Genomic DNA, 130,242 nt, shown 5'->3' with positions numbered 1-130,242 from the left:
GTTGCCATCAATCAGCCAGCAGAGGCTGGAATTGCATCAGTTATGAGGAATATTCCCCCAGCTGGCATCCAATTCTACAGTACAAAGGAGTCAATTACTTTTTGTGTAGCTGCAATCATATATATGATTTATTTGAACCCAGATGTTAGCTGTGGTGGGATAGCATAATAGACCACTGTGTCACAGAAGCACCCATGGATGTCAGTCAGTTATGATGTGTTATTGTGGAAAATATGCTTATATATAAAGCAAATAAAACCTTTAACAACAGAATCTTGATGCATTTTAGAATTATATTAAAGTATGGTTGTTCTTGTATTAATAGAACTTCAACCCAGTTTTTTTTTTTTTTTTGCACACAGACCTGTTACAAGTAATTCTAATTAAGACTTGATATAAACAACATTGGCTGTTGTACGTAAATTAAAATGCTATTAGTGTTTAGGCTTCTGCATCAAAGCTTTGAGTCACAATCACCTCAGCTACCACTCAATGTTATTTAGTAAAAAAAAGACTTGTAACAACAGCTTTTCCAGATGTTTGAAGTGATTTCCTCTGAACATAGCCTTAAGAATAATGACACCACAGGGTTTAGACAAGGACATTCAACCTCTGGGGTCACACACATAAAACACTGGTAGGGGAAATATGTGTCCTGTGAGGATGACATTTATGGTTGAAGTGGATTGCACTCATGGGTAACATGTCTGAAGAGACAACCTATTGTCTCTAAAGCTACATTGCCACATTGGTACAGTTTTAATAAATGCTTCTCATCTACTGTTTTCTGTAACTCAGTTTGAGGGGCATTGTTCATTTACATTTTCATAACAACCCACTTACAGGCGTTTGTAATGAAAAAGGTAGCAAAAGTTAAGATATTTTATAAAATGCAATAACATTTAAATATGGGATTTGTTTATTCTCTTGAATCTTTATTTCACTGAAGTAGTTCAAGTAGTACAGGGATCTTCAAAAAGTTTTTATATTTTGGTTGGAAACTAAAGCGGGAGGAGTAGTAATTGGTTGTGTCTGAGAGACTGAGTAAGAGCTTATAGTCCTGATTTAGTGGCATCTGATTTCCATTTTTTGGACCGCTCAAAGAAGCTTTAAGGGGAAGAAGATTTTCATGTGATGATGTGAAAGCAGCAGTGCATCGGTGGCTACACGCTCAACCAAAAACATTTTTTGCTGATGGCATTAAAAAGTTTTGATTGATCTGAGATGAGCTTAGGGCAAAATAAATCACTGGTATGTCTGCAGAGAATTGATGTGTGGCTTTCTCTTTGTGTTACAGAGGTTCAGGTTGCATTTCTTGATACACAGGAAGACTGTATTAAGTGTCAACAATTTTCTGAAGCAGTCCTAAACCAATGTTTCTTAATGCATATTATGACAGAAGCATGATGGCTTCTCATGCAGCGCCAACGTGTTCAGAACCAGGCACATTTATTTAATAATGTAATTATTTGCAATTGTACATAAAGAATTTTTTTAACTTATTGATTTTTTTTAGAAGGTCTGGCACAAATGTGGTGAGACCACATATTTGCTTGCAAAGACTTGAGCCTTTGGTGGATCCTTTTAAACCCAATTATAATTCCCTCACCTTCTACCAATTCACCTGCTTACACTGGTCACAAGAATGGGGGCGGAGACCCTCACAGAGAAGTTCTGAACATGTTTATTTACAAAATACCAACACAAGAAAAAAAACCCACAATGTTAAAGACAAGGGTGAACAAAGGCTACACTAACATTATGCTAACAGCTAATGTAAAAGGCTAAATGATAATCTAACTCTAAACATAACAGATCCCTAGACTAAACTAACCTAACTACTAACTGACAAACTGGAAATGCTAACAACTAAGACAGAACTAAGACAGAACAGACACTAGGACATAAGCATGGACAGCACTTCTAGAACAAACAGACATGAACCAGATATTGCCAGAACAGGAAATAAGACAGGAAGCCAAACTAGGAGACAGGACAGAGAGCATAAACTAATAATCATAGATTCTCATGTACATATACTGGTACTAATTCACTTGCCATGGCCAACAAGGAAATTTACAAACACAGGGGTTTATATACACATGCATATCAGGATAGACATGGGAAACAGCTGTGAGTGATTAACACATAGACAAATGAGGAAGAGGAGGTGGAGACTGTGATGATGTAAGTACTCCTTACACATCACCATGTCTGTATTGATTACCAGGACACTAGACTAATTTATCCAATGTAATTAGTGTAAATAAATAAATAGGTACTTACCTGTTGTCGGTACAACCTTTTTTGTATAAAAATGTACGTTTTTATTTTATTCTTTATTACTATACCCACACTGTAGAGCTTTTTTCTGTAATTTAGGGGTAGTAGGTGGTACATGTCACTACATTGCTTATTACATTAAAATGTTTGTTTAGATTTCTTTAGGACTTAATACAGTTGTGGTGAATGGTACATGTCACTAGGTAATACAGAACTATAACCTGGCTTTATGCACTTTTGAGAGGCTCCCTTGGCTTTTCAAGGCAGATAAAGCTCACAATCACGAAATAGCGTTAAATAAAAATGAACAGAAAGACTTTTAAAAACATATTAGATTGTAGTTTGTGCTTTGTTTACTGCAGAGTCAGTTCGTGCAGGTTTATTCGCTTTTGAATGTTTATTAGCCGAGAACGAGATGAAAGAAACTCGAATGTCAGACGAATGTCCAATATGTCCACTATAAAACTAGCAGGGTTAAACGCATTAACACATTAACTAGCAGACAACACGCAGCAACATCCAACATAAAACCCACAGCAACACTAATAAGGACGTTATAACGTGAGTTATGATGTTCTGATCCAACTACAATGAAACTTTGTGATTGACAGGCTTCTTGCTGCGCTACAAACAAGCTCTTTTAATTGGTCGGTAATTACGTCTATCTCCCCAGTAGTCCCGCCCCCTGCGCCTCTAAGCCCCGCCCCTGCATCTACAGGTACAGATCAGTTTTGCAACACGCTGACTGAGATATTTGTTGCAAAACTCGTGGCGGGCAGATTTGAAACTGTGCTGCAATGTTTTTATTCTCACATCGAAAATAAAAGTACAAATTTATTTTTTACAGGTACAAATCGTTTTTACAGTTACAGATTGTATTTTTACAGATACAAATTTTACAGATTTATTTTACAGTTACACATTTATTTTTTACAGGTACAAATCTTTTTCACAGTTACAGATTTTTTTTACAGTTACACATTTATTTTTTACAGGTACAAATCTTTTTCACAGTTACAGATTTTTTTTTTTACAGGTGCAAAACTTTTGCTACATACAGTGCCTTGCAAAAGTATTCGGCCCCCTTGAACTTTTCAACCTTTTGCCACATTTCAGGCTTCAAACATAATGATATGAAATTGTAATTTTTTGTGAACAATCAACAACAAGTGGGACACAATCATGAAGTGGAACGAAATTTATTGGATATTTTAAACTTTTTTTAGAAATAAAAAACTGAAAAGTGGGGCGTGCAATATTATTCGGCCCCCTTGCGTTAATACTTTGTAGCGCCACCTTTTGCTGCGATTACAGCTGCAAGTCGCTTGGGGTATGTCTCTATCAGTTTTGCACATTGAGAGACAGAAATTTTTGCCCATTCTTCCTTGCAAAACAGCTCGAGCTCAGTGAGGTTGGATGGAGAGCGTTTGTGAACAGCAGTTTTCAGCTCTTTCCACAGATTCTCGATGGGATTCAGGTCTGGACTTTGACTTGGCCATTCTAACACCTGGATACGTTTATTTGTGAACCATTCCATTGTAGATTTTGCTTTATGTTTTGGTTCATTGTCTTGTTGGAAGATAAATCTCCGTCCCAGTCTCAGGTTTTTTGCAGACTGCAACAGGTTTTCTTCCAAAATGGTCCTGTATTTGGCTCCATCCATCTTCCCATCAATTTTAACCATCTTCCCTGTCCCTGCTGAAGAAAAGCAGGCCCAAACCATGATGCTGCCACCACCATGTTTGACAGTGGGGATGGTGTGTTCAGGGTGATGAGCTGTGTTGCTTTTACGCCAAACATAACGTTTTGCATTGTGGCCAAAAAGTTCGATTTTGGTTTCATCTGACCAGAGCACCTTCTTCCACATGTTTGGTGTGTCTCCCAGGTGACTTTTTATGGATATCTTTGAGAAATGGCTTTCTTCTTGCCACTCTTCCATAAAGGCCAGATTTGTGCAGTGTACGACTGATTGTGTCCTATGGACAGAGTCTCCCACCTCAGCTGTAGATCTCTGCAGTTCATTCAGAGTGATCATGGGCCTCTTGGCTGCATCTCTGATCAGTCTTCTCCTTGTTTGAGCTGAAAGTTTAGAGGGACGGCCGGGTCTTGGTAGATTTGCAGTGGTCTGATACTCCTTCCATTTCAATATGATCGCTTGCACAGTGCTCCTTAAGATGTTTAAAGCTTGGGAAATCTTTTTGTATCCAAATCCGGCTTTAAACTTCTCCACAACAGTATCTCGGACCTGCCTGGTGTGTTCCTTGGTCTTCATGGTGCTCTCTGCGCTTTAAACAGAACTCTGAGACTATCACAGAGCAGGTGCATTTATACGGAGACTTGATTACACACAGGTGGATTCTATTTATCACCATCAGTCATTTAGGTCAACATTGGATCATTCAGAGATCCTCACTGAACGTCTGGAGTGAGTTTGCTGCACTGAAAGTAAAGGGGCTGAATAATATTGCACGCCCCACTTTTTAGTTTTTTATTTCTAAAAAAAGTTTAAAATATCCAATAAATTTCGTTCCACTTCACGATTGTGTCCCACTTGTTGTTGATTCTTCACAAAAAATTACAATTTCATATCGTTATGTTTGAAGCCTGAAATGTGGCAAAAGGTTGAAAAGTTCAAGAAGGCCGAATACTTTTGCAAGGCACTGTATTTACCTCCATACTACTATGGGAGCTACTGATAACGTTTGGATATTCCGAGATGGAAACTGCGAACGTGAAGTATAGACGTAATGAAGTACGGTGTCTGCGTAGCCCCGATTATTCGTTTTAATACAATTAAACTGATTTTATTAAAACAGAAGTATAAGAACTTTGAAACTTTGAAATTTTATTAGTAATTTACACATTTTGTTTTATATATTTTTTTATTTATAATTATTAAATTATTTATTTTTTCGGTGCATGTAATTACTTTTCCGAGATTATCTGGCGTACCACCTCGTGCTGCTTCACGTACCACCAGTGGTACGTGTGGTACGTGGTACCACAGTTTGAGAACCACTGGTCTAAGCAATTGAGGGTTAAGGGCCTTGCTCAAGGGCCCAACAGTGGCAACCTGGCAGTGGTGGGGCTTGAACCAGCAACCTTTGGATTACTAGTCCAGTACCTTAACCGCTAGGCCACAACTATTTATTTTATAACTTATATTTTATGTAAATATTTTATGAATGCACTGCTCAAAATTTAAGGAAACACCAACTCATCACTGTATGAGACCAAGTCAATGAAACTTATCATATCAATCTGTCCGGTTAGGAAGCATAAGCCATTGCAAATCAGTTTTCCATTGTTTGGTGCAAAAAAAAATGACAAGGTGCACTGGAGAGGCAACAGCAAAACTACCCTTAAACAGGGGATGGTTTTGCAGGTGGTGACTACAGACAATTTACTCATTTACATTTACATTTTCAGCATTTAGCAGATGCTCTTATCCAGAGTGACTTACAGAAGTGCTTCCACAATGAACATGTTCCCCTCTCTAAGTAAACAGACCAAGAATACAAATGTTAGAACAAAGTTTTTTTTTTTTTTTTTTTTTTTTTATAAATAAGATTCTATAGAAGGTTAGAACGAGCATGTTAGCTTAGCTCAGCTAAAGTGCTTGGTAATGAGGTGGGTCCTTAATAGTCTTTTAAAATTGTGAGAGACAAAGGTGAAGTTTGTTCCACCACTTGTGTGCCAGTACAGAAAAGAGCCTTGATGTGAGTCTTCCTCAAGTTTTGGGTTGAGGATCAGGATGAGTAAGACTAGAGGCTCAGAGGTTGCGTGGTACAGAGCGGGGTGTGATGAGTTCTCTAAGGTAGCTTGGGACTGGTCTGTTTAAACTGAATGTGGGCAGCTACAGAAGCCAGTAAAGAGAACGCAGCAGTGGGGTGATGTGGCAGTGTTAAGGTTGGTTTAAAAACAGACAGACAACTGCATTTTCAATGAGTTGCAGGAGTTTAATAAGGGACGTGGGAGCACCTGCAAGGAGGAGGTTGGAATAGTCCAGCTGTTAGATTACAAGTGATTAGACAAGTATCTCAGTGGCTTCCATAGAAGCCACTCTCTCCTCATCCTTCCTGACTGATTCTTCTCAAGTTTTGCATCTTGCTAGTGTCACTACTGGTAGCATAAGGCGGTACCTTTTTTGCACAGGTAGTCCAGCTCCTCCAGGATGGCACATCCAAATGTGCTGTCACAAGAAGGTTTGCTGCGTCTCCCAGTACAGTCTCAAGAGTACAAAGGAGATATCAGGACACATGCCATTACGCAAGGAGAGCAAGACAGGACAGAATAAGCCTAGAGGCATGATGGTTATCTGCTTCTTTGTGCAAGGAAGAACAAGAGGAGCACTGCCAGATTCCTACAAAATGACCTTGAGTGGACTACTAGTGTGCATTTTTCTCACCAAACTGTCAGTATCAATTTCCATGATGATGGCATGAGGGCCAGGCGTCCCCAAGTGTGTCTAGTGTGATCTGTGCTCACAGCCCAGCACTGTGCAGCTTGATTGGCATTCATAAGAAAACACAACATTTGGCACGTCTGCCATTGGCATTCTGTTCTCTTCACAGATGAGAGCAGGTTCACACTGGGCACAAGTGACAGACGTGAAAGAGTCTGGAGACGTGGTGAATGCTGAGTAATGGTCTGAGAAGGCATATCCTTGAAGGGTCACACAAAACTCCATGTGATAGCCAACACTACACTGATTGCTGTTAGGTACTGGGAATAAATTCTTAGGGCCGTTGTCAGAGCTTATACTGGTACAGTAGGCCCTAGTACAGTGGGTCATACTCACTGCTGAATCACATTATGAGTTGTCATGATGAGTTTAAAATTTTAAAAAATAATAACAGCTAAATGTTTAAATATTCTATACCCACAATTTTACATACAGCAACCAACAGATGATTTTTAACCATCTTCATATTTACTGGGAATCTCGTCATCATTAAATAACTTAAATGTTGACTGTTGTTGACTTAAAGTCACAGAGCTTAGATAAAGACGCCATTATCTAGAATATGTTATGCCCTCCCACTCACCCCAATGTGTTTAGTGATGGAGGTACTTATTATGTCCAGGTTTTATTCGGAAAATGTCACATCTACACTCTTATAACTGGCATGTGCAGGTTATCATGACAATGTGGGGCAGATTTGGAGATGGGAAGCACCAGTACAGATTGAAGAAATTGACGTGGAGACTTGATGGCTCTATCATTAATCATTGAACCCATTAGTCCTGATGGATTAACCTTAAACTTGTTCCCATGTCCTTTCATATATCAAACCCATTAGGAACATCTTTTGTATATGTCTGTATGTCAACGACTACAGACAATCCAGATCTGCAGACTTTAATCTTACTTCCTTTGTACACTTTATAAACAGAATGTCTCTCATGTGCCTTAAGATGACCAGACATTGTAAGTGCTCTACAACTTAGAGGTGTAATATTTTTTTTTTTAAATCAAAGCACCTTATGGACATAGCTTTTAGCAAACACTCACTGACATTTGTATAAGTGAGAAATGAAACTGAGCTGTCCTGATTCATGTAAACAACACAGTAACTTAAATGGACTAAACTGGTTCGTATTAAGTACATTTTTATTAAGATCATTGCATTTTATTTTTTTTGCACATTTTGTCTTAACCAAGTAATGTCCAAAATACTCGAATGCTCATTTAAATGCTAATTCTTATATTCTGTAGAAGCAAACTAGCTAGCTAATAGGTATTTTTTTCCTTTTAATACAACCCCAAATAAGTATGGAAAATGCAAATAAAATTAAAATGCAGTGTTCCATTTACATTTACATTAATGTTTAAAAACAATGTACCTCAAAGAAAGATTGGAAGGGATTTGCATATTTCACCCTCTACAGTGCATAATATCATTAAACCATTCAAGGAATCGGGAGGAATTTCAGTGGGTAAAGGTCAGGGGCTCAAGCTTAAGCTTAACGCCTGTGATCTTCGATCCATCAGACGGCACTGTATCAAGAACTGCCACTCAACAATAGCTGATATAACCACATGGGTGAGGGATTACTTTGGCAAACCTTTGTCAAGCACTACAATACAGAGTTACATGCACAAATGCCACTTAAAACTTTACTGTGCAAAAAAGAAGCCTTATGTTAACCATGTCCAAAAGTGGCGTCAACTTCTCTTAGCTCGGAGGCATCTAGGATGGACCATCACACAGTGGAAACGTGTATTGTGGTCAGATGAATCAGCATTTCAGGTCTTTTTTTGGAAAAATAGTACGCCTTGTGTTCTGGACCGAAGACGAAAAGGACCGTCCAGACTGTTATCAGCAACAAGTCCAAAAGCCAGGGTCTGTCATGGTATGGGGCTGTGTCAGTGCACTTGGCAAAGCTAATTAACACTTCTGTGATGGCAGCATTAATGCAGAAAAGTACATTGAGATCTTAGAGCAACATATGCTGCCTTCAAGACGTCATCTTTTCCAGGGACGTCCATGCATTTTTCAACAAGACAATGCAAAACCACATGCTGCACACATTACAAAGGCATGGCTGCAGAAGAAGAGGGTACAGCCTGCAGTCCTGACCTGTCCCCAATAGAGAACGTATGGAGAATTTTGAAACAAAAACTGTGACAACGACGACCCCGTACTGTTGCACATCTTAAGACGTGTTTGCAGGAAGAATGGGACAAAATAAAAGCTGAAACACTAAATCACTTGGTATCCTCGGTGCCAAAATTTCTTTTAAGTGTGGTGAAAAGGAATGACAACATTACAAAGAGGTAAATGCTTTACTGTCCCAACTTTTTTGGAATGTGTTACAGGCCTGAAATGCAGGAATGAATGTGTATTAATAAATGAAATGAAGTTGACCAGACAAAACATGAAATATCTCAGGTTCATCCTGTCTGCAATCAAATAAAAGTCAAAGTAAATGTAAGAAACTCTGTGTTTTTTTTTATTATTTGCATTTTCCATGCTGTCCCAACCTTTTCTGATTTGGGGTTGTAGTTAAACATATAAAAATACCCTGTAATAACCATTATTTTTTTGTGGTTAGCACATAGCCAACAGCAGGATAGTTCCTTTTTTTAAGCTTCTGTCTCGGTAAACAAGGTAAGAGACGTTGAATGTTACACATTTCAGCTCAGACCTTCTCCTGCCTGCTTTTGCTCATATCATGCAGAGTAAGTTTTCCACTGAGACTGTTTGAGTCATTGATTTTGAAGTGGGTATGAGTCTTTACCACAGCAGAGTAGGTAGGATATTAGAAAAAGTCTGTGCTTTATTAATCACCAGAGCCTCTGTGTTTTTAATCATTGCTTATAAATCTGAGCTGTCTTGCGCCCCCTCTTGTGGTGAACATCTGCTTCTGATTGCACTGTTCTGAAAGACTGAAACTAACTAACTTATCTGAGCAATAAGATTTGTTATCATGGTTTTGTATTCACACTGGTCAATGGTTAAATTAGCATGTCAGTTGTAGGACCAGATGTGTAAGGAAATTTTCCTCAGGGGTGCTATAAAGCTGGAAACATGAGTATTATTTCAAGATGTCCTTAGTAGGTAGGGATCACAAAGAAGACCCTGGGGAACCAAAAAGACAGGGAAGTAGTGCATTAACCTGTCAGGGGATCTGAAATTTGTAGTGGTGTCCAATTTTTACATTGTTAGACAAGGGATAATGAAAATCCTAACAGTTTTATTTGATAACTTGACATTTATTTTAATCATTACTGGTAAGTGGAGATAAAAAGAGACATTACTTTAAATAAAAAAGGTTTATTAGTTGGACAATGGTAATGATAACTGGCAATATTAATTGTACTAAATTGTATTGTGAAGTTGGGTGGATCGGTGGCTGGGTGGGTAGCACTGTCGCCTCACAGCAAGAAGGTCCTGGGTTCAATCCCCAGGCGGGGCGGTCTGGGTCTTTTCTGTGCGGAGTTTGCATGTTCTACCCATGTCTGCGTGGTATTCCTCCGGGAGTCCAGAAACATGCAGTCAGGTTAATTGGAGATACTGAATTGCTCTATAGGTGAATGGGTGTGTGTATGTGTGTCTGCCCTGTGATGGACTGGCGCCCCGTTCACCCCCCATGACCCTAATTGGATAAGAAAGTGAGTGAGTGAGTATTGTGAAATTGTAGTCATTTAATTTACAGTGAACTAAATATACAGTTGCATTCAGAAATATTTTTTTATTTGTATTATTTTTTTTATCCCCCCCCTTTTTCTCCCCCTTTAGCGTTCAATTTGCATCGTGCGTCCTCTCTGTCTATGCCAAACCCTGCCCTGACCGAGGAGATCGAAGCTAACCCATATCCCCTCCGAAACATGGGCAGCAGCCGGGTGCATTTTTGCCACCCACACATTGATGAGTTTGGCGCTACCTAGCGTTGCATGCGGAGAGACACACCCTAAGGGCACTCTTCCTCATCTCTTGTGCAGGCACCTCTAATCAGACGGTAGAGGTCGTAATCGCATTCTGACAGAGAGAGACCCACATCCGGTTCTTTGTCCCACCCCCCCAACTGAGCAACCGGCCAATCGTTGCCCATACAGCCACTCAGCTTCGAACTGGTGAAGCAGAGCTGGATTCAATACCACTCGGAATCCAGCCCTGGTTGCAGCGTGTCTTTTTACCGCTGCGCCACCTGAGCAGCGTCATTCAGAAATATTTAACACCTTAAATAAACTAAGGATTTACCAAGAAACAGAAACAAAGAAAATGAACAAAGAAAATAAATGATGTAGTGTTTTAGAGTAGCAGAATATTTTGTGTATTTGGAAGCTCAAAAATGTCACTAATTTGCTTCAGCTGTGATGTGATATATAAACACCATACAGACATTTAAGTGATCATGTTGTGTTGAACCATGGTGAAAGCTAGAGAGCTGTTACAAATGCTGACAGAGGAGTTCATTTCATTGCAGAAGGGCAACAGGTATGAGATGATTTTCAAGATCTTGAACATTCCTAGAGACAAGTTTGAAAGTATTGCCCAGAAGTTCCAAACTTATGGCAGCAAATCTGCCTAGCCATGTGAGAAAGCCCAAAATATCATCCAGAGGCCTTAACAATCTCACCAGGACCAAACCCCTGTGTTACTGCAAAAGACTTACAGGATGACCTGATGATAGCTGGGATAAATGTGTCAGTGGCAACCATAAGATCCCCTAAAAACCAAGAACTTTATGGCCATTTGACTCCATGATGTATGCCACTCAAGACGCATAGGAAAGCTGGACTGAAATATGGCAGAAGGAATTTAGAATGGGATGCAGTTCTATGAAGTGACAAATCAAAACTGGATTTCTTTGGCCTTATGGAACATTGTTTAGTCTGGTGCATGAAAGACAAGGCCCCCACGGTCAAACATGGAGATGGGTCACTGATGATGTGGGGATGTTTTTCTGCTGCAGGAACTGGCGATCTTGACTGTATGACAGGCATCATGGATTTACAGAAATACCAAGACATTTTATGGTGAAAAGTTATGCCCTTTTATTTTTTTATTTTTTTTATTTATTTATTTTTTTTACCCCTTTTTCTCCCCTTTTTAGCGCATCCAATTGTTCAATTAGCATCGTGCTTCCTCTCTGTCTATGCCGAACCCTGCCCTGACGGAGGTGATTGAAGCTAACCCGTATCCCCTCCGAAACACGAGCAGCAGCCAGATGCATCTTTGCCACCCACACATTGACGAGTTTGGCGCCACCTAGCGTTGCATGTGGAGAGACACACCCTAAGGGCACCCTCTCCCATCTCTGTGTAAGCGCCTCCAATCAGCCGGCAGAGAACGCAATCGCATTCTGACAGAGAGAGACCCACATCCGGTTCTTTGCCCACCCTGCAGATACGGTGGCCAATTAACATCTGCTGCACACACTGCCAATTATGCCCGCCAGATGGTGCCCAGCCGACCGGTGGCAACACCGAGTTTCGAACCGAGGAGTTCAGAAACTCGGTGCTGGTGTGCTAGCGGAATATCCCTCTGCGCCACCTGGGTGCTATTCTTTTATTTTTAAATGATACAACAATCCAGAATCACTGTCAAACAACCAGTTTGACAATTTGACACATGAAGTTTTTTGGTTAAAACACTAGTTCAATGTCTTTTTTATTGTATACACATCAACAGACATTTTTTTCCTATTTTATTTATGCATTTTTCCCATTTTCTCCTAATTTAGCAATTTGTCTTCCGCCACTGGGGATCCCTGATTGCAGTCGAGGTGGGTATATTGCTGCTCACGCCTCCTCTGACCCACGTACAGCCCTTAGATGAACCTTTTTTCACCTATGCACTCCGCACAGGCACCTCTATCTGCCAATCAGAGTCCTTACACAGTGTTTGAAGACCCCAATATTTCCTAAGAGAGGTGTTTCTAACACAGTCCGGTCATCCCGCCCTAGCAGAACCGTGTCCGCTGCAGACACTGCCAATTACGCCCGCTAGATGGGACCCAGACGACCGGTGGAAACGGCAAGTTTTGAACCGAGGAGTTTAGAATCTCGGTGTTGTGTGCTAGTGAAATATCCTGCTGCACTACCTAGAGACTTAAGACCAGACACAGATGTAATTTCCAGTATACTGGTGGTATAGTCTATTTAGTAGGGCACAGACTGTAAGACCAGTTTGTAAGACCCAAGATTTTTCTCTTCCATGCTAATATTTGTCAGCATCATGACTGTATGTTCAATATGTACCATTGCACTATGATTTTAAAAAAATAGAGCCCTTTGATGAGCACCAATGTGGACATGACATTTCATTGAAAATAACTAACATGGTGGTGGTGTGTTAGTGTGTGTTGTGCTGGTAAGAGTGAATAAGACACAGCAGTGCTGAGTTTTTAAACACCTCACTGTCACTGCTGGACTGAGAATAGTCCACCAACCAAAAATATCCAGCCAACAGCGCCCTGTAGGCAGCGTCCTGTGACCACTGATGAAGGTCTAGAAGATGACCAACTCAAACAGCAGCAATAGATGAGCGATCGTCTCTGACTTTACATCTACAAGGTGGACCAACTAGGTAGGAGTGTCTAATAGAGTGGACAGCGAGTGGACACGGTATTTAAAAACTCCAGCAGCGTTGCTGTGTCTGATCCACTCATACCAGCACAACACACACGAACACACCACCACCATGTCAGTGTCACTGCAGTGCTGAGAATGACCCACCACCTAAATAATACCTGCTCTATGGTAGTCCTGTGTGGGTCTTGACCATTGAAGAACAGCATGAAAGGGGGCTAACAAAGCATGCAGAGAAACAGATGGACTACAGTCAGTAATTGTAGAACTACAAAGTGCTTCTATATGATAAGTGGAGCTGATAAAATGGACAGTGAGTGTAGAAACAAGGAGGTGGTTTTAATGTTATGGCTGATCAGTGTATGTGTGACTTCATGTGACCTTTCTGTAATGACTGTAAGACTAACATTGACATTTATTCTGCACAATAGAGAACAACATGCAACTGATATAAAAGTCTACCATACTGTGTCAGGGCACATGACATTGTCGTATGGGATATGCATAAAATCTCTATCTATCTATCTATCTATCTATCTATCTATCTATCTATCTATCTATCTATCTATCTATCTATCTATCTATCTATCTATCTATCTATCTATCTATCTATCTATCTATCTATCTATCATCTATCTATCTATCTATCTATCTATCTATCTATCTATCTATCTATCTATCTATCTATCTATCTATCTACTATCTATCTATCTATCTATCTATCTATCTATCTATCTATCTATCTATCTATCTATCTATCTATCTATCTATCTATCTACTATCTATCTATCTATCTAAATAGTAATAGAAGAATTTGTGGGCTAAACCCTTAAGATATTCTATAATGCTGATCATACTATTTGCAGTATACTGTTTATATATTTCACAACATGATATTTAGCTATTTGTAAAAACACAAATAGTTCAATGTTAGTTGACACAAGAGACTCCTTTTGAGGCTCAAGATCCACTATTTGCCCTACAGACCTGACTGACGCTGCCCTCTCGATCAGGGTTAATAGAAAGCAGATCTATCATCGTAAGCTCTACTTTTAGGACCTCCATGAAGCCTGGGGTACCATTTAAGCTTGTGTGTCAGGTAATAAAATACCACACTAAAATGAAAAACGTGAGCCACCTTTGTCCAGACACATACCCAGTGGGATAAAGAGGAAGTCAAAGGAAAAAAGTAGATAAAAATAATCACATCAGCTCAATTTAATAAAATACCCAAACAAACAGTTATGTAGAAATTGAGGAATTACACAGGGGATAAATCTTGGTCATGACCTTTGGAAATTAAATTCTGGTTAAGACGTCCTTTGTGATGTTTGGCCTGACAGCAGCATATTTTGCATAACAAGAAATAAAAATATTAAATCTAATGTATAATGACATTTAGAAGCACATTGCTTTGTTTATGCTCAACAATCACTGATAAGAAATCTCTGAAGGTGCAGACTTTTATTACTAGTGTAATAAAACACCCATTCAGCCACATTCAGTTTTGGCTCTTCAGGCGTAATTACTGTTACTGGGTGGTGGAAGACCACGAGCAAAACATGGTAGGTCATTGAAATGTTCAAAAACAATGTACCTCAAAGAAAGATTTGAAGGGATTTGCATTTTCCTCCCTCTACAGTGCATAATATTATTACACAATTCAAGGAATCAGGAGAAATTTTAGTGCTAAAGGCCAATTGTGCAAGCTTAAGCTGAACGCCTGTGATCTTCAAAAACCGCCACTCAACAATAGCTGATATAACCACATGGGTGAGGGATTACTTTGGCAATCCTTTGTCAAGCACTACAATACAGAGTTACATGCACAAATGCCACTTAAAACGTTACTGTGCGAAAAAAGAAGCCCTATGTTAACCATGTCCAGAAGTGGGGTCGACTTCTCTGGGATCGGTGGCATCTAGGATGGACCATCACCAGTGATGGCATAGTTACCTTGAAAAAGTAATCTGATTACTGATTACTGATTACTCCTTTAAAAAGTAACTTAGTTACTTTATGGATTACTTGATTTTAAAAGTAACTAAGTTAGATTACAAGTTACTTTATTAGTTATATAATGCGGTCCGCTAATGTATCCCATAATGCAACTGGAGCTGCGATTGAAGCGGAATAAGAAACAAGAAAGACGCGGAGTCCTCTGTTCACAAGTGTAAGTAAGATAAATAAAATAACATTTTTAAAGACAAATAAATAACAAAAAGACGATAAATACGTATCCTACATTTTGGCGAGTGGGATTTGTAATGAGTCTGTAACCATGGTGATATTACGTCATCACGTCCCACGTCATCACTCGGCGTTGGCCGAGTAGTGCACACTTCCTCCAATCTAGTGCACACTCTGTAAGTAACCGATTCCGGACGCAGCCCGTGATTTAACTGTCGCCAGACGTCACTCCCCGAGACGCAAGAAGAAAGCAAATATACTGTATATCTTTTTACTAAGGAAAATGACAAAAATAGTAACGCACAGTAACTTGGATAAGTAACTTTAATCTGATTACTGGATTGGAAATAGTAACGCGTTAGATTACTCATTACTGAAAAATGCGGTCAGATTAGAGTAACGCTGACCATCACACAGTGGAAACGTGTATTGTGGCGAAAAGACGTAAAGGACCATCCAGACTGTAATCAGTCTGTCATGGTATGGGGCTGTGTCAGTGCTCTTGGCAAAGGTCATTTACACTTCTGTGATGGCAGCATTAATGCAGAAAAGTACATTGAGATCTTAGAGCAACATATGCTGCCTTCAAGACATCATCTTTTCCAGGGACGTCCATGCATTTTTCAACAAGACAATGCAAAACCACATGCTGCACACATTACAAAGGCATGACTGCAGAAGAAGAGGGTACGGGTACTGGACTGGCCTGTCTGCAGTCCTGACCTGTCCCCAATAGAGAATGTGTGGAGAATTTTGAAATTAAATAACTTAGTGTCAATCTCTCTTAGAGTCAAGTTCCAAAACCTTTGACTGTAATATTCAAGTGTTAAGAGTCCAAAATATTTTGGCCATAACAATAATAACTGTGTAACAGAGGAGAATTAGAAGCCAATTTTGCTACCATTTTGTAGCCATGTTGTCGCCTCAAGCGAATGTGGTCTTCATCTGAGATTAGATGATCCATTGCTGTTTCGCTGTACATAAAAAAGGGAGTTGGGGCAGGAAGCGTCTAATCAGAAGCATGTAGCTTTAACCAGCTGTCACACAGTAAGCCTATTACAATCTGCCAAGGCGGTAGGGGAAGACCTTCTTGCTCACATCATTTAAGTGCAAATCAGTTTACAGTCCCAAGAGGGATGGTCAGGAAGAGGATAACTACATTTTCACTATCTCTTTAACTACTTAGATAAGAAGCAACCAAGGAATTTTGTGCAGGCATTGCATGTTTCAAATCTTTCTTTTAAATGATTCTCCACAGTATGTTTCAACTATTTACTCTAAATTTCCAGATTATTTCCAGTGTTATTGCTGAATAAGTCCTGGCTGGAGATAACAGGAAGCATTATTAGTGCTTTTATTAAAAATATTGAACCAGTAAATACTGTATCTGAGGACCATTGTAGCTAAAAAGGAAAAATTATGGCTGAATATATAAAACCAATGCCCCATCATAATTGCCGCCTATGCCTGTACCCACAAAAATGTCTTTCATTGGTAGCCAACAAAAAAGTGCAACTGTATCTGTTATACACTGTATTTGTACAGTTATATATACAAATAAACATATAGTATATGAATATATGAATCTCTTTCAGCTACATGTACCTAGTTTTAAAGAAATGTTAAATTAAGCATGTGCTTTGCCAACTTCTCTGAAGAGCCCAGAAAAAGAGTCCCTTATGTTCAGCACTCTGACGTCGACAGACAACTCCACCCAAGTCCTTGAAACCTTTTTTTCCATCTAGACCTTCTTCTTAGTCATTAGTCTATTTATAGTTTATGACGTTTCTGTGAATTGGCACAGTTGATGTTCTCTTTAAAGCCATTCCTTTTTAAACAGTGTGTGAACTGATTTAGGAAAACATAGAGTGCTTTGGAGAAGTCTACTAGTTCACACACAGAGAGACAGTCATTGGAGTACAAGGCCCTTTGCCCAGATGATTAAGTCTCAAGCTCCAGGGACCAAACCCATACCAGAACATGGTCTGTGTCCAATAGCTGGTGTGAAGGAACAAGTGCCCATTTATTATACATGGCTGAGCATTTTTGGGAAAAATTTTGCTTTTACTACAAGCTACCTTGCTTCTACAGACTACTTTAATTTGTGGTGTGATTCTGGTCAGCATTATACTGATGAATAAATCAGGGTGATTGTGTGAGTAAAATTGTTTACATCCACTAAGGTTTGGCAAAGCATGTTGGAACCTTGGAGTAACTGGTGCCTGGTGTTTGTCAGATCTATAAAGACACTGTTCTTTTACAGTTGTCCACAAAGTAAAGAGTAAGTGCATACTTCACTGCAGACAAAATACTGCTTTATATGGAAAACACCTCTTAAATTTGAGGACAATTTTGGACGCATTTCTTCTCAATATATAACAGTGGTTTACATGGTTTGACAATCTGTTACAATAAAGTGTTTGTGCCCTAGATCATAAATTGTAATTTTTAAACAAAAACCCCCTAACACTTTTAACAATAAACATTTTCTCAAAGAGGTTTTACAGAAATCCAGGTCTAAAACCAGTGTCACGAAAAACCTCCCTACATCCCACAAGGAGGAAACCTTGAAAAGAACCAGACTTAAAAGCTACTCATCCTCCTAGAGTATATTTGGATTGATTAAATCAAGATAAAGTAAGTACTAATTAGGCAAAAAATACTTTTTGCCCACACTGTATAAACACCATGTTCTCGGAAGGCTGACTACAAGAGTTTTGTTTTTGTTTAAATAGTTTCTATATGATTTAAAATAGCGTTTGTAAGGTCAGAAAATGATGTTGGCCTGACTTGCAAAAAATATAACAGTTCAACCAGCAGACTTCCAAAATTGTTTGTTTTAAGGCTTTCTGTAGGCCACATGATAGCTCAGTGGTTAAGGTACTGGACTAGTAAACAGAAGGTTGCCGGTTCAAGCCCCGCCACCACCAAGTTGCCACTGTTGGGTCCCTGAGCAAGGCCCTTAACCCTCAATTGCTCATCGTGTTCCACTCATTGTGTAAGTCGCTTTGAATTAAAGTGTCTGCTAAATGCTGAAAATGTAAAAATGTAAAAAAAACATGAGCTCACTGGAAGTGACTTTCCCGAACTGTTTCCACATACTATATAAAATATAACAATTAATTATATATATATACAGTGTATCACAAAAGTGAGTACACCCCTCACATTTCTGCAAATATTTCATTATATCTTTTCATGGGACAACACTATAGAAATAAAACTTGGATATAACTTAGAGTAGTCAGTGTACAACTTGTATAGCAGTGTAGATTTACTGTCTTCTGAAAATAACTCAACACACAGCCATTAATGTCTAAATAGCTGCAACATAAGTGAGTACACCCCACAGTGAACATGTCCAAATTGTGCCCAAAGTGTCAATATTTTGTGTGACCACCATTATTATCCAGCACTGCCTTAACCCTCCTGGGCATGGAATTCACCAGAGCTGCACAGGTTGCTACTGGAATCCTCTTCCACTCCTCCATGATGACATCACGGAGCTGGTGGATGTTAGACACCTTGAACTCCTCCACCTTCCACTTGAGGATGCGCCACAGGTGCTCAATTGGGTTTAGTCCATCACCTTTACCTTCAGCTTCCTCAGCAAGGCAGTTGTCATCTTGGAGGTTGTGTTTGGGGTCGTTATCCTGTTGGAAAACTGCCATGAGGCCCAGTTTTCGAAGGGAGGGGATCATGCTCTGTTTCAGAATGTCACAGTACATGTTGGAATTCATGTTTCCCTCAATGAACTGCAGCTCCCCAGTGCCAGCAACACTCATGCAGCCCAAGACCATGATGCTACCACCACCATGCTTGACTGTAGGCAAGATACAGTTGTCTTGGTACTTCTCACCAGGGCGCCGCCACACATGCTGGACACCATCTGAGCCAAACAAGTTTATCTTGGTCTCGTCAGACCACAGGGCATTCCAGTAATCCATGTTCTTGGACTGCTTGTCTTCAGCAAACTGTTTGCGGGCTTTCTTGTGCGTCAGCTTCCTTCTGGGATGACGACCATGCAGACCGAGTTGATGCAGTGTGCGGCGTATGGTCTGAGCACTGACAGGCTGACCTCCCACGTCCTCAACCTCTGCAGCAATGCTGGCAGCACTCATGTGTCTTTTTTTTAAAGCCAACCTCTGGATATGACGCCGAACACATGGACTCAACTTCTTTGGTCGACCCTGGCAAAGCCTGTTCCGAGTGGAACCTGTCCTGGAAAACCGCTGTATGACCTTGGCCACCATGCTGTAGCTCAGTTTCAGGGTGTTAGCAATCTTCTTATAGCCCAGGCCATCTTTGTGGAGAGCAACAATTCTATTCCTCACATCCTCAGAGAGTTCTTTGCCATGAGGTGCCATGTTGAATATCCAGTGGCCAGTATGAGAGAATTGTACCCAAAACACCAAATTTAACAGCCCTGCTCCCCATTTACACCTGGGACCTTGACACATGACACCAGGGAGGGACAACGACACATTTGGGCACAATTTGGACATGTTCACTGTAGGGTGTACTCACTTATGTTGCAGCTATTTAGACATTAATGGCTGTGTGTTGAGTTATTTTCAGAAGACAGTAAATCTACACTGCTATACAAGCTGTACACTGACTACTCTAAGTTATATCCAAGTTTCATGTCTATAGTGTTGTCCCATGAAAAGATATAATGAAATATTTGCAGAAATGTGAGGGGTGTACTCACTTTTGTGATACACTGTATATATCGGTCCTTTCTGTGCAGAGTTTGCATGTTCTCCCTGTGTCTGCACAGTCCAAAAACATGCAGTCAGGCTAATTAGAGACTCTGAATTGACCTATAGGTGAATGGGTGTGTATATGTGTGTATGTGTGTCTGCCCTGCGATTGACTGGCGCCCCATCCAGGGTGTTACTGTGTGCCTTGCACCCATTGAAAAGCTGGGATAAGCTCCCCCCCCCAACAACCCTAATTGGATAAGAGGTTAAGAAAGTGATTCATAAGTGAGTGATTCATTTATTGTCTTTATTTATTAATTCACTGCTTCATCCTGGTCAGGGCTGCGGTGGGTCTGATTCATTGTGCAAAAGGCAGGAAACACCTCAGATAGGTAACCAGTCCATCACAGATCAAACACACACACACACACACATTTAGAAACCCATACACTCAGAACCGGAGAAAAACTCCCCACACACAGGGAAAACATGAAGAACATGCAACCCTGCACAAACCTCGCACAAATTCTGACCGCCCAGCTGAGAAACTGAACCCAGGCCCTTCTTAGTGTGAGGTGAACATTTTTTTTCTGCTAAATGCTTAATATTAAATAAATCTAAATACTGTATATATGGCCTATGACAGAAGATGTATGGATGGGTAATAATACATCAGTTGGACATATTTTATCAGTAACATTTTTTTCATTCAGTGAAAGAAAAATAATTCTAAACAAATGGTGCTGCAAAATGTTCTGGTCAGAATTAAAGTGCAAGTCACTGTGCAAGGCACTGAAAAAGATAATTACTGTTTGTCCTTAATATTTGACAGATGGTGTAACACACCAAAGACCCATTAATTTGCCCATTTGGCAGCTTCTAAAACACTGACCATCATCATCAGTCATTAGCTGTCCAACCCTGGCAAGCTTTTTCCTAAGCTTGCCATATTAGCAATACTGCCAGTAAATCTGTCATTATTGAAGTTTTTCCTTTGAATCTGAAACTAAGACTCAATAATTGTGTAATAGAGGAGATTTAGAAGCCAAAGCTGTACTTGTTATATTACACTGGTCAACAGAGATTTTGTTTCTTGAACCCTTTTGGGTGTATCTTATGCATTTCGAGCTGCTGATAACAAAAATCACCTCGAAATTTTCCTATCATGTACCGTTTTATTGATTCATGATTGTTAAGCCTCAGGGCTGTCTTGTTATACAGTGACAATATCTGTCCTTCAGTACCTGTTGGTATGCTGCACACATGAAGGAAACATACCAGAACATGGAACTGTTGTTGCAACACATCAAGTACAGCAACTACAACTGAAACATCTGGAGATTTAGAGAGGCACTGCTTCTTGGATTGCAGCTCAGATATACCAAGTATTACTGCTTTGTTTGCGATTTGGACAGCCATAAAAAGAGTCATATTACACTAAAAAGAACTGGCCAGTTCGTCAAAATTTGACTTCAGGGCAGAAAAATAGGGCACATAAACCACTTGTGAACTCGGGCTGATGAAAAATTTCATGAAAAGGAAAATTTCCTGAAAAGGAGGAAAAGTTTTCATTATTTAAGATGTGTTCCCAACAATAACTGATGTGAAGATTAGTGAAGGCATTTCTGTTGGTCTACAAATCCAACACATCATGAATGATCAGTTCAAAGAGCTGGTGGTGGGACCTGAGAAAATCGCTTGGAAATCATTCAAGGATGTTGCTGAAAATTTTCTTTTGCAACTATCGAGTTCCAAACTACAAACTGCTCCAAACTGGTTGACAACCTTCTTCAAGCTTACAAAGTGATGAAGTGCAACATTAAAAATCAATTTCCTGCATTGACACTTGATTTATTCCCTGCTCATCTGCTATGCTTGCGTAAATCTTAATAAAAAATGATTAATATAGTAATAACTGGAAAAATTAAATTGGCTGTGTATATACATGCACTTCATGGTTTTGTAATACATGCTTTGTAAATGTATCTACTACTCTTAAAAACAGTACCATTGCATAAAATTGACACCCCAGGCATAGTTCTGTGCAGTCTGAAACATATACATTACTTAAACCACAATGCTGTTATGTGTTTGGCCAATGTTTACGTTAGCTTGGGCTTAAAGAATATAGCCTGTGTGCACTTTGTGTGTTTCCCTTGTATATTTCTCAGCAGGTTCAATGCCAAAGTATGTAATACATCATCCAGATTTAGGGCAGCATGTGTGAGAACAGGCAGCTTTACAGCTTTACAATCCTTGCACTGCACAAGCTTCTGTTGGCATTTCATATATCAGTTCATGAGCCATGTGGATGTATGCAAGAAATAATACTGCTCAACTTTTAAAAAAAGACATTAATAAATTATATTATTATTATGTATACATATGCTTTTTATCACATACTATTTAAAGCATAAGTGTGTGATATTGTGCTTTTTTACTTTCATAACATATAATACTGTTAATGGTGAAAGACCAAAATTAATTGCAATCTTGTACTGAGAAACATTGTCTCTGAACTCACTGACCATTTTCTCATGAAGTTTGGCACAAAGTGGTCGACCACGACTAAGCCTTTGGTGAATGCTACTTTTATACTCAGTCTTGATGACCTCACCTGTTACCAGTTAACTGCTAATTGTGGAACCTTCCAGAACAGTGTTTCTTGTATAACCTTAGTCTTAGTCTTTGAGTGTGTTGCAAGTATCACATTATATTATTTTATATTTACAAACCCAAGCACTGAGAAATCGTTTTCTTTGTACTTTTATGAGTAAAATAAAAGTTTAAGCAATTTAACCCATCGGTTTTTAATTTTTTATTGCACTTTAGGAAAGCAAGCCCAACATTTCTAGAAATTGTCTTTCAGTCAATCTAAGATGAGCTTGAGCCCAGAGAACTTGGCAGCGTAATGTACGGCTTTCTTTTTACACAATAGAGCTTTAAGTTGCATTTGCAATATAATTGCAAAATACTCCTGAGTTCATGTGGCTATATTTATTACAATAGCATGACTGTGTCTCATGCAATCCCATCTGAGGGCTTGAAGGTCGCACACATTTATTGTTTTTTTTCTGTCTCTACACAGACTGAGATTTTTCTAAATTTCCTTAATTTGCTCACAGTATTATTTATGGTACATGGTCAAAGACCTTAATTATTTCTAATCTTGAGTATGTGAATGTTCTTTTTAAATTGACTGACAATTCTCTTACAAAGTTTGGCACAAAGTGGTGAACCATGACCAATCCTTGCTTTCAGAGACTGAACCTTTGGTGGATCTTACTTTATACCCAAACATGACACCCTTACCTGTTACCAATTCTACTATTTATGGTTGAATGTTTTGGGATGGCCAGATAAGTAGTCACTTTGTCCACTTCTGTGTCTGGTGCAGAATATTCTAAATAAAATACACCACTTGTTTCTTATTTATGTTTCTCTTCTTAGATTTTTAGATTTTAGTCATACAGTTGCCCCTGTAAGCAGGAAGGTCACTTGTGTTCACTGTTAGTGCAGCAGACAATGATGATTTTGTGTTAATTAGGTCTAATGTTAAATTATTTATTAGGTTTGTATAAGGTGGCTCGGTGGGTATAGCACTGTCGCCTCACAGCAAGAAGGTCCTGGGTTAGATCCCCAGGCGGGGCGGTCCGGGTCCTTTATGTGTGGAGTTTGCATGTTCTCCCCATGTCTGCGTGGGTTTCCTCTGGGAGCTCCGGTTTCCTTCCACAGTCCAAAAACATGCAGTCAGGTTAATTGGAGACACTGAATTGCCCTATAGGTGAATGGGGCCCCCCCCCCCCGCCCCGCGACTCTAATTGGATAATCGGTTAAGACAGTGAGTGAATGCGAGGTTTGTATAAATTGATCTTTTGAAATTTGCATATGTATAGTGCTGTCTTGTATAGATGAGATGTCATTAGGATGAATTCTTGCTCTGGCTGTTTTCATGTGTTGGTCATTATGATGGTTTAGGGGTTTTCTGAAGTTTTTTCTATAAGACCATAACTTTCCATAAGACATTGCTTTAAGCTAATCTCAACTTATGACTAGAAGTATGCATAAAGAAGAATCAACAATCTTTATGTTGATTTTTACAATATGTACAGTACGTTAGTAAATCTTTAACATGAGTTTGTATGTGATTAACATATAGCTGTATCTGCATAGAACGTTCAAAAAGGGTTGATCAGAAAATGACATTAATAAAGGGTATAAATGATGAATCTGAGGGAGAAGTTGGACTACAGCAGGGAACACTGTTTCATTCTTCTTCTTTTTTTTGTACCAGGTACAGTGGCACCTTGTCCCCTAAACTTGAAATCTTTGAAACTCGATGCCTTTTGTTGACAAATATGTACCCTTAGACTCTTAGACTCTTAGAGCATTTCCGAGTCTAAACAAAAAAAAAGCTTGATGTGACTTAATGTATTAAAAGAACAACATAGGAACACTAAACTTCTCTTAATTATTACTGCTAATGAGTTCTCTCCACTAATGATATTCCTCGCTCATTGTTTTAGTACAATAACAATAAGTTTGCTTTGTGTACTGCCACACCCCATAGGAAATAGCGGCACAGCCAGCGCAAAAGTGGTTGTGAATGCGCCCCTACTGAAATTGCTAAGGAATACGGTATTCCAGGCATCTCTCCACGATTAAGAAGCATAAGGAAACAATAAAGAAGTGGTAAAGTGCAGGTTTTATTGTATTTTCATTGATTTTGAATTGTTTTCAATTGTAATTCAGTGTTTTTATATTATATTTGTATTATTTTCAGTGAATAGATGTGAAAAACAACCCCATTATTTTACATTAGCCTAAAATATATGCAGTTCCACAGAACCACGAAACGCAAGTTTCCCCATAATAACCTTCAAACTCCTTGAAACAATTGGATGGACAACCATTTCTGCAGGAATCTATACAAATCTATACATCATGCTTTTGTGGCCGAGTGGCGGGAGTTGCCACTTTTGAGTAAAAATCATTGATGTACACGACTGACAAATATGAGAAAAAAATATCTTGTCTAATAAGACTGAAACTCTGGGCAGAACAGCAAGCTCTGTATCTGGTGAAATACAGTCACTGTACATCAGCTGGCTAATATAATCCCTGTTGATCCCTAGTGATGAAAGCATCATGTTATTGGGTGCTTTTCAGCAACAGGGACAGGAAGAGTGTTAAGAATTGAAAGACAGATGAATGAAGCCAAAAATGTAAACATCCTTAAAGAAAATCTCTTCCTGTGTGCACAGACACTCAGACTGGGTGACAGTTTACCTTTCAACGGCAAAAACAGAGACTAATGGCTGAGTAGCTTAGTCTCGGAAAGTCCTTTTATATTTTAAATGTATTACAATTAAAATTGGTAATGGTGGGTGAAAGCTGTGTTTGCTATTGGTGCCTGCATAATCTCAGTTATTATGGTATAAAAATGCACTGGTCAAATAGTCTTTGGTAATAAAATACTGCAAATTGGAAATCTGATAGCAATGCAAGAGTGCACTATCAGTTATACAGCTAACCTGTTAACTTTGATGGGATTGAAAAATGGCAACAGTCCGCAATTGTGGCAGAATTCTAGCAACATATTGGTAGTTCAATATTTAATATAGTCTAATAGTTTAGTATTGTTGGTGTGTATTCTGGTTAATTACAAGCACTTTCATTGCTCTAAGTAAAAACATGTCTGCCATAGTAACAATATGATTAAAACTATGTGGACAACTGAGCTACAGTTTGTTAGACATAAGTTTGTTATACATACCTTTCCAAACCATAAGCATTTACTTGGTCCCTCACCCCCTGCCCATGGTTAAACAAATTCCATGCTTCAGTAAAGACTTTCTACCACATTTTGAAGTAGGAATGTGAATGTTTGTGTCTATTCAGTCAGAAGACTGCTTATGACATTAGGCACCGATGTTGTATGAGAAGACCTAGCTAGTAATTGACTAGTAATTGTAAAGTATTTTGTAAATTTGTTGTAAAGTGTATTTTGACATACACTGATCAGCCATAACATTAAAACCACCTCCTTGTTTATACACTCACTGTCCATTTTATCAGCTCCACTTACCATATGAAAGCACTTTGTAGTTCTACAATTACTGACTGTAGTCCATCTGTTTCTCTGCATGCTGTGTTAGCCCTTTTTCATGCTGTTCTTCAATGGTCAGGACCATGGCTGGATTACTGACCGGGCCAGTGGGGCCAGCGCCCAGGGGCCCTTGAGGTCAGGGGGCCCCGGGGGGGCCCTGGCCCAAAACATTTTGCGATGCCTATCAACATTTATGATACAATATATTTTTATTTCCGAGGGCCCTCCATTTTAAGGATCCTCTGACTATTAGGGACTTTGACCCCAGGGCCTCTTGGGGGCCCTAGCCATGCTTTTGGGCCCTAGCCATGCTTTTGGACATCTTATGAAAATGGATGAGGCATTGTGGCACTGCTCTGACTTCGACTTCTGGCTATTAGGGGTCCTAGGAAAGAGGGGGGCATATTTTTAGAGGGCCCTGGTTATGAGAGCCCCTACCAGGGGGCCCTAGAGAAGAGCAGGGCATACCATTAGAGGGCCCTTGATCACGAGGGCCCCTGCTATGGGGCCCTTGACTTCCATATAAGTCGTTTACCATGGCTCCTTGACTTTCTAGGGACCTACAAATTGCCAGGCAAGCTACCATATTTCATAACAGACGTTTTGTTGCAAATATGCGATTCAGGCCCTTACTTAATGTTTCTGAATTTGTATTGTTTCAAAATTATTATGTTCAATTTCTCTTAAGCGCAGAGACACAAATTAATTTAGCAATTTAGCAATTATTTAAATTTAAGACAAGCAATTTCAAGCAGTTTGAATGCATACACACACTTAACTGAGCTATTTGATGTTCTTTTCATGCCTGACAATATGTCCAACAGTGATCTCACTTTAAAGGCTAACTCACTCGCTGCAGCATATCCTTCAGATCTGAACATGAGCCTGGCAAATGAATTGATACAATACAAATCATTCATAACAGAAAAAGAAAAATGTCCTAGTAAAATGCTCAAAACCATGATAAATTTGAATTTACAGTCAACCTTTCCAAATGTCTACATAGCACTTAGACTTTTTTTGACTGTGCCTATCACAAATTGTGAAGGGGAGCGTTCATTCTCCAAACTGGCTCGTATTAAGAATGAACTCAGGATTAGGATGCGCCAAAACCGCCTGAACTCACTGTCACTTCTGGCCATTGAATCAGATTTGGTCAGACAGCTTAATTTTGATGAATTAGTGGATGACTTTGCAAGAAAGAAGAGTAGAAAGAAACTTATATAAAATAGATTCTTGTGTTAGGGTTAGTTATTGACAGGTTGTTTAATGTATTAATTTATTTATGTTTTTGGAGGGGGGGGGGGGGGGGGGGGCCCAGACTATCCTTAATCCGTCCTTGGTCAGGACTCTCCCAGGACCACTACAGAGCAGGTATTATTTGGGTGGTGGATAAGACACAGCGGCACTTTTAAACACCTCACTGTCACTGCTGGACTGAGAATAGTCCACCAACCAAAAACATCCAGCCAACAGCGCCCTGTGGGCAGCGTCCTGTGACCACTGATGAAGGTCTAGAAGATGACCAACTCAAACAGCAGCAATAGATGAGCGATCGTCTCTGACTTTACATTTAAGGCATTTAGCAGACGCCTTTATCCTAAGCAATTAAGGGTTAAGGGCCTTGCTAAAGGGCCCAACAGTGGCAACCTGGCAGTGGTGGGGCTTGAACCAGGTTGAACCTTTGGATTACTAGTCCAGTACCTTAACCACTAGGCTACAACTGCTCTTTACATCAACTGCCCTTTACAAGGTGGACCAACTAGGTAGAAGTGTCTAATAAAGTGGACAGTGAGTGGACATGGTATTTAAAAACTCCAGCAGTGCTACTGTGTCTGATCCACTCATACCAGCACAACACACACTAACACACCACCACCATTTCATTGTAACTGCAGTGCTGAGAATGATCCACCACCTAAATAATACCTGCTCTGTAGTGGTCCTGTGGGGGTCCTGACCATTGAAGAGCAGGGTGAAAGCAGGTTAAATAAAGTATTGGAGTATTGGTAAAGTATTGGTAAGTGGAGCTGATAAAATGGACAGTGAGTGTAGAAACAAGTAGGTGGTTTTAATGTTATGGCTGATCAGTGTATTTGCCTACTATTCAAAGAGTAATCCCACTCATCCCTTAAATTTGAGCAAATGCAGAAGGCAACAGTACATTGGGGAATTTCGGAACCACAAATTCTTGATCAGTGAATATGGGTGGAATATGGCTGACTCAGTGGATGCAGTAGCAGGATGCTTTAGAGCACTAAAAACTAGGGTTCAAACCTCACCAAAGGTGATTGTCTGTAAGGAGACTGTCATGTTTTTTCCCGGACTGGCTAAATTGGCAGAGGTGTAGGTGAGTGAATAAATGGCTACATTTGTATGCCCTGAGATGGATTAGCACCCTGTGCAGGATGGAAAAGGAATTCCTTTTTTGTGCAAATTTATAATAAAGCACATATGGGGGTTTAAAAGTTAGCATTGATGATTCACAGTGAAATTTACACCGTTATACCAGGCATAACATTATGACCAACTCCTTGTTTCTATACTCACAGTCCATTTTATCAGCTTCACTTACCACATAGGAGCACTCTGTAGTTCTACAATTACTGACTGTAGTCTATCTGTTTCTCTACATACTTTTTTAGCCTGCTTTCACTCTGTTCTTCAATGGTCAGGACTCTCCCAGGACCACCACAGAGCAGGTATTATTTGGGTGTTGGATCATTCTAAGCACTGTACAAATGCACAAATGCCACTTAAAACTTCACAGTGCAAAAAAGAAGCCTTATGTTAACTATGTCCAGAAGCGGTGTCGACTTCTCTGGGCATCTAGGATGGACCATCATACAGTGGAAACGTGTATTGTGATCAGATGAATCAGCATTCCAGGTCTTTTTGGGAAAAAATGGGTGCCGTGTGCTCTAGACCAAAGATGAGAGGGACCATCCAGACTGTTATCAGCAACAAGTCCAAAAGCCAGGGTCTGTCATGGTATGGGGCAGTGTCAGTGGCCTTGGCAAAGGTCAATTACACTGCTGTGTAGAAAAGTACATTGATCTCTTCTGCCTTGAAGACATCATCTTTTCCAGGGACATCCATGCATTTTTCAACAAGACAATGCAAAACCACATGCTGCACACATTACAAAAGCATGACTGCGAAAAAAGAGGGCACGGGTACTGGACTGGCCTGCCTGCAGTCCTGACCTGTCCCCAGTAGAGAATGTGTGGAGAATTTTGAAATGAAAAAATGCGACAACGACGACCTCATACTGTTTTGGGGTTGTAATTGAAGTATGTTATTGACATGACTGGCTTTAACTATTGGCATTAACTTTGGCATTAACTTTTTTCTCTTCTAAATAGATCTTAGACTGGTCTCATACAAGTTGATGAATAAGTCCTAAAAATGGCCTGTTTCTTCCTAAATGGTCTTTATTGTGACCCTAACCAGAATAAGACATGAATAAATTATATGTCCATTTTTATAGAGATTTACTATTTATGACCTATGTTAATAGTGATTTACTATTTATGTATCTATGTTAATAGTGATTTACTATTTATATGTCAATGTCAATAGTGATTTACTATTTATGTATCTATGTTAATAGTGATTTACTATTTATATGTCAATGTCAATAGTGATTTACTATTTATGTATCTATGTTAATAGTGATTTACTATTTATGTATCCCCACTATATTGCCAAAAGTATTCACTCACCCATCCAAATCATTGAATTCAGGTGTTCCAATCACTTCCATGGCCACGTGTATAAAACCAAGCACCTAGGCATGCAGACTGCTTCTACAAACATTAGTGAAAGAATGGGTCACTCTCAGGAGCTCAGTGAATTCCAGTGTGGTACCGTGATAGGATGCCACCTGTGCAACAAGTCCAGTCGTGAAATTTCCTCGCTACTAAATATTCCACAGTCAACTGTCAGTGGTATTATAACAAAGTGGAAGCGATTGGGAATGACAGCAACTCAGCCATGCAGTGGTAGGCCACATAAAATGACAGAGCGGGGTCAGCGGATTTGGCGGTTGGCAGGAGAACGGTACTTGTCTGACTGCATTGTGCCAAGTGTAAAGTTTGGTGGAGGGGGGATTATGGTGTGGGGTTGTTTTTCAGGAGTTGGGCTCGACCCCTTAGTTCCAGTGAAAGGAACTCTTAATGCTTCAGCATATCAAGAGATTTTGGACAATTTCATGCTCCCATCTTTGTGGAAACAGTTTGGGGATGATCCTTTCTTGTTCCAACATGACTGCACACCAGTGCACAAAGCAAGGTCCATAAAGATGTGGATGAGTGAGTTTGCTGTGGAAGAACTGGCCTGCACAGAGTCCTGACCTCAACCAGATAGAACACTTTTGGGATGAATTAGAGCGGAGACTGTGAGCCAGGCCTTCTCGTCCAACATCGTCTGACCTCACAAATGCGCCTCTGGGAAATTGGTCAAAAATTCCCATAATCACACTCCTAAACCTTGTGGAAAGCCTTCCAAGAAGAGTTGAAGCTGTTATAGCTGCAAAAGGGGGGGCCGACATCATATTAAACCCTGTTGATTAAGAATGGGATATCACTCAAGTTCATATACATGTGACGGCAGGCGAGCAAATACTTTTGGCAATAGTGTATGTTAATAGTGATTTACTATTTGTGTGTCTATGTTAATAATGATTTACTATTTGTGTGTCTATGTTAATAGTGATTTACTATTTGTGTGTCTATGTTAATAATGATTTACTATTTGTGTGTCTATGTTAATAGTGCTTTACTGTTGATTTAGTGGAGATTGACTATTTTTAATTCCATATGTGTTATCCAAGACAAACCATTTTTAGATGACCGACTCTATTTGTCTCCAGCTCTGTATATTTACGTATATTGATGCTAAATAGTTTTCCTTGTGTGCAGACTTCTCTGAAGATCATGTTGGGCCGGAGTATAATAGCCATTTACTTGTTGCATCTGAGGTTAACCTCATAACCTCAGGCGTTTACATTTATGTTTTAATCAATATTTCTGTTAGACTAAATGGAAATTATATCTGGGTTCAAGAAGGCTATAAGAAAAGTCTGTAAACAAAGAATGCAGGCCTTTTATCAGCAAAACAAATATACACAGCTTAATGCAAATACAATCAGTCTTCCAGTAATAGCTTCTCTTGGACAACACAATTCAAATGGAAATATAGTTATTCTCTGCTAAAACAAACCTTGTTGAATCAAGGAAAGCCAAACAGCAGGCCATCAAGCTTGACAGGACAATAGAACAGACAGGGAAAGATACTTAAGAAGCATTTTAGACCCTTATGTTAGTGTTTTATGCATTAAGCTAAACTGATTATGCCCGATTAGTTTGGGTCACTTAAGAGGAAGAAACTTAGCTTGGGGAAATAAAGCCTCAATAACAACCCATGACCTGGATGGAGGCTTTGATGGTTTGCATCTGTGAAAGAACTGCTTTCAATTCATCACACACTAATGTTTTAAGCCTGGTTCACAGCCACATTATCATAAAAGCAGAGGAAGGACAGCCTGCGATTCTCAGCATTCCAGACGTAAGCTCTTTGGCTAAATTGCCCTGCAGGGAACTAGAGAGGTGCAAGAAGGCTGTAAACCTCCCATGTCTAACATTTGCACAAGACAAGGAGAAACGCACCCCGTGACTAGTTAGGAGCTAAAAGAGAAGAAGGCGGATTGATTGAGAGGAGACAGTTTTTCAATTGGGTACGCCTTATTAAATTAACTATCTTACTTTAATGTGTGATGGCATTAATTCAGGGTGATGTAATACGGTTAATCTTGGTCTTAAAAAAGAACACAGCCACCTGTCGGGAAATCCAGAGCAAACTCAAAAACAAGTGAGCACTGAGAGATGAAAGGTGCCTACCAAAGTGACATTTTTAGAGTTGTGTGGTGCATTATCTCCACCACTAAGAATTCAAAGATAAACACAAGGGGAGTCAGGTGTCTAATGCAGAGCCCTGATTCCTCTGCTTGAGAGCTAACAATGTTATCCCTTGCTGAAAAACAACACTGCTGATAACCCGTGGGTCATATATTAACACTTCATGTTAATTATTTACACGCTAAAGAAAGCAGTTCATTAATACAGTCAGCTAGGTTTCTGCAATGAGCTCAACAAATCACAATGTTTAACAGCAATTCTAACAAGGCTAATAATGACAAAACTCAGGAAACATTAGTACCCAAAACAAATGAGAATTACACGCAAAAATTTGTGTGTCAGTTGTAAGACAATAACAGGAAGGAGGATTGAATTCAAGTCCTCCAAAAAGCAGTGAAAGCACGCACATTAGCTGCTATGCCACCAAGCTGCAAACAAAACCAAACAAATTTAGCCTATCTTTTAGTTTTCTCAAAATGCACACCAAACATACATACAATTATGCATCTGTGGATGTTTCAGAAGCCAGACAAATGCGGAGAGGTGGCTTTTTCTGGTCAGGTGTTGTTTGCTTGTTTATTAGGATTTTAACATCATGTTTTACACTTTGGTTACATTCATGACAGGAACGGTAGTTACTCATTACACAAGGTTCAACAGTTCACAAGGTTATATCGAACACAGTCGTGGACAATTTTGTATCTCCAATTTCCCTGACTTGTATGTCTTTGGACTGTGGAAGGAAACCGGAGCACCCAGAGGAAACCCACGTGGACACGGGAGAACATGCAAACTCCACACAGAAGGCACCCTTACCGCCCCACCTGGGGATCAAACCCAGGACCTTCTTGCTGTGAGGCAACAATGCTACCCACTTAGCCACCGTGCCGCTGGTCAGGTGCAGGGTCCCAAAAATACATCAACTATCTATCTGTCTGTCTGTCTGTCTGAAAGACCGTCTATCTAACATTTGTGCTAAGAGTCATTGGCTCAAATTATGTGACCAGAACAAAAGTTAAACAACAACAGCAACAGTTGTTGTGTTACACTGCAGCATTGAGCAAACTACAATAATATAAATAAATGCTAATGCCAAACACTTCCTATTATATAGTAAAGACAAGAAATAACCCCTGCCTGTGCTGATAGGTTGAATTTTGCTGGTAACTAAGCTGGAGACAGCAAGATAGAAGTTTTTCCTAAGTATAATGTATTCCCATTTCACAGAATCAGAATAAAATTTTAACGTTGATTTGAAATTTTAAGGTAACATTATAGTTGTAAAAAGCATTTATAATACAGTTTAAAAAGCAAGGGGCTTCACTTGCCTGCCCCCATTTGTTGTTGTTAATCCATCATTGTGGTGGGTGACGTGTGCAGGGGGGTTGGATATACGAGAATATATCTAACCTTTCAGTTTCAGGATCCTCTCTGTCTCACTCTGCCCGGCCAGAAGTGATGTGTTTGTGTTTGCCTTTGGCCTGCTGCTAGGTTCTGGGTAAACTTGATATACATATATATTTGGTTTGGCTCACATCTCAAATAACCATAATCTAAAGGTCATAACCTTAGCCTAAGGACCCTGCCATACTTTTCAAAACATAACCAGCAGAATTTGTCTATAACTTCATTCTTAAAAGATTATAAAATAGTAAAGTCATTGTCAGTGGCATTTAGTACAGGGAGATATAATATACAGTACTCAAGATACATGACTTCATACTTAAATCACATTTGGTCTGGTATTTTTTACATTTACAGGCAGACACTGCTTACACAGCACATGGAAAGTACAAGCCTCAGTTCCAGAAAAGCTGAGACATATCCTAAAAATGCTATAAAAAATTCACTTGAATCTTTATATAGCAGACAAGAGAACAAGATTCTCAGAGTTTTCAATGGTGAACTTATTCTATTTGTTAAATATAAACAAATTTAGAACTTGACTTGACTCTTGTATATGATAGAATTTAGTCCTGTAAGACTATTTCCTAATTTTTTTTATTATCTTTGCAACAGGATAACCACAAGCTCAAATGTCTATCATCAAAAGTGTGTAATTTAAATGTTCAACACCACTGACGAAACTGTCCATATAAAATGAAAAAAAAAGTTTTGAGGATACACCAGTATTATAAAAGAGTTTATCTGAAGAGTGTTAAAGAGTGTTTATCTCTGTACAAGAAAGCCTTTGGTCAAGCTGGACTTGGCAAGGGAGTGCTGTTGATAGGCTGGAATGCTTAGGGCTGATCCACATTCCATTCACTCCTTCAGTGTCACCACCACACCAATGATGCCCGCCAAGTTCTCAGCTTTAGTCATGGCATTAAATTCCATCACACTGTTTTTTTTACTTATGTATTTTTGATCTTTGTTTTGTTGCATAAAATGTACAGTATATGCAGCTTTGGGTCAAGTTTTAGTCCTGGTGTTCAGTGTCTTTTTTTATCCAAACAGAGCATGTTAAAGAATCCAAGCATAGCATGCCAAAGATCCAACTTTTTTGTCTTGTCTATCCGGAGAACATTGTCCCAGACGCAAATAGTTTTATTTGGCAAACTAGGTAGCATAACAATGTTATAAAACTGTTAGCCCAAAGGGTTTGTAAGATCGTACAAAAACACAGTGTTACATATTTTACCTTATGAACTTGCTTTTTGTAAATATACAATAATTGCTGTTCTTCAATGACCTAGACTCTCCCAGGACCACTACAGAGTAGGTATTATTTGGGTGGTAAATCATTCTCAGCACTGCAGTGACACTGACATGGTGGTGTGTTAGTGTGTGTTGTGCTGGTATGAGTGGATAAAACACAACAGCAATGCTGATGGAGTTTTTAAACACCTCACTGTCACTGCTGGACTAAGAATAGACCACCAACTAAAAATATCCAGCCAACAGCGACCCATGGGCAGCATCCTGTGACCACTGATGAAGGTCTAGAAGATGACCAACTCAAACAGCAGCAATATGATAAGTGGAGCTGATAAATTGTACAGTGAGTGTAGAAACAAGGAGGTGGTTTCAATGTTATGGCTGATCGATGTATAATGCAGGCAGGCCAGCCTAGCAATCACTCTCTCTGATTATGCAACAATGCTTTTGTGCAAAATGTGGCTTGGCCTTGATGGCCCTGAAAATGATAGTGCCTAGAGGGCAGCAAATCTTGCAAGTTACCTGTACCACTTGCACTAACGAGCCCTCATAACATGACTGTAACGTGCCTCAGTTGCTGAATAAGTTCGGCATTGAGCCATGTTGAAGTCGTGTCCTTCTGCATTGCCATTTTGGCCAGCAGAGGGGGCAGAGAGGCACGACGGCCCTGTTTCCAGAGCAGACTCTGCCTGTCAATCCACATTAGGGGTGGGCTGCACCAGTTGGTGTGGTTGCAGCTAGTGTTTAGGGTTCCCTGTATTTTATTTTTACTGAGAATTGGTTGTCGCAGTTGGCTGAATTGTGCCTGTCATATTGTGACAACCAGTTCACAGTTGTGTGCTATCCCTTTTCTATCCATTTTTATCATTGCAGGCTGCGGATGCTTTTGAGTCTTTTATTTGTTACTTTTTACAATTATTTTGGCCACCTCATTTACTTACGTTTGTCCCTCTTTTTTGTTAGTCGCTTTTTAGCCACAGTGTGAATCTACTTTGGTCAGGCATCTTGCACTTGATTTCTTTTTCATAGCAGGTGCTGGACTTCCCCTCGCACTTATCCCATGAGTGGCATCTTGCCACTTTATAAAGACAGACCCTGGTCAATAGCAATTATTTTCATTAATAAAAGGCTGATTTATTAGAATACAGTACACCTGTCTTCACTGTACAACAGTCGATTTTAGGTAAGCTTTTGCACTGTAGCAGGTAAAAGGTGTTTTAACAGTATTTTTGCAACTCTATTGTGTTTAAAAAATGTTTTTTTCTTGTATTAGTGACCGATGTAATCTTATAACAAAGTGGCAAACCTTGACCTGTTCCTACTTAAGTACAGGTGTATTACCTTGACATAGTTTTAACATTTTACAAGGTTTCTAGTCTTTAATTGCCCAGCATCAATTTCAGAATGTGTTTATATTGTGATTTTTGTTAAAATACTTCTGTTTTTATTTGATTTTTGCTTTTGACATTCTGTCGTAATTTTTCTGGAATTACAATTATTAACATTTCCTGTCTGACTTGTTAGTGTGTTATGTGGACTGATAGTGTTTCACATCTGGAACATGTCAGTAATGGAGATGCTTAACCACCACTGACCTGTGCATACGTGACATATTCAGGCAGCGTGATAACAGATAAACCCAAACTCACCATTCTACACATGCTCTATGATTCAGTAGTAAATAAAGTACTTACAATAGCAAGTTGATCCTATTACCAGTCATTTATTCATTTATACTTTTATACTTCATACTAATCAGGGTAGTATTGAGTTCAGCATCACCTGTAAACATTGGGCTCAGGGCAGAAATACACTCAGAACAGGGGGCCAAACAACTACTGGGCAACACTTACTTATGCCAAGTTCACACTACACGACTTTCCAAGTTGTCAGGTCGCTGTACAGTTCACAGTACACAGCTGGATCTCTTGTAATCTGGAGTCTTTCAAGTCGGTGTGGCTTTCACACTACACGACTGATCGGCAATAGGGGGTTTCACACTACAAGATCTATCACCAACTGGAATCACAGGTGAGCTTCTCTGGTCTCCCAAACTACGTCCAAAAAAATGCAACAAGTCAACAAGTAGCACGCGATCAAAGTTTGTGCACTGATGTGCAGGGTAAAAGCAAGTAGGAAAAATAAATGAATCTGAGTGGATTGGGCAACGTGGCCAGCAGGGATTGTTTGTTCTATAGTGAGTTGGAGGTTAATAAATATTTTTTTGCAATGCAACGTTGGGGTTTTGTAGAGAACGATAAGGTCAGAAATACTGTAAAACTTGAGTGTCTGCACCTGCCCCTGTCCCACCTTTTTACAACTCCTCCCCTGCGTCTCCCCTCACACCGTATCTTGCGTTCTCATTGGCTGTTCGACACCGCACTCACTGCTGGTCGGCCTACTCATATCCAGATGTCTAGCAAGCTAGATATTTATCTTCAGTCGCCGAGCACTCGGCAAGCCGCTCGAATCGAGTTGTTGAGCAGTTCACACATAGCGTTTTGAGAGCTGAGTTTCGATTGCAGAGCGAATGCCGAGTTGCTCCCAAGCTGCCAAATCTAGTGCCGACCAGTCGGCGAGCAAAAATCAGGGCAAAAATCGTGGTGTGAACTAGGCATTTCATGTTCAGCCACTCATTTACTAGGGACAATGTAGAGCAGTCACTTTCTGCATGTTCTCTGGGTGTGAGAAAAAGACTTATATAACATTCAACATAGAGCATGTAAAACTTCACATACAGATAATTTAACCCCAGTCTCCAAGAACCATATTGCTGTTCAGCATCGACTCTACAAATTGAGCCACTTTGCCACAAAGGATTTGTATCAAAATTGTATGTGCTGATTGTCACAAAAGGAACCCAAATGAACATCTAAAGAATTGCAGGTCTAATTTTTCTCAGTTAAGGTCAATGTACACAATTTCACAATAAACAAGACACAAAAGTGTAATCAATGGGAGAGTTGCAAGGCACAAACCCCTGCTGATTGAAAAGTACACAAATGCTCATCACACATTTGCCAAAAAACATTTAGATAACCTCAAGACTTTTGGGTTTGTATTTTGTGTGTTGATGCGTCAAGGTGGAATTTTTTGGAAGGACATACAGTGTATCACAAAAGTGAGTACACCCCTCACATTTCTGCAAATATTTTATTATATCTTTTCATGGGACAACACTATAGACATGAAACTTGGATATAACTTAGAGTAGTCAGTGTACAACTTGTATAGCAGTGTAGATTTACTGTCTTCTGAAAATAACTCAACACACAGCCATTAATGTCTAAATGGCTGGCAACATAAGTGAGTACACCCCACAGTGAACATGTCCAAATTGTGCCCAAAGTGTCAATATTTTGTGTGACCACCATTATTATCCAGCACTGCCTTAACCCTCCTGGGCATGGAATTCACCAGAGCTGCACAGGTTGCTACTGGAATCCTCTTCCACTCCTCCATGATGACATCACGGAGCTGGTGGATGTTAGACACCTTGAACTTCTCCACCTTCCACTTGAGGATGCGCCACAGGTGCTCAATTGGGTTTAGTCCATCACCTTTACCTTCAGCTTCCTCAGCAAGGCAGTTGTCATCTTGGAGGTTGTGTTTGGGGTCGTTATCCTGTTGGAAAACTGCCATGAGGCCCAGTTTTCGAAGGGAGGGGATCATGCTCTGTTTCAGAATGTCACAGTACATGTTGGAATTCATGCTTCCCTCAATGAACTGCAGCTCCCCAGTGCCAGCAACACTCATGCAGCCCAAGACCATAATGCTACCACCACCATGCTTGACTGTAGGCAAGATACAGTTGTCTTGGTACTTCTCACCAGGGCACATGCTGGACACCATCTGAGCCAAACAAGTTTATCTTCGTCTCGTCAGACCACAGGGCATTCCAGTAATCCATGTTCTTGGACTGCTTGTCTTCAGCAAACTGTTTGCTGGCTTTCTTGTGCGTCAGCTTCCTTCTGGGATGACGACCATGCAGACCGAGTTGATGCAGTGTGCGGCGTATGGTCTGAGCACTGACAGGCTGACCTCCCACGTCTTCAACCTCTGCAGCAATGCTGGCAGCACTCATGTGTCTATTTTTTAAAGCCAACCTCTGGATATGACGCCGAACACGTGGACTCAACTTCTTTGGTCGACCCTGGCGAAGCCTGTTCCGAGTGGAACCTGTCCTGGAAAACCGCTGTATGACCTTGGCCACCATGCTGTAGCTCAGTTTCAGGGTGTTAGCAATCTTCTTATAGCCCAGGCCATCTTTGTGGAGAGCAACAATTCTATTTCTCACATCCTCAGAGAGTTATTTGCCATGAGGTGCCATGTTGAATATCCAGTGGCCAGTATGAGAGAATTGTACCCAAAAACCAAATTTACACCTGGGACCTTGACACATGACACCAGGGAGGGACAACGACACATTTGGGCACAATTTGGACATGTTCACTGTGGGGTGTACTCACTTATGTTGCCAGCTATTTAGACATTAATGGCTGTGTGTTGAGTTTATTTTCAGAAGATAGTAAATCTACACTGCTATACAAGCTGTACACTGACTACTCTAAATTATATCCAAGTTTCATGTCTATAGTGTTGTCCCATGAAAAAATATAATGAAATATTTGCAGAAATGTGAGGGGTGTACTCACTTTTGTGATACACTGTATGTCCCATTAGATCTGACATAAAGCTAACAATGCATTCTATTATAAGAACATCTTACCAACCATCAAACATGATGGTGGTAGTGTGATAGTCTTGGCTTTGCTTCCACAATGCCTGAACGAATTGCCCTAACTAATAAAACTATGAATTCTGCTCTCTATCAAAAAAACCCTGAGGGAGAATGTACACCCATCAGTTCAAGACCTAATGCTCAAGCACAGTTGGGTTATGCAGAAGACAATGATCTAAAGCACACAAGCAAGTCCATTTCTAATTGGCTCAAAAGAAACAAGATTCAGGTTTTGAGTGGCTGAGTAAAGGTCCATACTTGAATCCCATTGAGACTCTGTGGCAAGACTTTAAATGGGCAATTAATGCTTAACAACCTTCCAGGGTAGCCACAATAAAACAATTCTGCGAAGAAGAGTGAGCTAAAATTCCTCCACAACAGCTTAAGACACATCGCAAGTTATCGCAAACGTTTGAGCAGTTGAGTGCCAAGGGTCGAGCAACCAGTTATTGGGTTTAGGGGGCAATTACTTTTATGACATAGGATTAAAAAAACTAGTCCTTATTGAATGGAATGCACATTTAAAAGCTGCATTTTGTTTTTACTTGTGTAGTCTTTATCTTAAATTAAAATTAACTGGAAGATCTGAAATATTTCAATCTAGGGTGTCCAGGTGGCGCAGCGGGATATTCCGCTACCACACCAGCACTGAGATTCACACTCGAAACTCGGCATTGCCACCGGTCGGCTGTATGCCATCTAGCAGGCATAATTGGCAGTGCCTGCAGCAGACACGTTTTTGCTAGGGTGGGATGACCGGACTATGTGGGTGGGGTCTCCAAACGCTGTGTAAGGACCCTGATTATCAGATAGAGAGGCGCCTGTGCGGAGTGCATGGGTAAAGGGGGATTTCGCTGGGGGCTGCGAGCGGGTCGGAGGACGCGTGAGCAGCAATATACCCACCTCGACTGCAATCAGGGATCCCCCAGCAGCGGAAGACAAACTGACTTTGCTAAATTGGGAGAAAATGCATAAATAAATAGAAAAAATAGAAATATTTAAATCTGTCGAATGTCGCAAAAATAGAAGAAATTGAATAAAGAACAGAACAGTTCAAGTCAAACGTTTACACAAACTAGTAGGGTTATTTATTTATTTATTTATTTGTATATTGATTAAAACTTTTACAAACTGAGTTTTCCAAAAAATGCTCTGTTTAAAATATACATACAGCAACTTATTACTAATGTAATTCATCTTAGTGGCATGGCCTGCTAATTCATTGATAGTAATTGTATTTGGTGACTTTTCATGTGCCCATAAAAACCAGGTTAGTCTGACTGCATCAATTAAAAAGTACATAAAACATTGGTCTTTAGAAAAGGTATGAACGAACGTCTAAAGAGAGAGCCAAATGTCCAACCCCGGCTCTCTTATTTAGGCTTTAGGAAATTTTAGAGTGCTTGCCACTACCAAAATAAACTTAAATGTTATTCTAGTTTAGCCGTTTTAAGGCTTCCACATGGGTGGGCCTTCATTAGTTTGAAAGGTAATATCAAATGTCTTCAAACCCAACACTTGGTCTGTAATGAAGTTAGTGTCATGACACCCTAGAGCTCTGTGTTTCAGTGAAATCCTCCCAAGGGTCTTATTACTTGGTAGGCCTTTGTCTCACAGGGGGGTGGGTTTTAGGAAGCTGCAAAATTTATTTTGGATCAACTTTTCTACGTATGAAATTGCCAGAAATTCATGGTAGTTAAAGTGAAAGCAGAAGTAAAAGTATATTTTACTGTTAGCGCCTTCGTAGTTTCCGGTGCTGGGGTGGTATGACTAAACAGAAGTCAGAAACGGGGGAAGGGATAAAAATGGAGAGGATGTGATTTACCCAATATCCACATACACAATGGAGGGCTTTCTTTTCCCCATTCTTTTGCTTTTTTAACTTCTGCTCCTGTTAAACTCCCCCTTCCCCTCTATGGGTCACAGAGGCCAGAATGACTCACCAAATGAGCTTCCGTTTTCAATGCACAGCAGGAGAACTCAGCATCCAAAGAGCCATACCAAGTCACTGCCTAGATTTGGTGCCGTCTCTGAACAACAGATATCCATGCCAAGAATCTTAGCCTTTACATAACGTTTTCCAAATGTTTATAATTTGTGAGTTTAATAGTTCATAATCTTCACTGAGTAGGATTACTTTTATCTTTTTAGCAAGGCAAACTACACCGATCAGCCACAACCACCTCCTTGTTTCTACACACGCTGTCCATGTTATCAGCTCCACTTACCATATAGAAGCACTGAAGTTCTACAATTACTGACTGTATTCCATCTGTTTCTCTGCATGCATTGTTAACCCCCTTTCATGCTGTTCTTTAATGGTCAGGACCCCCACAGGACCACCACAGAGCAGGTATTATTTAGGTGATGGATCATTCTCAGCACTGCAGTGACACTGACATGGTGGTGGTGTGTTAGTGTGTGTTGTGCTGGTATGAGTGGATCAGACACAGCAGTGTTGCTGGAGTTTTTAAATACCGTGTCCACTCACTGTCCACTCTATTAGACACTCTTACCAGGTTGGTTCACCTTGTAGATGTAAAGTCAGAGACGGTCACTCATCTGTTGCTGCTGTTTGAGTTGGTCATCTTCTAGACCTTCATCAGTGGTCACAGCACTGGATATATTTTTGGTTGGTGGACTATTCTCAGTCCAGCAGTGACAGTGAGGTGTTTAAAAACTCAATCAGCATTGTGTCTTATCCACTCATACCAGCACAACACACACTAACACACCACCACCATGTCAGTGTCACTGCAGTGCTGAGAATGATCCACCACCCAAATAATACCTGCTCTGTGGTGGTCCTGGGAGAGTCCTGACCATTAAAGAACAGCATGAAAGGGGGCTAACAAAGCATGCAGAGAAACAGATGGACTACAGATACTTTTTTTTATACAGTAAAGTTTTTAGTGGGTGTTTGTGAATATAACTCACAAAGGTTTGCAAATGTAATCCCTTGTCCATAATGTTCTATCAGCTCTTGATGAATGAAGGTTCTTGATGCAGTGTTGTCTGTTTTTAAACATTTCTGTATTGTCCATCTTCCTCAGAGACGCAGCCTTTTTAGAGATACTGCTTTTGTTCAACGTCATGAGTACAATCACCTGTTGAAAGACCAACATACCAAACCCTAAAGCTGATGGGCCACAACAGTGAAAAGGCCCCACTCCTGTCAGCTAAAAACAAGACTCTTAATTCTTTCTGAGCACAGGCTAAACCTAGACTAAGCGGTTAAAGAAGTTAGTTGCCTGTTGTGATTAATCACAGTTTTTGGTAGGGACAGAATTTGGCATAATACTTGTGACTATTTGTTAACATGGCAGTTGATATGGTGTATTTTTTAAATATCCATTTTCTGTAGTCAGGTTTGTGTTTCCTTCCTTTGGCATTTAATTACTTCTGGGCCATTAAAGACACAAGTGCAGAACACATTTCACTGTGGAAATGTAAAAATGTGTTTTGCTAAATTGGTAAAATAAATTCTGTGAAATGTGACTGCAGCAGGTTTATGTTCCTGCTTGTTTTGAAGATAAACACAGAGAGGATTTAATTTTCTCATTGGAAAACAATGCCAGCTTAGTACCCCCATTTGTGACCACTAATTGTGCAAAGTCTACAGAGAAAAAAAGCAAGGTGCAGATGGTACACATTACAGGCAGTGGAGCTGCCTCATAAATGAAAAGATTAACCAACAAATGTTGTTTATTTTTTTCCACAGTAGTCATTAGTCTGCCCCATGTGATGCAAATACTTTGCATAAAAGCTACTTAGATCTTTGTTTTATTGGGTAAGGTTTTGCACGCATAGGGTACAGGTGTTTGCTTACTTGAATATTAGCGAACGGGTAGTCAACTTCACTTTGAGATTGTTTTGGAACTAATGCTTATGTTATGCTTAATTTAAACATGATTGAGTTGGAATTCTGGGTTTAGCAGTTAGAAGGTACTAACCTCAATTCACATGCATTTATTCATTCAAATATTATGCACACGTGATTGGCTGACCGGTTTAAATTTGAAAATTTTGTAAAATTAACAAACTTTGACACAACCAACCAGTTAGATCGACAGCAATCAAACTGGTTAGTGTGTATGTCAATTTTATATTACCAAATATTTGAATTTATGAATTAATTTGGGCGGGGCGGTCCGGGTCCTTTCTGTGCAGAGTTAGCATGTTGTCCTCATGTCTGCGTGGGTTTCCTCCGGGAGCTCCGGTTTCCTCCCATAGTCCAAAAACATGCAGTCAGGTTAATTGGAAACACTGAATTGCCCTATAGGTGAATGGGTGTGTGTATGTGTGTCTGCCCTGCGATTTACTGGCGCACCGTTCAGGGTGTTACTGTATGCCTTGCGCCCATTGAAAAGCTGGGATAGGCTCCAGCAACACCCCCCCCCCCCCCCCCCCCCCCATGACCTAGCCTAATTGGCTAAGTGGTTAAGAAAGTAAGTGAGTAAGTGAACAAATTTGAATTGAGGTTGGTGTTTGAGCCTAAAACAAGAATTAATTATAAACCTTCAATATTTATTTTAACTATCTGCTTTACTCTGGTCATGGCACCAATCAATCACAAGGCATTCCCATTTAATCCACCTACTGATGCATTTACTTAAAATATTGAATGTCCTTAAACTTGTCCTTGTCCTTAAACTTTATTACCTGGACAGAAGTCTCAGTGTCAATTTTCACTGACCAAAAAGGCATACAGATAGAGAATAGAACCATTAGGTTGGCAGGAAAGACTTTGCTGACAAAAATTAGCCTGTGGTAGGGTCCAGCATTCTACCAGCTCTCCAGCTAAACGTCCATGGAGATCAGAGGACAAGATAATGACTTTAAATTGTGCTGAAATTGCTCACAACTAGAAACACCCAACTCAGTCAACAATAATTGTCTATACTGTACATAGTGTATTCCATTGAGAGATTAAGATTGCACAGTCAGGTCCTGGAGGGTGACAGTGCTGCACTGATTACACTTGATTACTGTAATTTCTCATGTCCTGCAGTATTTAGCCGAAGAGCTGAATTATGTATGATATTATTTAAGGAAGGATGCTGGAATTATCATTAAGCTAACTGATAGGAGAAATAGCTCAAATAAGACATCAAAATGCTTCCAGCTTGTAATTTGTACTGTTAAAAATGACATTAAAAATGCTGAGTAAAGAACTGAAAGATCAAGATCGAACTTAGAAATACAAACCATAGCTCCCATATAAACATGCTACGTATTAAACATCTGCATAAATGAAGACGTATGTAAGGAAGTAAACAGTGTGCTACTGTATATATTTAGTTTATAAATAATTAGGAAATGCTTCCGTTTCAGCACTTGCCCCCAAAAGTGTTTGTTCATGTCCCTGCTGTTACCTCATCAACAATTCTAAACATCTAAAGTTTGCAAAAGGCATGTTTAATCAGTCTTGTGAACTAATGGAGAAGAAACTGATTTAGCCACAAACACCAGAGATATATTTATTTAGAGAAATAAAAAATAATTTTAAACTGCATGATGAGTTGAAGCTTTTTAGGAGGACACAGTCCCATGATTTTAAGATCTACCAGAGTGGATAGATTGTAAACGTTTCAAAAAAAGGTGAAGAGCATACTGTGTCTTCCATCCATCATGTTTTTTGTCATTTTGTGGGAACAAACAACTGACTGATGTCATTAGCTTCTAACATTTTCAGTTTACTCTAACAGAAAATGTACTGTACTCACTTCTACTATACTACACTATACTATACTGTATTATACTGTACTATACTGTGTTATGCCATTCAGTACTGCACTTTACTATACTGTAGTATACTATACTGTGCTATTCTGTGCTATACTATACTGTACAGTATTGTATTCTACTACATTGTGCTATACTATACTGTACAGTATTGTACAGTATTGTACTCTACTACATTGTGCTATACTATACTGTACAGTATTGTACTCTACTACATTGTGCTATACTATACTGTACAGTATTGTACTCTACTACAGTGTGCTATACTATACTGTACAGTATTGTACTCTACTACATTGTGCTATACTATACTGTACAGTATTGTACTCTACTACAGTGTGCTATACTATACTGTACAGTATTGTACTCTACTACATTGTGCTATACTATACTGTACAGTATTGTACTCTACTACATTGTGCTATACTATACTGTACAGTATTGTACTCTACTACAGTGTGCTATACTATACTGTACAGTATTGTACTCTACTACAGTGTGCTATACTATACTGTACAGTATTGTACTCTACTACATTGTGCTATACTATACTGTACAGTATTGTACTCTACTACAGTGTGCTATACTATACTGTACAGTATTGTACTCTACTACATTGTGCTATACTATACTGTACAGTATTGTACTCTATTACATTGTGCTATACTATACTGTACAGTATTGTACTCTACTACATTGTGCTATACTATACTGTACAGTATTGTACTCTATTACAGTGTGCTATACTATACTGTACAGTATTGTACTCTACTACATTGTGCTATACTATATTGTACAGTATTGTACTCTACTACATTGTGCTATACTATACTGTACAGTATTGTACTCTACTACATTGTGCTATACTATACTGTACAGTATTGTACTCTACTACATTGTGCTATACTATACTGTACAGTATTGTACTCTATTACATTGTGCTATACTATACTGTACAGTATTGTACTCTACTACATTGTGCTATACTATACTGTACAGTATTGTACTCTACTACATTGTGCTATACTATACTGTACATTATTGTACTCTACTACATTGTGCTATACTATACTGTACAGTATTGTACTCTACTACATTGTGCTATACTATATTGTACAGTATTGTACTCTACTACATTGTGCTATACTATACTGTACATTATTGTACTCTACTACATTGTGCTATACTATACTGTACATTATTGTACTCTACTACATTGTGCTTTACTATACTGTACAGTATTGTACTCTACTACATTGTGCTATACTATATTATACAGTATTGTACTCTACTACATTGTGCTATACTATACTGTACATTATTGTACTCTACTACATTGTGCTATACTATAATGTACAGTATTGTACTCTACTACATTGTGCTATACTATATTGTACAGTATTGTACTCTACTACATTGTGCTATACTATACTGTACATTATTGTACTCTACTACATTGTGCTATACTATACTGTACAGTATTGTACTCTACTACATTGTGCTATACTATACTGTACAGTATTGTACTCTATTACAGTGTGCTATACTATACTGTACAGTATTGTACTCTACTACATCGTGCTATACTATACTGTACAGTATTGTACTCTACTACATTGTGCTATACTATACTGTACAGTATTGTACTCTACTACATTGTGCTATACTATACTGTACAGTATTGTACTCTATTACATTGTGCTATACTATACTGTACATTATTGTACTCTACTACATTGTGCTATACTATACTGTACAGTATTGTACTCTATTACAGTGTGCTATACTATACTGTACAGTATTGTACTCTACTACATTGTGCTATACTATACTGTACAGTATTGTACTCTACTACATTGTGCTATACTATACTGTACAGTATTGTACTCTACTACATTGTGCTATACTATATTATACAGTATTGTACTCTACTACATTGTGCTATACTATACTGTACATTATTGTACTCTACTACATTGTGCTATACTATACTGTACAGTATTGTACTCTACTACATTGTGCTTTACTATACTGTACAGTATTGTACTCTACTACATTGTGCTATACTATACTGTACATTATTGTACTCTACTACATTGTGCTTTACTATACTGTACAGTATTGTACTCTACTACATTGTGCTATACTATATTATACAGTATTGTACTCTACTACATTGTGCTATACTATACTGTACATTATTGTACTCTACTACATTGTGCTATACTATACTGTACAGTATTGTACTCTACTACATTGTGCTATACTATATTGTACAGTATTGTACTCTACTACATTGTGCTATACTATACTGTACATTATTGTACTCTACTACATTGTGCTATACTATACTGTACAGTATTGTACTCTACTACATTGTGCTATACTATACTGTACAGTATTGTACTCTATTACAGTGTGCTATACTATACTGTACAGTATTGTACTCTACTACATCGTGCTATACTATACTGTACAGTATTGTACTCTACTACATTGTGCTATACTATACTGTACAGTATTGTACTCTACTACATTGTGCTATACTATACTGTACAGTATTGTACTCTATTACATTGTGCTATACTATACTGTACATTATTGTACTCTACTACATTGTGCTATACTATACTGTACAGTATTGTACTCTATTACAGTGTGCTATACTATACTGTACAGTATTGTACTCTACTACATTGTGCTATACTATACTGTACAGTATTGTACTCTACTACATTGTGCTTTGCTATACTGTGCTGTACTATACTATATTATACTGCACTTTACAGTACTGTAATTTACTATACTGCACTTTACAGTACTGTAATTTACTATACTACACTATACTATATTATATTATACTATATTATACTATACTATACTATACTATACTATACGATACGATACTATACTTTTTGGTATTGGACATGCAAAGATTACACCCAAATCACAACCTTCAGTGCTGATGCTGGTACAAATGGAAAAATTTATCTACAACTTGTTCATGACTTTGATATGGTGTACACTATAAGATATGTCATTAGTCTCCACCATTTTCAGTTTACTGCAATAGGAAATATACTGTACTCTCTTCTACTATATTATACTATACTACACTATACTGTAGTATACTGTACTGTAGTATACTATACTGTGTTGTCCTATACTACACTGTACTGTATTGTACTAGTGTATACTGTGCTATACTATATGTGCACTGTACTATACTGTACTAGAGTATACTGTGCTATACTATATGTACTCGACTATACCATACTATACTGTGCTATATAGTACTATACTGCGCTATACTGTACTGTATTGTACTATACTATATTGTACTCTACTAAACTATACTATACTATAACATGCTATGCTGCGCTATACTATATTATACTGTACTTTACTGTACTGTACTCTCCTATACAAACACTACACTACACTATTTGGTATTAGGCATCATGCAAAAACACACCCAAAGCACAACCTTCAGTGCTGATGCTGGTACAAATGGAAAAATTAATCTAAAACTTGTTCACGACTTTGATATGGTGTACACTATAAAAAATCCACTGCTTCAAAAAAATCTTGTTATAGACATGTTGGAGATTTTACAACACCTCTGTGCACAGATGGGACAAAATGTTAACTTACAGGCAAAACTGCACAATAGTATATTAAAGGAGAAAAGCTACAGTACATCAACACCACAAACCCCATCTCAGACATGAAGCATGGTGAAGGAAGTATTATGGTTTGGGGCTACGTTGCTGCTTTGGTATACAATTGGTATTCAACCAACCTTGAAAGCATTTGTTATAAAAGCGGTTTAAAATATTGTATGCACTATACCCTGAACAAACCTGATGTTTGTGCTATTTGAACAAAAGTAGATGAACTATTTGTACTGTTTCGATTTGTCACAATGATTTTAAATTGTTGTTTCAGTTGCAGGTTTACAATGATTTTTTTCTATTCAAAAAGACGTCTAATTTTATATGATGAATATTTATAAAGTTTTTTGTGTATTATAAGGCCTCATTACTTTCAGAACACTCCATAGCTTTAGAATATGTTGTTAATGAATTGCTTTCTCCAACAAGTTTTAAAATAATTATTAAATCAGTATACTGTATTTTTGTGTTGTATCATTTAGTATTATTTTATATAGTGTACTAGGTAATTGCAAGCAAGCAGTGAATTAACTTTATGCTTTGTGGGTTTTGTTAGAGAAGAAAAGGTAGAACCGCATGAACAAAATGTTTGAAACTATTAAACTAGTGACACATAATGATGTATCAGGTTTTCTAAGGTGTTTTTAGAATAAATGATTACATGATTTGTTTAGAAACAAAAGAAAATAACATTTATCCAGGCTGCCAGAGGCTAGGATATAATGCTTAAATAATCTTTTAAAGAGAGCTGAGTTTTGCAGGTTTGCTGATGTACGGGAAGGCTGCTGTCGCTGAACAAGATTGAACATATTTATGTTAACTTGAGAAATGTGTGTGGTCTTTCTACAACAGAGTTTAGAAGCGACGCGTGTGGCAGCATACTGTAGTTTAATAGTGACTGTAAAACCTGACTGATCATTACCACTAATTTATTGCTTCTCATAGGCTGGGACTTTTTAAATAGTGCCACCGCTGTGAACTAGTAAAAATAAATTGGAGCAAAACAGCATTCCAAAGTGACATGCGCTTTGTGGGTTTCAAAAAGTGCAAAATAACAAGCTCAAGAATAAACTGTGAAGACACCAGGACCTGCTGGTATTGAAATGGCAGGCCAAGTCGGACAGAATTTCATCAGTATGTTTTATCAGGCCTGGGTGAACAATAATAATAATAACAAGAAGAAAGTACTACTGGGTATTTGTGTCCATTTAGTCAGAAAAGCATTTGTTTGGCTGGGTACTGATGTTGGTCAAGAAAGCTGTTGTTCCAGCTCATTCCAAAGCTGTTTAGTGGGGCTGAGGTCAGGGCTCTGTGCAGGCCACATGGACTTTCCTTTATTAGCTTTTTTACATGTCTTTATAGATTTTGCTTTGTGCACAGGGGCACAGTCATGCTGGAACAGGAAATGGCCTAAACTAAACTGTTGCTGCAAAGTTGAAAGCATATTTTTTTTATATGTGTAATTGATTTATTACACCTTCTAGCAACTGTTGTGAGTGAAACACATACACTTGATAAATAGGGATAAAAGAGATGTCCCATTACTTTTGTATAGTGTACAGTAGTTTACCAGCAGCAGTACAGGGCCAGTGTTTTAAAAATGGGGCGGGTTGGGGTTCACGGTGACTCACTGGGTAGCACTGTCGCCTCACAGCAACTGAAAATTTGATTTCATGCATTAAGAACTAAGTAGCCTAGCGTTAAGGAACTGAACTTGTAATCGCCAGGTTGCCACTGTTGGGTCTGTGTCCTTTCTGTGTGGAGTTTGCATGTTCTCCCCATGTCTGTGTGGGTTTCCTCCGGAAGCTCCGGTTTTCTCCTATAGTCCAAAAACATGCAAGTGAGGTGAATTGGAGATACTAAATTGTCCATGACCGTGTTTGAACTTGTGAACTGATGAATCTTGTGTAACGAGTAACTACTGTTGCTATCATGAATGATGTTAAAGTCCTAATAAATAAATTCATTAATTAAAAACAGGGAGGCAAGGTAGGAATTATAACTCTTTGAGAGGACAGTTGTAGGACAGTTAGCCTAGCGGCTAAAGTACAGTGCTCGTGATCAGAAGGTTGCCATTGTTGGGCCCTTGAGCAAGACCCTTAATCCTCAATTGCTTAGATTGTTTATAGTAACAACTGTGAGTCGCTTTGGATAAAAGCATCTGCTAAATGCCAAGAATGTGAATAAAATGAAAGGGGACTAGCAAAAGCATAGCAAACTAAATTGCTATTTTGAATCAAAGGAGGCTGGATCCTAATACTAAACACTGGTTTAATGAATTATGGTTAATTTGGAATTCTGAAAAGTGTGATAAACAATGGTTAAATGAACAGCGTGTAAATGGTGCTCCAATATGCACTTCAAATTTTTTTGTGTAGTTTAACTTATTTACATTTACATTTTCAGCATTTAGCAGACGCTTTTATCCAAAGCGACTTACAGCAATGTGACAGTATATGGTCTAAGCAATTGAAGGCCCAAAAGTGGCAACCTGGCAGTGGTGGGGCTTGAACCAGCAACCTCACGATTACTAGTTCAGTACCTTAACTGCTAGGCTACACTAGGCTACTCAGTTCTTAATGCATGAATTCAAATGATCAGTTCCAGATTCTTCTAACCAAACTAAATACAGCAAATCTAATAAGTTGCTTTATGTTATGTTTAACAGCTAACTGGTTTAATTCTACAGTAATTAATTAATTTCAAAAAATGTAGTGAGTGAACTACTGACAGAGATCAAAGTCAGTTTGACACTAAACACTAATATCCCAGCTGCAGAAAGGGTGGTATTTGTATTTAAAGTTTTTGAATATGACACTTTCAAGTGTAGTTAAAATTAAAATGGGAGTTGCCTCTTGGAAATAAGGTCAGGGTGTTTTGTCCATCATGGAGTAAAGGAACACACAAACACATTCCCATACTTTTCTTATCTATCATCAACTCTTCTAAGCTAAACTTAAACAAATCCAGCTTGATTTTCACCCAAAAGCCATTGACCCCTTATAAAAATCTCCCAAAACAACTGCTGACATGAAATAAATTGTGAATCCATGGAAACAGGGATTTTAAACTGCTTAAAAATACAATTGATCAATGCATTTTGCCTTAACTTATTATTATTGTCCTGGAAATTGTCATTCAGTTTCATTTGCTGTATTCTGGGAAACACTGAGTTCAAGGCAGGAATACACTGAACAGGGTACCAATCGATTGCAGGACTTCAGCAATCCCCTCCTTCAAACATAGCCGATAATGTATGTGTAGACGCCCGGCTGATAGATAACACAACTGTGATTTAAACCAGGAGCACTTAACCTCCTCAAAAATTATTTTTGAATTAGTTTCTTTTAATTATGCAATCTGACCAGATCTTGATGCAGCAAAGTACCCCCAAACCATAATACTTCCTCCACCATGCTTCATGTCTGAGATGTGTGGATGTAAAGTAACCTTTCTCCTTCAAAATACTGTTCTGCAGGTTTGCAAATAAGTGTTGTCAAACTTCCAGCATGCCTATAGCAAGATTGTGTAAAGCAGTGGATTTCTTATAGTAGACACCGTATCAAAATGGTCATGCGCTAGTTTTAGATCAGCCCCCCTTTACCAGTTTCAGCATTTAAGGTTGTGCTTTGGGTGCGATTTTTGCATGATGCCCAATACCAATTTCATTTATATATTTCATATTTATATTAAACCATAATTGAACATTGAGTTCTTCAATATATGGCCAAAAGTATTTGGGCACCCAACCATAAACTTGTTGGACATCCCATTTCAAAAACAAATGGTATTAAATTAGAGTGGCCTCTGTGTGATCTTTTCAGCCACAACATCAGGCAGTCTTCTAATTGGGCTTCTCTCAGGACTTCCAAGTATGTCTGTGGGAATGTGTGCCCATTCAGTCAAAAAGTCCTCAACTAATGTTCCAATTCATTCCAGATGAAGTACAACCCCAAATCAGAAAAAGTTGGAACAGTATGGAAAATGCTAATAAAATAAAAATACAGTGTTCCTTACTTTTGGACAGAAGACGTCATCTTCTCCAGGGACGTCCATGCATTGTTTAACAAGACAATGCAAAACCACATGCTGCACTCATTACAAAGGCATGGCTGCAGCAGAAGTGGGTACAGGTACTGGACTGGCCTGCCTGCAGTCCTGATCTGTCCCCAATTGAGAATTTTGAAAGGAAAAATGTGACAACGACGACCTCGTACTGGAAGAATGGGACAAGATAAAAGCTGAAACACTGAATTGCTTGGTATCCTCGGTGCCAAAACGTCTTTTAAGTGTGGGGCAACATGACAAAGTGGTAAACGCTTTACTGTCCCAACTTTTTTTGGAATGTGTTGCAGGCCTGAAATGAAGGACTGGATGTTTATTAATAAATAAAATAAAGTTGAGCAGACAAAACATGAAATATCTCAGGTTCATCCTGTCTGCAATCAAGTGAAAGTCAAAGTAAATGTAAGACACTCTGTGTTTTTCATTATTTGCATTTTCCATACTGTCCCAACTTTCTGATTTGGGGTTGTAGTATGCGACTTACAGTACTGTGACAGTATATTGTCTAAGCAATTGAAGTTTAAGGGCCTTGCTCAAGGGCCCAGCAGTGGCAGCCTGGAAGTGGTAAGGCTTGAACCAATGACCTTTTGATTACTTGTCGACTACCTTACCCCTCTGTGCAGGCCACTGGGGTTTCTTTAAACAAAGTCATGCTGATACAGGGAATAGCCTCCTCTAACCTGTTGCAGCAAAGTTGGAAGAATATAATTCTTTTCATACAGTGATTTATTACACTTGCTAGCAACTACTGTGGCTAAAACACACTAATTCAGTCATTAGAAGGGGTGTCCCAATATTTTTGTCCATATAGTGTAAAACAAACTGATCAGCTGACTCAGAATTATGATTATGCAAACAGTTACATTCTAAAACTAATTCCCCAGAGATGATAGCTAAACAAGTAAAGGTTTCGATGCTGTATATCTGCTACCTTTATGCTCTTTGAGACACATGCTCTGTGGGGTGTGAATATTGCACTACACCCAGTGGGCTCTTCCTTTATTTATTTATTTTTATTAGGAGCATAGTTTCAATGGCAGGTCATTCTTGAGAACAGTAGACTTACATTTTAAATACTATTATTAGACCTCAGCTTTACAAGTATATTTTTAGCCTTGACTGCATATAATCATTTAGTGAGTTTGATAAAGTCAAAACACCCTAACAGAACATTGTGATATTTGTTTAGAAAATGACTCTTCTTTGTTTTAGGGTGCACATGCACACTGACTTTCTGTTCCTGGATTCTTTGTTGCATATGCCAATGTTGCTTGCAAGACAGAGTGTGTAAACTAAACTGAGTCAAGATACTTTACTGCGCTGGGGGGCCTTGACCTGTCCTTGATCTTGATGAAAGAGGCATGTGTTTTTTCTGGCTGCCCTTGTTTCCTCAATTTAAACTTAGGAATTTCTGCAGATGTTCCCCTGATGCCTCTCCTAGACCTGTACACACTGTGATGAAAGTATTATGCCATTTTATACTTCTAATTTATGCACAGAAGCTAAAGCAGAAAACAGCAGTTTTTTATTGAGGTCTTGAGCAGGATACACAGTAGATATAAAGTTTATAAATAACAACAGTGTCAGACCACATGTGTACAGTTAAAAGTCAAAAGGTCACATGCTGCATACTTGTAAGGAGCATGCAGTGTATGTCATGGCAGTTTGAATCATGTCTGTAACCCAAGGCTGTAAACTCAATAAACTGTATACTGAGGAGAACACGTCTTCCCAATATTCAGATATGCTCAAAATGCCCTTCCCAATATCTTGATGAAAAAAATAGTAAACAATGGCAGAGAACCCCCTCCCCCCAGTAGATTTGCCCCCCCATCCCATTTATGGCTACAGCCTTGCTGTAACTGTTCTATTTGTTGAAAAAAGGAACTATATACATACACAGTCAAAGAGTTGCCCAGGGACCCAAATTCACAATTTGTGATAGGCACAGTCAAAAAAAGTCTAAGTGCTATGTAGACATTTGGAAAGGTTGACTGTAAATTCAAATTTATCATGGTTTTGAGCATTTTACTAGGACATTTTTCTTTTTCTGTTATGAATGATTTGTATTGTATCAATTCATCTGCCAGGTACGGTGGCCGAGAAGTGCAAAACAAATTTACATTTCAGAAAACAAAATTACAAAAAAACAAAAACAACATTTACAACGAAAGCAAAAACAAATTTACAAGTGCTTGGGTACCCAGTGTTTGTAAATTTGTTTTGGCATATGTAAAAGTGTTTCAGCACTTGTAAATTTGTTTTCGGCATATGTAATTTTGTTTTCTAAAATGTACATTTGTTTTGCACTTCTCGGCCGCACATTTCTGACGGAAAGGGTAGGTACAATAAACCGGAAGTGCGTGTTGCTTACCTGCTGTCAATCAAACTGTTTCTCAGCGGTAAAGTGAACGGAGTTTGTGATGGTAACGATAAACAAGGTTTTGTCTAGTTTGTGGAAATCATTTTATCCAGTTGACCCGCTATTGTTTTTCTTGTGGAAAGTTATTAGATAGTTTGTGCAGATGTTTAGACGTGGCGTGTGCATCTCTATCTACCGTCCGCTCTTCTAAACATCTAAGGAATTCCCACAAGAACAACAAAAGCGAAATAATGAAAATAATTAACACAAAATGGACAAAACATTGTTTATTAGGGACGGAACATTTGATACCGAGGCTTTGAAGCTTGTTTCACTTTTGTAACACTGGACTCAGTGTATCGGAGCTCGTATTAAAGCAGCATGTGTGGGACTGATGAAGCTTTGGTGCTGTGTTTTATCTCACTCACTATATAAGAGACAATCAAACCAGGGTTACCAACCATCCCGTAAAATACAGAATCCTTCTTTATTTGGAAACTAAACGCCGCGTTCAGTATTTGTTCCGTATTTTTATCAATGTGAGACAGTGTGATGTGTATAAAACAGAAGGAAACTGCTGTTTAATCAATTATATTAAGTAGTGTTCACTTTTATTCTTAGTAACGCGGTGTGTGCGCAATATAACCTGTGTAATACACCGCTGTATGAGCAGCGCAGTGGGCGGAGTGCGTTGTTTTGCCTAATATATGGTTCTGACTTATTATTATAAAGAATGAAAATAATAAATGTTAAACACCATAAATAAAACCTTGGTTCTCGTGACTGTGTAAGGTGCCCCCCCCTCAGGTATTTTCAGCACAATCAGGAAAAAAGCTTCAAAAGCTTAAATGAGGCTTCATCTGCACTCCGCCCACTGCGCTGCTCATACAGCGGTGTATTACACAAAACCTTGTTTATCGTTACCATCACAAACTCCGTTCACTTTACCGCTGAGAAACAGTTTGATTGACAGCAGGTAAGCAACACGCACTTCCGGTTTATTGTACCTACCCTTTCCGTCAGAAATGTGCGGCCGAGAAGTGCAAAACAAATGTACATTTTAGAAAACAAAATTACATATGCCGAAAACAAATTTACAAGTGCTGAAACACTTTTACATATGCCAAAACAAATTTACAAACACTGGGTACCCAAGCACTTGTAAATTTGTTTTGCTTTCGTTGTAAATTTGTTTTTGTTTTTTTGTAATTTTGTTTTCTGAAATGTAAATTTGTTCAGATCTGAAGGATATGCTGCAGTGAGTGAGTTAGCCTTTAAAGTGAGCTCACTGTTGGACATATTGTCAGGCATGAAAAGAACATCAAATAGCTCAGTTAAGTGTGTGTATGCATTCAAACTGCTTGAAATTGCTTGTCTTAAATTTAAATAATTGCTAAATTGCTAAATTAATTTGTGTCTCTGCGCTTAAGAGAAATTGAACATAATAATTTTGAAACAATACAAATTCAGAAACATTAAGTAAGGGCCTGAATCGCATATTTGCAACAAAACGTCTGTTATGAAATATGGTAGCTTGCCTGGCAATTTGTAGGTCCCTAGAAAGTCAAGGAGCCATGGTAAACGACTTCTATGGAAGTCAAGGGCCCCATAGCAGGGGCCCTCATGATCAAGGGCCCTCTAATGGTATGCCCTGCTCTTCTCTAGGTCCCCCTGGTAGGGGCTCTCATAACCAGGGCCCTCTAAAAATATGCCCCCCTCTTTCCTAGGACCCCTAATAGCCAGAAGTCAAAGTCAGAGCAGTGGCACAACGCCTCATCCATTTTCATAAGGGGCCCAAAAGCATGGCTAGGGCCCAAAAGCATGGCTATGGCCCCCAAAAGCATGGCTAGGGCCCAAAAGCATGGCTAGGGGCCCCAAATGCATGGCTAGGGGCCCCAAAAGCATGGCTAGGGCCCCCAAGAGGCCCTGGGGTCAAAGTCCCTAATAGTCAGAGGATCCTTAAAATGGAGGGCCCTCGGAAATAAAAATATATTGTATCATAAATGTTAATAGGCATCGCAAAATGTTTTGGGCCAGGGCCCCCCCGGGGCCCCCTGACCTCAAGGGCCCCTGGGCGCTGGCCCCACTGGCCCGGTCAGTAATCCAGCCATGAACCTACCAGGACCTGATGGAGTCACTCCCAGCACGTCTAGCTGCTGTCTCTGCTGCACATGGCGGTTACTTTGGATATTAATATATTATTAACCTTATATTCTGTTATTTGTCCCTTAGCAGTTTAAGCCATCAACAAGCTTTTGCCCCTGATAAATCTTTGATCAGCTACTTGGCACCAATGGTTTCACCACAGTGGCTGATGTTTTTGGCATGGACTTTATAGTGAGAAAGTAGGGATTAATAGAGGCAGTACAAGAGGGAGTAACACACACACACAGAGAGAGAGAGAGAGAGAGAGAGAAAGAGAGAGGTGGAGCACCACGAAACATTGGTGGATGTTTCTCAGCAGAGTTTGCTACTTTCCACAGTTTATCATGTACTGTAGATGCTGAGTGGACTATCAGCAATGGCTCTGTAGCACTATACGGATTAATTAATCTGCACTTTTTTACAGCCAGGAGTTTGGATATTTGTATTTGGAAAAAAAAAAAACACTGGAGCACTCGGTCCGCGCGCAGCGCAAAACTTTGTGGTGTATTTTGTCTTTCTTTTCCGTCAGTATTAATAAATAATGGCACTATATTTTGTGTGCTGTGTGGCGGTGTTGCTGGTGCCCGGCTCGATTTGGGCGGCAGGATCTCACACAGCGGCACACGGTCAACATGCAGCTCAGAGTTCAGCGCGCGCAGTGAGCAGGCACAGGTGAGTACATATATAGTCGCGTGCGCGTCCTAACCGCGGAATAGCTAAAACAGCCTACATTATTTACCTGGTTTAAGTCGTCTATGATATTACCTGAAGTGATTTAGAACCAACAACTAACATAAATAAAGTTAAAACGCTTCAGTTTGCACCGCAGTGACGCGTAAAGGTAAACATGGGAAATATTATCCTCTAAAACAGGGGTGTCAAACTCATTTTCACCGAGGGCCACATCAGCATTATTGTGGCCCTCAAAGGGCCGATTGTAACGTATTCTGCTGTGATTGCAGTCTGTTGTTTTTCTTGGAGGCTAAATTCTGCCTTTATATTGTCCTCCTTTACCACAGACAGCCTCATAACACAAGAGACGCACCGGTTTCTCTTCCTGAAGCACAAACTTGTTTTCATTTTCATTAAATTTCCTCCTTCTGCTTAATTTTCTTATCTTCATTTTAGGATCATGTGTAAATATTAACATTATCTACTGGCAGGATGTGTCACTTTGCAGGTCACAAAATCAGCATGCATTTTGAGAGATGCAGTTAATGTAGGATTTTACAGTGTATTTTAAGACAATTGTTCTGCCCTCACTAATAGTTTATCCCCTTGCTCAGACAGACAGACAGACAGACAGACAGCTCTCTTCAGAATACAGTCGGTTTTATTTGCTTCCCAGCTGTGTGATACACTGTGTGCACCAGAATGAAGTAAAAATACAAACAATAAAAACAATAAAGAACTTAATACAGTAAAAGCACACAGCTGTAGTCAAGTGTTACATCTGGTACAATATGAGATTTAACCAAACGTAAAATAGCGCTAAGGAGTTAGCATTTTGTGTAAAGATACTAATTGCTATAGTAACGGTAACAATTGTATTTAATTACGGTAAATTTGTAACTAAAACGCTGTGATATACTCACTAAACATTTACAAACAACTGAGAATATAAACGCCACTACTTACAGACGATGCTTTGGTAATATATTACAAGATAATTATTTATATTTATTATTATTGTTTACATTACTACCCGCGCTCTTTTGCAGTAAAAGTCACATGGCTTCTCAGCGAAAGTCAAAGTTAGTTGCCATGACTACGATGCCAACAGTTAAAGGCTTAAAGGCGCAGGTGTCCTATTAAATTATAAGCGCGTCTCTGTAACGACTCGAACCATCACAACAATCGTACAGTCGTTAAACCTCTCGCGGGCCGGATCAAATGACGTGGCGGGCCGGATGTGGCCCGCGGGCCGTGAGTTTGACACCCCTGCTCTAAAAGCTTTAACATGGGCTACATCGAACGTTTGGACTGGTAACGTAAATTAACTGTATTCCGTACAGGCTAATTAGCATATATAAAAATTAAAAGACTCTGTAAATTATATGTCTTTTTGTTTGTTTTACATTATTTGAATGGGAAAGTATACAATTTTACGCGTGTAATGTGACTTAATATAGAAGGAGCGTCAATGTAAGGTAAAAATGTCGATAAAGTAGGCGCTGTATGGATTACCGTTAACATTACCAATGCCTCACAGTTTCAGTTACTGACGGCTTGTGCTTATATTAAATGTATTACAGTAATTAATATAATACATCACCCTACCAACAAATGCTTTCTCAGTAATTTCCACAACTTGTGGAACAAAATGTGGCGCCGGCAAGTAGGAAGGAGCTGCCCTTGGCAGTTCACTCAGTGGTTTTTGACAGACACTCATTCATACAACAGACAAACATTAAGCTGCTTATCCAGCCCTTACCGCAGCCAACCCATCCCCAACACTGGGCTACACGGCTACGGTAAGCCTGGATACCATGGCCGCAAGGCTTTCTGGGTAAAGCCTGTGCCGGCCCCCCAGTGGCGACGCTACACAGCCCCCTCCCCAAAGGTCAACCGTCCCGGTGACCTACTCACCAGCGTTCACTGGGTGGCTCCTTGTCCGCACCACGCCCCCTTACACTGCCGAGCCGCCCTTCCACCCACTGCTGCACCGGGCACCCTGCCCCTGCAGCCACCTGGGCCAGCGCACTCAGACAGACCGGGCATATTGGCCCACCGAACCACCAGAGCCACCCAAACGCCACAATCCCACTTCTGACACCAATGTGGCACCAGCAAGTATTAAAGGAGGGGCGTCGGGGCCGCCAGATGGTTATTTAAAGCCAACCATTCATACACATAGATATTCACACAACAAACAGACAAACAAATAGCTGCCTATCCAGCCCTCACCGCAGCCAACCCATCCCCAACACTGGGCTACACGGCTACGGTAAGCCTGGATACCACGGCCGCAAGGCTTTCTGGGTAAAGCCCGTGCCGGCCCCCCAGTGGCGACGCTACATTATTTTAACCCAAAAGATATAATGAGTGGTCTCTTTCAATACACTTTCCCACCACATCGACATGCCAGCATAAAACACCTAATTTTCTAGCATTTTAAATAGCACATAGATTGCTTGTGTTGTGGAAAATGAAGGAAACACAGTATGCAGAGAAATAAATAATGAATACAAAGTTCCATAATAAATGTTAACTGGTGGAACATTCTGATGTGCACAGCACTGGATAAAACAATGTGACCTTGTTCTATCTGTAAACTAGTTCCACCATTAGAAAATAGGCATTTTGTCATTTAAATGGCTAGCTTGTGTAGGTTAAATACACTGCCTGGCCAAAAAAGGTCACACACTCTAATGTTTCATTGGACCGCCTTTAGCTTTGATTACAGCACACATTCACTGTGGCATCGTTTCCACAAGCTTCTGCAATGTCACAACATTTATTTCTGTCCAGAGTTGCATTAATTTTTCCCCAAGATCTTGTATTGATGATGGGAGATTTGGACTGCGCAAAGTCTTCTCCAGCACATCCCAAAGATTTTCAATGGGGTTCAGGTCTGGACTCTGTGGTGGCCAATCCATGTGTGAAAATGATGTCTCATGCTCCCTGAACCACTCTTTCACAATTTGAGCCCGATGAATCCTGGCATTGTCATCTTGGAATATGCCCATGCCATCAGGGAAGAAAAAATCCATTGATGGAATAACCTGGTCGTTCAGTATATTCAGGTAGTCAGCTGACCTCATTCTTTGGGTACATAACGTTGCTGAACCTAGACCTGACCAACTGCAGCAACCCCAGATCATAGCGCTGCCCCCACAGGCTTGTACGGTAGGCACTAGGCATGATGGGTGCATCACTTCAGACGCCTTTCTTCTTACCCTGATGCGCCCATCACTCTGGAACAGGGTAAATATGGACTCATCAGACCACATGACCTTCTTCCATTGCTCCAGAGTCCAATCTTTATGCTCCCTAGCAAATTGAAGCCGTTTTTGCTGGTTAGCCTCACTGACAAGTGGTTTCCTTAAGGCTACACAGCTGTTTAGTCCCAATCCCTTGAGTTCCCTTCGCATTGTGGTGTGGAAATGCTCTTATTTTCACTATTAAACATTTCCCTGAGTTCTACTGTAGTTTTTCTACCATTTGATTTCACCAAACGTTTAAGTGATCGCCGATCACGATCATTCAAGATTTTTTTTCCGACCACATTCCTTCCTGGAAGATGTTTCCCCACTGTCCTTCCACTTTTTAATAATGCGTTGGACAGTTCTTAACCCGATTTTAGTAGTTTCAGCAATCTCTTTAGATGTTTTCTCTGCTTGATGCATGCCAGTAATTTGACCCTTCTAAAACAGATTAACATCTTTTCCACGACCACAGGATGTGTCTTTCAACATGGTTGTTTAACAAATGAGAAGCTAACCACTGCATCAGGGTTAAATAACTTGTTGCCAGCTGAAACATAATCACCCATGCAGTAATTATCCAATGGGAGGCTCTTACCTATTTGCTTAGTTAAATCCAGGTGGTGACCTTTTTTTTGCCAGGCAGTGTATAATACACTGCACAAAAAAACAAAAACAAAACGAGCCATCAAGAGTTAGCCATGTAAAACCAGCTTTTTAGGTTTTTCATTCATATGCAATTTTTTGCCTCAATATAATTTGAAATCTACAGCCAAATGTCCAGAAAACCAACATACCCAAAGAAGTTTGAGCTTCTGGTCAAATCAGCCCTTTTTTGGCTTTTGTTATTATGAAGAAGGCAACTTATAGTAGTTTACATAAGCTCAGAGTACTTCAGAGTACTTCGAGTACTATCATGGAGAGGCTTCACAGTGTTTGAGAAATAATGGCATTGGCTCAGAGCACAATTGCTTTTAAAAAGGGATGTCAATGATATCTAGTTAATGACGAAGAAGTCATTGTTTGAGTAATACTGCTGGTTTTAATTAATTTAAATGATTTTCCAGCAACCGCCACTTGATTCCAATTGGGAGTTACAGATCTATACAGAGCAGAGATGTTTACAAGTCACAAAATACAAGTCCGAGTCAAGTTACGAGTCTTTAGGCTAGAGTCAGAGTCAAGTCACGAGTCATTATAATCTACACAAAACATATATTGAAAATGTAGCGTAGAAACAAATAATATGTAAGTTCAGATAAAAAAAAAAACAGATTAGCGACTGTATTTGGCAGTTTTACTTCGTGCCTTTACTTTCCTAGTCATTGTGCAAATGAATGTAATTTCCGTAACAAGAAGGTACCAGTTAAAAGCTTAAATTAATACGTTTGGTTTTCATTGCAAAACAAAAGCTTGCAATAAATCACGGCACAGCAGCCAAAATCCAAAACACAGCAAAAAAATCCATAACCACTGCTTACCTTAACTTCTGTATTTCCAGATGTTATTAAATTTATAACCGTGGGTCCCATTAGAAATATAATCCGTTATTTTGTAAATGTGTGCATATAATTAAAAACCTCCAAACTTTTCCCGGTTGTGAAGTAAAACACTATCTCGTTAGAAAGCCAACAGGCCTTTCATTGACACATCATCTGTGTGATACTGCAAACTAAATAAATACAAATGAACTAAAACTAAAAATTAAAATCAGAAGGTCTGATTGGTTCAGGAAGCGGTCCTTACAATTATTAGCGCCAATTCTGTAGGAGCGTTTCATTCACACCAGCTGTTCCAGTGAAGTGCACTGCGTAGGGTATTCCTCCATTTTAAGTGAGATCCCAATCCAAAGGAGGAAGTAGGGAGTGACGCTTCATCACTATGCCGGAATTATTAGAGAGCAGAAAATTACATGATCAGAATGATGTCGGATCATATACTGTATATACTGTATATAACTGTCACACGTGACTAATGTTGCTGACTTTTGTTGTATACAAGTCATTTTTTGCAAGTCACGAGTCAAGTCTGAAGTCGCTGTGTGTGCAGACTTGAGTCCCCATCTCTGATACAGAGTGCTGATCTGAAACACACTTACCCACACAGTGCAGTGCACATACACCAGCTCTGTGTACAGCCACATTTAAAGTTGATTATTTTATATAATAACCACATTAATGTTGTCAGTAAGAGTGTAAATATAGCAACTACTTCTTTATTCATTACGACCAGCATGTTTGGTTAGTGGGAACTCGAGTGGCATTGCAGTTATTTATACTACTACTACTGCAGTCGACCCCAGCTGTGCTATTGGTCAGCTGGGTGTCTACTTACAGACATGTTTAACTATGTCTGAGTGGGCGGGGAGATATTGGAGGTGATGTATTGGCATTCTGTCTGGAGTTTGTTATTGCACTATGCCCAGTGGTTCTGGGGAAACCGGACTGACCACAACTCTGATTAGAATAAAGCGGTGGTAAAATAAAAAAAAATGTTTAGTTAGCACTTGTTATGAAATGTCTGTTACTGGCTCTACTTAAAATCCACATTCTAAATGCCACATTGGTTTTGCTTATGGTGTTTATAATCATCTTACTGGTCTATAAACTGCCACATTTACTATGTTATGCTCAGTTTATTACATAAAGTATAAATACTTGATGATATGGAACATTGTAATGCGTTTTATATTTTGATTGAAGACTATAAGCTTTTTGGTTTAAAGAAATTGTAACATTTGTATCCTTACCCTAAAGTGTCTGTTGTAGTTATATGCTTTTACAGAAGTATGAAACATTAGAATTCAATGTTAGAACTTGCAGTAGCTCTCACCTTTCCAAATTGGCATTCTATGTTCTCTGCTCACCAAAACTGGCAATATTATATATCAGGCCTAAATTTGGGTTTCTGATGAAGTTAATTGGATTCATATTTTAGCAGCCATGCCCATGTGCATGGTTAAAGCACACCGCATGTACAAAACCTTATATGTTTCCTAACCACATTTGAAAACAGCACGACTCTTCTGTAGAAGTACAATCTGCCAGGATCAATTATTCACTGGGATTTGTGCCAGTCACAGAATATAGGTAATTTGTGCTGTTCTAGTTTCTTACAGTAAACATCTTTTAGCTAATATTTGTATTCTCATTTCTGGGCCCACATAAATGCTTTATAACTAGGTGATAAGTTGTACCAGGTGTGTTGGGAACAGAGAAAATTTGAAACTTAGCTGGGCCGTGAAAATCTGGTGACATTTTGCTTAAGGAGATAATCAGACATATAGTTTTGATCAAAATTCTTTAGTGAAGAATTTTGATGGAAATCATCTAGGCAAACCAGAAACTAATATAACTATAAAAAAAAACAGTGGCTTGATTTTTTATGAGTGGTCTTGAACAAAAACACATTTGTGCTGTGTGGTAGTAAATGAATGAAAGGGATCTTTGTAAGACAGTAGCTGTTTATACTTTTTTTTTTATAAGTAATGGTCCATTTAGTTGAACTCTAATATTTAGTAAAACTGTCTACACTCATGAAGGGTGAAGAAAACTGTAGTGATATGTTCTGTTTTCATTATTAGATATGTTACTGGATTTGAGCACATGCAAAGCAAATACTTGGCACAAATGTACTTAATGCACTGGACAAAGAGCCTGATATCTGCCTATGGAGTTCGATGAAGACAAAAATTTAAATTGATTACATCTTGAAAGTGTGTCAACATATTTACATTCATGTTATGACATTTGGCAGAGTCTTTTGTCCAGAGAAACCTACAAAAGTGCTTTTTTCACATCCTTATGCTATTACTAGTCAGATTCTGAGGCTACCAACAATATATAATAATAGACAAAAACAACCACTAGTTCATTATGATTCATTTACATTATGATTTATTTACATGACAGGGTGCAAGAGACACCAAGTGTAAGTTAATTCAACCATCTGGGCTTAAGTACAGAAAACGGTCTTAGTGTTTTTCGCCTTCGTGATTTGAAGTTGGCAGGTTAATAGCCAAACATATTCTGGATTAATGGGTTTAATATATTATTATTATAGGCTAGTAAAAAGTAGCCTAAAGCCAATAGATGGAACACAAATATCCCTTTTCCACCGACTTGATTTTAAACTGGTTCCGTGTGTTTCCATCGGAGAAAAGAGGTTCCAGACAGCGAACTAGAGTTCTACTTTTGCACCACAAAATACTTGGTTTTTCAGCGCGAAACCGTGACGTCATCTGTGGCCGTGTCACAGTGTAGAAGTTTGGGTGCTTTCATACCGCTTTGGCACTGAAGTTTCATCTTTTAAAGTTCACCTGATTACATTTTTAGCCAGTTTGCCGCTGATATTCACTGATATTTTTAAAGAGATGAACTGTGTGATATGACGTGGTAAAAGTGACCCGGACAGTACGAAAACCAGTAACCAGCTTAACGTAAAAAATAAAGCTTAACGTGGCATGTACTAAAACATGCAGTACAGAGCACTAATAACCAGTAATAACTGAGAGAATGTTGGCGTTTCTGCACAAATCCTCGCACGTAATTTACACAGAGTTGGTTGCTGTATTCTGGTAGAATGTTTTCACACCTTAGCTGTATGTATGTGCATATGGACCTATAGAGTGTGGTGTGCGATTTTACTCTGTATCCTTTTGAAGAGAGAACTGCCAAAGGCTTCCTCATTTTTAGTGTGTATTATTTCCTCGAAACTGAATCCCACTAATTTGTTCTCTGTTCTTTTTTAGCTTAGCTTTAAGAGAGAAGCATGTCACATGTCAGTGGGATGGTGGATCGAGTAGCTAGCTTGCTGTCCATGGTTGCGGTTCCATGCGCTGCCATCTGTAATCAGCAGAGTTTGTAGTTGCCCAGTGAAAAATAAGATCCCTGTATCAGCCATTGTCCCTCCTCTACAGATACACAGCCAGTCATGTTTATGTGTAGGTGCCTGATAGCAGCACTATCTAGAGATCTCAGCTCTCTGATGGCTAGCGTGTTTTTCTGCTGCACCACATTAGCACTAAATTAAATTTTTCACTTTGATTTTTGGTGTGATTTAGAATCCAGAAATTACTAATTTAACGAGATCCAATGTATGATTTTAAGTGTTCCCTTCATTTTTTGAGCGCTGTGCACACTGTATGGACAAACTCACAATAAAGTCATATTTTTTTAGTTCATGTGTTTCAGCCACAACAACTGCTAACAGTAATCAATCGGGGTGGCTTGGTGGCATAGTAAGAAGGTCCTGGGTTCGATCCCCAGGTGGGGCGGTCCAGGTACTTTCTGTGTGAAGTTTGCATGTTCTCCCTGTGTCTGCGTGGGTTTCCTCTGGGTGCTCCGGTTTCCTCCCACAGTCCAAAGACATGCAAGTGAGGTGAATTGGAGACACTAAATTGTCCAAGACTGTGTTCGATATAAACTTGCGAACTGATGAACCTTGTGTAATGAATGACTACCGTTCCTGTCATGAATGTAACCAAAGTGTAAAACATGACATTAAAATCGTAATAGACAATAAACAAACACAGCCAGATGACCAGGGGTTTCCTTCTAGGTGTTCTGGTTTTCTCTCGCAAGTCCAAGGGCATGCAGTCAGGCCAATTAGAGCTATTGAAAGTTGCCCTATGTGTGAGCGTGTGTAAATGTGTTTTTGTGATTCCTTTTTAATATAAAAAAAATCAATATTTGTGACTCCTGCTCCTTGTCTGTGTCCTGCATGATTTTGAGATGGTTTCCTTCTAAACCTGCCGTTTACTCACATTTTATTCGGGCCAATTTGGCATAATATGGCAAAAACCTACAGTGTATCACAAAAGTGAGTACACCCCTCACATTTCTGCAAATATTTTATTATATCTTTTCATGGGACAACACTATAGACATGAAACTTGGATATAACTTAGAGTAGTCAGTGTACAACTTGTATAGCAGTGTAGATTTACTGTCTTCTGAAAATAACTCAACACACAGCCATTAATGTCTAAATGGCTGGCAACATAAGTGAGTACACCCCACAGTGAACATGTCCAAATTGTGCCCAAAGTGTCAATATTTTGTGTGACCACCATTATTATCCAGCACTGCCTTAACCCTCCTGGGCATGGAATTCACCAGAGCTGCACAGGTTGCTACTGGAATCCTCTTCCACTCCTCCATGATGACATCACGGAGCTGGTGGATGTTAGACACCTTGAACTCCTCCACCTTCCACTTGAGGATGCGCCACAGGTGCTCAATTGGGTTTAGTCCATCACCTTTACCTTCAGCTTCCTCAGCAAGGCAGCTGTCATCTTGGAGGTTGTGTTTGGGGTCGTTATCCTGTTGGAAAACTGCCATGAGGCCCAGTTTTCGAAGGGAGGGGATCATGCTCTGTTTCAGAATGTCACAGTACATGTTGGAATTCATGTTTCCCTCAATGAACTGCAGCTCTTCAGTGCCAGCAACACTCATGCAGCCCAAGACCATGATGCTACCACCACCATGCTTGACTGTAGGCAAGATACAGTTGTCTTGGTACTTCTCACCAGGGCGCCGCCACACATGCTGGACACCATCTGAGCCAAACAAGTTTATCTTGGTCTCGTCAGACCACAGGGCATTCTAGTAATCCATGTTCTTGGACTGCTTGTCTTCAGCAAACCGTTTGCGGGCTTTCTTGTGCGTCAGCTTCCTTCTGGGATGACGACCATGCAGACCGAGTTGATGCAGTGCGCTGCGGCGTATGGTCTGAGCACTGACAGGCTGACCTCCCACGTCTTCAACCTCTGCAGCAATACTGGCAGCACTCATGTGTCTATTTTTTAAAGCCAACCTCTGGATATGACGCAGAACACGTGGACTCAACTTCTTTGGTCGACCCTGGCGAAGCCTGTTCCGAGTGGAACCTGTCCTGGAAAACCGCTGTATGACCTTGGCCACCATGCTGTAGCTCAGTTTCAGGGTGTTAGCAATCTTCTTATAGCCCAGGCCATCTTTGTGGAGAGCAACAATTCTATTTCTCACATCCTCAGAGAGTTCTTTGCCATGAGGTGCCATGTTGAATATCCAGTGGCCAGTATGAGAGAATTGTACCCAAAACACCAAATTTAACAGCCCTGCTCCCCATTCACACCTGGGACCTTGACACATGACACCAGGGAGGGACAACGACACATTTGGGCACAATTTGGACATGTTCACTGTGGGGTGTACTCACTTATGTTGCCAGCTATTTAGACATTAATGGCTGTGTGTTGAGTTATTTTCAGAAGACAGTAAATCTACACTGCTATACAAGCTGTACACTGACTACTCTAAGTTATATCCAAGTTTCATGTCTATAGTGTTGTCCCATGAAAAGATATAATGAAATATTTGCAGAAATGTGAGGGGTGTACTCACTTTTGTAATACACTGTACCCAGTGGTATGAGTGCTAATCTAGGTCAGCTTTTCCACTTCACTTAAAGTGCTTTATAACAAAAGAAAAAAGTAAAACAAACCTGATCAATCCTAAGCTGCTTTGTCACTTAGTACTGGTTTATCATTTCACTCTTGATTATTGAAGGTTTAAGTTCTGCGCATCAGTAGACCCAAATGGCAGGGGCACTGGCCCGATTTTGAATCTCAAAGAAGCTGTCAGTATCTTTCTCAGTAGGGTGGGTGTGACACAACCAGACAGCAGACCTTCAAAGAGTCCTTAAGTCTGACCTGCAAGTCTTTTGCCGACCTCTAAATCCAACCCCCAAAAAACTCTTTATGCTCAATCAAGAAGTTCTTTTGAGGCAGTTAACAGATCACACCGGCTGTATCCTTTAAGTAACTGTTTGCATGTCTGCTGTTTTATGTTAAGGATGAAACAGCCTGTACGAATGCTTTGAAACAGGAAGTTATGAATATGTTGCGCTGCTGTGAGCAACACTGGTTGATCAATCTGAGTGCAAAGTTTGGATTTTGTTGAAGATTTATGTGAGGTCATATTGCTTGCAAAACTGTCCTAGAAACAATAAGCTTGCAGCATAGATTTAATAAATTAAATATGAAAAGCTATTAAAAGTAATGTTAGCAGATGTTGCCTGCTGCAAAAAAGCATGTGGTGCTAGGAGACATTAGTAGACATGCCGGGGCCAAGCACTTGTCATTTATTTAGCACCAGTCCAGCTGAATAAACAATATGCAGGTTATCAGCCTGTCAAGGTAACAGCTGGTAGTACCACAATGTTAAAAAATGCTGCTGAATTGGCTCTGGTAACTCTCATTTGAATCTTAGCACTGCTATCTCTAGTGTCCACCAGGCACAACTGGCTTTGCTTAAGGTGGGTAAGCTGACTGAAAAATGCGATCTCTGCTGTGTGGTCAAGGCATCTGCATGAATGGTGGGTTATTCACAGAGTGCATAGTGTGACTGTCTGTGCGTGAATCAGCTCGCCAACTGTGCTTGCACTGTTAGTCTGTGGCTCTTCTCGATCAGTGTGGGGTGGTGTAAGCAGTAGATTAATTTTTGATAGCAATGATGATATTGGAAGAAGGATGGAAAATTAAGCTGAACAAAACAAATTAGACTAGAAGAAAGGGGTCATTGTAACCTGAAGGTTCATTTTTCAATTCATTTATTTTTTGTAAACACATCCTGATCTTGGTTGTGGTGGGTTTGGAGCCACTGGTCCCAAATTTACACAACTATTTACTTACTAATTTCTTCCTTCTGCATGTTTTCAGGTGTTAACGAAACTTAAAGCACCCTGATGAAGCCCAAAGTAATTTGAAATGATTATGTGTCATAAAAGGACAGGTCTTTACGGAAAAACGGTAAACAACAAAACTAATATTTCTGTACTGTTAAGTACAGAACTGGGCTGCCAAGTATCTCATGCTGTAGAGTGTTCATCCTTGATACTGTACAGCATTGCTTCAAATCATGCTTTGGACAACAACTTAGGCTCTAACACGCTGGCATACTATTTGCAAGTTCGAATCTCAACTGAGCCACCGACCTGGCTGCTGCTGTGATATGCGCGAGTGTATGTGTGTGTGTGTGTGTGTGTCACATGGAGCTTAGTGTGGCTCCCGGTACCTGATACGGCTCCGCGTGGGAACCCAACATTGGCAGGTGGTAAAAAGTGGCCACAGATAGGACACGCATCAAAAGTGGCGTGTGGTGATCTGGTTCTCCTGATCTTGGTTGTGGTAGGGGCTGTGAAAGCAGCAGCGAATTCATAATCAGGATTTGGAAATGACTAAGTTGGGACATAAAGAGGGGGAAATCCAGCAAAAAAATAAGAAAATATAAAGTAAATTAATTACTCGATAGAGTTAGACAGTCTGTAGCCAACTTGAAGGATAGAAACAATATATGGTAATTTTACTGATGTGCTTGACATTCATGTAGAAAAACAACAAGCGTGCTTGACATAACTTCATAAATAAGACAGTACAAAAACGTAAGTGTAAAATTCCTATTAATGTTCAGGCCTAACGTGATTCAGTCAGTTTAGCCAGTCAGAACATACCGACCCAGTCCGTTGGAAATAGCCTAAGCCAATTGTGCCTCCTCAAAGTGGAAACAATAGCACAGCTGGGGTTAAGACCCTGGTCTCAGAATTCTGACCACACTTCAGACCAGTGACTGGAGCCACCATGAGCCACCCCGAGGCTATATAAAATACTATTATCACACAGGCCAGACAATGAGCACTTACCCTGTCTGAGGGTGAAAGATCAGGGCTCAAGTTCCCCATGGGGTCTATCTGGGCATGGCCTGGTTTGTTTCCAGTCAGAGGGAACAGAATTCCACTGGTGACCTTTTTGTCAGCCGTATCTAATCAGAGTTTAGAAGTATAATAATGGACTGGGAGAATGATGCCACTTGGCTTGTTTGTATTTGTGTATGGTGCCGTTTGTGTGTGCAATAATAATTCTGTAATAATCACAATCTTGCCACATTTTGCTTTAAACCCCATTTAAAATGTGTGTGTGTGTGTTTGTGTTTTAACAGGAACTGGTGTGCGTATGTGGTGATGAAAACTGTTACCTGTGTTATGGAGGATGGAGTGGAGACCTACGTGAAGCCAGAATATCAGCACTGTTGGGGCCAGTGCTCCCGGGCTTTGTTGTAAGTATTCATTCATTAATTTATTGTCTGTAAAGGCAGGAAACACCACACACAGGTTGCCAGTCTATCCCAGGGCACACACACACTTAGGACAATGTTTAGTAGCTCCAGTTGGCCTGACTGCATGTCTTTGGACTTGTGGGAAGAAAACCAGAGCACCCAGAGAACATGCAAACTCCACAAAAAAGGACCCTTCCTTCTTTGATGCAACAACGCTACCTACTGCGCTACTGTGCTGCCCCCAAGAACACTTTCTCAATCATTTAAGCAGAATTTTGCAGAAGAGTAACTTGTGTTGCTGTGTTTACACAGAAGAGAGTGGATTAGCTGTTAACTCAAAAAATAACTGCCCCCCTTGCTAAAGTTGGCTAAAAAGAGTCGTGAAAATATGTCAGTAATGGTTAATGAAAAAGTAAATTTCAGACTGTAAGTATGAATTAGTTGTTTATTGTAGCAAATTCTAAACAAAAAAAGGGGAAAAGGTTAGTTTTAGGTTTCAATTCGATATTAATTTAACATTTCAGGTCCTTTTTTAAGTCGACAAACAATGTCATGTACTCTGACAAAGTTCCCAGAGTCTTTAGACTTAACTTATTGCATTACCTTCTGTTTGTTAAACCCACCCTGTGTTTATTGGGAAAAAAAACCTCTTTTGTATAATGTGACTATACAACAATGCTATCAACTTCTACAAATCTCCAACCATAATCTTTTGCCCCACTAATCATCCTCCTCACTCTCAGCAGATGCAAAATACAAGGCAAAATTATCTGTTAGGCAGATTTAAATCAGCTCCTGTTATTGTAAAACTCTTAATCAAAATCTGCACACTGTCCTCTTATTTCTTTTCTGTTGATAAATCACAAAGGAAATTAATTTTCTCATTTAATTGTTATTTCTACCACTGCTTTATCCTGGTCAGGTTTGTGGTGGGTTGACTTCCCCAGAATTACTGGGCTTGGGATTACACCTCGGACAGGACGCTAATCCATCGTGGGACCTCTGCCATACCCGATAGAGATAGCCAATCACCAGTATGTAGACATTGATCAGCAGATAGCACCACTGTGGAATCGAACCCTAGATCCCAGTGGTAGCGGGCTAGCATAATTTATTGCTGTGCCTCCTGTGTGTTTGTTAAAAAGTGTGTATTTTTCTTAGAATTAATAAATTTCAATTAAAGGTTATTTTATTCTCATACTATCAGTGTGAGTTTACACTAATCAACCACAAATCTCTACCAAGGGTACCAATAATTATAGTGCTGTCTGTATGTAGTTAACCAAACATACAGAGCATCATTCTTAGTGCTAGTCAAGCTTTTAGTTTATTACTATTTACCTTACAACACAAAAAGTTATTTAGCTACCTAGCTACCTATCTAGCCTTGAGGAAAGAATAGTTAAAACTGCCTTAAACAAAAGGACAAAATAGCTGACAGTGAAAGCAATGTCCATTACTGATGGCTCTTCTTCTGCTTATTATAAAATCACCACCTAATGACGATGCCAGATGATTTTTTTTACTGCTGCTCCAACTGTATATGTAGACTATATTTTCCATTATCTAAAACATCAGAATGGAAACAAATGTTGGGGTGAAACACATGAAGGCTGTGATAATTCAAGTAAGCACTCATACAACAGTGGCAAGCAGAAAAAAATCATTTAAAACCCTGAGTTAAATAGGCTACAACAACAGAGGACAAGGCAAGAGTTACATACAAGGCTGTAGTTACAAACACTGGAGAGCCACAGATTAAAAAAATGTTGCCTGGACTGATAAATCATCATTTGTGCTGCGACATGGCGATAGTGGGGTCAGATTTTTCTGTAAACATCATCAATTTTTAGATCCCACTGTTTTGTGTCAACAGTTTAGGCTGGTGATGATAGTGTAATGGGGTGAGAAATGTTTTCTTGTCACTTATTTGGGCCACAAATACTAATCAAGCATAGTTTGAATGCCACAGCTTATCTGAATATTGTTGCTGACCATCCACATCCTTTAATAGCTACAGTTTACTATCTTATAATGTGTCCAGCAAGATGATGAACTATGTTGCAAAATTCATCTCCAGTTGATTTTATGAACATGACAATAAGCTCTGTGCATTTTTTTAAAACCAAAATCAGTGTTGCACTTTTGTGTGGCATAAATGTGCAGCTAACAAGTCTACAACAGTTATGTAACGCTATCATGTCAACATGGACCAAAATCTTGAAGGAAATGTTATAACACCTTGAGGAATTCATATCAAATTAGGCATGAATTAGGAGTGAAGTTGATTTAAATCAGTGTTAATGTAATTTTATTACAAGTAAAAGAGAACTTACAAATGACTACCACCTTTTATTACATAAGTTAATGTTTTTGTATTTATTTATATACACTATATGGACAAAGGTATTGGGACTGTGAGTGTAAAGTGGAAGCATTTTGGAACCACAGCAACTCAAGACCATGTAAAGTTACAGAGTGGGGTTGCAGAGTGCCGAGGCCCATAGTGCATAAAAGTCGCCAATGCTCTGCTGAGTTCCAAACCTTCTCTGGCATTAACGTCAGCACAAAAACTATGCGCCGAGGTGCTTCATGGCACGGGTTTCCATGGCCAAGCATCTGCATGCAAGCTTTACATCACTAAGCACAATGCCAAACGGTCGGTGGAGTGGCTAAAGCACACCGCCACTGGACTCTGGAGCAGTGGAAACATTCTGTAGAGTGAATCACACCTCTCTATGTGGCAGTCGTATGGACTATTCTGGGTTTGGCAAATGTGAAAAGAATGTTACCTGCCTGACTGCATTGTGCCAATGTGGACAGTTTGGGGAAGGTCCTTTTGTGTTCCAATATGACTGCGCCGCAGTGCATAAAGCAAGGTCCATAAAGGCATGGTTGGGTGAGTTTGGTGTGGAGGAACTTGCTTGGCCCACACAGAGTCGTGACCTCAAACTCAAACACCTTTGGGATAAACTAGAACAAAGATTGAAAGCCAGACCCTCTCTTCCAACATCAGTGTCTGACTTTGAAAATGGTCTTCTGGATGAATGGGCAAACATTCCCACAACATCTTATAAAAAGGCTTCCCAGCAGATTGGAAGCTGTTATAGCTGAAAAAGGGGGAACAACTCCATATTAATGCCTATTAATTTAGAATGTAATGTTATGAAAGCTTTTTTAGGTGTAATTTGTAAGTGTTCCAATACTTCTTTCCATATAGTGTATATAGAGGTGATAGAACAGACAGAAGAATGCATTAGTGGAGTAGGGCATCACACGCCTGCAAAGAAAAGAAAAGGGACTTGTTAAACTCATGTGGACATGTGCTCGCCCCACAGGGACATTGGTGACGCACACACAGCTAAATGCATGACCACAGGGAAAAGTAGAAAGTAATAAGGTAAAAAGATTGGGGGTGAAAATTGAGTTATCACAACATTACCACTACTCAGTCCACCAGTGGTGCTGGGTGGCAATTAAACATGAGTGGAGAAGCCTCTCTATCACTGACGCAGCCTGTGTCCAGTGTGGACTAAATGTACTGTATGACTTATGTATTATTTCTCATAAACTGATAGATATCGGACATACAGAAGACCAAAGTACAAGATTGCTTACAAAATGGCCACAGAGATGGAGTGGAAGTGCTGTCATGGCTACTCAGGTGAAGACTGCAGTGATGGTCCTAACACCAATTCTCAGATCAGCACTGGTAGACCGTCTACATCACTGACTGGATCGAGTACTGGGAATGAACTGAAAGGTGGAGAAGGTATGGAATTACTTTACACTAAATGCAATTGTTGCCTTGGGGCAGTGGCATATTTTGTTGTGTGATCACAATGGACGATCTGGAGTACTTAGCTTGTCTCTCTTAATCCTATGCAGCTTTCTCTGAGACTCCATTGCGTTCGATGAAAAGATGCTTTTAACGACTACTTGCATCAGGTGGGGCGTATGATATGTCAGCCCTCCTCTGCCTGCACAGGAGGTCGTGCTAGTGGTATGATTCATGCAGGTGAAATAGTGACAATTAGATTAAGAGCAAATGGGGGAAAGAAATCAGACATTTTTTTCATTTAATTTTGATCAACCACTTTTTACTGGTCAGAGTGGCTGCGGGAAGCACTGGACGCAAGTCAGGGTACCCTGTACACAGGGTTACTCCATCTCAGGGTTTTGCTTCCCAGAAACAAATGTCTGTGTAGACGCCCAAACGGCCAATATATTTCCTCGGCTGCTCCCGTTAGGGGTCGCCGGCGGATTGTGATCCGCATTATTGATTTGGCACAGTTTTTATGCCGGATGCCCTTCCTGACACAACCCTCCCTATTTATCCGGGCTTGCTACCGGCACTACAATGCACTGGTTTATGCTTCCTAGCGGTTAGGTACCTAAAGGACAATTCAGTATCTCCAGTTAGCCTGGCTGCATGTTTTTGGACTGTGGGAGGAAACCGGAGCACCTGGAGGAAACCCAAGCAGACACGGGGAGAACATGCAAACTCCGCACAGAAAGGACCCGGACCGCCCCACCTGGGGATCAAAACCAGGACCTTCTCGCTGTGAGGCCACAGTGCTACCCATTTAGCCAGCGTGCCGCCCACGCCCAAACGGCCAATATTTCGGGTAAAACTGACAGTGTCAGTGTCATTTGTACATAAGGTCAGATTTCTTTTAGTCTGATTCTTTTTGTTAAAGCACCACATTGTAGACTATCAAAAGCTTGTTTAAGTTAATATATTAGCAGTCATTATTCATATACAGTATAATAAATATAACCACACTTTTTTTTTTAATTGTTATGCTGATTATATTATTTGTACGTTTTCTGGGATCCAGGATTCAAATTTAAAGCGGTGCTACCTGCGGTGTCTTTTACGTAGTACTTATTAATGAATGTCTTAACGAGAAGCGCGTTTGCGTACCAAAAGACAAAGTTGTTTTCAGTTTGCACAGACGGAGCTGCAGTCAACGTTGTGGTTTACAACGGAGTAGTTCCCAAATTGCGTCAGATGGTTGCGATCGGGGATTCCCTTGTGCATATTTTGTGTACCGCCCACACCCTGGAAAACTGCGCCGTTAGCTGATTGCAAACCCCCCCCCCTTAAAAAAGCTAAAAAACCTCTCGCACACACCAAAGTATATGGGTGATAACAGAACTTTTAGGAGCTGCTAACTGAGCTACTAAGCTAACTGTTTACATCACAAACACATTAATGTGTACTACATAGTGCACTAGTTAGTGTGAAAGATAATAGATTTATGTTCCCTACATAGTGCACTAGATTGTATATTAGAAAAGAATTTATGTTCCCTACATAGTGCACTAGACAGTATATTAGACAATTGATTTATGTTCCCTACACAGTGCACTAGATTGTATATCAGATAACGGATTTAATACACGATGAGAAATAAAGTCTGTGTCACCTGTGTGCGTGCGTGCGTGCGCGCTCTTGGCCACTTATTCTAGATTCCGGGAGATTTTATCTGACTTGCGGGCATCAGGGAGCTGCTATGTATATATGGGAGACTCCCGGAACTTCCGGGAGACTTGGGATGTCTGTTAGATGGTCTGCGTGGAGGCAAGAGACTGTTGAAAATATGGAGGCTACTACCTGCCATTCAAATTCAAGTGGCTGCAAGTGATGACAGTGACTTAAAACATATTGCCACAGAGCAGTCAGGAGGGAAATTATGAGCACTTGTAGGATATTCGTGCATTGTACAAGGTGAGCACCAAGCAACAACCTCAGGTGCTCCTTTGAGAACCAGACCAAAAATGTTATGTGCACCCCTGGTCTTAATGGACCTTGAAACAGTACAGAACATATAATTTAATTTATGATATGAGGGAATCCAAAACAAAAGAAATAATGTCACTCCAAATAAAAGTTTCATATTTATTGAATTTTAAATTTATTTATTTTTGATTCTTAGGAAAAGGGGACAGTGAAAAGATCACACAACTTGAGGAAACGATTCACAGTCTGACTAAGGAGCTCCATGACATGCAGTCCACCTTACATAGAGTAAATCAGAGAATAATCGAGGAGTCACAGTGGTCACAAAATCTTGCTGATGCTGCCAAGCCAGAAATGAGGGAAACCATTAACAGTATTCAGACTAAGCTGGATTTGCTTAACAACATGACTCAAGTACATGATAGAACCCTAACCACTATCAACAACCATCTAGGCAATACCAATGGTGCGGGCAACGAGCTAGACAGGGGAGGTCGCTATAATACATTGAAAGAAGAAATTCTACGTGAGCTAGAGCATCGCATTTCACTGTCCTGCTCTGCCTGCCAAAGTGGAGTGGAGAACATTAGACAGCAGCAGCAGGAGGACCGGGAGCGAATCCGGGCCCTAGAAAAGCACATGAGTGTTATGGAGCAGCATCACAAGCAGACGGTGGAGGTCTTGCAGAGGGAGCTGCTCCACTCTCAAAGCTGTTGTGACTCCATTGTGGATCTTGAGAGGAGAGTCAATGCCGTTGAAAAGAAGGTTAGTTCGAATGCAGAATTGGTTGATTCCATACAACGTCAAAATGATTATTTAAAGGAGACCAATGGAGGTGGAGGCTCATTAGAAGAGAGACTAAAAAAACGGCTGAGAGACTTGGAACGGCGACTGAATGGAACTGTGAGGAAAGCTGAGCAGAAATGCTCTCACACCGAGACAAGCATGAAGGAACTATTGCAGCGAGAAATCAGTCAAATACGCAACTCTGTCCATGGTCAAAATCATGGTCATGGAATTAGAATTTCTGACATTGAGGTGGATTTGAAAGGACTTAAGGAGTCCATTTATGACCACAGGGATCGTATAACTGAGATGAAAAACAAGACATCAGTCAGTGATGACTTGTTGAAGTTGGCAGTTGCTGCATGTGCAGAGACATGTGCTTCTCAGGAAAAACAAGCAACAACTGAAGATACTGTAAAAACTCTGGAGTGGAGGGTCATCACCAACAAAGAAGAAATCCAGCGGTTTGACACCAAACTGAAGGATCTCTCAGTGTCTGGTGACTCCCTGATGAATCAAATTTCAGACCTAAATCACAACGTTCAGAAAATCAACCTTTTGATGGGTGAAAATGGCAAAAACTTCAATAACATAGTCACCCAAGTAGAGATGTTAGGCAATAACTGTGGTGATTGCAGATCTGATTTCAGTTACGTAGAAGATGAAATTAACAAATTAAGAAACACAACCAATGGGGCTTTTAAAAAATGCCAGAGTGAAATCACCAACCTACAGCGGAAGGTTGAATCTAATGAAACCACATGCTCCAAGGTGTGCTCAAATTTGCAGGAAGAGGTAGGAATTCTTAAGGAGGAGGTTGAAAAATGCCAGGATAGCATGAGTGAACACCAAAAACACCTTAACTCTCAAAATGTCATAACCAACAGACTGGAAAAGGAACTCAAGTCCCTTCAGGGTGAGCACCTAGAAGTCATCCAGACCTTCAGCTCTATTAATAACACTTTGAAAGGGCTTGGACACACCATTCAAAGACATGGAAACACAATAGTTGACTTGGGATCCTCAAAAGACAGGATTTTCTCAGAGATTGACAATATCCAAGAGAAGTTCAACAAGCACATGGAGAACAGTCAGGAGCATTTTGACAAAATTGGACGTGATATACAGAAATTGAATAATACAATGTTTGTTGAAATGGGTGAGTGCAAACATGTTGGAGAGGGGATGGAGAAGAGGCTTTTGAAATTGGAAAACGTCTGTGGCAGGATGGATTCAGTCACAGAAAGTCTGCTACAGATCAAGGATGTGCTGAACAGACAGGTAACAGGACTCTGGACATGTGTTAATGGGCTCAATGCTACTGTCATTACTCAAGGACAAGCCATAGACACTTTTGAGAATGTTCATTTGGAGAATATCCACGGCAAGTTAAACAACCTCAACTCATCACTACTGCACATGATTGCTGAGTTCCAGACCTTCATCGAGCAAGACTTCACTGGTGAGTAAACTCCTGATTGTTGACTAAAATATACAGAGCCTTTAAAAAATACAACCCCAAATCAGTAAAAGTTGGGGCAGCATGGAAAATGCATATAATAAAAAACACAGTTTCTTACATTTACTTTGACTTTTATTTGATTGCAGACAGGATGAACCTGAGATATTTCATGTTTTATCGGCTCAACTTCATTTCCTTAATTTAATAAACATCCATTCCTGCATTTCAGACTTGCAACACATTTCCACTTTGTGTAATGTTGCTCTTCCTTTTCACCACACTTAAAAGACGTTTTGGCACCGAGGATACCAAGTGATTTAGTGTTTCAGCTTTTATTTTGTCCCATTCTTCCTGCAAACACGTCTTAAGATGTGCAACAGTACGGGGTCGTCATTGTCACATTTTTCATTTCAAAATTCTCCACACATTCTCTATTGGGGCCAGATCAAGACTGCAGGCCAGTCCAGTCCAGTACCCGTACCCTAATCTTCCGCAGCCATGCCTTTGCAATGTGTGCAGCATGTGGTTTTGAATTGTCTTGTTGAAAAATACATGGACGTCCCTGGAGAAAATGATGTCTTGAAGGCAGCATATGTTGCTCTAATCTCAGTGACTCTGACACAGCCCGATACCATGACAGACCCTGGCTTTAGGACTTGTTGCTGATAACAGTCCGGATGGTCCTTTTCGTCTTTGATCCGGAGCACACGGTGTCCCTTTTTTTCAAAAAAGACCTGGAATGCTGATTCATCTGACCACAATACGCATTTCCACTGTGTGATGGTCCAGAGCCCAGAGAAGTCGACGCTGCTTCTGGACATGGTTAACATGAGGCTTCTTTTTTGCCCAGTAAAGTTAAGTGGCATTTGTGCATGTAACTTTGTATTGTAGTGCTTGACAAAGGTTTGCCAAAGTAATCCCTCACCCATGTGGTTATATCAGCTATTGTTGAGTGGTGGTTCTTGATGCAGTGCCGTCTGAGGGATTGAAGATCACAGGCGTTCAGCTTAAGCTTGCACTCTTGGCCTTCACACACTGAAATTCCTCTCAATTCCTTGAATGGTTTAATGATATTATTTCAATAATTTTCTCACGCATTTGTTGACATACTGGAGATCCTCTGATCATCTTTGCTCATCAAAGACTCGGCCTTTCCTGGATGCTGCTTTTGTACCAAACCATGATTACAATCACCTGTTGACATCACCTGTTTGGAATCACATCATTATTTAGTTTTTTCACCTCATTACTAGCCATAAATTGCCCCCATCCAAACTTTTTTGGAATGTGTTGCAGACCTGAAATGCAGGAATGGAGGTATATTAACAAATAAAATGAAATTGAGCAGATAAAACATGAAATATCTCAGGTTCAAACTAGAGATGCATGAGTACCGATACTGGTATCGGGTATTAGCCCGATACTGCGCTCATTAACTCGTACTCGTACTCGCAAACGAGGCTCCGATATTAAACATCCGATACCTTGTGCCTAGTGCACGTTGCTGCGTAAACGCAGGGATTTTCAACCTGTACGCACGTTTAATGTTATTTAGTTACGTTTGAAAAAAAAAAAAAAAACCTTCTAAATAGAGCTAACAGCGAAGACAACCGGTTACAGGACGTGTTATAGGACGTGTGTGTGTCTTTAATACTCTGTTCACAGTGTCGATACAAGTGATTCAGGAGTCGACTCATTTTAAGCGCAGTTTCTTTTCTCAGTCATCTCTCCGTGTTTACTGTTATAATGAATGTTGCGGTTGTAAATAAACACCAAATACTACAGAACATTTTGTGTGACTCGCTTACATTATAAAGCTCAGGCTTAATTATACTGGTTATTACCACAGAGCGGGAGCCGACTCAGAGTCGTTTACGATTTACCGAGGTGAACCACGAATGTATGTGCTGATAGAATCGGCTCAGATGGGATCGGACTGTATTATCCTTTTAAAGTAAATATTTCAATCAGCAGAATCGCATCGCATGTATGATGTGCACAATGTTAATTACGTGCGTTTATTAATGAACGTTAACGTTAGCTTGTCAGAAGCTTTCTCAATGATGTCTGTGCGGTGGGTTTTTTTTTTTTACAATTAGTGATGGCAACCCAAGCAACTGTTCCACTGCACTATTTTACACTAAAAACTAAACTATTCCATAATGCTCCAGATTGCATCATTCTAAATAGGTATCGGTATCGGCGAGTACAAAAATACATGTACTTGTACTCGTACTCGGTTGGGAAAAAATGGTATCGATGCATCCCTAGTTCAAACTGTCTGCAATCAAGTAAATGTAAGGAACACTGCATTATTTATTTTACTTGCATTTTTAACAGATTTTTTGTCATATTTGACAAAAAATACGTACCCCATCAGAAAATATTTTTACATTTTGGTAAAAATTTTTTATTAGAACAAAAAAGTTTTAACAACTGTGTACATATACATTTAACATATTAAACATCAAATGACATTTAGATGTTCTTCCCTCACATACGAAATTTCCATATTTGCGATATTTTCACATAATCTTTTGTGCAAATTTGATTTGCTTTCTTTTTCAGGACCACCTGGACCAAAAGGAGAAATGGGCTACCGAGGCTTGCCGGGGCCGTTGGGCCCACCTGGCATAGAAGGTCCCCAAGGCATGCCTGGAAGGGAGGGACCAATGGGACCCCCAGGTTTGAACAAATTTGCTATGAATATCAGAAAAAAAGATATTTTATACAGGTTACAGTATTAGTTATAACTGTTTTTGTTTTGTTTTTCAGGTCTAAGAGGTGAAGAAGGTACGCATATTTAAAATGTATTTATCGGCCATTTATTTTACACAGCAATAATTTACAGACGTGGAAGCACACATGGGGAGAGCTTTAGCTATCATACTTTAAAAACAGAGTTGCTGGCTGTTACTAAAATCGATTTAGTAAAATATTGTGTTACAATAAATAAAAATGTTAACATATTCAGAACACTTTGAATTTACTATAAAATTTGTCCCTGATATAAAATTTTATTACTGAACTTATTTTAGCTACTAAAGATGCAAGAAATGTAGGTAATATTAGGCTGACTAAATTTTATTAGAGTGCAGATTTTTCTAATAAAAGCAATAAATGTCATTATAAATTAACCTTGAACCCACAACAGCAGTTTAAATGTAGCCAAATTCTGTAAGAAAATTGTGACAACTATTTTCTTTTTAGTCATACTGTATTCAAATAATGATTCACCTCAAATGATAAAAAACTGTATTCTGAATATCATCCTTTTGGATTTAGATTTATTTTGGAGCAATACAAATGCTTCACTTTTGGGTACTCAAGCAGACACTGCACTAAAATAGGCTAGCCAACTACCGCTGAGATCCAGGGTTTAAATCTCTAAACAGACATGATTGGCTATGTCTGAGGGGGTTTGTCGGCTGAACAGCCTAGCCATTGAGAGGTGTGCTTGTTAGTATGCTCTCAGTGCCTTGCCCAAGTACAAATAAAATAAGGAGTGTTGCAACAGGAAGGGCATCCAATGTAAAAATGGTGCCAAGTCAAGAATGTGGACCCAGAAGAGGATTATTCGTTTGTTTTGCACCCACACAGAAGGATAGATTGAAAAATTCTTCAAGGGTGATGGTTATAGATATACTGAAGATGTAAGCCTTCACTTCTACATTTAGGTGCCACATTAATGTCAACAAACTGTTTGAAAGCTATTTAGTAGACAGCATTTTATTTAACCACAAACACCCAGAACACCCACGAACACCCAGATTTTACTAGATGGCACTGAAACTTAGACTGGCACTGTATTAAACACAAGATGGGTAGGGTGAAAAAAAACAAGAATAAGAAGAAGTATGCATTTGCACCATCACAGTGCCAACCAGTTACGTATGTATACAGTACATTGAAGGAATCAGAGACAGTCCAAGTACATACTGCTGGCAGAATGAACTTCACTGACACAGTGAGTCATCCTTATGAGTGTGGTATTTTTGTTTAACAGGTCCTCCAGGAGATGATGCAGCAGTACCAAGACTGTCCTTTTCAGCAGCCCTCACACAACCACAAATTGGTGCAGGCACAATTAAATTCAACACAGTCTTTGTCAACGAAGGGGAGTCTTACAATCCACGCACAGGTAGGCCAGAACACTTACAGCTAGTCTTATTTAGAGTTTCTGAAATTTTGAGTTTGCATGCTGATATAAGCTTCTGCCACAAACAATACAAACATATGCAAAAAAATCCATTATAAAGGCGCAGGTAGTTTGAAAATGATCTGTTCCTAAATGCAACACTCATCAGGAGTTCCACACTTCCTCTGGAAGAACTTTTTATTAATTATTATTAATATTATTTTTTATATTTAGTTTCTGTAGCAGATCAACCACACACAAGCCTAAGATCACAATGCACAATGGAAGATGTGTGCTCAAGTGGTGTAAACACACTGATTTGACTCTGAAACTGTTTGATTTCATTCACTGCTGTATAAAATTACAGATCACAAAATAGGAGCCTGATAGCGGATGATGATCTGAGTTTGATGGATGTCAGGGAATGCTAATAGCACCAACTATACTAGGGTTTTTTGCTAAAAAAGGGTAGCAGAGAAAAATAATAATAATTAAATAAACATGTATGAGAAAGCCCCTTTGTGGAGGATTTATGTTACATCTTGAAAACCACGGGACTTGATTGTACAGCGCATATGTTTTTGACAAGTGACATATAACCGAAGTGGATTGTGGGCCATTTTTGAGGTATTCAGTGGTCAAGTCTGCTCTGTAGTGAACCAGGAGATGATTTGTTAGCTATTATCTTGATGAAATGGGTCACGTAAAAAACCCTTAACTATATTGACCATTCAGATTAATTGGATTGCTGACTGAGTGCAGTGAAGTAAGGTCCATTTTACCTAACGCTATGTGGCTAATTAAAAGGAAATCCCAGCAGACATGTAGGAAAGCAGGCTGAGAATGCGGGTGTGGCTTCATTTAACTTTTATTTTAAAAGCACAAAGCTTTTTACCAGGTATGGGTTTGAAGATCAAACACTACAAACTCAGAGAACAGTGAACCACATGCTAAATTACCTGAATTAGCAGAATCTGTATGTAATGTGACTACTGCACAGCTCATTCAGTGAAGAGTCTGGCATGCTTTTCCCATGTCTGAATAGGTTTCTTATGGATTTCTGGTTTCCTTTCACCTCCCAGTACATGCAAAAACTATGTAAACAGGCCCTGTATGTAAGTAAGTGTGTAAATGAATACGTCTGTGCTGCCCAGTGATGGATTGGTGCCATACCTAGGGTGCATTCCTGCTTTGATCCCAGTGTTTCCGAGTAGTTTCCAGACCCACTGCAATTTGATTAGGATGAAGCAGTATCTGTAGACACATCAATAAATGATAGACTGCAGGAACTCTTGGCTAGATGTTATGCAGGTATTCCCGACTATTCAAAAGTGGGGTGTTACTATGAAAGCTTTCATTATATAAATTGGAGTAAAGCAAGGAAGCAATTCTGAGTAAAAACCCAAAAATCATCTGCCAAGCCTTTATTTAATTAACAAAAGTACAAATACATGACTTTTAAGGTTTTCACAAACCAACTTGATTGTATTTTGTAAATTTTGATTTTGATAACTGCAACACACTCAAAAAAAGCTGGGCCAGGGGCATGCTTACTACCATGTTACGTCACCATTCACTATTAATTTTATTAACCTCTTTAATGAGGCAGCAATGCTATTGTAGCACATGTACTGTAGAATGACGCCTTGCTAAAATAACAATTGACTTCCTGGAAAAAGATGTTGTGTTTATGCCAGCATATGTCTCTTGGCATCAATTGCACCTTTCACTGATAACAGTCTGGATGTTTCAACTGTTTCACAAAGAGTTTGGTTTTAAACACAAAGAGTCCAGAAAACTAGCTGAAACATGGACTCATCTGACTTGAGCATGTTTCCACTGTGTTTTGGTCAATCTGAGATGAGCTCAAGCACAGAGTATTCAAAACCGTTTCTGCATAGAATTGATTTATGGCTTCTTCCAAATATTTCCAAGCCTATGTGGCTCTATTTATCACATAGCATGATGGTTTATCATGCATTGCCATCTAAAGGCCAAAGGTCATGCAAATTTAATAGTGGTTTCTGGCCTTGCCCTACACAACTGAGATTTTCCCTTATATTTACTGTATTTTTCCAATTATATGTACTGTAGTTGGTACATTTTTGCAGTCTTATTAATAAATGTGCTTTTTTAACTGAGTAACAATTTCCTCATAAAGTTTGGCAAAGTGTCTTTGCTTGCAAAAACTGAGCCTTCATCTGTTACCAAATTGTTATCACCTGCTTATTGTGTAATGTTTCAAATAGTATAACTTGAATATTCTACTCTTGAACTGTTCACTCTTGTTTTGCCCTCTTGTCCAATCTTATTCTACTCTTTTTTTAACTGTGTCTACATACCTTTTGTCCATTTTGTGTCCAAATGTAACCTCTTGTCATTATATTTCAACAGGGATATTTACAGCACCAGTAAGCGGCCGTTATTTCTTCAGCGCAGTCCTGACCGGCCACAAGAATGTAAAGATTGAGGCTGTGTTGTCCAAGTCTAACAATGGTATTGCTCGTGGTGACTCAGCTGGCTACCAACCAGAGGGCCTGGAGAAGCCAATGGCTGAGGCCAAACACATGCCAGGCTCTCTGGTCGTGTTTAACATCATACTTCCTCTGGAACAGGGTGACACTGTCTGCGTTGACCTGGTCACAGGGAAACTGGCTGATTCTACTGAACCTCTTACCATGTTTAGTGGGATGCTACTGTATGATATTTTGGATGCAATATCATAAAAAAAGAACTCATACAACAGGAGAAATTAAACTGGAGATGTGCAGATTTAGCTGAAGGACTAAATAAAAATGTTTTTTACATTGTATATAAGGGTTTATTAAAGAGTTAAGTGCACAAGTTTGCAACAACCACCAGACCTAACAGACAAAAAAGGATTGAGATTGTGTGTGAGAAAGGGAATTGTACAATCACATTTTGGTACAAACTAAAGGAATTCCAGGATGTTAAACATGACATATGAATGTATTTTGTAAAAGGACTGTAAAAGGTTCAAGTCAGGAATATCCTAGTTTTACCATAAATCTCTTAGTTTCTGGACCTGACTCGAAGAAAGCTTTGTACAGCATCTAGCAGAATTCTTGTCAAAACACACTATCTGGACACAAGGATTAAAACCCTCTCTAATTATTAAAGCCACAACAATGGCTAACAGGTGTAAAAAATAATCAATTATTTAAAGAAAATTATATTCTTCCAACTTTGGAGCAACAGTTTAGGAAAGGCCATTTCTTCTTTCATCATGACTATGCCCCTGTGCGCAAAGCAAGTGCTATAAAGACCAAAAAAAAAGAAAAGCTTGATTTAAAGAAACTCCAGTGGTCTGCACAGAGCCCTAACCTCAGCCTCACTGAACAGCTCTGGAATTAATTAGAGCATCAATTAAGGCTTCCTTGGCCAACATCAGTGGCCAGCCATACAAATGCTCTTTTGACTGGGCACAAGTTCCCACAGAAATACTTCAAAGCCTTTGAGAAGCCTTATCAGAGAAGTGGTTGTTGTAATAGCTGGAATGATCACATGGTCACTCAGTTAATACCATTTGTTTTTGAAATGGGATGTCCAACAAAAGCTCATGGTCAGGTGCTGAAATACTTTTGGCCATATTATGTATCTGTCGGATTTAGAGCATATATGTGCAGATAAATTGCGGAAGTGAGTATTGTAAACAAAGCAGCTGCTCAGAAGATACACATAGAGCTTGAAAGGAGATTAAAGCAAATGGTGGGAATCAAACAAAGTTATTAAACAATATTGATCACATTTAGAAAGGTGAGAAAGTCCAGTGGTTCAGCGATTAGTGCAAATATATGAATTAAGATTAAATCAGAATGGGAGACAATAATATCTGGTGTCAGTTTAGTTGTCTCAGTATTAATTACCATACACCATTAAACCATTTTATAAAAAACATACGTCGAATTCCTCACTGTTAAAAATGACATTTTTGGTCTGTTGAATTTTGTTCTAAGGGTGTGCAAACTTTTTTACTTGACTGTATTTATGTGTTTTTGTCAAGGCAGTGCCAATTTATAGATCTTTTGTAGTATTTCTCACTGGTTTAGATAGTATTAATGTGCTTTATACAAAATGATTGTGCGTTTCTATGTTACTGAATGTTTTATTTATCTTTTTATTTGGAGCGGTACAGCTCCAGTGGTCCAAACTTTGATCCCTGGTTTCAGTTGCTGTTGCATAAAGTTTTGGCAAGTTTTCTCAAAGCTCTCTACATTTATTTTAGGGAGCTTTCACCAGGAGTTTTCTTCTCTATTACAAAAACATTTCTGCTTCTCACTTCTCTGAATTTGTTTGAACCAAATGGGAAAATGAAACTGAGTCTAATTTAAGAGGAATTGACAGGAATCTGCAGCAGCTCGTAAGGGTTTATTTTAGTAAGGGTGTAAAAACACCATTAATCACACCTTTACTATTTATTTTTAATAAATTAGACTCATTTTGGTAGTATTGAACACAGTTATCACACTTGGGTGCGGACCAAAACAACTGGACCAAACCCTTAAGAGCTGCTGCAGACTGCTCCCACCTCTAGCTCATCTGAGAGAGACTGATGTATGGGAGAAACACGTGATGTGGTCTAACAAACCCAATGTTTAAATAGTTTTTTATTCTACTCAAGATTTTCTCTACATTTTTAATTAAGTAGAATATTTAGAGAACTGTAGGACAGTAGTAGCTCAGTGGTTAAGGTACTGGACTTGTAATCAGAAAGTTGCTGGTTAAAGCACCACAAGCTCAGAGTTGCCAATGTTGGGCCCCTGAGCAAGGCCCTTAACTCTCAATTGTTTGCATTATATTCAGTTACAAGTGGGCCCCTGAGCAAGGCCCTTAACTCTCAATTGTTTGCATTATATTCAGTTACAAGTGGGCCCCTGAGCAAGGCCCTTAACTCTCAATTGTTTGCATTATATTCAGTTACAAGTGGGCCCCTGAGCAAGGCCCTTAACCCTCAATTGTTTGCAATATATTTAGTTACATATGGGTTCCTGAGCAAGGCCCTTAATTGTTTGCATGAAATTCAATTACAAGTGGGCCTCTGAACAAGGCCCTTAAATCTTAATTGCTTGCATTATATTCAGTTACAAGTGGGCCCCTGAGCACGGCCCTTAAATCTTAATTGCTTGTATTATATTCAGTTCCAAGTGGGCCCCTGAGCTAGGCCCTTAACCCTCAATTGCTTACATTATATTCAGTTACAAGTGGGCCCCTGAGCAAGGCCCTTAACCCTCAACTGCTTGCATTATATTTAGTTACAAGTGGGCCCCTGAGCAAGGCCCTTAACTCTCAATTGCTTGCATTATATTCAGTTACAAGTGGGCCCCTGAGCAAGGCCCTTAACTCTCAATTGCTTGCATTATATTCAGTTACAAGTGGGCTCCTGAGCAAGGCCCTTAACCCTCAATTGTTTGCAATATATTTAGTTACATATGGGTTCCTGAGCAAGGCCCTTAATTGTTTGCATGAAATCCAGTTACAAGTGGGCCTCTGAACAAGGCCCTCAAATCTTAATTGCTTATATTATATTCAGTTCCAAGTGGGCCCCTGAGCACGGCCCTCAAATCTTAATTGCTTGTATTATATTCAGTTCCAAGTGGGCCCCTGAGCAAGGCCCTTAACCCTCAACTGCTTGCATTATATTTAGTTACAAGTGGGCCCCTGAGCAAGGCCCTTAACCCTCAATTGCTTACATTATATTCAGTTACAAGTGGGCCCCTGAGCAAGGCCCTTAACCCTCAACTGCTTACATTATATTTAGTTACAAGTGGGCCCCTGAGCAAGGCCCTTAACCCTCAATTGCTTGCATGATATTCAGTTACAAGTGGGCCCCTGAGCAAGGCCCTTAACCCTCAATTGCTTGCATTATATTCATTTACAAGTGGGCCGCTGAGCAAGGCCCTTAACCATCAATTGCTTGCGTTATGTTCAGTTACAAGTATAATTCATTTTGGATAAAAGTGTCCACTAAATGCCATTAATGTATATGTAAGTAGAGGTCGAAAAAATATAGCAAATAATTGCTCTCTGTTTTACATTTTTCCTACTGTCCAAAAATTTTTGGAATTGGGTTTGTGCTTAGGAGGTCATGGGTCTGTCAGATGTTTAACGAAGTGAAGTGTGTTATATATTATTAATAAAAAAGGTAAACAGTGGTACATGTGTATAAATTGACTCCACACAGTAAAAGTATTTGGCTCTAGTTCTCACTTGCAAACAATAGCAGAAGCTGCCTGATAAATCTGTCAACACTGTTTGCTTTTAATTCATGGTAAAAGTCCAAGAAAATACCCCTGTAATACTAGCTGAAGCAAGTGTGTTTGTGTCTTTAAACTTTCAGCTTTATTTAGTTTTCCCAGAATCGGCCAGTGTCAACATATCTTTATATTTGTACACCATTTCCAGTCTTGATCCTTTTATTTTTAATTCCCATATTTGGCAGTTTAGAGGTTTACTACTCTAACAAAAAACTTGGCTTGTTTAGAACAGGGTGTTTAGGATTATAAATGGCAAAAGGTTTGAGAAAGTATGTATTTACTTATCTTTCACCTCCTGTGTTATATTTGGTTGCATAACTGCTGTTACTCCTCAGTGTTTTCCTAACTGTTACATTGCTCTCAATCCAATTCATTATGACATACACAGATCAGCCATAACATTAAAATCACCTCCTTGTTTCTACACTCACTGTCTATTTTATCAGCTCCACTTACCTTATAGGAGCACTTTGTAGTTCTACAATTACTGACTGTACATGCGCTTTGTTAGCCCCATTTCACCCTGTTCTTCAGTGGTCAGGACCCCCACAGGACCACTACAGAGCAGGTATTATTTGGGTGGTGGGTCATTCTCAGCACTGCAGTGACACTGACATGGTGGTGGTGTGTTAGTGTGTGTTGTGCTGGTATGAATGGAGCAGACACAGCAATGCTGCTGGAGTTTTTAAACAGCTCACTGTCACTGCTGGACTGAGAATAGTCCACCAACCAAAAACATCCAGCCAACAGCGCCCCGTGGGCAGCGTCCTGTGACCACTGATGAAGGTCTAGAAGATGACCAACTCAAACAGCATTAATAGATGAGCGATCGTCTCTGACTTTACATCTACAAGGTGGACCAACTAGGTAGGAGTGTCTAATAGAGTGGACAGTGAGTGGACACAGTATTTAAAAACTCCAGTAGCGCTGCTGTGTCTGATTCACATATACCAGCACAACACACACTAACACACCACCACCATGTCATTGTCACCGCAGTGCTGAGAATGATCCACCATCCAAATAATACCTGCTCTGTGGTGGTCCTGACCATTGAAGAACAGGGTGAAATGGGGCTAACAAAGCATGTAAAGAAACAGATGGACTACAGTCAGTAATTGTAGAACTACAAAGTGCTTCTATGTGGTAATTGGAGCTGATAAAATGGACAGTGAGTGTAGAAACAGGGAGGTTGTTTTAATGTTATGGCTGATCGGTGTATGACATTACATACTGCTGCTCAGATTTAGAACATGAAACATGAGGAAGATCTTAGTGGTTGAGGCCAGCAGAGAACTTAATGCAGGGGATTTGTAAATGACCTATTCTCATAAATTTTTAGATCTTGTAAGCCCAAAAGAGAAACAAGAATGAAAAAAAGAGAAAGAAAAACAACAGGATCCTGGATAGCATGTGAACAGATTTCCTAAGTAGCAGATTCTTCATCTGAACTTTTTAGTGTTGTATGATACACTAAACAATAAAACGCATAGATGTGTTTTGCCACTCAAATAGTCCAAAGATGATTTTTGATAGTATTTTTTTTTTACTCTTTTTGTAAATGTAACAAGTTTAAAATTTTATGGAATACACATTTACATTGTTGTGTTATGTATTTTTAATAAAAAAGGAAACTTGCCCAAAAAAATTTTTTTTGGACATTTAATTGATCAGCCATAACATTAAAACCACCTCCTTGTTTCTACACTCACTGTCCATTTTATCAGCTCCACTTACCATATAGCAGAGATGTTCACAAGTCACAAAATACGATTCCGAGTCAAGTCACGATTCTTTAGGCTAGAGTTCGAGTCAAGTCACAAGTCAATATAATCCTACACAAAATATATATTGGAAATGTAGCATAGAAATAAACAAATAATATGTAAGTTCAGAAAAAAAAACCACATATTAGACTGTATTTTGCCGATTAACTTTACTTTCCTAGGTACCAGTTAAAAGCTTCAGCAAAAAAAAAGTCATAACCACTGCTTACAGTGGTGTTAAAAAAAATATCCAATACCATTAACCTGATAAATCACTGTTTTTTGTGATAAATCACAAATAATTTACTTGAAAGTGTAGTAGAGTAATGAAAGCAAAACAAACCCAACAATTAGGACATGCATGCTGCTCATTCTGAGTAATTGAAGCATTGATTGAAAGGGGCTTGTTCAAAATAATAGCAGTGAGGAGTTCAATTGGTGAAGTCACTCATTCTACAGAAGAACGGGTGTCAATTTTGGCCCTTATTTAATGTAGGAGGGGGGCAAATGTTGCACAGGTTGGTCATAGCGCATTTCCTTATGAAATACTGGGTAAAATGGGTTGTTCCAGACATTGTACTGATGAACAGCATACTTTGATTAAAAAGTTGATTGTATAGGGAAAAACATACACAGAAGTGCAGCAAATTATAGGCGGCTCAGCTAAAATGATCTCAAATGCCTTGAAGTGAAAACCAAAACCTGAAAGACGCAGAAGGAAGCGTGGAACTACTGTTCGAATGGATCGAAAAACAGCCAAAATGGCAAAGGCCTCCAGAAAGAACAAGGAACATCTGGAGTTACCAGTGAGTACAGAAAATGATTAAGTAAAGCCAATGTACCAGCAAGAACTCCTTGAACAAGAAGTCCCGTTGTTAAGATAAAGTGTCCTGAATTGGTTCAAATTTGCCAAGGAACACAATGACTGGTCCAAAGAGAAATGGCTCAACATTTTGTGGACTGGTGAAAGCAAAATTGTTCTTTTTTGGGTCTAGTGGCCGTAGACAGTATGTCAGACGACCCCCAAGCACTGAATTCAAGCTAAAGTTCAGTGTGAAGACAGTAAATCATGGTGGTACAAAATGATGATATGGGATGTTTTTCATACCATGGTGTTACACCTATTTATCACATACGAGGGATCATGGATCAGTTTAAATATATCAGAATACTTGAGGAGATCATGTTGCCCTATGTTGAAGAAGAAATGTCCTTAAAATGGGTGTTTCAACATGACAATGACCCAAAACATCTTGGTTACAGACAAACAAGATTGAGGTAATAGAGTGGCCAGCACAATCCCCTGACTTCAATCCCATAGAGAACTTGTGGGCTGATATCTGAAACGCGTTTTTTTGAGGCAAAACCCAAAATTGCAGGAGAACTGTGGAATGTAGTCTGATCATCCTGGACTGGAATACCTGTTCAGAGGTGCCAGAAGTTGGTCGACTCCATGCAACACAGATCTCGGAAACAATCGTTATGCCACTAAATATTAGTTCAGTAATTTAAAGTAAAGTGAAACCTCAAAAAATTTTTTGAACAGCCAAATATTCATTTTTCCTAATTTTCTGTAAAGGATTAACACAAACTGGCTAAATTTTGTTAACGTTTTGATTTAGAATTGAAAGTGTAGTATTTTCAGTGCATTTGCATTTATGAAAATAAAAGTTATTATAATGATTTTGTGCTTTATTTCCTTTTTTTTAAATCACTGCTATTTTTTTGAACACCACTGTACCTTAGCTTATGTTGTTCCCGGTGCTATTATATTTATAAGCGTGTGTCCCATTAGGACTATAATCCGTTATTTTGTAAATGTGCTTATAATTAAAAACCTCCAAACTTTTCCTGGTTGTGAACCCGTTAGAAAGCCAATCAAGCGTTTCATTGCAGATACATGCAGATAACAGCATTTCTTACTAACAATTAAAATCAGAAGGTCTGATTAGTTCAGAAAGCATTTTTTTCAGTCATTAGCGCCAATTCTGTAGGAGCGTTTCATTCACATATTCCACCATTCTAGGTGAGATTCAAATTCAAAGCTTCATCACTACGCCGGAAGCTGGCTGTAACATTTATCCATTGCGTGCATTGTGGTTTAAGACGACCAGAGCGTTATTAGAGAGCAGAAAATGAGACGATCAGAATGATGTCGAATCATATATATAGTGTATCACAAAAGTGAGTACACCCCTCACATTTCTGCAGATATTTAAGTATATCTTTTCATGGGACAACACTGACAAAATGACACTTTGACACAATGAAAAGTAGTCTGTGTGCAGCTTATATAACAGTGTAAATTTATTCTTCCCTCAAAATAACTCAATATACAGCCATTAATGTCTAAACCACCGGCATCAAAAGTGAGTACACCCCTAAGAGACTACATCCCTAAATGTCCAAATTGAGCACTGCTTGTCATTTTCCCTCCAAAATGTCATGTGACTCGTTAGTGTTACTAGGTCTCGGGTGTGCATAGGGAGCAGGTGTGTTCAATTTAGTAGTACAGCTCTCACACTCTCTCATACTGGTCACTGAAAGTTCCAACATGGCACCTCATGGCAAAGAACTCTCTGAGGATCTTAAAAGACGAATTGTTGCGCTACATGAAGATGGCCAACACGCTGAAACTGAGCTGCAGCACAGTGGCCAAGATCATCCAGCGTTTTAAAAGAGCAGGGTCCACTCAGAACAGACCTCGCGTTGGTCGTCCAAAGAAGCTGAGTGCACGTGCTCAGCGTTACATCCAACTGCTGTCTTTGAAAGATAGGCGCAGGAGTGCTGTCAGCATTGCTGCAGAGATTGAAAAGGTGAGGGGTCAGCCTGTCAGTGCTCAGACCATACGCCGCACACTACATCAAATTGGTCTGCATGGCTGTCACCCCAGAAGGAAGCCTCTTCTGAAGTCTCTACACAAGAAAGCCCACAAACACACCTCTAAGACGACCACTGCTTTATTGAAGAGGCTGAGGGTAAAGGTGATGGACTGGCCAAGCATGTCTCCAGACCTAAACCCAATAGAACATCTTTGGGGCATCCTCAAGCGGAAGGTGGAGGAGCGCAAAGTCTCGAATATCCGCCAGCTCCGTGATGTCGTCATGGAGGAGTGGAAAAGCATTCCAGTGGCAACCTGTGAAGCTCTGGTAAACTCCATGCCCAGGAGAGTTAAGGCAGTTCTTTGAAATAATGGTGGCCACACAAAATATTGACACTTCAGGAACTTTCACTAAGGGGTGTACTCACTTTTGTTGCCGGTGGTTTAGACATTAATGGCTGTATATTGAGTTATTTTGAGGGAAGAATAAATTTACACTGTTATATAAGCTGCACACAGACTACTTTTCATTGTGTCAAAGTGTCATTTTGTCAGTGTTGTCCCATGAAAAGATATACTTAAATATCTGCAGAAATGTGAGGGGTGTACTCACTTTTGTGATACACTGTATATATATATAACTGTCACACGTAACTAATGTTGCTAACTTTTGTTGTCCACAAGTCATTTTTTGCTATTCATAAGTCGAGTCCCCATCTCTGCTATATAGAAGCACTTTCTGTTTCTCACCTGCTTTCACCCTGTTCTTCAATGGTCAGGACCCCCACAGGACCACCACAGAGCAGGTATTATTTAGGTGGTGGATGATTCTCAGCACTGCAGTGACACTGACGTGGTGGTGGTGTGTTAGTGTGTGTTGTGCTGGTATAAGTGGATCAGACACAGCAGTGCTGCTGGAGTTTTTAAATACCGTGTCCACTCACCGTCCACTCTATTAGACACTCCTACCTAGTTGGTCCACCCTGTAGATGTAAAGTCAGAGAGGATCGTTCATCTATTGCTGCTGTTTGAGTTGGTCATCATTAACTAAATGTACAAAAGACGTACCCTTAGGAGGTCCTTCACAGTGACAATGACGCATTTAATACTTCTGTTTTTATTCAGTCAGATCTAGTCAGTCACTCAGCTCCACTTACCATATAGAAGCACTTTGTAGTTCTTCAATTACTGATTGTAGTCCATCTGTTTCTCTGCATGCTTTGTTAGCCCCATTTCATGCTGTTCTTCAATGGTCAGGACTCTCCCAGGACCACCACAGAGCAGGTATTATTTGGGTGGTGGATCATTCTCAGCACTGCAGTGACACTGACATGGTGGTCATCACTGACATCTAGATCTTCACCAGTGGTCACAGGACGCTGCCTACAGGGCACTGTTGGCTGGATGTTTTTGGTTGGTGGACTATTCTCAGTCCAGCAGTGACATTGAGGTGTTTAAAAACTCCAGCAGCACTGCTGTGTCTTATCTACTCATACCAGCACAACACACACTAACACACCACCACCATGTCAGTGTCACTGCAGTGCTGAGAATGATCCACCACCCAAATAATACCTGCTCTGTAGTGGTCCTGGGAGAGTCCTGACCATTGAAGAACAGCATGAAATGGGGCTAACAAAGCATGCAGAGAAACAGATGGACTACAGTCAGTAATTGAAGAACTACAAAGTGCTTCTATATGGTAAGTGGAGCTGAGTGACTGACTAGATCTGACTGAATAAAAACAGAAGTATTAAATGCGTCATTGTCACTGTGAAGGACCTCCTAAGGGTACGTCTTTTGTACATTTAGTTAATATAGTTATACAGGAGATAAGTGTACCAAACACTCTAATATAGGACAAATATGGACTTTTTTATGCTAAAAAAAATACATGCTATTGGTTCATTTGGACTAGATACACAGGCCTGATTTATGCCAGCCAATGTGTGCAAATATGCAAAAAAATGAAGACAATTTATATTTTTTTACATTAATGTAAAACACATCAGTCTATTACACTAGCCTGATACCAGTGAGATCCTGGTTCAAATCCACTATCAGCAGGCCAGGCATCTGATATATAATTGGCTGTCTGGGGGAGCTGCTGAGCTTAGAGTAAAATACTAGCTGGGTAAGTACAGCTCTAGGAGAATTAAAGTCTTGGCAAATAGCGCCCATCCCACACTCCAATCACCTCCCTAAGCATTTGTGTATACCTCCTGTGCCAAAAATGGTTGCAGAGTACAGGGGTGGTAGATTGTGGCTTCTGCTAGGGACAGCAGCATTAGCTGCGAATTAATGAACACTTGCCTATGTGATGGTTTGCCAAGCTCTTTTTGTCATTTATGTATTTTTACACTATAAGATGCTACACACACCAGCCATGAATGATCAGGGGTCCCAAAGATACAGTCATAGGATGTGTTCGAAAAGCTAGGGAGCTCTCTACATAGACAGCATTTTACGTCATCCTGTGCACGCTCCCGAGAAGTAGGCTGTTCGAAATCCTAGATGCCTTAATAAGCTCACTACTAAGGCATCTTAAAATTTCAATGTTATTTTGACTCTAGAACGAATGAGCATCGGAAGCGTCCTTAGTGGCCAAGGCAATCCCAGCATTCATTGCGGCACGACTTTTCTCACAGAAAAAAAAAAAAAAAACATGGCGGGCGGTGCGGAGAAACGAACTGAGTTCTTTTCAAATGTAAATAAATTATTATTGATTTTTAATTTGTATAAACTTGTACAAGTGTATTAATGTGCAAGTTTGGGTTTGTCAGCGATAGCTTAACCGTTTTCGGTACACGGAGGGAGATGTTATTTGACATGCTAGCACACTGTGCCACCTCATCCCATTGGTTTGAATGGCATGATGCTAACTGTGTCAGCTTAGTAATGCCAAGTTCACCCTACAAGTCTTTCCAAGTCGTCAGGTCACTGTACAGTTCACACTACACGACTGGATCTCTTGTAATCGGGAGTCTTTCAAGTCGGTGTGTATTTCACACTACACGACTGATCTACATAGTCACAGGTATATTTTTCAAAGGTAAAAGAGAAATCAGAGTGAACTGGATTTTAATTATTTGACATACACCAGCGAGGCATAACATTATGACCACTGACGAGCTACTGTAGCTCAAATTGCTGAAGAAGTTAATGCTGGTTCTGATAGAAAGGTGTCAGAATACACAGTGCATTGCAGTTTGTTGTGTATGGGGCTGCATAGCCACAGACCAGTCAGGGTGCCCATGCTGATACCTGTCCACTGCCGAAAGCGCCTACAATAGGCACGTGAGCATCGGGACTGGACCACAGAGCAATGGAAGTTGGTGGCCTGGTGTGATGAATCATGTTTTCTTTTACATCACTTGAATGGCTTACCTGGGGAACACATGGCACCAGGCCAGGATGCACTATGGGAAGAAGGCAAGCCGACAAAGGCAGTGTGATGCTTTGGGCAATATTCTGCTGGGTCCTGCCATCCATGTGAATGTTACTTTGACACGTACCACCTACCTATGCATTGTTGCAGACCATGTACACCCTTTCATGGAAACAGTATTCCCTGATGGCTGTGGCCTCTTTCAGCAGGATAACGTGCCCTGCCACAAAGCAGAAATGGTTCAGGAACGGTTTGAGGAGCACAACAACGAGTTTAAGGTGTTGACTTGGCATCCAAATTCCCCAGATCCCAATCCAATCGAGCATCTGTGGGATGTGCTAAGAATGTTGTATCTTTATATATCTTAATATACCCTCATTACCATTAGAAGTACCGCAGTGGGTACCAGTCCCCTTAGTTTAGAAAACAGGGGCTTGAACTTTGCAGTTATAATACAGAATATTTGTGTAGATGAATCATGTGAATCACTTGCTTCGATTTACTCCTAATTTGATTCAGTAGAAAGAGTCATATTACTACATTGATTCCTAATGCCCTGTATAAATCAAATTAAAATGCAGCAGCACAGAAGGGATATAACCGTACTTAATAATATATAAAGTGCTTTTAAAAACGTATTTCGAATTATTATTTGGTGCGGTGATATGTGATTTGGAACCCAACCAAGGACAGTAACATAAAACGAAAGGAAACGGAAGCTTCGCTCTTCAGATAGGTGCGCGTGCGCGTCCCCGTTACTATGGAGATCGGTGGCACGGAGAGATTGGAAGTAGTTCTAGCGCTGAATGTTAACTTCGTTTGTTTCAGTTGAGAAGGTAAACTGCTCTTCACTGGTCTTGTCTAGTTCCAGGAAAGGTAGGTAAAATATTACTGTACTGGTTGCAATTCTAACATTGTACTGGGAAGCTGAATTTTGGTAGCCTAATGTAAAATGTTTTGCATGGTTGTGACGTAATATCACCGTGTTCCGCACATACAATTAAATTTTATATTAATAATACCAAGCTGACAAAACCTAAATTCTACCAGTGCAAACCGTGTGTATGTTCTCTTTCCCTTCAAATTTACTCTAATTAGCACAAAATTCCAGTTCCAGTCCATTTTCAGCATCATAAAGGTCTTAAACAGGATGGACGTATTTACAAAAAACAGCAAACAAGTAACTGCAATTTACATAGTTATTTATTTGTTTAATTGTCCACTTAGAGGTGGAATCAATATAAATTTATATATAAAGTTTAGCTTGATTGTACATCGTACCAGAGATGTCTGTGTGGAAGTCAAAAATACGAGTTTGAGTCGAATCACGAGTCTTTAGGCTAGAGTGCAAGTCGAGTCACGAGTCTTTAGGCTAGAGTCCGAGTCGAGTCACGAGTCTTTAGGCTAGAGTCCGAGTCGAGTCACGAGTCTTTAGGCTAGAGTCCGAGTCGAGTCACGAGTCTTTAGGCTAGAGTCCGAGTCGAGTCACGAGTCTTTAGGCTAGAGTTCAAGTCGAGTCACAAGTCACGAGTCAATATAATCTACACAAAACATATATTGGAAATGTAGCGTAGAAATAAACAAATCTGTAAGTTCAGATAAAAAAACAACAACAGATTAGACTGTATTTTGCCGTTTTACTTCATGCCTTTACTTTCCTAGACACCAGTTAAAAGCTCAAACTGGTATGTTTTGTTTTCATTGCATAACAAAAACAAGCGATAAATCAGGCACAACAGCCAAAATCATAAACACAGCACAAAAAAATCATAACCGCTGCTTACCTTAACTTCTGTACTTCCAGATGCTGTTAAATTTATAAGCGTGTGTCCCATTAGGAATATAATCCGTTATTTTGTAAATGTGCTTATAATTAAAAACCTCCAAACTTTTTCCGGTTGTGAAGTAAAACACGAACTCGTTAGAAAGCCAATCAAGCGTTTCATTGACACATCATCTGTGTGACGCTGCAAACTAAATAAATACGAATAACAGCATTTCTTACTAACAATTAAAATCAGAAGGTCTGATTGGTTCAGAAAGCGGTTCTTACAATCATTAGCGCCAATTCTGTAGGAGCGTTTCATTTACATTGGCTGTTACTGTGAAGTGCACTACATAGGGTATTCCACCATTTTAAGTGAGATCCCAATCCAAAGGAAGGAGTAGGGAGCAACGCTTCATCACTATGCCGGAAGCTGGCTGGAACATTTACCCATTGCGTGCGTTGCGGGTTGAAATGGCTGGAGCGTTATTAGAGAACAGAAAATGACACAAACAGAATGATGTTGGATCATATATATATACATATATAACTGTCACACGTAACTTATGTTAACACATGCTGACTATTGTTGTATACAAGTCATACGGAGGACATTACACCCCAAAAGGAGGACATCATACCAGGAACAGGGGGACATGATACTGCAACACACAGAATGAAACCATAATCCATATAACAGAGTTTTTGACCAATTTAAGCAAGAATTCTATAACAAATTACTGTTTTACTCACCATGTTAGGTCTACTTTTGATATTTAAGTCTGTTCCTCACTGCCTCCAAAAGTTTACTAATTGACTCAAGTAGAGGTGTGTGCAGAACAGAGCGAGCGGGCGAAATTCAACCACCCAATCACAGACTAGCATTTAGAGGGCGGACCTTCTGCGAGTGGCCAGTGGTGGGCGAGCATTTGTTTTGACATGTACCTGAGCCAATGACAGATAATATTGATCAAAAATGTAACCAGTTCATTCCAAAAGGAGGATTTTTAAGTGTCCGTCCTAGTGTTGCACGGGCGGAGGACTGGCAGCTGAAAAACCGGACTGTCCGAACTAAAGCCGGACGGCTGGCCACCCTACTCGGACTCGGTCGCAGACTCGAGTCCCCACCTCTGCATCGTACTTGCAAGAGGATTTCGAACCATTCCAATTGCCCTAAGCTGGCCAGAGACCCATGTTTTATTTGTATTTGCTGTATATAAATCTCAGGTTTATTAACTATTATTCTGTCAGTAAAACAACAATATACAAACTGACCTTTAATATTCCTGCCAGCTGGCACAAATGTAATGATATTTTAGTGTACAACAGTACATCTTGAGAACAATAGGTCAGCTATAACCTTTATGGCAAAAACAGCTACATCTTGGTTTAGGGGTGGGTGTAGATAAACAAGAGATCTAGTTCAAATCAACTCCAAATTGTACAGACAAAGACTTTGCACTCAACTTTGCTGCATTTACTAACTTCTTTTTGATAGGTTAATTAGTTAAGGATGTTCCTCTACATCACAAAGATCCAGTGGGTTTTAGTGGGTTCAGTGAGTTCTGTGTAGGCTACTGGTGTTCCTCCACATCAAATTTGTTAAATCACGTCTTTATGGAAATGAGCACAGCCATACTGGAATAGGACAGGGACTCAAGCTTATGCTACCATTTTAATCGTCACTGAAATTACTTAAACTCTATTATCAGAAGGGGTGTCCACATACACTATATGGCCAAAAGTATTTGGACAGCTGACCATGAGCTTTTTAGACACAAACAGTATTAAGAGTGACCTCTATGTGATTTTCTAAGCTATAACAACAGCCACTTTTTTAAGACAGGTTTCATGCAAGAAGTACGTCTGTGAAAATTTGTGCCCATTTAGTTAAAAGTGCATTTGTACAGATGGGCACTGATGTTGGTCAAAAAGCCTCAAATGGTGTTCCAGTTCATTCCAAAGCTGTTTAGTTGGGTTGAGGTCAGGGCTCTGTGCAGGCCACTGGAGTTTCTTTACACTAAGCTTTTCTTTCTGCCTTTGTAGCTCTTGTTTTATGCACAGAGGCATAGTCATGCTGGAAAAAGAAAGGGTCTTCCCTATCTGTTACTGCAAAGTTGCAAGCATATAACTCTCTTTATATAATTGCTTAATTACACCTGTTAGCAACTGTTGTAGCTGAGACACATACATTTAGGAATCAGGAATGGTGTCCCAATACTTTGTTGTACTTCTGGCCATATAGTGTGCATAGTTTGAAAGCCCTGACCAACAATAATTAAAATAGGCATTACACTTAAGCAATTATGTAATAATTGTAACAGGCTTGCTACAAACTTTTTCAGATTGAATGGCAGGCTCAGTAGCAGAGGGACGCCTGCAGGTTCTACAGATTTACCGGCTGCTGCAGTGGGTGCGCACCCGCAATACTGCGCAGATTAAGAAGCTGGTGCATGGTGGCGTACATAACCTCATCAACATCACGGAGCCAGAGGAGGGCAAAGGTGTCCTTCATGTGGCTGCAGTAGCCAATGACAAAGACATGGTGGAATGTCTGATTAGTCTTGGGGCCCATCCTGATGTCCAGGACAAGCAAGGACGAACATCAGTGATGCTGGCTGCTGAACTCGGACATGATGGCGTAGTCACTCTGCTAGCTGAGAAGAAAGCAGATATGAATCTGACAGATATTGAGGGAAAAGGTCTTTTACTATTTAAAAAGCAATAGTAATAGTAAAATAGCAATCTTTTACATATAAGGTTAAACATGTATGACATTATATACATTTAGATTGCAACAATTACATTTTGCAGCATTTTGGGATCCCAAGCCCAATTTTAAAACTTTCTTTACTTTTTCACTTTTTGCTTCCGATTTGTGGGTTCTAAAGCATTGCCATGCATATAATTGGGATATGAAATGTAGGGCTCTTAGAGTGTGCATAGAGGAATCATAGTTTTAAGATATATATAAACTGATTTCAGTTTTAAACACAGGAATAAGGTGTCTTTGTCAAATATGAAAGCCAATTTTAAAGCCAATACCTGTCATTGTGTGAAGGTACCATTGACACGGAGGCATATATTGGAATTTTAGACAGCACATGCTCCCATCAAGGCGGCATGCTTTCCCAGGAGGTTCATGATTATTTCAGCAAGATGATGCCAGGCTTCATTCTGTACGCACTATAACGGCTGCCTTTGTAAAAAAGAACAGAATGTGAGTACTTGAGTAGCCTGTCTGCAGTCCAGATATGTCTCTTATTTAAAATGTATGGTGCAGAATGAAGAGGAGAAACAACCATAGACTGTTGAGCAGCAGCAATACATATACTGTACATATACAATACCATCCATCCAGCCTGCTAAGCACTGCTATGCTGTGCAGTTGCTGAAATACATAGATGACTAACTGACTTACTGATGTACCCTCTCCAGCTACTAAAACATTAACAGCATCAGACACTTCATGGGGCTGTAACTTCACATAAAAGCTGATACTTCATCACATAATTCATTGACCATTGTGTCATGTGATGATCAGACACAGTGCTGAATCCTCCTATTGTGAAGAGAGAGGTCTGTCTAATTACAGATTAGGACTGATAAAGCTAGGTTGTAACAGGATCTGACTTTGGCTGCTCTCCTAGGTGTGCTCTTCTACTGCCTCTGCCCCACCAACAGACATAAACGCTGCCTGCAGGTGGCACTGAACAACAAGGCTGATGTAAACAATGTGTCGCATGCGGGTTTGCCTGTTTTTCTTCAGGCCTGTGAGAACGCTCGGGAGTGTGAGGACATGTGCCTCAGTTTGCTGGAGAGAGGGGCCAACCCCAATGCCACCAATCAGGTAGGCAATCAGAATAGTGTTTGCCTAATATAAGAAAGCATAGATACAAAGCAAAAGTGTTGATGTATTTAAGATCATGATGGTGCATTTTTTTTTTTTTTCTTTTCCTCATGTTGATTAATAACTGAGGAATTTGGCCTCTGATTCACCCTATATTTATACCACAGTGACATGCATAGGCATTTCAAAGGTCCTAAACACTCAAGGCAGCTTAAAATAGTAAAACATGAATGGAAAGTGTTTTAGTTAATTTTCTTTTTGATTACTATTTTTGGAGGTGCCAGTAATGCAGTGGATTCCAAAAGAATACATACCCCTTGAGACATTTTACTGTGGTGTGGATTTGATTTTGGGTGGATCTGATTGCAGTTTTTACCCATTAAACTACACTTCCTAACTAAACTGCTCTAGAGCTGCAACTTCTTTTGCACCACAGACCGGTTTCATACAAGATATAATTTCACGGATTGGTGGGGATGGGAGGATTTAAAATAAAATTATACTATGAGCATAATAAAAAAACACAAAGTGCAAAACAATACTCCTATTGGTGATTGTGTTCCTTGTATCCAGTCTACTCCATTACTTTGTTTTGGTTGCCATCAGTGCAGAACAGTGGCGGCTGCTGGTCTTTCAAAGAGGGCAAGCTCATTGTCGGCTTACATCATACAATTTGTCAATTTATTTATACATAACCAGTGTCCTCTCAATGGCCAGCAGAGCTAGGCTGCTTAGACGGCCTTGGCCCATTGTGTTGCGGGTGTAAGACTTAAGCCTTTTTAAACAGGAGAAGCTCCTTTCTACACCCGCAGATGTAGCTCCAATTGTTGCCACTAACGATAACAGCTTGTACAGCTGAGGCATTGCACTGTCCAACTCCATGTCTTTTAGAAAAACCAAGAAATCACACAGCTTTCCCCTGTTACCCTGTAAGTCCTGATTTGAATACAGGACTTGAAGTTCAGACCTCAGTCTCCCTGAATCAAAGTATTGGCCATAACTTTTCAGGACACTCTGGAATGCCTCCTCTGGAAACACTTCTCTCATGTCATCAAACTTCCCTGGATTGACTAATTCTAAGAAGCGCAAACTTTCCAAATTTGAGGGCTGAAGCCATGACAGCAGCCCCATCGCATGTCTGTGCCACAAGTTTATCCCTAAAATTGTAGCCCTGCATGTTTTCATTTAATACTTCAAAAACAGACTGAGCATCTCGCCCCTCTGAAACATCAAAAAAAACAATAAAGCGCTCCTGAATTTTACCTGCACTATCAACATAGCGAACAATGACAGAAAGTTGGGCACGGCAAGCAATATCAGTTGTTTCATCCACCTGCCATCCAAAAAAGGGAGCAGCCTGAATTTCATCTCTGATCTCATCAGAAACAGTGGCTGCAAGAGTGGCCAGGACAGAGTCATATTTAGATAATGTTTCTGTGAACTCCCTGTAATTCCCCTTGTTGGATGATTCACTACTCTCATCATGCCCCCTAAATGATAGCTCCTGCCGGCCAAGAAAGGAAGTCACATCAATAAAGCGGTTTAGGAAGACCCTGTTTTGTTTGACTGTTTCATTATGTTTTGCCACTTGAATGCGAGCACCTTCATTAATTGCATGTTCAACCCTGACCCTGCCCAGGCAACTTAACATTGCACATGCACTTACATGTTCATTGCTCCTTTCATGCCTTTTATATGCCCGTTAGACAGATCCCCAAAACCCAATTTTGACCAGACAAGACATGATCCCTGAGATGTTTTCATCAAGAGGCATGGCCAACAGTACATTTTCTTTGTCACAGCACTGCCAGTCAGCCAGCTAACTTTGTCATACCAGGAGAGCTGAAAAGACCTGTTACCTTTCCCTACTTTTTGCACCAAATCAATCTTAGGTGTTGATCTGCCCTGCTGTTTAATTCTAACTTTCTCCTCGTAAGGAAGACTATCAAATGGCTTTGCCAAAATCAGGTCGACAATATTAGCATTGTCTGCCATCGTGTGCACCTTGCTAGCTGGCTAGTTCACTCCGACCTAGCCAACAGTATGAATGATTGATTGAACGAACTAACGAAACTATATTAAACTCTAACAAGGAAATGTTGAAATTATGTTAAACTGAAACAAATACTATGAGTGTTTTATTTACACAATGAACAATGGAAATGGTCAAGTAATTTCACCAAGCAAATACCAAGAAATGGGTTGCAGTTTGTCTTTCGACTTCACTCGCAAAATCCGCGATGGGACTGAAGCTCCCAGTGATTAAGTGACGGTGTAGACCTCAAAATAGCTGTCAATCAAAACGGGATTCATCCTTTCGACTGATCCTCCAATCATCTTGCAGAAGCTCAGCGTCCAGACCCGCCCACAGCTCCATTCACCCCCAGAGATGCTCAGCGTCCGGGGGCGGGACAAAATCGTAGCATTTATCCAATGACCGGCGAGTTTCGAAGCAATGAAAAAAAACGTTCCATGCAGTCCCATTGAAGTGAAGAGACGCTCAGCTTCTACAGGCAAATGCATTGATGCTACGGGAATGTACGAGAAGTTAACAAAATCGAGTCAGTTGATTTGTGATAAGTAGCTGATTCTGAACGAACTCGTCTTCGAGATGAACGTGTTCTAACGCATTTGTAGTCAATGAAATGTTAACACAATTGTACATATTTGACCATTTAATTTTTAACACTTTAGGGGAAGCTGAGTCTTAGAGAAATTGCCACTGGTGCAGAATATCCCATTTTACAAAGATAGGATGTTAAAAATGGAAGCAGTGTTTTCATTGCTTTTGTAGCAATCTCAAATTTTTTATTCTTTCTGTGCGGCCCGGTAATAAATGACCAGTACCGGTCATTGGCCCGGTGGTTGGGGACCACTGCTCTAGAGCATACACAAACTCCGACTGGGGCAACAGTTCACCTTTCAAAATGACAATCACAAGAAGCATACAGCCAAGCTCTTGTTATAAAGAATGGGATAAACTGAAACTAAATGAAGTGAATGAATACATTGTAAATATGAGTTTTTACTTTTTGATTCATTTTTTAATCCAAAAACATTACTTTAAATGTACTTTAGCATTGTGGGTGATTCTCTTAATTGGTACAGAACAAGCCTCTGTACCAGCTTTATTGTGTTTAAGGCATCAAATTCTAAATGTGCTGATATTTATACAATATAATTAAGCTGATTAGTGAAAACATTGGATTTTTTTCTTTCTACTTCTGTAAGTTAAATAAAAATTAAAGAGAATAAACAAATAGCAGATTCTTCTTTGTATTGCATTTTACAAAAAGTCCCAACTTTTCTAAAAATGGGGTTTGTAGCTTCAAAATGGGGGTTGTAGCTTCTATTCAAAATCAAATCCACAACACAATAAATTGTGCAAGAAGATGGCTTTAAATCATTTTCAAACCACTGTAAATTAGCTGTAAATTATAATTTTTTTAAATAGAAATCAATTTATTTCAGTTAAAGGTTTCTCTTATACTCTTATAGTGGCAGAGTGGCATAGCTGTTAAGTTGCCACAGAGCAACATGGCTTAAGTGTTTTTTTACATATTACTTTTGTCTGTTTGCTCCCTGACACCCCCATTGTTTGATGGACAACTAAAAACTTCTAGTGTTTTGATCACATATAAGCATCCCAGATTTCCAAAGTTCATTTCTCATGGCTTTTCAAAGCCTCTTTGACCCAGTGTTATCTCAGAATTAGGTTTAACTAATCCTGTCTGAACCCAGGAGATTCTGTCTTGTTACTCCAAGGAATGAGAGATAGAGAATAGACTCTTCATTCTTGTATTTCAGGTGACAGGTCGCACTGCTCTAATGGAGGCAGTGAGAACAGGAGCAGTGGGGCTGGTAAGGGCTCTGCTTAAAAGAGGGGCTAGTGTCAATGCTGCAGACGGCAAGATGTTCTACCCAATTCACTTTGCTGCTGAAGGAGGCTACCTTGAGGTAACTTTGAATATATTTGATTTTGTAACAACAGACAACACCAAAGCCAGGCTAGCTGATTAAAAGGAGATTTTAAGTATCCCTAAACTAAATACTTTATTAGTATCGTCTCTTAGATGGTTGATGTTCTCTAACAATGAGACACTGTATTAATTTATATAGGCTGCATGGTATATGTGGACATCCCTCGTAATAATTGAGTCCTGGTGTTTTATTTATTTCATTTTATGCTTTATCACCACTTTATCCTGGTCAGGTTTGTGGTAGGTCCTGTAATCACTGGGCACAATGCACTAACACAACTGCAGCATCTTTTCAAACGTAGCCAGTCATGTCTGTTTGTAGATGCCTGTTCGGTCTATAGCACAGCTTGGGATTAGAACCCTGGATCCCAGGGTTAGGGGCTAGCGTAATTTACTGCTCTGTCATCTGGGCACCTGTTCAGGTGTTTCAGCCACACCCTTTAATAGCAGCCATAAAAAATCAGTTATAATAATAAATGATACGCTTTCAATGTCAATGGTTTGGTGAAGGCTTTTTCCTGTCATGACTGTGTCCCAATCAAGTTCAATGTGAACAAGTGCTAATGGCCTGCACAACGCCCTAATCTCAACCACATTATACACCTTTGAAATGAATTGGAACGTTGACTACAAGCCAGGCCTTTTCGTGTTCAATGTCAGTGCCTCATCTCACATGTACTATTTTGACTGAATGTTCAGAAATTCCCACAGCCACACTCCAAAAAAGACTTGGAGTTACTTGGAGACTCGTTACTGCTGCAAGGGGAGTTCTACATCAATGACCATGGGTTTGGAATAGGGGGTTGAATTCTGCCACATAGTGCATGTTATGATTACATAAAACAGTACACAGCATGTTAGGTTTAAGACAATTGCTAGTGTACCAGTTTGACATACTAATTAGCATAGCAGAGTATGTTTAATTAAACTGCCATTAATAATGCATGATAATAGCATGTATATGTAATTTAATATTTGACTTATTTAAATACTACTAAATAATGCAAACTATGTTAAGTATGCATATCAAGACTGATACTGATCCCACTCATGTCTACCTGTGACAACTGCTGCTCTTATTGTAGGATGGCATGGGCATTTTCTATTTGCATATTTAGGAATGGTGCTCAGGGGACACAGCAGTCTATGTCTATAGATATCTATCCAGCTCTTACCCCATCCATTTATTGCAGGGTTTCTGGCTGGGGGGAAGGCGGGGTGCTGATCTGGATAGAGCGTAGACAAAAAGTGCAATGATATTTACGAATTTACAAATATGTTGATGCATTTTTAGTCTTTTAAAAAAATTTTTTTACATTTAGAACACTTTAGGTCTATCATTATGCATATTTTTTATGGTCTCATTTGCAACAACTTTGTGGTCACATGGACTTAAAGTTCATTTGAATTGTACTACAGGAATAGAGTACTATCCAATTTATTTTCATCATAATAAATGGTTATTCTATAACACTGTAGTCATTATTAGCAACTAACACATTTTGCTCTGATGTAATTCTTTCAAATCTACACTATGTGCTTCCTTTCCCAGATCATTCAGGTGTTATCTGCATATGCGGCAGATATGGGAGTAATGACAGAAGAAGGAAACACGGCACTGCACCTCTCTGCCCATGGAGGCTTTGCTGACTGCTGCAGATTTTTGTCTCTGCGAGGTAGCCTGTTAAATTATTTACAGCTATAAATTTGGATGGAGGATTCTGTGTCTCAAAGAGACTGTACACAAAAAGTACTCACTGTTAGTGTTTATTTAGAAATGGAAGCTACATTGTTGTGGCTTTGTGTTTTTACTGATCCAATGCACCTGACTAATGTAGGGTTTTATTGTTGGGTTATTGATGTCAAACAAAGTGTTCTTTGCAAAAGAAAAAAGCTCTAGCAGCTCTTCATTATGTAGCAGAACCACAGTTGCAGTGTATGTGACCAGCATACAATTACCAGTGTAACAACAACAAAAAGTGCACAAATTGTGTGTTGGCATATTATTATTTTAAAATGACTTTTTGCATTGATTATTCTTAAAATGAGATTCTCATATACTTTAAGTTTTAACACATTCTAAAAACAATATACATACAAATTCTCTTAGTGTCTTTATAGAGTATGTTATTTGATTCACATTCCAGGCTGAAATAGATCCAGGCTGTTAAACCTCTTTAAAAGCTATGTGTTCCAGTTAATGAGAAGAAATGTCTAAGTAATGTCCAAGCAAAAAAAATCTGCAGACATCTTTAGAAACTGAGGTGTGTTATATATCTGAACAGATCAACAAATATTGAACATAACTGGTTTACATTGACATTTTTGGCATTTAGCAGATGCTCTTATCCAGAGCGACTTACAGAAGTGCTTCCATAGTAAACATTACCTTACTCTAGTTTAAGTGGACACCATTACAAGAACACAAATCTGTTTAAACCCTGTTAGAACCAAAGTGGGGTTTTTTTTTGCAAGAAATGAATTAGTATTAGTGAGTGTTTTTAGTAAGTAAGTAAGTAAGTACAAGTCAGCTTAAGTGTTTAGTAAAGAGGTGGGTTTTTAATCATTTTTTAAAGACAGCAAGAGACTCGTTCATTCCATTACTTGGGTACCAGTACAGAGAAGAGCCTTGATGCTTGTCTTCCACGAGTCCTGGGTGGAGGATCAAGTCGAGCGAGACTAGTGGCTCGGAGGTTGCATGGTACAGAGCGGGCTTTGATTAGACCTCAAAGGTAACTTGGGGCTGGTCCATTTTTGGCTTTGTAGGCGAGCTTCAGTGTTTTAAACTGAATGCGTGCAGCTACAGGAAGCCAGTGAAGAGAACGCAGCAGTGGGGTGTTGTGGCAGTGTTTGGGCTGGTTAAAAACCAGGCGAGCAGCTGCATTTTGAATGAGCTGCAAGGGTTTAATAGTGGACATAGGAGCACCTGCCAGGAGGGAGCTGCAGTAGTCCAACTGTGAGATTACAAGTGACAGCACAAGAATCTGAGTGGCTTCCATGGAGAGAAATGGCCGAATCTTACTGATGTTGTAGAGGAGGAACCGGCACGATCTTGTCATGTTGGTTGCATGAGCAGAGAAGGTCAGTTGGTTATCCAGGACAACACCAAGGCTTATTAGATTATCAGATGATCTGATCTGATAGTCATCAAGAGAGATGACTAGGTCCTGGGTTGGAGATTGATCTCCAGGAATAAGTAACAGCTCTAAATCCCCTCCATGACATCTGGTGATCCCATAATCCCCTCCATAATACTTGGTAGGAGCGCCCTTCCAGGTAGGAGGTTTAATTGCCTGACACAAAGACAGCACTGCTGTAGGTCTCAGGTTGGTAAAGGACAAGACTTTTCAGACCACTTTTATCCATGTTATGTAAGGAGATGAGACAGAACTGTGCAATACTACAGTATAGTTAAAAAAGAGAAATTACTACTCCAACACATCCTATCTAGAATGGATGGTGGGGAGAATTTACAGGAGAATGTTTGGGTTGTGGTTCTTCACCTACAGCTTAGGTTTAAAAAAGGTTTAAGTTATCAGTTAAAAACAGTTACATCTAATAGTAATAAGAAACCTTACATTTTTTTCATTCTATTTATTTCAGGATGCAACCCTAAACAAAAAAACCGAGAGGGCATCTTACCCCATCAAACTGCCAAGGACTCTGGTCACAAAGCCGTGGTAAAAGAGCTTAAGAGGGCTGAGCGATTGCATGGAAAACTATTTAAGAACCCAGGCAGAACCACTGAACCATGGACACTGACTCTGCACGACTGGTCTAAAGAAAATGAAGACAAACTATGCAAGGCATTTGAATTAGCTTCAGATGGAATCAACCACATTGAGGTGGTCCCATGGAAGACATTCGTCTCTGTCCTTCAAGACTTTCAAGCACCGGTGAACAATGAACAAGTACAGAGAATCCTGCTCGCTCATGACAAACGAAGGGAGGGTCTAATTAACATCAATGAATTTTTGAAAGGTCTCAAATACCTGCCCAGGACTTTAGTCATGGACTGTTCTGAACCGAAAAAAAAGAAACGAGCAATAAAGACAGGGAAGGTGAAGAAAAAAAGCAAATTAAATTTTCCCCTGCCAATTTGCATCATCCCACCAGAACTTGTCTACCGTCGTGATGACGGAGGGCCACCGCATTTTATGATCGAGACCCACCAGCTTGCTACGGATCCAACACGCTTCGATCGGGACCATCCACCTGTGCATCCGATAGAAGATGATTCAGCCTGGTACATTGATGAGCCAGAGAAGATATACATCAACATCAACTACTGTGTAAAGACTGGAGACACTGAGTCTCTAAAGTCGGCCTTTAGTCACAAGGTTCCAGTCGATGTGAAGGACCGATTTTTTAAAACACCCCTCATTACTGCTTGTGCAAGTGGAAATTATGAAATGGCCAAGTTTCTACTTGATCTCGGGTGAGGATGTTTATTGATTCTAGTTGATACGTTGAATGTTGAAATTAGGAATTAATGATTTTAATTAATATATTACAGGGCTGCCGCGATTGGTTGACCTAATTGATTTAGCGTCTATGTCAATATTTTAAATCGATGCATTGTTTTTAAAATTATGTTTATAAGTCTCCATTCATGTAACCATTCATATGATTTCCCTAAGCACTACTTGTTGCGTACTACGCAGCAGCACTAGCACGATGTGGCACATCTATATTGTTTCATAAAGCTTCTTAATCGCGAGAACTTGGAATACCGTATTTCTTAGCGAGTCCAGTTAGGACGCATGAGATGCGGCAAAACCTTTACTTCCATATTGTTTCATTAAGCTTCTTAATCGCAGAGATCTTGGAATACCGTATTTCTTAGCAAGTTCAGTTTAGGGCGCATGAGATGCGGCAAAACTTTTACTTCCATATTGTTTCATTAAGCTTCTTAATCGCAGAGATCTTGGAATACCGTATTTCTTAGCAAGTTCAGTTTAGGGCGCATGAGATGCGGCAAAACTTTTACTTCTATATTGTTTCATAAATCTTCTTAATCGTGGAGATCTTGGAATACCGTATTTCTTAGCGAGTTCAGTTTAGGGCGCATGAGATGCGGCAAAACTTTTACTTCTATATTGTTTCATAAATCTTCTTATTCGCGAGATCTTGGAATACCGTATTTCTTAGCGAGTTCAGTTTAGGGCGCATGAGATGCGGCAAAACTTTTACTTCTATATTGTTTCATTAAGCTTCTTAATCGCGAGATCTTGGAATACCGTATTTCTTAGCGAGTTCAGTTTAGGGCGCATGAGATGTGGCAAAACTTTTACTTCTATATTGTTTCATTAAGCTTCTTAATCGCGAGATCTTGGAATACCGTATTTCTTAGCGAGTTCAGTTTAGGGCGCATGAGATGTGGCAAAACTTTTACTTCTATATTGTTTCATTAAGCTTCTTAATCGCGAGATCTTGGAATACCGTATTTCTTAGCGAGTTCAGTTTAGGACGCATGAGATGCGGCAAAACTTTTACTTCTATATTGTTTCATAAATCTTCTTAATCGCGAGATCTTGGAATACCGTATTTCTTAGCGAGTTCAGTTTAGGGCGCATGAGATGTGGCAAAACTTTTACTTCTATATTGTTTCATTAAGCTTCTTAATCGCGAGATCTTGGAATACCGTATTTCTTAGCGAGTTCAGTTTAGGACGCATGAGATGCGGCAAAACTTTTACTTCTATATTGTTTCATAAATCTTCTTAATCGCGAGATCTTGGAATACCGTATTTCTTAGCGAGTTCAGTTTAGGGCGCTTGAGACGTGGCAAAACTTTTACTTCTATATTGTTTCATAAATCTTCTTAATCGTGGAGATCTTGGAATACCGTATTTCTTAGCGAGTTCAGTTTAGGGCGCATGAGATGCGGCAAAACTTTTACTTCTATATTGTTTCATAAATCTTCTTATTCGCGAGATCTTGGAATACCGTATTTCTTAGCGAGTTCAGTTTAGGGCGCATGAGATGCGGCAAAACTTTTACTTCTATATTGTTTCATTAAGCTTCTTAATCGCGAGATCTTGGAATACCGTATTTCTTAGCGAGTCCAGTTAGGACGCATGAGATGCGGCAAAACCTTTACTTCCATATTGTTTCATTAAGCTTCTTAATCGCAGAGATCTTGGAATACCGTATTTCTTAGCAAGTTCAGTTTAGGGCGCATGAGATGCGGCAAAACTTTTACTTCCATATTGTTTCATTAAGCTTCTTAATCGCAGAGATCTTGGAATACCGTATTTCTTAGCAAGTTCAGTTTAGGGCGCATGAGATGCGGCAAAACTTTTACTTCTATATTGTTTCATAAATCTTCTTAATCGTGGAGATCTTGGAATACCGTATTTCTTAGCGAGTTCAGTTTAGGGCGCATGAGATGCGGCAAAACTTTTACTTCTATATTGTTTCATAAATCTTCTTATTCGCGAGATCTTGGAATACCGTATTTCTTAGCGAGTTCAGTTTAGGGCGCATGAGATGCGGCAAAACTTTTACTTCTATATTGTTTCATTAAGCTTCTTAATCGCGAGATCTTGGAATACCGTATTTCTTAGCGAGTTCAGTTTAGGGCGCATGAGATGTGGCAAAACTTTTACTTCTATATTGTTTCATTAAGCTTCTTAATCGCGAGATCTTGGAATACCGTATTTCTTAGCGAGTTCAGTTTAGGGCGCATGAGATGTGGCAAAACTTTTACTTCTATATTGTTTCATTAAGCTTCTTAATCGCGAGATCTTGGAATACCGTATTTCTTAGCGAGTTCAGTTTAGGACGCATGAGATGCGGCAAAACTTTTACTTCTATATTGTTTCATAAATCTTCTTAATCGCGAGATCTTGGAATACCGTATTTCTTAGCGAGTTCAGTTTAGGGCGCATGAGATGTGGCAAAACTTTTACTTCTATATTGTTTCATTAAGCTTCTTAATCGCGAGATCTTGGAATACCGTATTTCTTAGCGAGTTCAGTTTAGGACGCATGAGATGCGGCAAAACTTTTACTTCTATATTGTTTCATAAATCTTCTTAATCGCGAGATCTTGGAATACCGTATTTCTTAGCGAGTTCAGTTTAGGGCGCTTGAGACGTGGCAAAACTTTTACTTCTATATTGTTTCATAAATCTTCTTAATCGTGGAGATCTTGGAATACCGTATTTCTTAGCGAGTTCAGTTTAGGGCGCATGAGATGCGGCAAAACTTTTACTTCTATATTGTTTCATAAATCTTCTTATTCGCGAGATCTTGGAATACCGTATTTCTTAGCGAGTTCAGTTTAGGGCGCATGAGATGCGGCAAAACTTTTACTTCTATATTGTTTCATTAAGCTTCTTAATCGCGAGATCTTGGAATACCGTATTTCTTAGCAAGATAAGTTTAGGGCGCATTCACGTGAGAAGCAACACACGCTGCACACTTTTGCTGCAGTGGGCTTGCATTTTTTGCAGTTGCTGCTGCGCAAAAAGCTTTTCATGTGAATGCGCCGTAACGCTTACCACTTCGTTTACATCACTTAGAATTCGAAGTAAGTTTTGAGTGAATGTGTAGGTTAGGATCTGGGCTCATTCTGTCGTACCTGGACTTAATGAGACGTGCCTACCTCACTACCTACCTAACTATTTTATTTTTGCTATAGGTTTAAGCACTTTGCTTTGTGTACAGGATGCCATAAACACATGTTGTACTTTATATGGAGCACTTGAGAATTTGATAATATGGACATAAACCCTGTTTAGATTTAGTTTTAAAAACCCTCAGAATGTAAACTGGTCACTCTAAATAGTCCCTAAATGTGAGTGAGTAAATGAGTGAGTGTTCTTTTTTCTTACCTGCAGCAGATTAGTGCTCTATATTTCCTAAGCCATTGCAACCCTGACCAGGACAAACATATTCAACAGCAATATTACACTTGTAAAAATAACTTCTTCTCAACTAGTAGCAGTAGTGACATGCTTTCTATAATTTAATATTAGGCTTTTACACTGCTGTGGATTAAAGCTTACTCGGGTTTGTAATTACAAACTGTTGAGTATTTAGGCATGTACTAGTTTCAGATCCGCTGACAGCAACTAGGCCACACTACAACTTCAATTCTGTTACTTTTTAGCCATCTAGATGGGAACTTTCCTTTGTTTTGAGGGTTGTTGTCCTGCTATATAACCAAGAACTGTGGAATTGTTGTCCTGCTATATAATACTGCTTTGATACCTAAGCATCAGCTCATAGTCATTCTCCTAAGGAACTTCCTAATAACCTTTATTATTTAGTGTCGTTAAATATGTTTTTTCCTGGTGACCATATGGGTAATGTTTTTCCAAAACATTCTGTTCTCTGTTTGGGTCTTTGGGCTTCTTAATAAAAACTAGGGCTGGCTCGATACCACTTTTTTATGTCCAATACCAATACAGATACTGCAAATTGAGTATCTGCCAATACAGATACCAATCTGATACCATAATTTCTCCTCTCAAACAACTAAGCAGTAATAATACATGTCTTAATGCACCATGGTTAAACTAGCTATTTAAATAACAATGCTCAGACTGTGAAACAAATATTCTAAAGGAATAAATACAGAACCTACAACATCACACTTATGCAGAACTGCTGTTTTTATTTTAACTTTTGCACACAGAACATTTAGCAGCATTTTTGGCTTGTTTAACAAAAGTGTCTACAATTGGAAGATGTGGATGTCAATCAAATGCGATGGACCAATTAGAATTGAGTTGAGATTTTCTGTTAAAGTTCTGTCACGTTCTTAGATGATTAAAAACCAAAGCACACTTATTATCAAAATATTATTAAAACCTGCTGGATTTTGAAGAGGACATCTGTGGCTAAACAGGAAACGGTGTAGTTTGTTTTATTTTGTAACACTAATGGATTAATCATTGAGGATGTGAGAGATCTCAAAGCCGGGACAAGATAGGTTTTCTTTATCTCAGGTGAGCGATTTATCATTTAGAAAGTGAATTATATTGTGTTTAAACAGTGTTTTCAGATGTGGCAGTAGTAGATGATTTTTATTGTGTTTAAACAGTGTTTTTAGATGTGGCAGTAGTAGATGATTTTTTAAAATGCTAAAAGTTTAAGTATATCAGTGTGTTTTAATTTCTGAATGGCTGTGGCAGATGAGTTGTAGATCAGTGGTACGTGTTAATCATGTCATCAAGAGTGAATGGCAATACACACTTTACACAAACAATGGCCTTATTTACATTAAGTGTTATTTACATTAAGCAACAGTATCGGACTGACCCCGATACAGAGTATCGGATCGGTGCCAACCCTAATAAAAACGGAATTCAACATTCCCAGATTAATGACAAGTCCTCCAGGTCCTGGTGCAGCAAAACACAGAACCCTACATTGTCATTTTTTTTGGTCAGCAATGGCCACTGATGTCAGTAACGCGTTACTCTAATCTGACCACATTTTTCAGTAACAAGTAATCTAACGAGTTACTATTTCCAATCCAGTAATCAGATTAAAGTTACTTATCCAAGTTACTGTGCGTTACTATTTTTGCAACTCGGGGAGTGACGTCTGGCCTATGCGACAATTAAGTCACGAGCTGCGTCCGAAATCGCATACTTACAGAGTATGCACTAGATTGGAGGAAGTATGCACTACTCGGCCGGTAAAGAAGTACATACTTTCAGTACAGCACTCCGCTACGTACTACACGTGGGGACGTGATGACGTAATATCACCATAGTTACAGACTCATTACAAACCCCACTCGCCAAAATTTTGGATATTTATCGTCTTTTTGTTATTTATTTGTCTTTAAAAATGTTATTTTATTTATCTTACTTACACTTGTGAACAGAGGACGCCGTTTTACGCTATCTTTCTTGTTTCTTATTCCGCTTCAATCGCCTACGCAGCTCCAGTTGCATTACGGCAGCTGCTGAATGTAACTAATAAAGTAACTTGTAATCTAACTTAGTTACTTTTAAAATCAAGTAATCAATAAAGTAACTAAGTTACTTTTTAAAGGTAACTATGCCATCACTGGCAATGGCTTACTCTTTACTATCCACCTGCCTAGTCGGTCAACGTAGAGACATGTGTAGCATAGCTTTTTGTTTCTTTTTAGCAGGCCTGCAGCCCCTGTGTTGACGTTTTTTTTATATTTGGAGATAGTGGCATTTATGGTGGTTCAGTGAAGTCCTAGAAGAAATATTTTCCAGACTAATACCTGTATTTCTCCACTTTTCTAAAAATGTTCTTAGATCACAGGATAGTGTTTTAGTTTAAAAAATAAGAATTTTGATGCTAAGGTTTATAATGAGGCCTGGCTAAATTAAACCTGGCTATGTTTAACCAGCTTAACTAGCTTACCAATTAACCTTAAGTCACCTGCATCATGGGGATGAAATAATTTGATTAACCCTTAAGAGTATTTAAAAAAACACTAACACATTAATTGTAATAAATACAGAATAAGGGAAGTTATTAGAAAGAGACAATGACTTTATGTAGTACTGTAACAACTCATGGCAGAATACAATAATATTGTTAAACTGTAACGCAAAGCATTGGACATTCAGCCAGTCAGATTTTTCAACTGAAACTAACTGTTTTACAGTAAAGACTGAAGATTGAAGAAGACCACCGGTGTGTGTGTGTGTGTGTGTCATTTAAGAATTAGGAATTTTACCAAGTAAAAATCAAATCACCTAATTATCAGAACGTTTATCAGGATTTCTTGGAGGAGGCAAGAGTAAGGAGTACCAGAAGTGAAGTGTGTTTTTGTTTCCGTCAACTGAACCTTTCAGTACATGAGCGTGAACCAAGCAGCATTTTACATAAAAGGGTAATTAAAATCTCAGCTGATAAATAATTTCCTATTGAATTAATTTTATATAGGTCATATGTAGGGCTCTATTAAATTTACAGGAAAAGTGCCACATTTCACAGCAGTCATTAAATAACACTCATAAACTGAATGATAGGATTAATGGAAGCTACAATACACAGCACAGCTACCTTAAAAGCTCCCTCTCAAGACCAAAATTCTCATCTGTGTTTTCACACACCTCCTTCTGTGTCCACAGAATCAGTTGGGAGTTTTTCAAACTTAGTTAACCGACTAGTGTTTTGAGCTGCTTTAGACTTTGACATCTTTGTCTAACCGATTGCTAGTGTAACTGAGTGTGTTTAGAGTTTGCTGAGTTTATAAAGCAAGAAATAATCTGTACATAGAAAAACTATGTGGAGCATAAAACTTTACTGGATTGTTCTTTTAAGGCACAGCACAGACTACAGAGAGATGATCACAAGTGTAGAGAAGCACAAAATGCACTCAATACCTAAACACATATCAAAATTGTCAGCACACTACACCTCAAAAAAGTCTGTTACACTTAATTGACGTATGATATTGCATATTGCACCTCATATTTCATACATTATTAGAATAAAAAATTTTAAATCGCTAAACACAAACCTTAAATTTTGAATTTCACAGCAAATTGCATATTACACGAGAAACTACTCATTTTACGGTCCGTGACGCGATTTTCACGGCAATGAATTAGTCATATGTGTATGCATTTTGTGTGTGAATAAAAGCTGTAATTTATGTCTATGGCAGGGCTGATGTGAATGCAAGTGATCAGTTTCGCTGGACTCCACTACACCATGCCTGCCATGCTGGACAGCTCGACATCATAAAGCTACTGGTGGATGCAGGTGCTTCAGTAAACTCGATTACACTCGGTGGAGCCACACCTCTAATGAGAGCCATAGAAAGCTCCAGACCCTGCTGTGTAGACTACCTTCTAAAGGCTGGGGCAGACATCACAGCAAAGAACAAGACAGGTATGGAGACAATCTTGCTATCCACACAGACATCACTGGCTATGTCTTGTTGATGGTGTTGGCCATTGGGAGGGGGAACACTTCCCAAGCCTGGATAAAATAGGAGGGCTGTGTCAGGAATAACATCCGGCATACAAATTGGGCCAGGTCAGGTATGCGGACCAGAATAATCTGCTGTGGCGACCCCTAAAATATATAAGAGCAGCTAAAAGGAGAAGTGCTTGGGTGGAGCACTGCAGTCTATTATGCTAGGCTACTATCACTAAGATTCTGGTTCGAAGCACAGCAGTGTTATCGGATGGCTGGGTGTCTACTCTGATACGATTGGCTATGTCAGGAGGAGGAATGGCTGGAGCATTGCAAGGGATAAGTGCCCTGTCCAGGGTATTCCTGCCTTGCACCCATTGTTTCCTGATGGAACCAGACCTCTCGCAACTATAAAAAATAAATCAACCAGTTTTTTTGGCTTAAGCAAGCTAAAAGTTAGAATAGTGTGGGTGATGCCCAGCTTCAGAGACCTGGGGACCTGGGTTAAAACTTTCCCTTGGGTCAATGTCTGTGAGGACTTTTGCGTATTCTTGCCTTGATGATTGTATGATTGTTTTTTCCATGGCATTAGGTAACCTGTAATCATTTACATTTGTGCCATTTAACAGACAGTTTGAGCAATTGAGGGTTAAGGGCCTCAGAGTCCCTCTGCGGTAGTGTGGCTTGAACTGGCAACATTCTAATTACTAGTCCATTACCTTAACCTCTGAGCCACCACTGTCTTACATTTACGGCATTTGGTTGACACTTTTACCCAAAGCTACTTACAAAAACTGAGGATTAAAGACCTTTTGCAAATTGGCAATGGTGGGGCTTGAACAGGCAACCATTTGATTACTAGTCCTTAAGACCTTAACTGCTGAGCTACCTCTGTCCATTAATTAATTGATTAATTAAGGTTTGAATGAGTGGAGTGTATCTATGAGTTTGTAGTTCACACTACACAACTAGATCTCTTGTAATCGGGAGTCTTTCAAGTCGGGGTGGCTTTCACACTACACGACTGATCGGCGATAGGGGGTTTCACACTACACAATCTATCACCAACTGGAATCGCAGACGAGCTTCTCTGGTCTCCCAAACTACGTTTTGTCACGAAAACAAACGCGAGAAGTGACGAGGGGTTTAATGATACCACGTCCAAAAATGCACGTCAACGAGTAGCGAGCGATCAAAGTTGTTTGGGCGCTGATGTGCAGCGTAAAATCAAAGAGAAAAATAAATGAATCCAAGTGGATTTGGCAACGCGACCAGCAGGGATTATTTTGTTCTGTAGCGAGTTGGAAGATAATAAATATTTTTTTGTAATGCAGTGTTGGTATTATGGTTTGGCGTGGACGATAAGTTCACAAATATTGTAAAGCTTGTGTGTGTGCCGATATATTCTGATAGAAACTATATTATCCCCCTCACCGCCCTCATTCCCAGTTGCAACCGACTGATCCAGATATTCAACATGCTAGATATCTCTCCTCCGAGCCGCTCGGATCGAGTTGTTGAGTAGTTCACACATAGCGATTGAGAGCCGAGTTTAGATTGCCGAGTGAATGCTGAGTTGCTCCCGAGCTGCCACATCTAGTCGGCGAGCGAAAATCAGGGCAAAAATCGTGTAGTGTGAACTAGGCATTAGGCTCTGACAACCCTGATCATGCTTAAGTAGTTGTTGAAGAAGTAAAAGCATTATACTATTTTGAAAGGAAACTGAATAGTGCAGGTATTACATTTTACCCAGCAGTTGTAAAATAAGACATAAACTAAAAGCATTTTCTTATATAACCTTGTCTGCCACAAAAGAACCTTCCACACTGTTGCAAGGATATTAATCAATTATACATTCTTCCCCAAACTGCTTTTCCAAGCAACAAGAGATTTAACCTTCATTTAAATGCATTATGGTGTTTCAGCCTTCTCCATCTGCAGCAAAACATGTATAGTATCAAATCATATATTATAGTTTTGGTGTTAGCTCAGTACTACCAATCACCTCTACTGCCATAATGTGACATAATCTTATTATTCCTTTCTGTGGAAGGAACATATTCCTTCTCAATTTTAGTGTAGGGTCAATGCTACTTCTCTTTCACAGCCTAACCTATATTTTACATTATCAAAGCATATTATAGTTTTGCTGCCAGATCAGCACATCATCATTATCTCTACTGTTATAATGCTACCTAATCCTACAAACACTCCGAATGAGCAATATGTTTATAAAATAAAAGGAAATACAGTACATTATACAATTTTGTTGTGAGACTAGTACTACCTTATGTTATAATGCTACCTAATCCTACAAACACTCCGAATGAGCAATATGTTTATAAAATAAAAGGAAATACAGTACATTATACAATTTTGTTGTGAGACTAGTACTACTAGTACTACCTTATCACCGCTTCATATGCTAAAGCCCAGTCTTATAATCCCAAACAAGCAATTTTAGAAGAATCCAGCAACATTTTTAGGTATTTTACCCTCTACTGTGCAAAATATCATTGAAAGATTTGAGGTAATGAAAGTCATTGCAGTTTAGTACTATTCCTGAACAAGCACTATCTGGTGAATAAAACCACTCAGACTGTCTGGACTTGTGGTTTATTAAATCATTGCGATTGATCACATTTGGACTTTGCTATCATTAGGACATTAAATCTTTTAATTGCAGAGCAAAGCTGCTTGGACATTGCCCATGCTTACGCAGATTTTAGGATTGTGGAGTTGATCCAGGCCAAGACTGATAGCCTTTCTAAGCTAAAGGACAGAAGGATGAGGCAGCCAAACAACCAGATGGATAACACAGCCAGATCTCAGACCAAATCCAGAACCACCTCAAACACGCTCTCTAAGGAAAAGGTATTTAACACTGTTTATTTTTATTTAAGAATCATTTAGTTATATAATTAGAGGTAAACAAAAAGATTTGTATATGATTATATATGCTTATTTCTTCATGCTGGGCACTAGGGTGGTGCAGCAGTAAGACACGATAGCCCACTAATGTTCAAATTGTTATCGGCCGGTCAGGCATGCCTGGCAATGTGTGAGGGATTGGATAGCTAAACAGACTAGCCATTGGGAGTGCATGAGTGCCAGCCTCAAGCCTGGATAACAAAAAAAAAAAACAGAAAGTGCATCAAGTGTCAAATTACCTGTACTAGGCAAAGTGCTAGTACAGGTATGCAGACCAGAATTATTTGCTGTATGTATAGATTTTTTTTCTCCTTTCAGCTGCTTCCATGTTATGGTTTATAACATGGAAGCAGCTGAAAGGAGAAAAAAAAATCTTTACATACTGTATGTTGGGAAGTGGACATTTTGCAGCTATTACATTGACCTGCAGTTTAAATCATCATAACACATAGGGTCATATCTACATATCTACAATATCATTTATTTTTTGTTGTGTCAAAGAATGTCTACCCATTCATAGTTACTTTTTATTTAATAATGATTGTAATTTTGGGAATATTAGGCCTCAACTTGGGTAAAGTAAGTACTTGAGGTTTAATACATAGTTTAATTTTGCTTGACCAGAGCCACTCAGGTGGCGCAGCAGCATTCTTAAAGGGCCAGACAATATATATGTTATTCACATTACATGACAAGTGTCGTTTATTGCCACTCACGCTTGATGACATTATTAACATGTGCCACTGTTCTACGACTCATCCGCAACAGCCATTCAGAAATTAACACACACTGATGTACTTAAACTTTTAGCATTTAAAAAAATCATCTTCTCCTGCAACATCTAAACACACTGTTTAAACACAATAGGCTTGGAGATCTCACACATCCTCAATGATTAATCCATTAGTGTTATGAAATAAAACAAACTACACCGTTTCCCGTTTTCCTCTTCAAAATCCAGCAGGGTTCTTTAATAAGTGCGCTTTGGTTTTTAATAAACTAAAAACGTGGCAGAACTTTAACGAAAAAAACTCAACTCTGCATCAATTCTAATTGGTCCATCGTGTTTGATTGACATCCACATCTTCCAATTGTAGACACTTTTGTTAAACAAGCCAAAAATGCTGCTAAATGTTCTGTGTGTAAAAGTTCAAATAAAAACAGCAGTTCTGCATAAGTGTGATGTTGTAGGTTCTGTATTTATTTCACAGTCTGAGCATTGTTATTTAGCTAGTTTAACCATGGTGCATTGCTATCGGTATCGGCAGATACTCAAGTAAAGATAAAAAGGTAAGTATTTTTATATGTACAAAATATGGTATTAAATGAGTTTGGGAAAAATGTAATTACTTTTTATCCATCATGTTTAATAGATGTTTATGTCCTGAGTTTTTGAGGGGATTCTTGTGCTCTTACCCTGTACAATAAATTTTAAAAATTGTCAAGCAACCAATTGTCAAGCAGCTAGTTGATTACTGATTTTGTTATTACAGCTTATTACTATTTAGCAGATTTTATAATTAATTGCATTTTATTTTTTCATTAGAACTGTTGAGAAAATACTGTAAATTTAACAATGAAGTATTGTTAGTACTTTATATACAGCTGAACAATGCTAAATTAAGTAGATTATTACTTATAATAACATCCATAAATCAATTTGATAATTATAGCTAATTAAGATAAAGCCAATGACATTAAAAAGTGACAATCAAAATTAAAATATAAATAAATAACTAATAATCTTTATTTGCCTTAATACTGACATTTATTCTATGGATAAAACAAACTTAGAGACAAAAACTTACAATAGTTGCTTAAGTACTTGTAATTTGGAAAAATAACAATAACCCAATAGTGTTGCATTAATATGCTGTCATGCTGTAACTATTGATTACGGAATTATGGAAAAGTAATTAAAATGCTAATAAAGGCAAAAAGGAGTAAATATTAAATCCATGTTGAACTTTACAACAGTGCAAAGACAAGATAATTCAACTTTTACCTTATAAACTTTACTATTTCTTATAAATTATATTATAATAATAATATATAATAATAATAATAATAATACATTCGACTTATATAGCGCCTTTCATAATAATAATACTATAATAATACCCACGAAGACAATAAACCTTCTACTTGATCACTTGGTACTACCTGTTCCACAATTTACACATAGTATTGTTTTTATTTGCACAGCTTTAAATTGCACAATGTCTCTAACTGCACCTTTAGGCTCCCCGCTTTTTAGTTTTTAGTTTTTGTTCTGTTAGATCTTTTATATTCTTATTTTTATAAATGATTATATTCTATTTCCTTTTTATTTATTTTTAGATTTTATATCTTAATTTTTATTCTTTCATACCTCATTGTAATGTTGTTGTGTGATGCTTGTAATAATTGTAATTGCTGCTGCTACACCGCAATTTCCCTTCGGGGATCAATAAAGTAAATCAATCAATCAAAAATCTAATTCTAAATTTGATGCCAGTAACACATTCCAGCATATCTGGACCAATAGCAACTAATTAATAGGAACACATTAGCCAAATTCATTCAGCCATTCAGGAAGGCCAAGTTCATTTATTAGTAAAGGATAAGTCAAGGTTTGTCACTTTGCCAACGTAAGCAGTAGCAAATGATTGACAGTTTAAGAATAATGCTCCTTAACAAGAAACTGCAAGTATTTTAGGTATTTTACTGTCTACTGTGCATTATATAATTAAAAGATTAAGAGGATTCACAAAATCTGTACTGTGCACAATGGAAGCCATAAGTCACAAACTCTTAGAGAGTCACTCACATTATTGGGTTCAAGCTCTCCTGAAATGGACAAATAACAATAATAATGATAATAATAATAAAATAAAAATTTGATTTACATCAAATTCAGTTTAATTGGTAAAAGGCCAAATATTTGGATTCTTGTACTGTTTAATTTCATACAGTTTAAAAAATGTACTAAATTCTGCCCACTCAGACAGTTGGGTATTTGTTTGTGTTATATGTTGGCATATGTTATAACATTAATGATTACTATCAAAACCTGAAATGCTTATAACCAAGACTTGTGAGTGATTTTTGATTAGCTTTGGTATCATTTACAGGCACATGCTTTGTGAATACTATACTCATCAATAATAGATTAATACACTGTGGTTTGCAATTTAATACAGCAGTTGAAACTGATCTGTCTGAACACAGACGTGTCCTAATTGCTACCCAAGCATCCATACTGACAGCACAGAGACAGAAGTAGGTCCTGCTAAAGACAAAATATAAACAAATGAGAGCAGATGTGTCAGATTACGTCCCCTGCAATGAAGCAGCAGTGACATGTGCTGCAGCTTTATCATGTTGGATTGACAAGTCGAGCAAAACCCTTTATTAAAATTGATAGTTTGTGTCTGTCTGACACCATCTTTATTCTGTGTGTTTCCAGCAGATGGCACAGTTTTTATATATATAATACAGTTTTTAATGTTCAAGATGAAGTGGTCAGGAAAAGAGCAGATTAGCGGTGTAGCTGAGCCAAATGTGTAGTTTGTGTCCTGTCTGTTGTAGCATATGTCAGGAATGCTAGGTGCGCTGCTGGCAGTGCTACACAGACCCATGAGAAGTCCTGTCTGCAGAGCTGAAATGCTAATTCACCTGCACTCTTGTTTTTTGACTAAAGGTGTAAAAAAATACTGCTAAAAAGTGCAATACTACTCAGTTGACCCGATTAAAAGTCTGAGGCTGAGTCAGTTTGGCCTTATTATCTTTACTTTGTGTCTTCACAGCAGGAGGCTGATACCACACTGCAGGCATCAGAGTATTCTGCAACCTCAGCAGGACAAACTGAAGCAGAGACGAACAGTGTGATCCTTCACAATGCTCAGATCACTGGTGGAGCTCTTAACAAAATAGACATTAGCTTTGTGCCAAAAACGGTAGGTAGATTAGCAAGCCAATAAGAAGAAATTGCAGATGCTTATCCTGGGAAATAGGGAGCTAGTTGGAGCCAGTATGGCGCCTCTAGGTTTATACTGTTGTAGTTCTATGTTTTATAGTTTCAATACTATTGTAAGTAACAATGGTTAATTTACATTTACATTTTCAGCATTTAGCAGACACCTTTATCCAAAGCGACTTACAATACAGTTACAGTATACAATCTGAGCAATTGAGGGTTAAGGGCCTTGCTCAAGGGCAACCTGGCAGTGGTGAGGCTAGAACCAGCGACCTTTTTTGATTACTAGTCCAGTACCCTAACCACTAGGCTACGGCTTGCCCTAATTTGCAGGTACAGGCCACCTCAACTGTAGTGGATGAAAAGTGTCACAGTGGTAAAGTAGCCCACTACCACTGAGTTCCAGGGTTTGCGTCTCATGGGTGCTATCGACTGGACAGGCATCTGCACAGACATGATTGTTTAGTGTTTGTGGTTTTTATGGCCGAAACAGCCTAACCAGTGGAAGATGCATTTGTCCCAAGCTAAAAATAGGAGGGTTGGTCAGGAAGGGCATCCAGTATAAAAACTGTGCTGTGGTATTAGACCATATACACAAGGGCAGCCAAAAGAAAAAGGGATAGAGAGCAATATAGGAAGAGAGAACATTGGGCAGAAGTTTAGGGTTGCATCTTCTTTGTGTTGGGTGGCCATGACGCTTCATGACGGTGGCCAAAAGTTCTATTTTGGTTTTATCAGACCAGAGAATTTTGATTCCTCTGGTCTGAGAATCCTTAAGCGGGCTGCAATGAGTGAGGAGTGGCTTCCATCTGGCCACTCTACCATAAAAGCCTGATTGGTGGAGTGTGTTAGCAATGGTTGACCTACTGGATGGTTGTCCTATCTCCTCAAGGGAACACTTGAGCTCTGCCTTAGTGACCATTGGGTTCTTGTTTCACCTCTCTGACCAAGGCCCTTCTTTCCCGATTACTCAGTTTGGTCGGGCGGCCAGATCTAGGGAGGGTTCTGGTGGTTCCAAACTTCTTCCATTTCCGAATAATGGAGACCACAGTGCTTTTTGGGACCTTCAATGCTGCCGAAATTTTTTTGTATCCTTCCCCAGATTTGTGCCTTGACACAATCCGGTCTCGGAGGTCTAAAGACAATTCCTTTGACTTCATTGCTTGGTTTCTGCTCTGATATGCACTGTCAACTGTGAGACCTTTTATAGATAAGTGTGTGCCATTCCAAATTATGTTCAATCAACTGAATTTACCACAGGTGGTCTCCAATCAAGTTGTAGAAGCATCTCAAGGATGATCAGTGTAAACTGGATGCACCTGAGCTCAATTTTGAGCGTCATAGCAAAGGGTGTGAATACTTATGTACCTATTATGTTTAAATGTTTACATTTTTAAAAGATTTACAAAAATGTCTGAAAACATGTTTTCATTTTGTCATTATGGGCTATTTCGTGTAGATTTTTTAAAAAGAAAATTATACTCAAATCTGATTTCGAATGTGTCTGTAACGTAACAAAATGTGGAAAAAGTGAAAGGGTGTGAATACTTTCTGATGGCACTGTATGTATCTATGTATCTATCTATCCATCCATCCGTCCATCCATCCATCTATAACTTGTATTTTTCTCACAGTGTCATGCTTGCTTTAAGGTTGAATGAAACAATTCAGGGTTTTGTAAAACAGTGGGTCAAAGTTTAGATTAAACTTTGAATGCAGTGGAAAGTGGTTAAAAACGAGCGTTAAGGCTGTAAACAGTCAAGCTGGGGTAACGATAAGGTAAAAGGCACTGTCCAGCTTCATAGGAAACAATGGCTCAGTCAGCTCAAAAATGGTTTTGATGTACACATGATGTAAATGCAGCATAAGAGAACTGAAAACCAACACTTCCAGAAATAGTAGCTCTAGATGAAGGTCTTATGGAAATGCTTTAAAATGTTATCATTTTTTTTTAATGCAATTTATAGATAGATATCAGAATGTTTTCTGTATCTGTTTCAGGTGTGGGGCAAGCAACTCACTACCAGTCAGCTAATGGAAATGAAGGAGAAACGGCGACATCGTTTCACCTATGAAGTGGATTTTGAAAATTTCAAGATGCCTTTTAACAAGAACATTCAGAGAAAGATCACTGATCTTACAGAAGAATTAAGAATAAAGGATAAATCATCTGAAACTCAAAATGTCTTCCATATAGCATAATGACAAGAGTCTACCTTTCAGTATGGAAAATGCAACAAGAAAAAAAGAAAGTGTTTCTTACATTTACTTTGATTTTTATTTCATTCCTGCTAATATTTTATTTCATTCCTGCTAATATTATTCCTGCATTTAATTTTTGCATTTAAATGTAAGAAACACTGCATTTTTAAAAATACATTTGCCATACTGTTCCATTTGTGGTTGTAAAATGCCATGAATAAAATGTAGTGCCAAAACTATTAAAATGAAAAACAAATACATTTCAAAATGTCATAGTAAAGAAAATAGCATTATATATCAAGTCCATGCTGGTTCCAAAAATGACTTTTATATTTACTACTTTTTCCTTTTTAGATCCGAATTAAACTTTGAACAATCAAATCTGTTCAGTGAATGTAATAAACTCACAATTACATCATTTCTTAACTTTCTTTTATTAATTTTTTTTTTTTAAGGTTAGTTAAATATTGCTTTAGCAGGTCCTCTAGAAATGTAAAAACATGTTAAAACATAATTCCATTGTCCCCTCCCCAAAACACTGCATATAAGATCACTAATAAAAACAACATGTAATGGTACAGATGTTATCACGTGAGAGCAGCCATAACCACCTGGCAGGTTTAAAGGTGACGTGTCAGGTAAATGACTGAAATGTAAGCAAACGATGCTAAAAAGCTCTTGGACAGATTAAACACACGGTAGTTAATTACATTATGTAATGCAACAGAACATACATACTTTAGTACTGTACTGTGTTGCACTAGATAGTCTAACTATTTCATTGCTTTATTACTCTGGTCAATCCTGGTCAGGGTTGGTCTGGTTCCAATGGAAAACACTGGGCGGAAAGAAGGAATACCCTAAACCGGGCACCATTCCTCTCTAATGAATGCTGAAATAATGACTACTGACCTTGTCTATAGCAAGCATGGTCTGCGATTCCTATGATGTTAGTCTGGGTTGTTTTGTGACTTTTTGGATGAGTCAGTTCTCGCTTGGAGGAATTTTCAACCATGGGAAAATTTACCAATGTTACAAGGTTTTATCTTGTATTTGTAGATAATGTCCCACAGTGTTGTTTATGTTTTAGACTGATATATTTCAAATACTTTCTCTTTGGGCATAGTGGGCTGCTTGTTGAATTGCGTGGATTGGTTGATGCATCAATACCAGTTTAACACAGGACACAGGGCCCAACAGCAGCAATCTGGCAGTGGTGGGGCTTGAACCAGTGACCTTCTGATTACTAGTCCAGTACCTTAACCTGCACGCACATTACCCTCTGCGCCACCGTGCTGCTCATGAATAAAATAATGAAATGAAATGGCTTACTTTATTTCATGTCTACTCAGGTTGTATTTGTTCAATGTGAAATTGTGCTGTAATGTAAATCAATGTGACAAATACACATAAAAGGGGTAATCAGGAAGGCAATTATTTTTCCACACCACTGTAGTAATAAATGATGCCTAAGTTTTATTGTTTTTCCATTATGAAGCAGAAGAGATGAGAAGGTGGAGCAGGGGATGGAAAATGGTTCCTGCATGTGTGTGTATCCTGTCTGCTGTAGCCTCTACCAGGGCTCGGCTGCTCTATGCAGGCAACCTCACACACTTATCCTCCTCCTTCTTACTTTTTTAATATAATGTTG

The 130,242-nt window shown here is 39.3% G+C and overlaps 2 protein-coding genes across 2 annotated transcripts; both read left to right on the top strand.

Moving 5' to 3' along the window:
* The first annotated feature begins 59,450 nt into the window (after window positions 1–59,450).
* On the top strand, window positions 59,451–86,597 carry emilin1a (elastin microfibril interfacer 1a). The gene is made up of 8 exons (XM_063001244.1): window positions 59,451–59,620; window positions 71,538–71,654; window positions 75,233–75,426; window positions 77,597–79,648; window positions 82,217–82,333; window positions 82,424–82,441; window positions 83,655–83,789; window positions 86,181–86,597. The coding sequence occupies exons 1-8, from the start codon at window positions 59,595–59,597 to the stop codon at window positions 86,510–86,512; spliced, it is 2,991 nt and encodes a 996-aa protein (XP_062857314.1). The 5' UTR covers window positions 59,451–59,594; the 3' UTR covers window positions 86,513–86,597.
* A 12,269-nt stretch (window positions 86,598–98,866) lies between these two features.
* ankef1a (ankyrin repeat and EF-hand domain containing 1a) lies at window positions 98,867–128,630 on the top strand. Its single transcript, XM_063001243.1, has 10 exons — window positions 98,867–98,912; window positions 102,147–102,503; window positions 103,452–103,651; window positions 107,459–107,608; window positions 109,184–109,307; window positions 111,235–112,069; window positions 119,247–119,473; window positions 122,187–122,374; window positions 126,220–126,369; window positions 128,391–128,630. Exons 2-10 carry the CDS (start codon window positions 102,152–102,154, stop codon window positions 128,589–128,591), a joined length of 2,427 nt encoding a protein of 808 aa, XP_062857313.1. The 5' UTR covers window positions 98,867–98,912; window positions 102,147–102,151; the 3' UTR covers window positions 128,592–128,630.
* Window positions 128,631–130,242: the final 1,612 nt, after the last annotated feature.

This window comes from Trichomycterus rosablanca, chromosome 9, assembly GCF_030014385.1.
Source record: "Trichomycterus rosablanca isolate fTriRos1 chromosome 9, fTriRos1.hap1, whole genome shotgun sequence".
NCBI classification, from domain to species: Eukaryota; Metazoa; Chordata; class Actinopteri; order Siluriformes; family Trichomycteridae; genus Trichomycterus; species Trichomycterus rosablanca.
This window is presented reverse-complemented; position numbering and strand designations above follow the sequence as displayed.

Excerpts from the sequence above, each read along its gene's own strand:
- emilin1a (XM_063001244.1), top strand. The coding sequence starts at position 59,595 with ATGGGCTACATCGAACGTTTGGACTG. Across the intron at positions 75,427-77,596 it reads TGAACTGAAAGGTGGAGAAG|GAAAAGGGGACAGTGAAAAG; the intron begins GTATGGAATTAC and ends TTTGATTCTTAG. Across the intron at positions 83,790-86,180 it reads GTCTTACAATCCACGCACAG|GGATATTTACAGCACCAGTA; the intron begins GTAGGCCAGAAC and ends ATATTTCAACAG.
- ankef1a (XM_063001243.1), top strand. The coding sequence starts at position 102,152 with ATGGCAGGCTCAGTAGCAGAGGGACGCCTGCAGGTTCTACAGATTTAC. Across the intron at positions 122,375-126,219 it reads ACACGCTCTCTAAGGAAAAG|CAGGAGGCTGATACCACACT; the intron begins GTATTTAACACT and ends GTGTCTTCACAG. Across the intron at positions 126,370-128,390 it reads TTAGCTTTGTGCCAAAAACG|GTGTGGGGCAAGCAACTCAC; the intron begins GTAGGTAGATTA and ends TATCTGTTTCAG.